General features: G+C 31.5%; 10 protein-coding genes across 12 annotated transcripts; 7 read left to right on the top strand and 3 right to left on the bottom strand.

Moving 5' to 3' along the window:
* Positions 1–21,285: 21,285 nt before the first annotated feature.
* LOC137833804 (uncharacterized) lies at positions 21,286–22,059 on the bottom strand. The gene is made up of 2 exons (XM_068641952.1): positions 21,661–22,059; positions 21,286–21,561 (listed from the first exon to the last, which is right to left on the bottom strand). Exons 1-2 carry the CDS (start codon positions 22,057–22,059, stop codon positions 21,286–21,288), a joined length of 675 nt encoding a protein of 224 aa, XP_068498053.1.
* Positions 22,060–32,527: 10,468 nt separating this feature from the next.
* On the top strand, positions 32,528–35,973 carry LOC137828512 (zinc finger protein WIP3). Its single transcript, XM_068635120.1, has 2 exons — positions 32,528–33,178; positions 34,988–35,973. The coding sequence occupies exons 1-2, from the start codon at positions 32,657–32,659 to the stop codon at positions 35,435–35,437; spliced, it is 972 nt and encodes a 323-aa protein (XP_068491221.1). The 5' UTR covers positions 32,528–32,656; the 3' UTR covers positions 35,438–35,973.
* Positions 35,974–65,430: 29,457 nt separating this feature from the next.
* LOC137833788 (uncharacterized) lies at positions 65,431–66,824 on the top strand. Its single transcript, XM_068641951.1, has 3 exons — positions 65,431–66,183; positions 66,285–66,549; positions 66,787–66,824. The coding sequence occupies exons 1-3, from the start codon at positions 65,431–65,433 to the stop codon at positions 66,822–66,824; spliced, it is 1,056 nt and encodes a 351-aa protein (XP_068498052.1).
* A 1,900-nt stretch (positions 66,825–68,724) lies between these two features.
* Positions 68,725–69,585, top strand: LOC137833757 (uncharacterized mitochondrial protein AtMg00810-like). The gene has a single exon (XM_068641950.1). The coding sequence runs from the start codon at positions 68,725–68,727 to the stop codon at positions 69,583–69,585; it is 861 nt and encodes a 286-aa protein (XP_068498051.1).
* A 3,105-nt stretch (positions 69,586–72,690) lies between these two features.
* Positions 72,691–77,288, top strand: LOC137823972 (protein ADP-ribosyltransferase PARP3). 3 transcript variants are annotated; one of them, XM_068629411.1, is made up of 18 exons: positions 72,691–72,889; positions 73,060–73,349; positions 73,441–73,636; positions 73,741–73,854; positions 73,932–73,989; positions 74,064–74,133; positions 74,361–74,535; positions 74,644–74,777; positions 74,867–75,104; positions 75,184–75,311; positions 75,385–75,461; positions 75,538–75,698; positions 75,775–75,984; positions 76,067–76,169; positions 76,275–76,357; positions 76,438–76,581; positions 76,689–76,871; positions 76,965–77,288. In XM_068629411.1, the coding sequence occupies exons 1-18, from the start codon at positions 72,884–72,886 to the stop codon at positions 77,031–77,033; spliced, it is 2,439 nt and encodes an 812-aa protein (XP_068485512.1). In that variant the 5' UTR covers positions 72,691–72,883; the 3' UTR covers positions 77,034–77,288. The 3 variants fall into 3 exon arrangements, with proteins under 3 accessions (XP_068485512.1, XP_068485590.1, XP_068485669.1); XM_068629489.1 differs by having other exon boundaries at positions 72,714–72,889; positions 73,066–73,349; XM_068629568.1 differs by having other exon boundaries at positions 72,812–72,933.
* Positions 77,289–78,014: 726 nt separating this feature from the next.
* LOC137824167 (beta-1,6-galactosyltransferase GALT29A) lies at positions 78,015–80,191 on the bottom strand. Its single transcript, XM_068629685.1, has one exon. The coding sequence runs from the start codon at positions 79,518–79,520 to the stop codon at positions 78,225–78,227; it is 1,296 nt and encodes a 431-aa protein (XP_068485786.1). The 5' UTR covers positions 79,521–80,191; the 3' UTR covers positions 78,015–78,224.
* Positions 80,192–84,722: 4,531 nt separating this feature from the next.
* LOC137827923 (UDP-D-apiose/UDP-D-xylose synthase 2-like) lies at positions 84,723–87,870 on the top strand. Its single transcript, XM_068634302.1, has 9 exons — positions 84,723–85,110; positions 86,055–86,147; positions 86,240–86,341; positions 86,583–86,697; positions 86,787–86,920; positions 87,013–87,114; positions 87,200–87,292; positions 87,374–87,509; positions 87,590–87,870. Exons 1-9 carry the CDS (start codon positions 84,850–84,852, stop codon positions 87,697–87,699), a joined length of 1,146 nt encoding a protein of 381 aa, XP_068490403.1. The 5' UTR covers positions 84,723–84,849; the 3' UTR covers positions 87,700–87,870.
* A 165-nt stretch (positions 87,871–88,035) lies between these two features.
* Positions 88,036–91,698, bottom strand: LOC137827914 (uncharacterized). Its single transcript, XM_068634293.1, has 5 exons — positions 91,396–91,698; positions 91,066–91,172; positions 89,442–89,946; positions 88,642–88,760; positions 88,036–88,461 (listed from the first exon to the last, which is right to left on the bottom strand). Exons 1-5 carry the CDS (start codon positions 91,645–91,647, stop codon positions 88,263–88,265), a joined length of 1,182 nt encoding a protein of 393 aa, XP_068490394.1. The 5' UTR covers positions 91,648–91,698; the 3' UTR covers positions 88,036–88,262.
* Positions 91,699–99,329: 7,631 nt separating this feature from the next.
* Positions 99,330–106,934, top strand: LOC137838591 (protein SUPPRESSOR OF K(+) TRANSPORT GROWTH DEFECT 1-like). The gene is made up of 8 exons (XM_068647854.1): positions 99,330–100,177; positions 100,293–100,398; positions 104,567–104,765; positions 105,856–105,924; positions 106,006–106,080; positions 106,190–106,288; positions 106,375–106,530; positions 106,635–106,934. The coding sequence occupies exons 1-8, from the start codon at positions 99,700–99,702 to the stop codon at positions 106,758–106,760; spliced, it is 1,308 nt and encodes a 435-aa protein (XP_068503955.1). The 5' UTR covers positions 99,330–99,699; the 3' UTR covers positions 106,761–106,934.
* A 1,312-nt stretch (positions 106,935–108,246) lies between these two features.
* On the top strand, positions 108,247–112,496 carry LOC137822963 (subtilisin-like serine-protease S). Its single transcript, XM_068628013.1, has 11 exons — positions 108,247–108,420; positions 108,541–108,632; positions 108,768–108,865; positions 109,096–109,248; positions 109,326–109,437; positions 109,901–110,441; positions 110,545–110,639; positions 110,763–111,002; positions 111,120–111,234; positions 111,385–111,592; positions 111,688–112,496. Exons 1-11 carry the CDS (start codon positions 108,340–108,342, stop codon positions 112,233–112,235), a joined length of 2,283 nt encoding a protein of 760 aa, XP_068484114.1. The 5' UTR covers positions 108,247–108,339; the 3' UTR covers positions 112,236–112,496.
* Positions 112,497–125,245: the final 12,749 nt, after the last annotated feature.

The raw sequence follows: 125,245 nt of genomic DNA, 5'->3' as shown, positions 1-125,245 counted from the left end.
GAATATAAAGGGTTAGAGTAGGTTAAAAAGAGACACAAAACAAAGGAAGTTGAGTATTATTAGTTTTCATTTTATATTTGTTACGAAATTTATGTTTTATGTGTGGAAGTTACTTAATTTCACGTCAATCTATACATGAGACACCAATGGATACAAAGGCAATAAATAATATTTAATAATAAAACTTTAGAGATGATCAAACTAATGTTACTAGAGTGAAAAAAAAAATAGGATTGATAGATATACTATTTAAGAGAGAAAAATAATATGAAAGCTTTTGCATTTTGAGAGGGATAGGTCGATGCTAACATAGTTGGAAAAAAAATGAGGGTTTGCATGGGTGTTGCTTACGCTATAACCCGTGCTAAAAAAAATGAAAATTGAGTGGATTAAGAAAGTATTGTCTGTAATAAATAAAAATTTATACAATGAAGTTCAAACTTTGTTGGACTTGTCACAAAACATAGTCTCAAAATCATTTCCAAAATCATTTAAACATATCTCTGCTAATAGTCCTCCTATATTGCCTAATCCACCACCCAAACATTTTCCAACCTAAAACACATTATTTGAGTTCTTTGTTCTCTACGTTCCTATAAATGTTGTATCATAAAACTTCACTATTATGCATTTTATGAGCAAACACATACTTTCTTCTACCAAACTGTGAACAACAATACAATAAATACAAACATGAAATGTTTTCAAAATTTTAAAGTCTATTATGAATTCTTAAAACTAACATTTATGACAATCCCAACATAGAGTTTTAGCTCCATTATAGAATCCTTATACAACTTCAGCACGAGTTGAATCCAAACACACAAAAAAAACATAAAAAAATAAATACACAATCCAATCTTAGAATGTATAGTAACCAATAATAAACTCACTAGAAGCAAGAATGAACTCATTTGTTAAAGTAATGATAGAGGTCCAACTCCAAACTAGCATCCACCATAACCACAACCCTTTTGACCTCCTACCTAAAACCTCATCCTTAGCTAAACCAACAAGGACCCAATTTAGAATATTGCAATTGATTAGAATTTCTCAATTTACTCAACAATGCAAACAACTACACACTTTGGAAGTTTTCCTCACTACACTCACCATAACAACAAAATCACAAATTTCATAAAATGCATAGAAATTTTCTAAAGAAATTGGGGACGAGCAAGGGATTTCTTTTCCAGAGAAAGAGGGGAAAGGGGGAGAAAATGTAATATTTTGTGTGGCAAAAATGAAATTCATTTCACAGTATAATACTTACACCTTTTCAATTAGAGTTGGTGTGTATTTTGTCTTACTAATAGTGTCGATTAAACCCATTCATTTCTAATAAAATATTATTTTTTGCTTTGGCTTAATCGATATAAATCTTTTTCATATTTTATTTTAAGTATGATTTTTTTAATTCTCTTTGCTACTACAAGAAAAAATGGTTTTAACGGGGGTTTATTTTTACATTATCCATGATTAAAACCTCTATTAAGTCGTTTACCCAAAGTTGCAGTTTACCCCGCTAAACCATCCTTGGGGAACGTGTTCCTCGAGGTTTTTTAAACCTCAGGAAAAGTTTTTTAGAACTCCTATTAAATACCATAGATTTAAGAATCTCCGTAAAACACTATTGGTTTCAAAACCTCCGTAAAATACCATGGGTTTAAAAATGTCTGTCAAATACCATGGATTTAAAAACCTCCGTAAAATACCATTAGTTTAAAAACCTCCGTAAAATACCACGAGTTTTAAAATTTTCGTAAAATGGCTTGTCGTTTGAAATAACCTTCAACCCCCTTTTCGATCATCTCTAACTATCCTTTTGACTTCTCTCTTCCACAATAGGCACATTGTTTTCCGACACAGACTCAATGGCCACTAACGACAGTCCTAGCAAGTAATCACAATTCAACCACACTTATGTCTATCATTTATAAGGAGAAAAAACACTAGATAAGACACAATTTTCTTCTTACTCCAATATTGCTTCTTCCATCACCTTACTACCCCAACTTTATATATCCTAAATAATTGTATTATTTGTCAGATGTGGGCTTCAAAGGGCTTCAAAGATTACAAGAACATATTGCGAAGAGAAATTAACTTTATTACTTCTCACTTTCACAATGAATTAATTATTGGATGAATATTAAAATAAAGGCCTTAATTTAAAATATTTAAAAATTATGAGAATTAAATTTTAACAATTATAACTAAAACAAAAATTATACATAAAATATACGTACATCAAAAGCTAAAACAAGGAAAACTAGGAATTATATAAACCAACTACCATCAATCATAAGAATACGCAAACCATAAGAAATATGCAAATACTATTGAAATACTTATTATCCAAGATTAGTTGTTGAAATACTTATTATCCAAGGTTATTTTTCTTTTAAAATAAATTTTTGAAACTTTAGAAAACTTATTTGTAATGTAAAGTTACACTTTCAAAATTTTAGAAAATTTAGTTATAAAATATATTAAAACTATATAGTTTTTAATTATTTATTTATTGAAGTTTAAAAATCTGAAGTGTTTTATTGAGGTTTTGCACTAAATATTTGTAATTTAATGAAGGTTAAGAAAACCTCTGTTATTTTGCTAAAGTTTTGGAAGAAATCTTTGAAATTTAACGAAGGATAAAAAAACTCCGTTATTTTGCTGAGGTTTTAGAATAAACCTTTGAAATTCAACGAAGGTTAAAAAAACTTTTGTTATTTTGCCGAGATTTTAAAATAAATCTTTAAAATTTAACGAAAATTTAAAAAATCTCCATTATTTTATCGAGGTTTTAAAATAATATATTAATTAAATCAATTTCTAAAATTATATAAACATAGATTAAACAACCTCTGTTAAAACATTTTTTTAGTATGTTGCCTAAATCGACATTTAATAACTATTTTTCATTTAAAATAATAAATTAGTATTTTTTATAATAATTTTTTATTTATTTTAAAAATGTTATCATCAATTTAGATTTCCAATAATTAACTCCAATCTTTAAAATTATTATTCTGTCACAATAGAAATTATTTGACAGACTTTAATAATGTCCCTTTTGACCGATAATATTTTTTAATAACTAATTCATTACATTATCGTAATAATTAAATAGGCGTTTGTTTAATTAAATGTATCTCACTAATATATAAACTTAGTGTCATGTAAGATCTCTCTGTTGGTTTCATATATTTTTGTATGAAATTAAAAAATATAATAGAAAGTATGTGTAACAGGAAAAAAAAAACCCAACACACATGTGAAACTTTTCTTCTTTTTCTCTCTCCATCTCTCCTTCTTCTATTCATTCATTCTTTTTAATGTTCTCTCACAATTTTCATCTATTTTAGAATCTGATCGAATCACGTTATAACTGAGGAGTTAAAGAACATTTCTATCCAATCAGATTTTTTAACAGAGTATCCAATCAGTTAAAGAACAAGTATATATTAACCATCATTGATATCAATTTTTAAGAGTTGACGGGGTTTTGGATGTGCCGAAACATAAATCAAATATACTTTACAATGATAATTCTAAAATTAATTATGTAAATTAAACATTATTTATATAATTTTTTTCTTTAAAAAAATAAAAATATAATAACGATAAAAGTATTTTTATTTTGAGTTTTAGAAGAAAAATAAAATCTATTTTTTTATTTTAATATAATAATTAATTTTTAAAAAATTTACACTTATTATAAAGCATCTATATTATACAGCATAGAATGAGTTTTCAGCCGTTATAGATTGCTTATTGTATTTTAATAAATATCTTGAGGTTGTGTTCCATAATGCATAATTTAAAAATTTATTTCAAATTTTGAATCGTGGGATATAGATAAACGCTAAGGGGAATATTAACATTACGAAATATTTAAAAAATTAAAAAATGTTTCGAAATTAATTTTATTACATTTCAAATAAAGAGTATTAATACGCATACATATAGTATCTGCATTTTTTTATCATTTATATATATTTATATTTAATATTAAAATTTGAATAAATAATGTTATTATTCGCATACTTATATTAATCATATAAATTTATAGTATATTTTAGTAAATATGAATATACATGAGAAGACACATAAATCTAAGTGCACCTACCCACTGGGAAGGAAACATAGTCAATAATACTTATATATATGATAAATTTACAAATATCTTTAATTTAAAAAAAAATCAATTTAAAATAGAAAAGCAGTTTTCAAAACAAACTGGCCAAAACTCAAAATCAAACTATTTTCAGGATTAATTTGAATAAATTAAAAATTAATAAGAAACATTATGTTATAATCAATCATATTAAAAAAAGTTAACGTAAAGTCAATCACAAATTTTATAAATTCATAACTGTATAATAGCAATTGAAAAAAATGAGTATCAATTTCTTTTCTTCACTCTCTTCGAATAACGTGGTGCACATTTAACTATAGTTAGATGACAATACATAAAATAAATAAATAATTTTTAAAACTAAAAAACTGTTTTGTTAACAGTTGAAATTACAAAATAACAAAAAATAAATAAAAAAATTAGAAAAAAACCAATTTGTGTACTCCAAAACACTTATAATAAGAAATTTTCTTTTTATATATAGAAATAAATTAATTTTCTTTATCTTTTATAACTATAGTGTTTCGAAATGCAATTTTGTCCATGTGAACAACATTATAAAACAATTTACGCAAAAAAAGGTGTTAGAACAAAACTTAATACAAAAATGACAATATTAATCCATTTTGGAAATAAATTTTATTGTAGTAACATCTTTTACATAAATTCTTTTACTATTTGTCCTAGTATAACACAAATCTTTTAGGACATTTATAAGAAATAAAAGTTTCTTATTAAAAAAAAAAAATATTTTAACGTGGATGCTATAGACATGGAAGTGAGTTGGACATATAAAAAAATGAGTTCCTGGAACTCATATTAAAATAATATATTTTATTGATGAAAATCTATGAAGCCAAGTGGAAGTGACGGTGAAAGAGTATATTCAAATCATGGGGTGTAGAAAGTAAATTGTGGGCTACAAAAAGCAATGCATCTCCTTAGTTTTCATATGCACCTCTGTAAACTTTAACATTTCAAATTTACCTTAGTGGTATTGAATGAGAATAGAAGGGGATTGGTGGTTTTGTTTTTCTTTTGTAGTGATGTTTTAAGTGTGTTTTTTTTATATATTTTATGTTTGAATTGTTTTTTCTTCAATACCCATCAATTAGGTAAAATGATTAAAATATTCCATCTAATTTGTCATTATTCCATAGAATTCTTTTTAGAATATATTTTAAAAAAAATATTCTGGAAAACATATTCTGAAACGTATATAATATATTTTGAAAAGTTTATTCCAAAATTTTTGTTAGAGAGAATGTTTTTTGAAAATATATTTCATAAATTCCAGAAAGTATGTTCTGAAAACTTTTCAAAAAAATAATTCAAAAATCATTTTTAAAATGGGTAAAACAGTTCCTTTCTAAAATAATGGGTTGTAGGGAAAAATTTGTTGGAATGCAGGAAAAAAAACCCTTATATTTGTGGGCAATTACTTCCTGCATCAGAACCCAATTTCAGTATGAAAAGACAAAGATATCTTTAAATAAATAAAACATTATGAATCCTCTTTTCTGGAATGTTTTTGGAATTTTTTTTTAGAACAAATTATATGTATTATGGAATTTTTTTATTCGGATTTTGAATTTTGAATTTCGGATATACTTTTCCAGAGAATGTATTATTTTTAATTCCAAATTTTCATTTTCAAAATGAAAGGCATTTTTGGAAATAAAAAATTATGTTTGGTATATGTTAAAAATGATTGGGTGTAGGAAGAACTTGGTGGTGGTGATACTTGAAGTGTAGAGTGAGTACTCTCAATCCAAGATTCATGGTGAAGTGAAGAAAGAGTAAATGAGAAACAACAAAAATAGTAAAGGAGAAATGGAGAGTGAGTGGAGAAGATGAGAAAAAGTAAGGCTAAAATATAAGTTTCATAAGGGTATTTTTATCTTTCAACTACTCTCATGGGGTGCACATGAAAATTATGGACGTGCAAAAAGAAATGATATGTCCTTTTTAACTTTAGGCAGTTTCTTCCTGCACTCCTACATTTTTCTTCTTGCACCCACACAATGTTATGTAAAGACCAAATTATCTCTATTTTTTTAAAAACTCTAAAATGCACTTGAACTGTATTCATTTTTTTGCATTCTGAATTATGAAATCTAGAAATTTTTTGGATTGGCACTTCCATTAAAATTTTGGATCCACCAATCCATAATTCAAAATATGCATTTCACATTAAAAAATCTATCATTAAAAAAAAAGCATTCTGGATCCACCGACATAAATATACATTTCAAATTCAGAAATCCATAATTAAAAAAAAACATTCTGAATCTACCAATCCATAATAGAATTAGGCTTCCGGATTCAACAATCCGTAAATCAATAATTTATGCAAAATTTGTTTCCGGAACACCCCCTCATTCGAAAAAAAATGATTCAGTTCCGGATTGATGAATCCATAGCACACTCCCAGATCCTGATTTCCAGTAACCACGGTGCCCTTTTTCAAATAAAAGATCAAGGCCAGTTTCGGGATTTAGAAAATTGTGGGGTGCAGGAAGAAAAATGTAGGGGTACAGGAAGAAGAAGCCTTAACTTTAACTGAAGTGCATTTGGTTGGGCATTTGGGCTAAACCCAATTATAAGTTGATGTGAGCCCATATTATTTGCAAAGAAAGATTAAGCTTCACCCAGAATGAGAAACAAAGTAAATGGATTTTGTAATATAATTAACATTATTTACTCTCTAACTGCAACTCTTAAAATATTTATAAATAATATTTTATTATTGTTATACTTTCTTAAAGTGAGATGTTTAATTTCGATCAACTGAGAAGGTTTAGTATCTTCATCATAGTTAATTAACCATTAATATATAATGCTTTATTTTCATTTTGACCATATAAAAAGTTAATTTCCACTTATTTATGAATTAAAAATTCTAATAATTTTTAATTCTTAAAAAATTATTTTCTATATCTTTTACATATATCACTTGGCACTTCTCTACTCCTCAATTTCCAACAATTTGTGTTAAGAAGCTAAAGTTTTCCAACCAATCTTAGAAGCACTTTGTGTTGAACAAAAAGTATGACATTTCTTGTGCTCCTCTTATTGTTTTAGAGGAACATATATAAATTCTTACAATTTTCAGCTTCAGTTAACCAAAAGGAATTTAAGTCGTTTAACCTAATTTACAAATTCTCATACAAAGTCTATTGGTCAAAAGCTATCACAAGGTTTGGTCACATACCATTTGACAAACTAAGAACCCTATTTTTGTCTTGCCCATTATACGAGTTGAAATGTGAGCACACACAAAATTTGAAAACGAGAGGAGTTTTAGAAAACTTGAACGCGTTTTGACTAATCTTAGTGTATGTGCTCCCCACATGAAACTTTTTTTTTCCTGTGTTATTTGATTTATTGATATGAATTATTAATACTTAATATGTTTTTGAAAAAATTTGTATTTTATTTGTAGTTTGTAAATGTTTAGTGTTTAGGATTCAAATGTGTTTATAAGTTTTTGGGATGAGTATAATGAACTTTTTAGATATTTATCTGAAATCATATCTATAACACTACAAGAAAATTAGAAAATTATGAAATATAAGCCAATTTTTAGAAATCAAACTAATTAGTTGTAATAGTAACTAAATTAGAGACCATTTTAGAAATTAAAAAAAAAATTGGTTTCTAAATTAGTTTCTATTATTGTTAAATAGTTTCTAAAATTAGTATCTAATTAGCAACCAAAATTTTAACTACCAATTATTTAATTTCTAAATTTGGTAGCAAAAACATTGGTTGTTAATTAGATACCAATTTAGAAATCATTTAGCAATAATAGAAACTAATTTAGAAACAAAAAAAATTTAGTCTCTAAATTGGTCTCTAATTTAGTCACTAATTATTTTTTGTCATTCAAAATTAATTTCTATTTTATGATTTTTTTTAGTGTAAATATTCAAAATTTGATATTTTTTATTATGATTTTCTTTAAATTTATAGATATCAATTTTCTTGATTAGATGAAATGATAAGAAATATAAAATGATATTTAGAAATTTTGAACTATGATAATCAGTTAACGAAAATTACATCAATGATTTAGGATGGTTGAGGTCGTGATCCTTAAAGTCATCCATAATATAGATTATATTTTCGATTTTGATTCGAGATCATTTTTGTTAGTAATCTGTCTTACTCAATTTTATTTCAAGATTATCATCCGAGACTACTCATCCTGTCTTAGATCACACCTTCTCACCGCCTAGAATAGTATAATAAACATCTTTATTTGGGTGTTTTGTGCATTAAGATGTGGCTAGAGAAAAAAGGTTACATAAAATGAAGAATTGTTAAGATTGACTTTGGAAAATTTCCGCGTAAAGAGAAAGTGATTGGGTTGGTGAGGCAATTCAAGACACTTCCCAATTCACACTAAGTTATAAATCACTTAACTTTTCTTTCATTTTCATTTTTCTCTCAAGACGCTAGTTACTTGAAAGGTTCATAGCAATGATGAGGATTTTGAAGTCATCAAGTTTTGTGATTTGGAAAATGACCAAAATGTGGAATCAAAATTCAAAGTAGTGACATTAATTAATACATACTTTAATATTGTAGTTACAATATATTTTTAAAAAAACTTTCATTTTCATAAAAGAAAATTTGAAGTGACTTTATAATAAAATATAGGGTAAAATTTGTTTTTAGTCCCTGTATTATAATACAAAATTAATTTTTGTCCTGGTTTAAACTTTAGATCATTTAAGTACTTATAATATGAAAATGATAGAAATAATTTTTTCTCTATATAAAATTTGTTCAATTTGAAGTTCTAATTTATCAAACTCATTGAAAGTAATTACCACCAATATGTAATCAAAATAACAATAAATCTTGAAAAAAAATCAATCTTTAAAAAAAATTAATAATTATACAAAATGACCAATTCAATATTTTTGATACTATAAGTATCTGGATGGTCTAAAGTTTAGATAGAACAAAAATCAATTTGATGTTATAGCATAATAAAAAAAAATATTTAATCATAATATATTATTTGTAAATAAATGAATGAATTTACTTTCAGAAGTCATGGGAACTTTATAATAAAAAATGAGATCTGATTGATATATGAAGAAGAAAATAAAATACATAGGGTTTAATTAAGTTCTAAAGTTGAGGTCTTTGATTTGAAATTGGTTGGTATTCTCCCATTCACAATCCCAACTGCTCAAAACTGCCAAATGTTGATGATAGTTGAGTCAAGGTCTGTAACGTAGAAAATGCTTCCAATATTAAGTGAAAAATTTGGTTTATTTGTTATTAATATAATTTTGGAATGTGATAGAAGTATGCCACTAATTAATTTAAGTCCTGACCTACCACCATGATGCAAGGTTATGATGTCAACTTCCACTACCATCCAACATTTTTACTTTTCACATTAATATAACCTTAACTACATTTCAAACACAAAATCTTATACCAACCAATACCTATTTTAATTTACATTAATAACTATTTCCACTTTTGATCAAATTTTAAAAACAAACTTTCACACATATCCAAATTTTAAATAAATAAATTATACACATATATTTTTGTAAGAAAAACATACACTACAAACAAAATAATTTTAGATACAAAAAATAATTAATTGTTATAGTGACCAGAGATTGTTTTTGGAGACTAAAAAATATTTTGGTTTCTAAATTAGCTTATATTATTGTTAAATAGTTTCTAAAATGGTATCTAATTAGTTCATAAGGTTTTAATTACCAATTATTTAGATTCTAAATTTGGTGGTAGCAAAAACCTTGATAGCTAATTAAATACCAATTTATAAACCTTTAACGGTAATAGAAACTAATTTACAAACAAAAAAAAATTTAATCTCCAAAATAGTCTCTAATTTAGTCACTATAGTAACTAATTATTTTCTATCTCTAAAATTGGTTTCTAATCAATGATTTTCTTGTAGTTATATTTTTATTTTGTTCTAATAAATTAAATAGTCTTTTATAAAATTTAAAATAAATAATAATTTAAATACACTTTTATCCTTTAATTATTTAAGATGTCTTGTAAGGATAAATTCATGATAAAACTCTCTAAGTTTCAAAATATACAATATTTCAATTGAAAACTTGATTTTAATAATATTCTAAGTTTCAAATAAATGTATTTCAATTAAAATTTGATTTCAATAAATTTAAAGTTTTTATTTATAAAAAAATAATAAATAAACATGAATTATTTAAGAAGATTAGATTTGAAGTTGAAATATATATAAATATAACATGTCTATATTAAGTGATTTTGAAATTAAAATCATAATAGAACCTTGAAATTTTGACTAAGTTATTTGTTCAACAAGTGGCCATTTTCGTTTAGTCAATTTCATATCTCACTTTCTCATCTCACAAAGCATTGCCAATCCAATTCAAAGTTCTGAAAAAACCATCGATGATAAATAGGTTTAACTATATACTTTTTTTACATAAAGGTTTAGTAATATTTGTTGATCTATTGGCACCTGTCGAAGAATTTAAAAATGAATCAAGAGACTCAGTAAGATAATGTTGCATCAGGTTTTTTTTTTTTTTTTTTTTTTTATAATGAGTGTTGTTGCTTGTACTCAATGCTTTAATATAATATTTAAAAAAGGATTTAATAAAAATCATTAGAGAATAAATAAAATATTGATATTTTATAGCTATGGCCTAGCTAGCATGACCCTTTTCATTGAAACCTAACTGTACGTAGGGAACACAAAAGGAAAAAAAAAAGAGTATGAAGATGGAGGATCACTTGTTTCAAGACATAATAATTTTTCAGAAATTATATTTTCAAAAATATAACAATGATGGTATTTTAAGAAAACATATTTGATTAAATATAATTTATGGAAAATCTCATAAGAACACAATAAAAAAGGAAACATGTTTTCTTTTAATTTGTAATACTCTTACAAAACTGATTAACACATTCCAATAAAATATACCTAAAAGTATTTCCATTTTCTTATAATAAATAAACTTGTAAATGAGTATTCTTACCATGACATTGTCAAAGTTTTTGGAGAATAATTTTAATCAAACGTTATTTTATGATATTTTCTTTTATATAGTCGATAGGGTTTTTCCTCTAATTTTGTTGGGATGATTTTTATCATTTCATCAATAATTATCTTCTCATGTCTGTAATGATAAGTTTAGTTTTAGTAATTGAGAACAATAAATATTATAAAATATATTTTTTATCCATCTCAAACTTTATACATATGAACTTATACTGATACGAATATAATATAATTAATCTTATATTAATTATGACAATACAGTCGATTTATGAAATTGATTTAAAATTAGTGTTATTATCATTGTTTTCAAAATTATTTTGATTAATTGTGTTGTCATGAATCTGTTGAAATAATATCAATTATCTGGTTTCAGTGTATACTTAAAAAAAGGAGAGGAATGATTCAAACACAAAAATTCTAGAGAAGAGGGTGCACTGATTAGTGAGACTTTAGGGTTAACTTTAATTAGCTCAACAAAGATATGTGTTAATTCTACAAATTAATCTGTGCAAGAATAGATTAAAAACTCTTGATAATGATTACGCGATTGAAGAAGAAACGTTTGAACATTTTTTAGTCCAGGCAAAGCACTAATTAATTGGTCATTCTTTCTCTCCATCACCCTCCACTAAGACTATGTTGTACCCTTTAATTGCGGACAACTATTTTGAACAAACCAACAATACCTTACACACTTCAATCACGAAACAACATAGGTTGTTCTTGGTTTCGGATTTCTAGAAATGTGAGTGTTTGTGTGTGTTGTTCAAGCATTTGGAATTCAATAATTTCGGCTGAAGAAGGCAGGGACAATGAGAAACGAGGTTTATGCATATGAATGTTAATGATGTGCTTGGTGACTCTTAAAAAGGACATTTGAAGAAGGAAACGTTCATGGAGGATTGTGCGCGTGGACTCAGTTCTATGGCCTTTGTTCTAACAGTGACAAGTCTTCCATAAACATTATTTCTACCCTTTTATATTCATACATTCTTTTATTATTTTCATTCATTCATTCGTGTATAAATAAACTCATAAAAACTATTTGTAAGTCCTTTTCTATTTAAATGTGAGACCCCCAATCTCTTAGATTCTTAATATTATCGCATTCATATGTAAGATAAATTATATTGAAAAAATTTAGAATAAATGTGTAAAGAGTTTCGGTTCACTTGAATTTTATTGATAAATATATCTCTACAAAAAGATATATTAAAAGTTGTTCACCCGGTTTTGAAAATTTATGAAAATAAATTGTATAATTGTTGAATAATTAATTAATCAGGTTTTCTTTTATAAACAGTTATCCTTTTATATTTAATTAGTTAAGGTGATCTCAATAAAATGTGAATGTCTTTTTATCTCAAGAAATCAGGTACATATAGAATATATTTGAATACATATAATTAACTATAATCAAAGGTATAACTTGAGGTAATTCTAACTTAATATATGATTAAGTTAATGATAAATAGCGTGGGTTTATAATGTAAAATTCCTAAAAAAATTAAATAATTTTTTTTCATTGTTATTATTATTTTTATATAAAACCTTTCATGTTAGGTATTAGTATAGAACTTGATATCTCAGCACCTCATATATTAATAATACTTTTTTTATGTGATGACAGATGATTGTTGTTTCTTGAGGTGTCAGTCTAGCTGAGATGTCAAGTTGCGTAGTGATGCCTAACTTGAAAACTTTTATAAAAAAAATTAAATATTATATTAGAAAAAAATTATTGATATACAAGTTAATTTTTATTATTGATAAATAGTTTATAAATTGATATTAAATTACTTATCAATTATTTAGATTTTAAAGTTAGTAGCTAAAATATTTATAATTAATTAGATACTAATTTAAAAATTATTTATTAATAATAAAAATTAATTTAGATATCATAATTTTTTAGTCTTTAAAATAATATCTGATTTACTCAACATAGTAATTAATTATTTTTATTTTTAAAATTAATTTTTATTTAATATATTTTTTAATAAAGATAAATATAAATAAACACTTTTTGAATCCGAATAAATTCTAACTTAAGAGTGCTTGTAATTTAAATTAATATATCAACTAACATTTTTTATCAACAATGAAAAGAAACACATAAATTGGTATACACAGTATCAAACCCATATATATATATATAAATGTAGTTAGTTTAAATAAGTTGAATGAATTGTAAAAAGATTAATTAAATTGAAGGTAATATTTATCTTAGATAAGTAATATATTCTATTCCAATTAATTTCATTTTTTTTTTGAAAATTGTGAAGTCTTAATAATTAATTTATTTTGTTTAAAATTGTGAAGCCTTAAATAAGATGAATGTTTGTAGTTAATTAGACTTTAAAACAAAATTTATTGTAATTTAAAGTTTATTTATAATATTTTTTTATATTTTTAGTTGTATTTAAAAAAAGAGAAAAAGATGATTATTTTTTTACTATACTAAGTTCGAATTCTTTTTTCCTCCAAAACCTTCTCTATGTCGCATATGCAATTTTGTTTTTTTTGGAATGATATTTTTTATTGCGAGATTTTGATGATTATTAATTCAGATTTTATTATCTTTAAACTATTTTACGGTTATTATTTCATTAATTGTAATTTTATTATATATATTATTGAAGTAAATCAAAATGAAAGTATCAGTCCAACAGTTTTGCAATCTTGTCCAATTACGTTCAATTAGTGTTTATAACCTTTTGTCCTCTATTATTTCTTCAATTAGTAATTACAACTGGTATTAAGAGCTAGTATGTATCATGAACTCTACCCAATTATCAGTCCCTATCCTTGATGGAAAAAATTACAATCGGTGGTGTGTGCAAATGAGAGTGTTTTGTTTGATTATCATGAGTTATGTGATGTCGTTGAGAGTGTCATGTCTGCATTAGGTGATAATGCAATTGAGGTGCAATGAGTAGCGCATCGTGACCAAAAGAAGAAGGACAATAAGGCTTTGTATCTCATCCATCAAGGGATGAATGACGAGACGTTTGAACAGATAAAAGGAGCAACAACTGCAAGTGAGGCTTGGATCATTTTGTCAACCAATTATAAAGGTGATGACAAGATCAAGAGGGTGCGTCTTCAAACCCTAAGACGCCAACATGAACTGATACAGATGGAAACCACAGAGACTATTGATGTCTATATAAATAAAGTTCTTGCCTTGACAAATCAGATGAAGACCAATGGTGAAACACATTCGGAGCAGACAAAGGTGGAGAAGATTTTGAGATCTTTAACTCCCAATTTTGAACATGTTGTTGCCGCAATTGAAGAGGCCAATGACATTTCAAAAATGACAGTAAGGTTATTGTCTAGTTCCCTATGAGCGCATGAGGAGCGGATGAATGACAATAAGATTGAAAAACCAATTGAACAGGCTTTACAAGCACAAGCCTCAATTGGTAGCTCCTATCATAAATACAGTAGTTCACGAGGCAAAGGACGGGGACGTGGTGGTAGTTATTCCAACAAAGGTTGTGGTGGCTAGAATCATGGAGGCGTTGAGTAAAACAACATTGCTTCCAATCACAATCAAAGTTCAAATAACTCTTGGTGCGGTGAACGTGCACACGGAGGACGAGGAGGCATGTATAATAAATCAAATGTGGAGTGTTATAACTGCCATAAACGCGACCATTATGCAAATGAGTGCAAATCAAAAGGTGATAATCATGTTGCCAATTGTGCTCAAGAAGATAGTAATCACGAACAAGATGAAGAGGATCATGTAGTACTAATGGCATCAACATCAAATGAAACTCCATACAATTAGACTTGGTATTTGGATACAGGTTGCACGGATCATATGTGTGGTCAGAAGGAGCTGTTTGCAGATTTGGATGACTCATTTCGCACAAAAGTGAAATTCGGTGATGGCAGGTTCGTTCCGGTGACTGGAAAAGGACGAATTCTTATTACATTGAAAAATGGTGATCACAGGTACATCTATGTTGAGTATGGGACAGTTGGCCGAAAAGAGTTACGTGATGCACATAGTTAAAAATCAATTCTCAATTTTTGATTAAAAAAGGTAGTTTGATTCTTAAAACTTTTTTTATCAAAAAACCGCATGTTTCCAGTAGATATTCATATGGGTGATTTTAAGTGCTTGAATGCAATAGTGAATAATGAATCGTGGTTGTGGCATTTACGCTTTGGGCACTTAAATTTTCAGAGTTTGGAAAATCTCTCCAAACGAAATTTAGTGAATGGTTTACCCCATATTCATCACCCTGATAAATCTCTCCAAACGAAATTTAGTGAATGGTTTACCCCATATTCATCACCCTGATCAATTGTGTGTGAGGCTTGCATTTTTGGAAAGAATCACAGGATACCATTTGTTAAAGAGTCTTGGCGCATAAAATTTCCTTTGGAGCTTGTTCATACAAATGTTTGTGGCTCGATGAACATATCATCAATCGGAGGTAATAAGTATTTTTTAACCTTTATTGATGATTTTTCAAGGAAAACCTGGATTTATCTATTGAAAAGGTATTTCACTGCTTTAAAATATTTAAAGCATTTGTTGAAAGACAGAGTGACAGACAAATTAAGATGGTGTGTAGTGATGGAAGAGGTGAGTACAAGTCTAATGAGTTGAAGAGGCACTATGAATAACTTGGGTTGCAACATAACATAACATAACATGTCCCTACACACCTCAACACAACGGAGTTGCCGAGAGAAAGAATAGAACAATCATGGACATGGCGAGGAGCATGCTTAAAGCGAAAGGTATGCCAAATTACTTTTGGGCTGAGGCCGTAACATGTGCTGTATATTTGATAAACAGATCACCCACTCGGAGTGTTGCTAACACAACTCCGATTGAGGCATGGAGCGGATTCAAACCCAATGTGCAACACTTGAAGGTATTTGGGTCAATTATTTATGCTCATGTCCCCAAGGCAGCAAGATCAAAGTTGGATGACAAGACAGTGAAGACCATTTTCATTGGATATAAGCATGGAGGATACAAACTGTACAATCCAATGACAAAGAAGGTGATTGTGAGCCGCGATGTTACATTTGCTGAAGATGAAGAATGACAATGGAATGCAATAACTGAAATGGATTCAAAAAAACGATATATTTACGTTTTGAACGATGATGTGGAAGATGGAGTCACTCTTGAAGCACATGGAGTTCAACCTGAAGCACATGCAGTTCAACCTGGAGCTGTAATTCAACCTGAAGTTGCAACTCCAATTGCAACTATGATGGAGCGACCAAGAAGGCAACAACGACAACCTGTACACCTTTAAGATTGCGAAGTAAATCTTGATAATGAAGTTAATGACAATGGAGATTTGGTTCACTTTGCTTTTCTTGCAGATTCAGAACCCGTGAGACTTGTAGATGTCACTCAACACCCCAAATGGCAAAAGGCTATGAATGAAGAATTGATGGCGATTGAGAAAAACAATATCATGACTCAAATTGGTTCTAATCTAGATGTTCCAATTAAGATTTATATTGACAATGTCTCTGCAATTAATCTTGCAAAGAGTCTGGTTTTTCATCAAAGAAGTAAACACATTGATATTCGATATCACTTCCTGCGAGACCAGATTGGGAAGAACATGATCAAATTGGAATACTGCAGATCAGAAGATCAGATTGCAGATATTTTCACTAAGCCATTGAAGATCGATGCTTTCATCAATTTCATCAAGTTAAGAGATATGTTGGGCATGAAGGCTGTTCCAAATCAGAATTAAGGGAGGAGGTTGATTATTAATTCAGATTTTATTATTATTAATTCTGATTTTATTACCCTTAAACTTAAACTATTTTGCGGTTATTATTGCATTAATGGTAAGTTTACAGGGTCTGTTAGTATTCATATTTTATAACTTTCAGTAATTTTATTATATATATTATTGAAGTAAATCAAAATGAAAGTATCAATTCAGCAATTTTACAATCTTGTGCAATTACGTTCAATTAGTTTCTATACCTTTTACCTTCTATTATTTTTTAATTAATTCCTACATATTCTACCACTATTGAGATTATGATGGAATAAAGATGAAATATAGTTGGTTAAAACTTGTTTTAGAGTAAATTTCCTTTAACTCTACAAAGTTTTCCGTCTTCTCTTTTATGGTTTTTTTCTCTAATGTGGTTGGTGGTTTGGATTGTGGTTTTTTTATTTTATAATTTTTTTTATTGATTTAAATTTATTTTTATTAAAGCGACTATTAACGTTAATAATATGAAATTAAAATATGTGAATTTAGAATAGATGTGGCTAGACTACCTAACATTATTAAATTCACATCTCCCTCCATACATAAAGTTAATAGCATATTAATGTTAATTTTTATTTCAATAAACATAAGTAATAATTATTAAAGATTAAATATATACTTACTTATTTCAACATTAACTAAGTTTAAACAAAATTAATAAAATTAAAAGAATTGTACTTTTTTTAATATACTAAAAATAAATTATATCAATACTTATTATACTCAATAACTATTTATCCTATTTTTTTTAATAGACTAGAGGAAAAAAAATAAGATTTCGATACTCCTAATATAAATTATTCTACTTTCGTTTACACATTTTAAAAAATAAACAGTTTTATTCTTGACATTAACTGATACATAACTTCTATTCAGAATTTACTTTTGTATATATTTTACTAATTACACAATTAAAATTTTGATTCCATAATTTTATTTATCTGTATAAGTTTTTTTATAATTTTTCAATTTGTTTCCATATTTAATATAGATTACTACGATTTTTTACTTATATCATCATAATTTTACTATGTCAACCCTAACGTAAATAAGGATTAGCATTACAAATTCCATATCACAACATTATAGATCTCACTATTTCTTATTTTCTTTCTCTAATATTAGTTTTTCTTGATGTTTAAACCCATAAATATATTTATTTGTAATAATTTCTTTATATTTATTTTGTGTATTAATTGATTTATGTTTCCAAATATATTAAGAGTATAATTCGCACCAATGGTCGAGTGTTTCACTGGTGACATGTTTTATTGGTGACATAATTACGGATGATGTGACTCTGACTCCTAAGAAACTAATGATTAACCTTTATACAAAGTAATTAGCTTAATCAAATATATGAAATCTTACTTTAATATTGACATTAACTTTGCAGCCTATCCTATAAATATGCATTACATCCTACATATCATTGAACAATATTTATTGTTTTTACCTACCACATATCGAGCATTAACTTAGACATCGAAGTATCTTTTGTAGGATTTCGACTTCAGAGATCAAATCTCGAGCAACATAGGTGACTAGAACATTCAGAAGAATAAAGATAATATTTCACTACCCATACAAGAAAATTAAGAAAATAAGAATTATAAAAAAATTGAATAATTGGAAAGGGAAAAATGATCTTTTATCTCTTTGCTATTAGTTGGGCGGTAGAGAGATTAGGTAAAAACTCTTTTAAAATAGCTTTCTTTTTGGCATTAGTGGAAGAGTTAGGTAAATAAAGTTGAAATAACTATGGTGTGGTTCATTACTTTATGGGTCTCACTTCCTAATGAAACCTCTTTCATCATTCTTAGCCAAAGAATGAAACAAAAAGTAACATATTTTGGTTTTCTTTTCTCTCTTGTGAAGAGTGGCAAGATTGAAAATTGTGAGTTGAAGAAGTGTTATGTATATGAGGGTATCTTTAGAAAAAGGAAAGGTGCATGAGGGTTGATGTAAAACAATGATCCACAGAAGGAAGAAGAAAAGGAAAACAAAAAGGTTAATTTGGATATAAAAGCTTGTCCTCCACTATCACTACCCTTCAAATAAACTAAATTTGGAAAAGGTGAGAAATGATTAAAAAAGTGGTGCTATCACTGGAACATAGCCACAAAAACATAAAGGAAAAAAACAACAACAAAAAGAAAGAAAAGAGAGGTATCAAGGTAACCTATTACCGTGCCTAGTATGCGTATTCATCCAACAACACTTCATTGTCAGAATCTTCACAAAGTCATAATTAATAGTAATAATATCTTTCATATCAAACCTAATTACATACTCACACATACAATATATATATATATATATATATAATTTGTCTGTTAGTTCAGTAACATTCTCATTTAATTATTCCTTCAATTCTTATTCTTAAAGCTGGTTGGTTGTTTTTCTACACAATTTATATAGATTTTTATGTGCTAAAATACAATCTTATTATTCTTTTTCTACTAGCGGAAACATTTTTTCTATCGTTTATATATAATTATGTTTAATATTAAAATTGAATAAAAGATATCATTATTTGTATATTTATATTATCAATATAAATTTATAGTTCATTTTAATAAGTACAAATACATATGAGAAGACATATATAAGCTTTGTAAATGCACCTACTAATATATTGTTATCAAAACATAACTAACAGTACTAATATATGATAAATTTACCGATTATTCAATTTAATTTTATTTTAATTAAATATAAATTTTAATCAAATTAAATAAGTTTTTACAATTCAAATTGTCACCAATAAAAATAAAAATATAATATGGAGAACTAATAACAAATATGGATGGGAGATTGACTCCTCCATTATTCGAATTTCGAAGTCATTTTAATATATTTATCCTCTAATCAGTGTTGTGCATATCTTTTTCTAGTGCCTATGTATCTACATTGTTTATTTTTGTCATTGTTGTTTATTTTTATTTTTATCATTACTTTGTATTTGTATTTTTTTTATCATTATCGTGTATCTATTTTTTTATCATCACTGAGTATCCACATTTTTTTATTTTTATCATTAATGTGTATCTGTATTTTTTTTTTTATCGTTACTATATGTGTATTTGTATTTATTAAAACTATATTTATTAAAATGAACTATAAATTTATGCTGTAACATTCTAATTCATTGTAAATTTATGTGTCTCCTATTTTTTAATTTTATCATAAACTTTTTGTGTATATGTATTTTTTAATTTTATCATAAACTTATGTGTATCCGTATTTTTTAATTTTATCATAAACTTATATGTATCTATATTTTCTAATTTTATTATAAACTTTGTATCCATATTTTTTAATTTGATCATTTGTGTATCTATATTTTTTAATTTTATCATAAACTTATGTCCCATTACAACAAAACATTAATGGAACTTCTACTTTTATTTGTCACGTTTATATGTGGTCTATTATGCTGATATTTTTTCCTTTTTATATATCATTTGACGGTATTTTTATCCTTTTAGTTTCTCTATTGTTATATTTTATTATTTTAATTTTATCGATAAATGGTGCATGGTGAAATAATGAAAGAGTATATATATTGTCTCAATCATAATTAATTTTTAAAATATTCTTATTTTTAAATCTAGGCATCTATACTTATAATATAAAGGAGTTTCTCCTCTTTAATAGTTTTTAAGAATATATATTTTTTTTAGATAGAGTGCATGGACAAACATTTTGTTTTCTAATAATATTTTCTAAGATGGTTTATTGACCATGATGGGGTTATTTTTTTTGGTTTTTATCAAAATGGTGTCCGTTTAAAAAAAATTATAAATTTAGGCAAGTCGTGCCTAATTGGGACGACTTCATATGCAGAAGTCGTACCAATTAGGCACGACTTCTGCTATGTCATACTAAAGTCGTGCCAACTTGGCACGACTTCTGCCCTGTCATACTGAAGTCGTGCCAACTTGGCACGACTTATGCCCCGTCATACTGTAGTCGTACCAACTTGGCACGACTTCTGCCCTGTCATACAGAAGTCGTGCCAACTTGACACGACTTCTGCCACGTCATAATTTTTTTTTAAATTTTATTGTTTATATATTGGGTAGTAAGTTATGTAATTTTAAAAATTAATTTTATATATAATTTTTTAAGAGTGTTAGTTTTAAAGAACAAAAAGTTGGATAATTGTGTATGGATTATGTTTGAATTGAATGAATAAATACATAGATAAAGAAAATGAATGTTCTAAGAGTGTTATGAATGAATAAATACATAGATAAAGAAAATGAGGAAATTAATAATCAAACTTGAATTGAATTTTATTATTAAGCTTGTTTGTGCGGACAATTGCTTTTATTGTGACCTTCCGTTCTACAATATGAACATTTTTTTGGCTTATTTGGAATTGAATCATCCATTTCGTTACGAATGCGTTGAGTGTTAGGTCTTCCTGGTTGATGTCGACGCATGATGGGGTCAGGTAAGAAATTTGGTCCCATGTAAGTAGACCAATAATCCTGATTTCGAATTGGATTAAATTGGACCTCATAAGCCTTTAAAATATTATGCAGACTGAATACTGGGGCCACAAATGTCGTTACCTGTAAATGACAAAATGAGCAAATAACAATTACATGTGAACAAGGCAGATGTAAAGCTTGAAATTCCCCACAATCACACCACCATTCATTTAATTTAACTGTGAATGTTATTGGGTAGCGCTGATGTTCGATAGTCAGCATATCTTGTACGTCAAAGACTGAATTTTCTCGGTCATATCTTTGCACATGGCACATAGCAGATTGTGCTTCATTCTTTCGTAGTAGAGCGACTATATCATCTGGGAATTCATGTTCGGCTCGCAACATGCATTGCATTTTGGTCGCTTGTTCAACAAACCAAGCATTTGTTCTTTCAAATATGGTCTTAACCAAAGCACAAATCGGTAAGGATCGGGACCCTTTCAAAACGGAGTTGATGCTTTCAACAAGATTTGTTGTCATATGTCCGTACCTCTTGCCCCCATCATAGGCTTGTGTCCATTTTTTCAATGGTATTTGATCAATCCAAGAGACTGCCTGTGGAAATTCTGCTCGCATAGCTTATAACTTTGCTTGTAGAGTTGGCTGCTTCATTTCATAACCTGTAAGAATTTCAAAAAAGGTATTAAAGAAAAATGTTGTGAAATGTTTGAAGTGTGTGATTGAAGTTAAGAAATGTTTACCCATGTTGATTAGTTTCCGCTTTAAGTCAACATTTTTAAACCTCTTATTGAAATTGGATGCTATATGGCGTATGCAATACACTGAGGTTAAACCATCTTCGGAAGCAACTTTTGGAGATTGTAATGCTGATAATATTACTGTTCCTCTATCCGTAATCATGCATAAATTTGACTGAGGTGTGACATATGCTCGTAACAATTGGAAAAACCATATAAGGGCTTCCTTTGTTTCACCTTCAACAATGGCGAAAGCTAATGGAAAAATGTTTCGGTTCCCATCTTGACTGATGGCAGTCAATAAAGTGCTGTGATATTTTCCAGTCAAGAATGTGCCATCAACTTGAACTATGGGCTTGCAATATTTTAACCCTTCAATGCATGGCTTGAACGACCAGAAGACACGTTCTAAGATGTAATTAGATTCGTCTTGAACACCATCAACAACATACGGACGAGTAATATATTGCACTACAGTTCTGCATATAATCCAACATCATCCATGCACTATCGACCCACAATGCCATCACCAACATCTCATAATGAAGCCAATAACAACGATGATGAACATGTCGTTGATGATCCTCTTCCACGAAGACCTCGACAACAAATACGAAGACCACATTGTGTCACGTCTTCCCATAAATAATTTACTTCTAGTTCAACTTTATAGTTTTATTTTATATCTTGAAATGAATCTTACTAATTTGTTTAGTTCTAATTAATCTCTTATCATCATTACGTGTTCTGTAAAATCATTACTTCTCAAGCTATTTATTTTTGCAAATTCACAACAATAATTCTCTATTTATTTTCCAAATACAATAAATTTTCATTTATGTATTTATTTCCAAATTCAATAACAATTTTCTTCATTTTTTAATTAATCAAATAATCAAGTTATTGTATTACATTACCGTCAAACATGATCCATACACGATTATCCAATTTTTTGTTCCTTAAAACTAACACTCTTAGAAAATTATGTATAAAATTAATTTTTAACATTACAGAACTTACTACCCAATATATAAACAATAAAATTAAAAAAAAAATTATGATGTGGCAGAAGTCGTGCCAAGTTGGCACGACTTCTGTATGACAGGGCAGAAGTCATGCCAAGTTGGTACGACTTCAGTATGACGGGGCATAAGTCGTGCCAAGTTGGCACGACTTCAGTATGACAGGGAAGAAGTCGTGCCAAGTTGGCACGACTTTAGTATGACATGGCAGAAGTCGTGCCTAATTGGTACGACTTCTGCATATGAAGTCGTCCCAATTAGGCACGACTTGCCTAAATTTATAATTTTTTTTAAACGGACACCATTTTGGTAAAAACCAAAAAAAAAAACCCCATCATGGTCAATAAACCTTTCTAAGATAGGTAAAAATTGTAAAAGGAAAAACCTCATCTCTTAGTATCTGCATCTACACTATGTTTTTCAAAGCCAACTGAACCTGATATGAGATGATATGATGCATCTTGTTATTCATCCCTTTTGTAGTGAACCAAAAAGTTGCATTCTGTATAATAGATGTATGAATCTTGTGGATTGGTCAATTTTGGAAATACTATTATGATGCATGTTAGTATGCTGAAACTCCAAGTATATTATCGGTGGTAGCTTTCGGGGGATGAAATAACGGAAAGTGGGATTGAAATTTTGTCTGTTTGAATGGGAAAAGCAAATAGTAGTTCTATTTTGTCAGGCAGTCCAATGTGCGAGTTTTTACTTGGATAAGGAGGATAGGTGGAAGTGGAAGGAAGGGGAGAAACTCGAGTATACGGTTAAATCGACTTACCTCTGCCTAAGGGGGGACGAAGATGGAGAGAATGGGACGGGGTTTAAAAAGTTTTGGGTGAGTAAAGTTGTACATACTGCACTAGTTACGACTTGGAAGATGTTGGAAAACAAGTTGGTAACTAAGGCTAACCTGGTTAGGCGCGGGATTACGGTTGTAAGTTCTACGTGCAGCCTGTGCAGGGTGGAGGAGGAGACTAGTACCCATCTGTCCTTCGAGTGCAGATTTGCTTGGTTATTATGGAACCATTGTTGTGTATGGATGGGTGTGCAGGGGGCGTTTCATAATGTCCCATAGTTAAACTTTTCCCAGTTTAGGATGAGCAATGCGCCAACTTCGATGGATGAGGTTTGGGGAGAGATTTGGATTGCAATAATTAATGAGATTTGGAAGCACAAAAATAGGGTTATCTTTAAAGGGGGAGTAGTAGATGTACTGGAGGCTTTTGTGTTGGTCCAATTAAAAACTTGGTCTTGGGTTCCATTCAAGTCACAACCTGCGTTTTTTTCCTTTTCTGATTGGTGCATAGACCCGATGGTTTGTATGGGGATGATCTTATGAGATATTTACTTAGTATGTCGGGTGACTTTCTCTAGATTAAGTTAGGAGTGTTTTGTACAGACATACATGAGAGTATGTCTGCTACTGATTAATATAAGGATTGAACCATTCTTAAAATGACCCATATTTATTAATTTTTTATTATCGATAAAAAAAATTGAAATAACAATAAGCAGAGAGAGACAAAGCTCTTTGTATTACACTGGTTGCCTACAAAGCTCTTTGTATTACACTGGTTGCCTACAATGCTCTTTGTATTACACTGGTTGCTTGCCTATTTCATCTATATATATATGCAGCAGATACCAAATAAATATTTTGTTGGAGATTCCTTTTATTGTTGAAAGATTAGTACACTCAATATTGACAATACAAAAGTCAAATGCAGGGCAAATATCACTTAGTCTATATTGATGAGCAAACCATTAATCCCTCAACAGTTGGAGCAAGAAATAACCAAATCACTAACCAAAACATAGCATGTACCAAAGCATAGTGGCATTGTTTGATTTTTACACAGATTTCTCAGTTGATCCTTGTTGCTAAAGTCTGCATCAAATCTCTGTTAGTGTTTTTCTTTGATGTCACGGTGGTTCTGATGCATTATGTTATTTTGGATAGTTGATAAGTTCCATTGCTATAACTAATCCACATGCAGGAAGCATAGCATGCTCATAAGTTTCTTTTTTGTGTTGCTATGCTGGTGGTCTTTTTTGAACTATTTCTGTATTTTGTTTTGAGACTTTTAGTCTATCTTTTATATATGGGTTGAATCACCTCTTAAATACTTATTTTAATTCAATTTATTTATTATCAAGATAATAATGAAAGATTCCAAAGTGACTACTAAACAGAGTTTAAGTGAACAAGCTCATGAATGTAGTGAACAAACTAAGTTTTTTCTTTTTTATCAAAGAACTATTTTGTGAAGTGGGGTTTTAATTTTTTGAAAAGTATATTTTATTGAATACACAATAGTAGGAGTAATAGTTTATTACTTATGCAGATGTAATATATGTTGGTATACAATTTTATTTTGTAAACGGATTATAGTATTCAAGTAGTAGTGTATTATTTATAGATTCTTTTTACTTATTAAAAAAAACAACTACCTTTTTGGTGTCCTGCAATCATATTTAATGTAAGTAAAATATTTAAATTAAAATCTTAAGGGTTAAAATATTAATGTTCATTTACATGTGAAGTGATTATTGTGTTTGATTTGTATATATAAATAAGTAAAATAGTACTAATAATTTGTTAAAAATGCACTTAAAAATTAAAGTAATTTATCCGTTTAACTACTCCATTATATATAAGGGTATAATGAAAAAATGTATAATTATATTTTGTAATGCTAATTCTTCTATCGTTATCACACAAAAAAAAATTCAGAATATAAAAAACTAAAATAGTCAAAGATTTGAAAAAAGAGAGATTAAATTAACACGATCGAGTTTATGAATAATATAAAACCCAACTTCAAACGTTTGATGTTGACCATATTAATGTAGATTTGTAGGACTATTAATGGATTTTTCTTTGAACAAGATTTGCAACTGCATATATACATGCACATCCATATAGGTAGAATTTTTTTTATTTGAGTCTCTTGTCTTTTTATAAAAACTACTTTAATCCTTCAACATTTTGCTAATTAATTTTAGTCTTGCATCAACTTTTTAATTAGTCTCCATCTTTTATATATATGCCATTGTTTTTAGTCTTTCACATTAAGCTATCACCATTATTCTCTCAATTTTAATTTAATATGATACTTATGTGATTAAATGTTATCATTTTAAAAAAAGTTACGATTTTAAAATACTACAAATTTTCTATAAGGAAAATGTTTCCCTACAGACAAAATGTTTTTCTCTTCAACTCTTATTTTAAATTACAATACAAAGGACAATGTAAAACAATAAATAAATAAAACACTACTAAAAAATTATTAAATAAAAATAATTAATTATTATATTAACTAAATTAGATATTATTTTAGAAACTAAAGAATGATTGGTATCTAAGTTATTTTCTATTATTACTAAATAGTTTTTAACTCTGTATCTAATTAACTATCAATATTTTAGCTACCAATTATTTAAATTCTAAATTGATAGATAAAATATTTGTAATTAATTATATATTAATTTATAATTTTTTTTATCAATAGAAACTAATTTAGATATCAATAATATCTTTAATATTTAAAATAATATTTAATTTAATAGACCAATTAATTTTTATTTAATAATTTTTTTATAGTGAAAAAAATAGAAGATAAACTAACTGATAAAAAAAGAAATTTAAGAATAATATATATATATATATTTATATATATATATATCATGAGAAAAGATGGAAATACACAAATGAGATTGTGTCTATCTTTGTGCTAGTATAAATAATACTAAACCCTAAACATATATTAAGAATAAGTACATACTTAGTTATAAGCTAATTAATAAACATGTATGTTATGCATAGAATTAATTTTTCAGTATAGCATGGAAACTTTATTGATGAAAGTGAGACAGTGACAATAATATAAAAATGTGAGAAAAGTTAGAAATAAAGATTGAAAATGGTGGAAAGAAAAGATAGAGATGATGATAATGATAGAAGATGGGAGTGACGATATGGTTGAATCATAAACAAAAAGGAGTTATAAAATAATAAGTATGCATTGTGTCTAACAAAGATGCTCTTGCCAATGTTGTCGGTAAAAATCATTTAATTGGCTCCACACACCTAATCACATATGGGTTCTTCCGTTTGGCTCTAAAATACAAATTAGGTACAATTTTTCCTCATTTTTTGTACGTTTCTTCATAGTTATAGATTTGAATTTTGTACAAGGGAATATTTGCCAAGTGTCTTGGTACATAGTCTTAAGCCACCTCTCTATCTCTATACATATGGGAATGTAGATGTCACATATTACCTAGAGAGTCAAAGATTATTAGTATGAAAGCATTGAAATGTTGGTATATCATTATTGACTCAATGTTTAATTATTCTTAATGAAAATATATGCGTATATGTATTTTACATTTTTATTATATATAATCTTTTTTATAATTAATTAAAAATAAAAGGTTAATATAATTTAAAGATTAATATAATTTAAAAAGTAGTATAATTTAAAATAACTTTTTTATCAGTAAGAAACAATAAATAAATATGGATCACTTCAAGAGTGATCCAACCCTTATACAAAACAATAGAAAAAAACTCGTCTCTCTCCAAATCAAAACAAAAACCAACAATTTTGTAACCAACTACCTGTACAAACAACACCAGTCAATAACGCCTACCACTCAAAGCCACCACAAGAGCTAATACCCCTCAAAGACATCAATGACCAGCCTGACCACCCTATAAGCAATTGATGACTATTTTATGGCAAGTGCACCGCATTTTCAGAAGTAATAATTTGTCCCTAAGGACGGATATTGAACCCACAAGGAACATTTGAATAATCAAGTGAAAAATTCACTAAATATAAAAAAAAAACAGAATAATACAAATTTGTTGAGAAATATTACAATGACAATACTATGAAATGGTTTTCTGTTGATTGGCTGTTTTTAATAAGTTGTATAAGAGTTAGTTCACTCCTGAAGTGTTTCATATTTATTCATTCATTATTATTATAAAAAAATGTGTTATGTATTATAAAAAAATGTGTTATGTATGATCACTCTCTGAAGAGAACTACCATCATTGTTTATACATTATTTAAATTTTTATGTTATTGAAGAGAAATATCATTATTGTTTATACCTCATTTAAATTTGTGTTATTGCATAAATATACCACAACACAACGAAAATACAAAGCTTTGGAGTCAATTCAAATACATTCAAAAAAATAATCAATATAAACAATTATAATATAATCAAAATATATTTTAAAACTATATAAATACAATATATTTTTACAATGCAAACTAAATTTAAAAAATTATCAAATGAAAAATGATAGAAAGCATAAAATAACCTACCAAGTTGAAAATAATTTAATGAAGGCACTGACGAACACAAATCAAATCACGACACTTGATGAAAATACAATCAATTAGAACACATTGGTAACAATGCAATCAAGGAGACACAATCAATGACGGAGTCAATAGGTGGTGATCCAACCATAATAAAAGACCACGGCTATGACAACACGATTTGTGTGACTACTACAAAGACAAACTTTTATTACTTGTTAATAAAAAAAAACTACAAACAAAAAGGAAAAAAATAAAATAAAAGAGAGAGAAAAAAAATACAAAAACTAAATATTCAGTACAATTACATTTTTTATATCCAAAGAGGATTTTTTTCAATATTTACTTTTTCATTTTATCCTTATATAAATATTTATTTTATTATTTTATAAATATATAATAAGAGATTTTTTGTCATTTTATTGGTATCTTAGATATTCCTGTAATTTTTCTTTTTTTGGTATTCACTCTCATTTTTTTAATTCTATAATCTAAAAATCAAACTTAATTTTCTTAACAATTTCTCACTTCGCTCTCTATAAAAAAAACTTTACACTATCCTTTCTATCAAAAACTTCCCATTTCTCTCTCTCAATTTCTCTTAAACTGATACGTTATAATATTAATGTATTCATTCATTTCTCTCACATCCTTTTCTCTCTCTTGGAGATACACACATTCTCATTTTTTTTCTTTTCTTTTCTATGTAGATACTTACATATTCTCATCCTCATTTTTTTTCTACTTTTTTTGGTTTTGTTCCAATTGTTCCGTCTTCTTTACATGCATTGAATTTTTGTATATAAGATTTTGTACATAGTTTTTGTATTGGTTTACCGTCATGAAGTTTGGAACCTTGGTTGAATTAAGACGAGTGACTCTTCATCCAATGCGCTCTCTTCTCCACTTTCCCCCACTCACTTTGTTTCCTCCACTCTCAAATGAGTAAGTTTCTCAATTTTTTTTCATAAGACACTACAACTGTAAACCTAACCACGTTTTGCTTTCTGCGTTTCAGATATCCACATGGTTGCTTATTTCTTCACTATTTTTCCCTTAAATCCTTTTTCTTTTTTTTTATTAAAGAAATTCATTTTTTTCTTATTAAGAGCACTAAAATGATTGTTTTATAAACATTAACAATTCACTACTTTTTTTTGTCTTCAAATATAATTTTTTTAAGCCTTTAAAACTAAAAGGAGATAAATGTTTTATTAAACTTATTTACATGTTTCTGTTTTGTTCTCAGGCTTCTTGTATACTAACACTACAAGAAAATTATGAAATAGAAACCAATTTTAGAGACAAAAATAATTAATTGATATAGTAATTAAAAAAAAGTTGGTTTCTAAATTAGTTTATATTATTGTTAAATAGTTTCTAAATTGGTATCTAATTAGCTAACAAAGTTTTAACTACCAATTATTTAGATGTTAATTATATACCAATTTACAAACCACTTAACAATAATAGAAACTAATTTAGAAACCAAAAGTTTTTCTAGTCTCTAAAATGGTTTCTAATTTAGTCACGATAACAACTAATTATTTTTTATATCTAAAATTAGTTTATATTTCATGATTTTCTTGTAGTGTAAGATGCATAAGTCATTCATCCAGAGGGGTAAAGAAGACCTAGAGGAGGAAGGACAAAGATGAAAATGGAAACAAAGAGTGTTTATTTATTCTCATTGACTCTTTTATGTAAAAGAAAGAGATAAAAGAGATAGTTACTGGAAGATGATGCAATCATATATTTACATTTGTTCGGTAACATTGTTAGTGACACTAAAATGATTAAAATATTATTTCTTATTTGTATATTTAATTGATGAATTTAATTTTAATAAATCTTATTAAATATATAATAAATATATATAACCTTTATTTATTTATTTTTAATATTAAACATAATATATAAATAATAACATAAAAAAATACAATACACAAATTTTTGTCCGCTAGTTTAATATAAAAATCATACTATGACAATTAGTATTTAATCATCATTGTATATACCCTATAACAACAACTATTTATACTGTGATGGTTAAAAAATAGTGTATATACGAAGACAATTAAAACATCATCATCATGTTTTACATTAATTAAAAAGTGTGACCGATGAAATTTAAAACAATGTTATTATAATTATTGTTAAATAATATTTTTGCACTAATACATCTAAGGGTGTGCAATGTCACTAGTCTCCTGAATGGTAAGAAGTATATATATTAAACATTCAATACAAGATTTAATAATTATATATGTTCGTTTTAAGAAGAATAATTTATACTGCAGCATAGTATTATATCAAAAGGAAGCTTTTGATTTCCTTTTAGAAGATGGTAGTTAAATGTTGGAAAGTTTTTCTAAAGAAAAACAAAAAAAATAATAGTAATATATAGAAAAAATGCTATAAAATATTATTTGTGTAGTTTTGTGGATTGAAAAATATCAGTAAGTTGCTGCAGCCATCATGAAGCAACAGAAAATTATTGACTTATTGAAATTATGCAACACGGTGCAAATATTTATTTATTTATTTATAAGCACTACATATATATAACACTATGTCAAGGTCCTTATTTTCTTTTGTTCGTCATTTATAGTATTTTTCTTGGTTTAGGTATTGACCCAGTTAATGCCGTCTTCGTGTTCTTCTCTATATTTCAGATCACTTGCTTAAGGTCAATGTTTCAAAATCTCTCTGCATCTCCTCACATTCAATCTTACATATACATTCTGCACAAAATCTTTGATCAACAAAATACCCTTCACACTATACCAATCGAATTTCAATATGTTTAAACCAGTTCTTCCTCAAAATTTATATATACATATATATATATATATATATTCTATTTTGCAGATAAAAATAATATATATATATATAAGTTTTTTTATGTAAATTAATTTTAGTTTATAGAAAATCAATTTTTATATTTGGAAATAAGGCGAAACGCCATATACATAGGAGAGTTAAATACACGATACATTATGAAAAGAATCAAAGTTCAAAGTTGTAGCTTGAATAAATAAATGGAATATTGTTTTAAAAAATATGACAATGTGGTTATGAGATTGAAGTAAGAATTAAGATCTGGTTAAATGATCTAAATCTCCTACCATTAATTACGACTGATCTTACTATAACAAAATATATTTTACAAAATATTTAGAAATCTTATTTATCTATTTTCAATAACTTTATTCTCTGAAAAGTGTTTTATTGGAATGAAAAATGTTTTTCAGCATGGTTTTTTTATAAATAAATAATTTTTTTAGTAGAAAACATTATATACTTGTTATTTAATGAAAGTACACTTGTAACAAATTTGGAAATGTAAGGTCTACCTTATTGGAGAGTCTATCTTAATCTTAGAAAAAAAAAGTTTGAATTCCTTGTTTAGGATTCAATTTCTCTAGAGGATAAATAAATAAAAAATAAATTATCAATTGATAAGAAAAAATAAATTATCATTATTATTATTGTAATTAAATTCATAAAAAATCATGAATTTTTTTGAAATATATGAATGATAAATTATATTATTGATAATTGATATTATTTATTTATTTATCTTTATACACTCTAAATAAGCTTAATCCTTTTATTTATTTTATAAATAATTACTTGAAAGTGCATTTATATATTGAAGTGTTCTAAATATTATTGGATTTCTTTGGTTAATTAAATTCCTTGCTAAACTTATCCAAGAGCTAATGATGTTTCTAAAACTGATGACCAATCTGACGACTAGCATTGATTATAGACTTCAAAGTTGAGACTATTATAGGATTCTTTCTAATAAATGAGTTATTTTTTGCATGTCATTTTCAATACCCTCCAATTAGTCTCTCCCTAAAGAAACAAACAATTAAAGGACAAGAAGGGGAAAAAATGAAAAGTAGGGGTTACAAAATAAAGAAAAAAAGAAAAAGGTTCATAAAGACAAACAAAGCCTCCATTCCTTAATCAAACCATATTATAAGTGCAGGCTTTCTACCATAAAGTCTGAACATACACACATAGCCCTTTTCTGAGGAGGAGAGAAGATCATTCTCTTAATCCAAAAGGACTCTCTTTCAAGAATAAGGGTTTGATGGAGTGCAATGTGGAGAACAATAAGAATCTATACCTTCATGCTCCTACTTTCATTGAGTGGCTCAAGCCATGTTCTTCTCCTTCATTTCTAAATTCCAACACAATATCTTCTTCTTCTTCTTCTTCATCATCATCTTCCTCTTTTTGTTTCACTCAGCATGAGCTTGTTCATGAAACCATCCAATTCTTGCCCATTTTAAGTGAAAGGGCCTCAAAAGATGAAGACCATCATAGAGTAGAAAGTTTTGAGGTGAAAGAGGAAAAAGTTGAACAAGTGACTGTGGCTTTGCACATTGGTTTGCCTGACAGTGCTAAAAGGCATCATGAGGTTGTTGATGATGAGAAGGTGATTTTCCATGTCAAGGAAGAAGAAGAATCCTCCAAGAGAAGCTTCCATGGATGCTCCTTTAACCAAGAGAGAAGGTTTTGGATTCCAACTCCAGCACAGATCCTCGTTGGACCGATGCAGTTTGCTTGCTCCATATGCAGCAAAACCTTCAATAGGTATAACAACATGCAGGTTAGTTAAATTGCTTCTCAACTTCTCATACTCTAGATTTTACTCTACTTTTGAATCTTGATTTGTGAAGAAAAGTAGAAAACCATGTAAAAAGGACTATTGGGAAGAATTACGTTTGTAATTATTACTACAATTTTGAAAGGAAATTAGAGACAAAAGATCATAATGATGTCTAACTCAGTAAAGTTGACAGATGTTTGTGAAGAAGACAAATGAAAAAGCTTTTAAAAAGATGAAGTATAAATACAAGTTGATTTTACATTGTAATGAAAGTTTGATCCATTTTTGTGGAGAAATTCTTTCTATTTCTAGTAGAAATCAGGATCTATTTGTAGGCTGTGAAGTAAAGGGCTCAAGATCACTAATAAGATCAGCACCACTACGAGGGAATATAGTTGCACGTGCCTGATCTACCTTTGAGGGGAACATGATCATAATAATTACGATTTGTTTCCATTAAAACTGAACACACTAATTAACTTAATTAGGTGATTCCCCTATTTTTAAGGAACAAGGTTTAAGATTTATTGTGTGGAGGAATGAAAGCTTAGTACTATAAAAGTACCCTATCTCAAAGACTTTGGCACCCCACTTGCGACAAACTTGGTTGTAGATTTGATCATTCACCTCAAAAAATTTGCTGCAATTTTATTTCCAAAAAAAAGTACAGAATATACACTTAATTATTACGTCCTTTGGTAGTAAAAGACAAATTTATTAATTATTATTATTCATGTGTAGCATTTCAGTTATATACACCTTCAGTGAGTTAGCTAGCTAGCTAGGTATTAGAAAAAAAATAAAAAACTATGATGAAAGAGTTCTTTCTGTTCTATAAATAATTGTTGCAACTATGATCAGGTTATATATCGTAGGTTGAACATTGGATCGGTTTGCTAAATGGTACTTGAATTCGTTCTTAAGAAATTACGATCACTTCCAGAAGAAATTTCTTTGTCACATGCATTTCATGGAAACCGAACTCATGAGCAGAGTCAATGATTGTTTTGTTTTTCCACAACTGCTCTTCAGTAGTTTTCTATACTTGTGTGCATACCTACTGAATTTGAATTGGCTACATTTTATCCACGCCAAATTGAAGTAGATGCTTTACATCATGATAATGACAATGATGATAATCATTAAAAAGAGATTAAATAACGATATAATCTAACTTTAATCAGCATGCTTTGAGAAAAATGGACTAGGTGGCGCGTATGTGATGTCCCTTCACTTTTAAAAATTAAAGGTTCTTTTTCATCTCAGAACTAATTTCAAAGGGGAATTATGCATGCATGCTTTTATTTCCTTTCCATGGAGCTATTATCTATGTGGGGAAAGTGCCATGCATAATCTTCATCCATATATAACTACTAGGTTTAAGACAAAGTTGAGAAAGAAATTAACTACTGAAACCTTTGAATTTTTGTTTTAATTACGTATATGTATGTATTTATAGAATTTTTGATTTTAAATAGATCATGGGGCAAACTATCTCTAGCTTTTTGAAGAGAATTTGACATGTTAGACCCATGACTGAAGATTAACAGTTGTTTGCAACAATGGCCACTGCTAGGCCATACAAAGGACAAAAGGACGATACTTGGTCAAAAATAGCAGCCTTCATTATATTTTGAAAAACGAAATAAAAATGAAAATTAACAATGTAACTTTTGAACACTAATTAAAGATTCAAGAAACTAAACAAATTACTAGTTTTCCAAGCAAGTTTAATTATGATCAATTAGAAATGAGAAAGCACAAAATGTTAATTGAACTAAGCAGCAACTTAATCTTTTTGATTTGCAGATGCATATGTGGGGTCATGGATCAGAATTTAGGAAAGGACCAGACTCACTGAAAGGAACACAACCAGCAGCAATGTTAAGGTTGCCATGCTACTGCTGCGCTCAGGGTTGCAAGAACAACATCAACCATCCAAGGGCCAAGCCTTTGAAGGACTTTAGAACCCTCCAAACCCATTACAAAAGAAAGCACGGCACAAAGCCCTTTATGTGCAGAAAATGTGGGAAAACATTTGCAGTCAAAGGGGATTGGAGGACTCATGAGAAGAACTGTGGCAAGTTGTGGTACTGCACTTGTGGCTCAGACTTCAAGCACAAAAGATCCCTTAAGGACCATATTAGGTCCTTTGGAAAGGGACACAACCCTCATCCTCCCTTTGAAGCTTTTGAGGATGAGAAGGAATGCATTAGTACTGGCTCTGATGAAGATGAGGTTAATGCTCATCATGCATGATCTAACATTCTATAGCTTTCCTTATTACCAAGATTATATCATGGTGGCAAGGTTTTAAATCCTGATATTACAAAAAGTTGCAGACAAATGTGGTGGATGCAGTCATGTTTTGAAAACCTTGAGTAGTGGTAATTGTAGTAGAGAGAGTTTGGTCAGTACCCTTGTGCTCAGTAACAAAAAATTCTCAACAACTGCTGAGACATGAAGGCTCAGGGAAAGGTTTGCTACCGAGCACTTGCAGGGTGGTGATGAGCTATCAATAGAGGTTTGCATGCTTTTGGTTAATTAATAAGATGGTGCCTCAAGTGATGAAGTAGATGAATTTTCTTCATATATAGTCACAGAGAGTAGTGTTATGTCATGTTTAGTTTTCTGTAACCTCTTCAATATGGAGGAAATTTATCCGCTTCATTACTCAATGGTAACCCTCATTCTAGGACTTTATAACATGTCAACTATTTGTTATGAATTTGCTGTTACATTTGGATAGCCAATGTGAGCTACACTATAGAATTTTCTCTTGCTGTTTTGTATAATTTTTTACTACAACATCATCTTTTTTTTAAGAAACTATAGGATCATCTTTAAACAATGCTAAATGTGAAGCCAGATTAAGAGATCTGATCAGTATATACAATTTCAGTGAGTTGTATTTCATATGTACATTGCAATTTGATTTATTCATTGAAAAATGACAGATAAACACAGAAAATAATAAAATGACCAAGTCAAAATTTAATATTAAATGAATAAAAATAATATCAAGAACATACCTTTTCAATCAAGTGAAAGCTCATACACATTTTTACTTCACTTTTTATTACGAGTTATTTTTATAATATATAATATATGTAGATATTCTGTTTCTGATCATTATGCAAGCAGATGTAAAGTATGTGAGACATGATACAGATGGATGTTATGAACCAACCATTTTCGTAAAAGAAACCATTGAAGGTAACATCATCCTAATCCATAAAGGTCTTGTATAATGTTTGCACCTTTCTTAGAAGTGTAATTATTAACTGCCCTTCATTTAAGGAACACTAAAAAGTGCTTATCTATAATGTATGATTTTTTTCCATTGCCACTCTCAATCTAATAAAATCATTAAAAAATCTAATAAAATAATTAATCAGAGACCAATTTTAAAGAAAAAAAAAATTAGTTATATATTATCTAAATTATATATAGATTAAACAAATTATTGATATATAAAATAATATTTATTATTAATAAGTAATTTTTAAATTGGTATTTAATTAACTATCAACTAGATTAATTAGATAACAATTTAAAAATTACTTATTAATAATAAAAATTATTTTAAATATAAATAATTTTTTTAGTTTCTAAAATGAGAAAGAAATAATTTTTCTTAATGATTTTCTTTTGTAATGTACCCTTAACCCCAAATAATTTACTGAAAAAGGAAAAAATTACAAAATACTTTTTTTTTGAGTCGTTTGTGAAAGATAATGGAGGTTTATAATAAGAACCAAATTCACATGCATGTTAAATGAAGTGGTGTACTATTAAAAAAAATTCAAAGTAATATACCTGCTCTAATTTTATGTTACTGTGAGAGTCCATTTTGGGGGCATGACTGCCAAATCATCCACCATACGTAGCTAGAGATCAATTAATAAAAAAAAGTTAGAACTACATATAATTAATTAATTGGTGTGATTTTTGGTCTCATTATTCTTAATTATTTTACTAATTATTTGGTGAAAAAAAATTGCAAACATGGGCATCATCATGCATATGTGTATTTGACAAAAGGGATGATGAGTTGCAAGATCCCTTTTGTTTACACACAAAATTAAAAATTTCTTAACACGTGAGGGAGATAATTAAAGGGAGAGAAATAGAGTTTGAAAATGGAGGTTTTTTTAGGTAGGCTTGACCAAAGCAAAAAGTAGTACAAAAAAAATGGAGAGTGTGTGTTTGGTCTTGAAAATAAGGGACCCCCACTAAGTTTTGTCGGGGGTAAGAAAACGTTGGAGAAGGGAAATATCACAATCACTATAATCTCTTCGAAGATAAATTTCGTTAATATTATTAAATTTTCTAAGAAGCTATAACATTTTGATTCATAATTAAAAGTTATACACTTTCCCTTAAGTGACTCATGCTATAGTTAGGTTAACTTAATCTTGAATATCTTCATCAATCAAAGTATCTACCTCATCCAATGTCACTAAAAAAATATAATCAGTATTATTTGTGAATTTTTTATCCAAAAAATAAAAATTCGTATGTAAATTCAGTATTACTTACGGATATTATCCACGAATTTAAATTCATAGGAAAAATTTAGCATATCTACGAATACTATCCACAAATCTGAATCCGTTAATAAATTCAATATTATCTACAAATTATTACCCACGAATCTCTATTCATAAATAAATTTTACATTATCTACAAATTTTACCTACAAATCTATATTTAAAATAAAATTCAATATTATTATTAATAAAAATATTTTTATTAACAATATTAATAATATTGAAAATATAAATATTTTTAAGAATATTAATAATAAACATAATATTAATCATAATAATTATATATGTTCTTGCCGTTTGATTTGTTTGCCAGTTGACTTTAATGACAAGCTCTAACTTCGTCTGTCTCTTTGCGAATCCGTCCTATCTCTTGTTGTTTACCTGTTGATTGCACTTCGACGATCAATTTAGTACAACGCTTATAAGAATTTAAGAAGTAGCAGGTTTTAGTCTTAGAAACAACGTACCTTAACCTAGGGTCTCAAACCCCCTTTATAGCTTACCTCTTGTAACAACTTTCCATCATGAGAATCTAATCTCAACTGAAAGCATACTCAACATGAAAATATTTTGTTCAAAGACACACTCTCACGATGCTGCAACATACTAAATCTTTCCTCCAGGGAGTGCATAAAATAATAACAAAATAACCACCAGGGCACCAACTCATTTACCAACATCAGGAGTCCATTCTACTTACGTATGCACCATACTTATGGTGCTACGCTATCTTTCATCATACATGCAACCTAACCTTTACGTGCCCTAAAACACATGGGCTTAGGATTAAAAAGAAAAACACTTACTTGACCTAGACCCCATATGCACTAAGCGCACCCCTAGGTCCACAATTACCCTTCGTTAGTCGCCTAAGCCTTACGTACGAAGGATTACCTTAATTATACAAACCAGGCTTACTCATACAACTCCGGTCCAATTACATGACCCGCTATATTGGCCCAAAAGGTGAGCTGACCTGCCTGTGCCATGTACCAAGATCCGACCACCGAGTTTTGAATTCTGAACGCTCTGGTCCAATATATACATAATATTAAAAATTAAAAATATTATAATAGTATAAATAATTATAAAATCATAATTAATATTGATAAGTAGTAATAATAATAATATATAATAATAATAACTAATATTCCTTCTGCATATTATTAACATTATATAATTAATAATATTAATATAATATTATGAATAATATTAATATTATTTTATTAATAATATTAATGGTATTAATAATAAGAATAGTATTAATAATAATATAATTAATATTAATGATATTGATATTTTTATTAATATTATTTATAATATTAATACTATAATAATATTAATAATATTTAGTAATATTAATAATATTTAGTAATATTAATAATATTTAGTAATATTAATAATATTTAGTAATATTAATAATATTTAGTAATATTTAGTAATATTAATAATATTTAATATTAATAATATTTAGTAATATTATTAATATTTAGTAATATTAATAATATTTAGTAATATTTAGTAATATTAATAATATTTAATATTAATAATATTTAGTAATATTATTAATATTTAGTAATATTATTAATATTTAGTAATATTATTAATATTTAGTAATATTATTAATATTTAGTAATATTATTAATATTTAGTAATATTATTAATATTTAGTAATATTATTAATATTTAGTAATATTATTAATATTTAGTAATATTATTAATATTTAGTAATATTATTAATATTTAGTAATATTATTAATATTTAGTAATATTATTAATATTTAGTAATATTATTAATATTTAGTAATATTATTAATATTTAGTAATATTATTAATATTTAGTAATATTATTAATATTTAATAATATTATTAATAGTTAATAAGAATAATAATATTTTAATAATATTAATAATTTATAATAATATCAATAATATTTTATAATATCAATAATATTTAATAATATTAATAATATTTAATAATATTAATAAGATTAATAATATTGAATATTATTAATGTACCGGTAGGGTTTGTACGACTGAGATTATGACTCGACAAGCCCACCATAAAGATCATTACTATTAAGAAGGATTAATGAGACTAATCAGCGATCAAACACAAGGTAATGCATTCCTAAGCATGATCCAACTCCCTAATTCGATCAAACAACAAAGGACCCATAAAAATAATATAAATAGCAAATATTCCAAGAATCAGGTACGTCATCATACAATATTAATAGTGCCGGGTACCGAATACTGAATTTTTACTTGAGCATCGGAGTGCATCTGTAGGTACCATCTGAGTCTGGACTTTGGGAGGGCGAGAGGTAGAGCTGCGAAAGGAGAGTGAGGAGTACGCTTTGAGAGGAAGGAAGGAAGACCTAACCAACCGAACGAGGAGTACGCCATTCGTTCTCTTGGTTCCAACCCCGTTCGAGAACAATTGGCGTCCACCGTGGGACTGAGAGAATTAATATGAAGAGGAAATTATATGGTATCAACCCGAAGCATGGTGAACGAAAAGATGTCTGATGCTGAACAAATGTCGCTCTTGATGTCCCTGTAGAAAGAGATGGACAAGATGAAGAGAAGGAACGATGAGACCCAGCGGAAGAATGAGGATGAGATCCTCGCTCTCCTATAGGAGAATGAAGTGATGAAAAGGAAGTTCGTGGAGGGGGGTCCATCTGCAGGACTGACCAACCTTGTTAGGAGGTCCTTCACCATCCCTACCAACCCTAGGATTGTTGAGGAGCCGAAGAATAAGATCCACACTCAGGAGGTTGAAGGTGAGTCTTACCCAAATAAGTCGGTCCCTACAACCAGTACTTCGAACTCGACCCATTGACACCCATTCACCGACTCCATAATCGGAGTGTTGCTACCAGATAGGCTGAAAGGAGTTAATAGGGGTTGTTACAACGGCACGACAGACCCTGATGAGCACATGGACGCGTACACAATGCACATGAGCTTGTACACTTTGGACGATGTTGTTCTATACCGAGTATTTTGTACATTGCTGAAAGGAGGAGCTTTAAGCTGGTTTAAGAATATTCCTCCAAATTTCGTGGACAGCTTTGAGACATTGGTGTCCAAGTCCGGGATACAGTTCACCACTAGCCTACCGCATCATCCAACCTTCATCACCCTAGTCGAGATTCGCCAGGAGATGGGATAATCACTGAGGAAGTTCGTTGACAGATTTGGGAAAGTAGCCATGACCATCCAAAACCTGAGCCCGGACGTGGACATGCATCACCTGCTTACAGCCTTACGATCGGGACCTTTTGCTGGTAGTTTGTGCATGCAGCCAACTCCAAGCTTGGACGAGCTTAGGCGGAGGTTCGTTAAGTTCATGCAGCTAGAGGAGGTGAGAGAGTTCTGAAATCAGGCCCGGGCTGAAGCAAGTGGAGATAAGGGGAAGGAGGAGATGGAACGTCAAAACCGACCCGCCATCAGTCGAGGAGATAGGCGCAAAGACAACTGGGGACACCGGTTCGTAAGATATACCCCCTTAAGCCTTGACAGGGAAAATTTCTTAGATGAGGCTTTGAGTGTCGAGCTGATTCCACCACCAAGGAGGGTTGCAAGCCTTGAGAATGCCGATCGAACTCGTAGATGTTGGTACCATAGAAACAGTGGACACACCACTGATGAGTGTCAAGCACTGAAGGATAAGATCAAGAAACTTATCCAAGCTGGGCATCTCCGCCGATTTGTACAAAGGAGCCGAGGTGCAAAGTGATCCCCACAAAGGGAATAGCTGGCGAGACAGAGAGACCACACCCATCCCAGAGTGCGAGAAGATGACCGTCGACCCGAGCATCGGCCAAGAAGGGAAGACCCTCCGAGAAGGGATGGAAGAAAGAGTGACCAAGAGATCATCAACACGATTGTTGGGGGATTCGCTGGGGGAGGTAGCTCCAACAGCACCAGGAAGAAACACCTAAGGGCAGTGCACCAGACGAAGATTTCAAAGGTGTCGACCCTTCACAAGACAATTTTATGGTGATATCGGTCGATATTGACAAGTTCACCATCATGAAAACACTGATGGACCAAGGGAGTTCGGTGGACATCCTCTACTGGAAGACACTCAAACATATGAGATTAGCCGAGGAGGAGATGAAGTCATACGACGATCATGTCGTCAGCTTCTCAGGTGAAAGAGTGGCACTCGAGGATATGTCGAGCTTTATACCACCTTCAGCGAGGGAGAGGCGACCAGGACAATTAAAATTTGGTATCTGGCAATTGATGCCAACGCCTTTTACAACATTCTGTTGGGATGGCCGTCCATCAACAAGTTGAGGGCGATCGTGTCCACACCTCATTGGCGTCGGAAGACATTCTCACAGTCCATGTAGATCAGAAAGTGGCACGGGAATTTTACACAGAGAGCTTAAAGGTGGAGCCTATATGGTAGGACGCCTGTCGTGACCAGACCCTTACGCAGAAATCTTCTCGAGGACGAAAGTCCCCTCGAAGAGAAGCCTAGCCTGCACGAAGAGAGCACACGGTCTCTTTAGTCGACCTGGATCCTCGAATGGTCGAGCCAAGGGTCGAAGCTAAGGAAGAACTACGCCAAGTCTCTCTCCTTGATGCGAAACACAACACCTGCGCATGCACGACCATAACGGTAGCCGAGGCCGAGCTGTTGCACTAGGCGTTGAAGAGGAACGTTGATCTCTTCACCTGGACAACAATCGATATGCCGAGGGTGAGCCTGGATATCATTATCCACAAGCTCTTGGTCTACAAGGAAACGCGTCTAGTAGCTCAGAAGAAGCGTAAGCTCGACGAGGAGAAGAGATTGGAGGAAAAGAAGAGGTCGAGAAGCTCTTGTCGGCCAGGTTCATACGTGAAGCCTGATACACTACTTGGTTGGCCTACGTAGTCATGGTCACCAAGGCTAACGACAAATGGAGGATGTATGTTGATTACACGAACTTTAACAGGGCATGCTCAAAGGATTCATACCTGCTTCCCAACATCGATCAGTTGGTAGATGGCGCATCCGACCACAAAATTTGAAGTTTCCTGAACGCATATTCTGGCTATAACCAAATAAGCATGCATCCAAGGGACAAGGAGAAAACCGCCTTCATGATGGACGGTGCAAACTATTACTACGAGGTAATGTCGTTCGATCTGAAGAATGTCAGAGCAACATATCATAGACTCATGGATAAAGTTTTCAAGGGAATGATCTGTTAGAATGTCGAAGTCTACGTGGACGACATAGTCGTAAAATCGAACTCGTGTGACCAACACATCAAGGACTTAGAGGAAGTCTTTAAGGCTCTGAGGAGGACGAACATGTGCCTCAATACCGAGAAATGCATGTTCGCGTTGAATGAGGTAAATTCTTGGGTTTCATGTTGACCCACCGAGAAATCAATGCAAACTAGAATAAATGTAGGATGATAACCGAGATGGGAAGTGTACCTAATGGTCTTCGTTTTCATCCTCGTGCAGCCCTTAACGTCGAAGCCCGGAGTTCGTCCACCTTAGAGAAGGTCACCAAGCAACCTTCATACACGTCTTTATTGACATCGAAGTCACCCTCAGTAGGGGGACCCCTGTATAGAATGTGGGCCTGTCGGACGGGCTTATTGAAGGTCTCACCCAACATGATGAGGATGTTCTTCTTCTGAGTGGAGAGCTCGTCCTTCAAAGATGCCTTATTGGCTTGCAAGGCTGAGTTCTCCAACCTCAACTCTTCCATGGCGTTCTCCAGCTCGACCATCATTTTCTTCTCAACCTCTTTCCTGGCCACCAACTCGACACACCGAGCGTTGCGTAGCTAAAGCTCAACTTCTGCCTGAACTGCCCTAGACTCATTATCCGACACTTGATCTAGTGTCGAATTTAAAGAAGAGGTAGCCTCAGACAGCTCATGATCGAGCCGAGTTATGTCTTCCAATTTGTGGTTATGGGAGTCAGCAGCCAACCGTGCCAGCGCCACATCTCGGCAATGCAACTTTATTGATGTCAAGAGCATCTCGTCCTCTGGAACCGAGGGGAGAAGATTCTCCTTGGTAAGTATTAAACCAATACGAACACCCCTTGAGAAATAGGAGTCTCCACCAAGTACCGCTAATGGGCGGTTGGCAGCAACATCGGCAACCGGAGCCTTGATCGGAGAGGGGGCCTCGAGATGGATGGGAGAAGGGAGTGGAGGTCGTCGTGGAGTGCCACTCGGCGACTGGGTGGTGGTGGCGATGTCCCTTCTCTTTCTCTTCTTTTCTTTGGGGACGGTGGACGACCCGACTCTTGAAGCGGACGGGTTGCCGACAACAACCGTCTCCAAGATTCCTATGGCCATACCGGCTGACTTCCTGCGAAAAGTGATCAAGATGTCGGCCACTTGGGGAGCTTCCTTTGACATGATTTCTGCAACAAAGAAAATATATTAACGAACAACATATACTGAACAAGCGTTAAAGCAATAAAGAATACAAGCATACCTTGAAAATCAGTCCACCTCTGGGACGACTTATATACCGAGAGGATCTTGTGGGTAGGAAGCCTCCTTGAGAGGCTATCAAACAAGTTAAAAACCTCTCGTTCCTCGACACTATCGATCGGACGAGATCATTGCTTGTCATTCCCAATACAAAGAATTTTAGGACCACCTGAGTCCGTAAAAAAAGAGCCCCCTACCCTCGGGCTCTATAAAAATTTAAAGAATTTTCCCTTGAAATTTTTGTAAGAGGTTGTGAAGGGGGGAAAAAGAATACTACTCGGTCGATTGATAAGGGATAACCAACTAACTGGGTCGGACGGGTGCGATGTGTAATAATGCAGGAAGGTGGAAAGAGTAGGCAAAGACGAAGCAGGTCACACATGAGCCGAAAGGCTTGGAGGGAGGCCCATGTGTTGGGATGAAGTTGCGAAGGGGCAACGTTGAGTGTCCTTCAAACACTCATCGTGAAGTCATCAAAGGGCAGGGCGACATGGAGACCAGAAAAAAGACAGGAATATACAAAGAAAAACGGACCATCAAAAGACGACCGACCCATACAGATGGTGTCGGTCGATTGACAGTAATAAAGGGCAAAGATGTTGTAAGAAGCATCTAGCTTTAACAAGTGGTACTTATCCATGAAGGAGTCAATGGAAGACGAGTCCCTCTAGACAGAGATAAACTCAGTTACCTTGGGATCAACCCAGTCAAATCCCAGACTATGGGATGACTCTTGAGGGGAAGTCGACTGATCGGACCCACTGTTCGGGTCATTAGCCCTTACAAAACCCTCCAAGAGGGGCAACGTTTGAATTGCCCCGACCGAAAAAGGTTAGGTCGTGGAGGAGCCAGAAGAAGAACAGGAAGATGAAGAGGAAGAAGAGGAGAAGGACGAAGAGGAAGACATGAGTAACCTTTGGGAGTGTAGGTAAGCAACGTGCTAACACGATTGAGTTTCGGATGTCGAAGTAAGTAAAGCAATAACTCGACACTGTAGGAGACCACTATTTATAACCTCTGTAGAGGTCGGGAAACGTCATTTCCATCTCAACTCTTAGATTTCCCTCGATCCAACGGTACATGACAAACGGTGTCAAAAAATTCCATCATTAATGCGCGTCGCGTCACGCACCCTACGCAAAGGTTAGTCATGTCTTCCTCCGCCCTACCCTGCCCAGGACTATCCTCCACAAGATTGGGTCTTTGTAACTTAGATTTGCAATGGTAACCTATTGTAGTTCTCACCTTTCCCAACCAGACTTTTAAAGTCATTGTTTGGAAGCGGTGCTCACACTCTCTTCTTGACATGTTCGCTTTTTATTCCTCTATGTCAAAATTATCATTCTTTCATTTCCTTTTATTTATTAGTTCCATTAAATTGAAAATTATTAATATATAAAATATTAATTTTTTTTTATTGTTGTAGTAATATTTTGACTTTGAAAATGTTAGTGATAAAAATAAAATAAAAAATGTGAAGACAGATTCGCATGATTTTTTATTGAATCAGGAAAATTGTGAAGTTTTACCCCTAAATGGTAAATTGAAGCAAGAATAGATGAGAGAAGAGCAGTGTTATTTTGATAAGTATCCAATAATGTAAGTTTGAAGATTCACAGCGAAATGTGCAGTTAATGCACATGGCCAAGCTAACAATGTCACTATGACAGCCTATAAAACACACCATTCCACTTATGCTATCAATTCATTCAATCATTCTTCTGCTTTCATTGCATCACTTTGCCAATTTCTTTCCATTTCTTTTAATCCTACTCTTTTAAATCATGTTCTCATGTCTTTGCATTAGACTTTAATATACCAGAGTTAATTTCATGGTGTAAATTATTTCAGCCTTTTGGTATCATAAAATTTAAATTAGTTTCACGATAATGCAATGTTAGTGTAATTTTGTTTTATTGTCAATAAATTACAAGAAACTGTTATTATTATTATTGGTACGAGCTTTAGTATAATTATTAAAAAAGTTAATTGTTCTTATTATTTGTTACTTTAGGTTTTAGTATAATTTTATAATCATTTAAAATTATAATATCAAAGTTATACAGAAAACATGCATATAAATGAATTATGATTTTATTTAATAACATGTAATGTTAAAATTAAATTATTGAATAAAAAATATATAACCGTCTTATTTATATTAAGTAGATCATTTGATCAAATTACGTACCTATAAGAATCAATTTGTGGTAATGAATATTGTAGTGTAGAGAGTGATAAAAAAATAATATGGTTGTTTGTTGTAAAGGTATTTGACAGAATGCAGAATACAGTGTGTGAAAATAAGAAATTAATTTATGAGTCTAGATATATTGACACCTTCTGATAGTAACACACATTTGACGCTATAGACATGACAATGACGTAACAGAGTGAGATTATGCGCAAATGAGCAACAACGAGCTTCAAATTAGGATAAAAAAGAATATATTACACTGGTTCATAGTAACAACCGATGTAATATATTTTTTTATTCAGAATGACCCATATTACATCGGTTAAGCCATTTCACCGGTGTAATATATGGCCATATTCAGAAGATGTGGAAGGTTGTTCCAATTGGAGGTGATGTTCGATTGGAGAGTTTCCGACGGTCGAATCATCAAATGGAAGCGTTTTAAGAGTCTTGTGGATTTGTTTCAACGCCGACCAGTTCCACGCCATCGTCCAGTGACCGCACCCGATCCTTGCTGTTAGTGGCGGAGTTGTTCCCGGTGCGCCGTCACGTCAAGCGTGACAACGACAATCTCGGCGAGGCGTTGGAGGTTCTTGACGGTGTCGAGGCCGAGAGCAACGATGTTGCACAGTCGAGGAGTTCCGAAAGGAGCTTGTCGAGCGGTGGCTTGGCGATCTGAGAGGGGTCGCAACCCATGAGAATGACAGCTTTCAACTCGACCTCGCAACAGAGGAACTCGTCGAGGAGGCGACAAAGCCCGGATATGGACAGGAAGGTCACCAAAGGAGTCCTCGGTGGTGGTGGATAGGAGTTCAGAAAAGCGGTCTCCGACGTGCTTCTGAAAACATTATTGTTACAAAATTGCCCTTGCCACATCATCATTTTTTACCACATTGGCAGCATCAAATGTGTGACATGGTGTAGAGGGTGTTAACAAAACATTTTTCTTAATTTATTGGGTGTGAGGAGATATACCCCAATTCTTCTTCTTCTCTCTCATTAATTCGTTTCTTCATTCAATCATTTCATTCCCAATGAGTTATTACAATCAGCACTAGCAACCACCGGTCGAAGTTCCACCACCGCAAGGTTCCTCCTTCCTTCTAACTCCTTTTGTACTATTGGATAGTCGAAAAGGTCGACATGACCGAATGGTCGGTTAAGTTGAATAACTTTTTTAATCGAAACACAACCCATAAATTCACAATTATCCATAATTAAACCAGGTTAGTGGTAAATCATGATTAAGGCATGATTGGGTCCTCTCTTGGACCAACAAGCAAGCCCATAACAATTGAAGGCCCATAACAACTGAGGTCCATTCAAAAAGTATAAATATCAAAGGAGACCTAGCACCAAAAGTAATTTTTAACTCTTAGCTCACCTACATATTATTGTACTCAGACTAACTTGATTGTGAAAATAGTTTCTCTCTCACTCATCTCAATGAAAGAACGTGGACATCACTATGAAAACCAGAAGACAGACAGAAGAAGGAGTCACTTTATGAGTAACCAATCTTGCAAGAATACCTTCCTTTTATTCTTTCAAACTTTCTTTCGGATTCTCATTCTAATTCACATCCCTAGGTTATTCACCAGAGGGCTACAGAAAGGAAGGATATCCACCGCCCGGATACCCGCCTCCCGGATATCCCCCACAGCTAGGCTATCCTCCACTGCCCTACCCTGCCTCGGGCTATCCTTCGCCCTACGCTCCTCAATATGCTCCGCCTCCGTCTCAGCATCCACAAAATTCACAAGGCTCTGGTTGCTTGGAAGGTTGGTGCATCTCTCTATATTTCTCTCTCTCTCTCTAATTTTGACTGTCGAGTCAGATTTGATCCGGATCTTTCCAAGTTGACTCGGTGATCGTTGTCGACGCAACGTTACACATTATTAGCTATTGTGTGCACCATTCATAACTACTTCTTTACATTCTTTTCTTGAAGACTTCGTCATATTGTGTGTCTTTATATAAAATACTGTGTTGTGTTTTATCGTTACATTACATAACATCAAAATAACTAATTTTCAATTATCGCTTTAAATTTTCATGTTTTATTAATGTTGTTCTTTTAAATATTCATTAGCATGGAGAAGAAATGGGATATGGAATTGCATTGTGTTTGTATGGTGATGTTCATTTTTTGGAATTTATGAATTGTACAGTTTGGCTACTTTATGCTACTGCTGCCTATTGGATGCTGCTTCTGAGATGACATTTGCTTTGCACAAGCTGGACTTCACAACATTCAACTCAATCAAATTTGTGTTTCATTCTCTCTTTCCTTTGCTTTACGTTACCCCATCTTCACTCTTTTTTTTATTAAATAATATGAACTACTTCTTGCTTACAAAGGTCGAATTGCTTCATTCACATGCTTTCTCTTGCTAAAAAATTTAGATCTTCCTGTTTGTTTCGTGCTCTTTCCTTCATCCATCATGAAAACATAAACAACAGATTGAAAAACGAAAGCACTAAAATAATTTCAATTGCAAATTTGCAACCATAACTTCATATTATTTAACAAAAATAAAAGAGTGAAGAAGGGGTAACGTAAAGCAAAGAAAAGAGAAAGAGACTCAAATTTGGTTGAGTTGAATGTTGTGGAGTCCGGTTTGTGCAAAGCAAATATCATATGAGAAAACTTATGAATGTTTGGCATTCGTATTTTTTTATTTTTATAATTATTATATATGTATTTGTATTTATCTATACCTATATATAAAAGGGATTTTCCTCTAACTTTCATTTTAATTTATTTCAATTTTATTTTTATCTTTATATTTTATTTTGTTATTTTAAAAATATGAGAGGAGATATTTTTCATTTTGTGACTTCTTTATTTTTAAAAACTAAATTTTGAATTTTGAATTTTGAATTTGTATTTTAAATTTTGAATTATGAATTATGGAGTAATTGTAAACATAATTCAAAGTATTTTGAGTCACTCCTCTTTTCACTTAATCAACCAAACATTTTCCTTCCAGCCTTATTCTTCTTCCTTTCTTTCTTCTCCAATGGTTGAGAAAAGTCACTTACACCATCCAAGAACCTCTCTTCGCAATGTCATTAAACATGTAACTTTCTCAATTAACGTTGAATCTAAGAAGTGAACATTTTTTGCCAAAAGTGTAACGGTGTGTAATGATTCAGGATAAAAAAGAAGAATAAAGTTTCATGTTTTCAACAAAAAGAACTCTTTCATTATTCTTAGGTATGCACATTCTCTTCTTCATTACCCAACTTCTTTGTTGCACTTTTTATGATTATCACTACAAAAAAAAGTGTATATTGTGGCGGTTATTTTTCGTATAAACTGGCTTTTATAACCGCCACAATATATGTTTGTGGCGTTTTCCCAAACCGCCATAGAACTGGCCGCCACAAAGTTTAATGTGGCGGTTTTGCGCTACCCGCGGCAACACCCGCCACTTTAAACACAGTGTAAGTAGTGACGGTTTTTATATGTAAGTAGTGTCAGTTATAACTGTCGCAATTTACATTCATTAAAGAAGATTCTGACGCCATAATATACGTAAGTAGTGACATTTTTAACTGACGTAATTTTACTTCTGAATAAATAAAATTTAACCACTCTTTTATAATCTTTTTTATAATCTGTTTTATACAATTATAAAATTTAACCACCACTTTTCATAATAAAATAAAATAATGTATAAAGTTATAATCATCCATTCATTTAATTAAAAATTAAAGCACACATAATAATGTTCAAAAGTTTATATGTAATTGAAAATTAAAACACATAAAAAGTTCATAATATATATATATATATTATTTATCATTATATTTATTTGTCTCTCATTTCTCCTCTCTTTTCTGTGCAAATTTGTTATTCTTTTCTTTGCAAATTTGTTATTTCGTATATTTGTGCACTTTTTTCCTCTTTTTTTCATTCTCCCTATGTGTGTTTTTGTGTCAATATTATGCAAGTACACATTTGAATATTTTTTGTACTTTTTTGTTTTTGATCTATTCTCTCACATTCTCTTTGAACTTTTATTGAGTTTCTTTTAGAGGGAGTGAGAGAGTGTGTAACATCCTTAAATTTACCCATATATAATAAATAATAGTAAAACAAGAAATATCTAATTAAAAAATAAACATATACTACTTTCTCATATTTGTATATAAAAAAGATATCCCTCTTCATAGGGATTTAATATATACACAAGAGTTTACAAACAAAAATTCAACATAAAAACATTTGTTCCTCTAGCTCACTGAGGAGCTCTATTACCTGCAACTTCATATGTTCCCGTGTAAATTAACACAATCATCACAAATTAAAGAAAAACAAACACAAAAAAAGCACAGGGTAAGCTAGCTATTTTTAAAATTCTAATATAAATTTAACTTTTAAGAACAAACATAATCCATCAAATTCTCATAATTTACACAAATTCATCAAGTGTCTATCACAACTATCATCCACATTATTCATGTCAGATCTTTATTGACTCACATACTCAGACACTTGACTCTACTTCCAGAAGACTTGTATATTGAAATTAGAATCTTGAGACCTACAAGTGTCATACTACTCGTTGTGAATCCACACAACCATGCACATAAATATCTCAATATCTCATCATCTAGTATGACAGGGTAAATTCATATGACCTGAAAGACCAAATTATATTTCAAACCATAAACAAAGTCATATGAACCTCCATCGACTCTCACCAACTGAATAACTTCATCTATGTGATTCCATTATATCAGTAGAGTCAGAATGTCTCATTACAGGCCTAACATATCAATATACCCTAACAACAATCATAACACGGTATTTCCTTTTCTGAAAATAGTATGTTTGATCTCACTTTCACATCATTCCATATCTCATGTAACACATCAATGCATCATTCAATCATATCATATTTTAAACTTTTCTAAACAATTCAAATATATCTCAAAATCCACTTAAACACATAATAAGTTCCAAATATATGCTCTCTAAACCAATCATCATCTAAAATCTAACAACCACTTTTCATCAAATATCTCATTTAAGTAATTCAACAAAATATTAAAAAACAGTTCAACTCACTTGTATTCATTCAAACACTTTCAACAACTTATTCAGCTTAAAATCAATATAAAATATTCATAATCAACCATTTTAGTCAATATATTACTTTACTCTTCAAAAGAGACAATCCAACCAGCAAAAATTGGAACTGGTGACCACGTCACCCTCACATTTAGATTTTCTAACCTAGGGTTCTATTTAAAAGAATAAGACTAGCTTCCCTTACCTTTACTTGAGCAAATGCTCACTAAGAGCTCAAAATCTACCAAAAGTTTAAAGATAATTAACCTGCACCACAAAGTCCTGATAAAAAATCTAACTATATCACTGAGACCCTAAGGTAACAGAGATTCACCCTTAAGCTAAAAGATTTACATGCAAAACATAGACATAGACAATCTAACAAGTTCAAAATTTGACTAAAAGAAAAGAGCAAAAAGCTGAACTTACTTTATTTGAGATTTTGATTGGGCAATCTTGTAGTGTTCATTGCCATGATTCCAATGCCAGACTCTGATCGTCAAACTGATAATCAAGGAGGTCAAAATCTTAGAAAGAAGGGAAGAAAGGAAAAAGATACAAAAATGAACTTACTCTATTATAGATTTTGATCGGGCAGTCTTGCTGCGAGGAGTCTAATGGCGTACTCCGATCGTCAAACTGATGAGCAAGGAGCTTAGAATCTTAGAGAGAATGAAAAGGAAAGGGAAAAGAAAACTTGTAGAGAGATGGTGGTTCTTTTAAAATGAAACCTGAATAACTGAATTTTCTATTTATATGCTCTTTTCATTTTAATAATAAAATATTCAGGTATCATTTAAAATGTATCAATTCTACTCTAAGGTTATTTTCTAGATCCTTACAGAGAGAAAATCTAGAGCGTGAGAGAAAACATTGAAGATCACACATCGTTGTCGGTGCTTAGATGCATAGGTGAAGGTTATGATCTCATGATTCTCGCGAACGCTTCCGACAATGAAGATCATTTGGGCTACTCCCAACACCACTTCGCCCTACGCTCCTCAATACGCTATGCCTCTGCCTCAACATCATCAAAATTCAGAGGGCTCTGGTTGCTTGGAAGGATGGTGCGTCTCTTTATCTTTCTCTCTCTCTAATTTCAACCGCCGAGTCAGATCTGATCCAGATATTTTCGAGTTGACTCGGTGACCGTTACAAGCACAATGTTACACATTATTAGCCATTATGCGCACCATTCGTTACTGCTTCTTTACATTCATTTCTTGGAGACTCCGTCATACTGTGTGTCTTTGAATAAAATATTGTGTTGTGTTTTAACGTTACATTGAATAACATCGAAATAACTAATTTTCAATTATCGCTTTGAATGTTTCATGTTTTATTATTGTTGTTCTTTTAATATTCATTGGCAGGGAGAAGAAATGGGATATGGCACTGCATTGTTGTTGTATGGTGATAATCATTTTTGCGAATTTTTGAATTGTACAGTTTGACTGCTCTTTGCTGATGCTGCTTATTGGATGCATGCTTCTGAGACGACATTTGCTTTGCACAAGATGGACTTCAGAGAATTCAACTCAATCAAATTTGTGTTACTTTCTCTCTTTCCTTTGCTTTACGTTACCTCTTTTTCACTCTTATTTTTATTAAATAATATGAACTACTTCTTCCTTCCAAAGGTCAAATTGCTTCATTCACATGCTTTCTCTTGCTAAAAAATTTAGATCTTCCTATTTCTTTCCTACTCCTTCCTTAATCCATCATGAAAACATAAACAACATATTGAAAAACGAAAGCACTAAAATGATTTAATTGCAAATTTGAACCCATGACTTTATATTATTTAACAAAAATAAAAGAGTGAAGAAGGGGTCACGTAAAGCAAAGAAAAGAGAAAGAGACACAAATTTGGTTGAGTTGCATGGTGTGGAGTCTTGTTTGTGCTAAGCAAATGTCATATTCAAAACTTATGAATGTCTAGCATTCGTATATTTTATTTTTATAATTATTATATATGTATTTGTATTTATATATACCTATATATAAAAGTGATTTTTCTCTTAACTTTCATTTTATTTTATTTCAATTTTATCTTTATCTTTATATTTTATTTTGTTATTTTAAAAATATATAAGAGGAGATATTTGTCATTTTCTGACTTCTTTATTTTTAAAAAATAAATTTTAAATTTTAAATTTGAATTTTAAATTTGGAATTTGAATTTTAAATTTTGAATTTTGAAATTTAAATTTTAAATTTTAAATTTTCAATTATGAATTATGGAGTAATTGTAAACATAAATCAAAATGTTTTGAGTCACTCCTCTTTTAACTTAATCAACCAAACATTTTCCTTCCAACCCCATTCTTCTTCCTTTCTTTCTTCTCCAATGGTTGAGAAAAACCACTTACACCATCAAAGAACCTCTCTCCGCAACGTCATTAAACATGTCACTTTCTCAATTAACGTCGGATCTAAGAAGTGAACCCTTTTCCCGAAAGTGTAACGCTGTGTCATGATGCAGGAAAAAAAAGAACAAGAAAGTTTCATGCTTTCAACAAAAAGAACTATTTCATTCTTCTTAGGTATGCACATTCTTTTCTTCATTACCTAACTTCTTTGTTACACTTTTTCTTATTATATATTATTTAACATTATATTTATTCGCCTCTCATTTCTCATCTCTTTTTCTCTGCAAATTTATTTTTCTTTTCTTTGCAAATTCTTTATTTCGTATCTTTGTGAACCTTTTTCCTCTCTTTTTCATTCTCCCTAGGTGTGTTTTCGTGTCAATATAATGCGAGTTCACATCTGAATATTTTGTGTAATTTTTTGTTTTTGATCTATTGTGTCTAATTCTCTTTGAACTTATATTGAGTTTTTTTTAGAGGGAGTGAGAGAGAGAAAATCTAGACCGAGAGAGAAAACAATGAAGATCACACGTCGTTGTTGGTGCTTAGATGCACAAGTGAAGGTTATGATCCCATGATTCTCGTGAACGTTTCCGACAATAAAGATCTCTTTTTCTACTCCCAAAACCACTTCGCCTTACGCTCCTCAATACGCTCTGCCTCCACCTTGCATAAACAAAACTCACAGGGCTCTCGTTGCTTGGAAGGCTGGTGCATCTCACTATCTTTCTCTCTAATTTCGACCGTCGAGTCAGATCTGATCTGGATCATTCTGAGTTGACTCGGTGACCGTTGTCGGCGCAACGTTATACTTTATTAGCTATTGTGCGCACCATTCGTAAGTGCTTCTTTACATTATTTTCTTGAAGACTGCATCATACTGTGTGTCTTTAAATTAAATATTGTGTTGTGTTTTAACTTTACATTACATAACATCGAATTAACTAATTTTCAATTATCGCTTTGAATTTTTCATGTTTTATTATTGTTGTTCTTTTAATATTCATTAGCATGGAGAAGAAATGGAATATGGCACTGCATTGTTGTTGTATGGTGATGTTCACTTTTCGGAATTTATGAATTGTACAGTTTGGCTGCTCTCTGCTTTTGCTGCCTATTGGATGCCTGCTTCTAAGATGACATTTGCTTTGCATAAGCTGGACTTCACAGCATTCAACTCAGTCAAATTTGTGTCTCTTTCTCTCTTTCCTTGCTTAACGTTACCCCTTCTTCACTGTTATTTTTATTAAATAATAAAAGAGTAAAAAAGGGGTAACGTAAAGCAAAGAAAAGAGAAAGAGACACAAATTTGGTTGAGTTGAATGGTGTGGAGTCCGGTTTGTGCTAAGCAAATGTCATATGAGAAAACTTATGAATGTCTAGCATTCGTATTTTTTATTTTTATTATTATTTTTATTATTATATATATATATATATATATTTGTATTTATCTATACCTATATATCAAAGTGATTTTCCTCTTATCTTTCATTTTATTTTATTTCAATTTTATCTTTATATTTTATTTTGTTATTTTAAAAATATATGAGAGGAGATATTTGTCATTTTCTGACTTCTTTATTTTTAAAAACTAAATTTTGAAATTTATATTTTAAATTTTGAATTTTAAATATTGAATTTGAGTTTTTAATTTTGAATTTTAAATTTTGAATTATGAATTGTGGAGTGATTGTAAACATAATTTAAAATGTTTTGAGTCACTCCTCTTTTCACTTAATCAACCAAACATTTTCCTTCCAACCCCATTATTCTTCCTTTCTTTCTTCTTCCTTTCTTTCTTCTCCAATGATTGAGAAAAACCATTTACACCATCAAAGAACCTCTCTCCGCAACGTCATTAAACATGTAACTTTCGCAATTAACGTTGGATCTAAGAAGTGAACCATTTTCCCAAAAGTGTAACGGTAAGTAATGATGCAGGAAAAAAAAAAGTTCCATGCTTTCAACAAAAAGAACTCTTTCATTCGTTTTAGGTATGCACATTCTCTTCGTCGTTACTCAACTTCTTTGTTACACTTTGTATGATTATATATTATTTATCATTATATTTATTCGCCTCTCATTTCTCATCTCTTTTTCTCTGCAAATTTATTTTTCTTTTCTTTGCAAGTTTGTTATTTCTTATATTTGTGCATTTTTTCCCTCTCTTTTTCATTCTCCCTAGGTGTGTTTTCGTGTCAATATTATGCGAGTACACATCTGAATATTTTGTGTAATTTTTTGTTTTTGATTTATTCTCTCTAATTCTCTTTGAACTTTTATTGAGTTTTTTTTAGAGGGAGCGAGAGAGAAAACAATGAAAATCACACGTCATTGTTGGTGCTTAGATGTACAGGTGAAGGTTATGATCCCATGATTCTCGCGAACGCTTCCGAGAATGAAGATCACTTTGGCTACTCCCAACACCACTTCGCCTTACGCTCCTCAATACGTTCCGCCTCCACCTCAGCATAAACAAAATTCATAGGGCTCTCGGTTCTTGGAAGGCTGGTGCGTCTCTCTATCTTTCTCTTTCTCTCTAATTTCGACCGTCGAGTCAGATCTGATCTGGATCTTTCTGAGTTGACTCGGTGACCGTTGTCGGCGCAACGTTATACTTTATTAGCTATTGTGCGCACCATTCGTAAGTGCTTCTTTACATTATTTTCTTGGAGACTGCATCATACTGTGTGTCTTTAAATTAAATATTGTGTTGTGTTTTAACTTTACATTACATAACATCGAATTAACTAATTTTCAATTATCGCTTTGAATTTTTCATGTTTTATTATTGTTGTTCTTTTAATATTCATTAGCATGGAGAAGAAATGGGATATGGCACTGCATTGTTGTTGTATGGTGATGTTCACTTTTCGGAATTTATGAATTGTACAGTTTGGCTGCTCTCTGCTTTTGCTGCCTATTGGATGCCTGCTTCTAAGATGACATTTGCTTTGCACAAGCTGGACTTCACAGCATTCAACTCAGTCAAATTTGTGTCTCTTTCTCTCTTTCCTTGCTTAACGTTACCCCTTCTTCACTGTTATTTTTATTAAATAATAAAAGAGTAAAAAAGGGGTAACGTAAAGCAAAGAAAAGAGAAAGAGACACAAATTTGGTTGAGTTGAATGGTGTGGAGTCCGGTTTGTGCTAAGCAAATGTCATATGAGAAAACTTATGAATGTCTAGCATTCGTATTTTTTACTTTTATTATTATTTTTATTATATATATATATATTTGTATTTATCTATACCTATATATCAAAGTGATTTTCCTCTTAACTTTCATTTTATTTTATTTCAATTTTATCTTTATATTTTATTTTGTTATTTTAAAAATATATGAGAGGAGATATTTGTCATTTTCTGACTTCTTTATTTTTAAAAACTAAATTTTGAAATTTATATTTTAAATTTTGAATTTTAAATATTGAATTTGAGTTTTTAATTTTGAATTTTAAATTTTGAATTATGAATTGTGGAGTGATTGTAAACATAATTTAAAATATTTTGAGTCACTCCTCTTTTCACTTAATCAACCAAACATTTTCCTTCCAACCCCATTATTCTTCCTTTCTTTCTTCTTCCTTTCTTTCTTCTCCAATGATTGAGAAAAACCATTTACACCATCAAAGAACCTCTCTCCGCAACGTCATTAAACATGTAACTTTCGCAATTAACGTTGGATCTAAGAAGTGAACCCTTTTCCCAAAAGTGTAACGGTAAGTAATGATGTAGGAAAAAAAAGAAGAAAGTTCCATGCTTTCAACAAAAATAACTCTTTCATTCGTTTTAGATATGCACATTCTCTTCGTCGTTACTCAACTTCTTTGTTACACTTTGTATGATTATATATTATTTATCATTATATTTATTCGCCTCTCATTTCTCATCTCTTTTTCTCTGCAAATTTATTTTTCTTTTCTTTGCAAGTTTGTTATTTCTTATCTTTGTGCATTTTTTCCCTCTCTTTTTCATTCTCCCTAGGTGTGTTTTCGTGTCAATATTATGCGAGTACACATCTGAATATTTTGTGTAATTTTTTGTTTTTGATCTATTCTCTCTAATTCTCTTTGAACTTTTATTGAGTTTTTTTTAGAGGGAGTGAGAGAGAAAACAATGAAGATCACACGTCGTTGTTGTTGCTTAGATGCACAGGTGAAGGTTATGATCCCATGATTCTCGCGAACGTTTCCGACAATGAAGATCACTTTGACTACTCCCAACACCATTTCGCCCTATGCTTCTAAATACGCTCCGCCTCCGCCCCAACATAAAAAAAATTTACAGGGCTCTCGTTGCTTGGAAGGTTGGTGCGTCTCTCTAATTTCGACCGCCGAGTCAGATCCGATCTGGATTATTCTGACTTGACTCGGTGACCGTTGTCGGCGCAACGTTACACTTTATTAGCTATTGTGTGCACCATTCTTAACTGCTTCTTTACATTCTTTTCTTAGAGTCTACGTCATATTCTGTGTTAAATGAAATATTGTGTTGTGTTTTAACGATACATTACATAACATCGAATTAACTAATTTTCAATTATCGCTTTGTATTTTTCTTGTTTTATTATTGTTGTTCTTTTAATATTCATTAGCAGGGAGAAGAAATAGGATATGGCACTGCATTGTTGTTGTATGGTGATGTTCACTTTTCGAAATTTATGAATTGTACAATTTGGTTGCTCTCTGCTTTTGTTGCCTATTGGATGCCTGCTTCTAAGATGACATTTGCTTTGCATAAGCTGGACTTCACAGCATTCAACTCAGTCAAATTTGTGTCTCTTTCTCTCTTTCCTTACTTTGTGTTACCCCTTCTTCACTGTTATTTTTATTAAATAATAAAAGAGTGAAGAAGGGGTAATGTAAAGCAAAGAAAAGAGAAGGAGACACAAATTTGGTTGAGTTGAACGGTGTGGAGTCCGGTTTGTGCTAAGCAAATGTCATATGAGAAAACTTATGAATGTTTGGCATTCATATTTTTTATTTTTATAATTATTATATATGTATTTGTATTTATCTATACCTATATATAAAAGTGATTTTCCTCTTAACTTTCACTTTATTTTATTTCAATTTTATATTTATCTTTATATTTTATTTTGTTATTTTAAATATGTGTGAGAGGAGATATTTGTCATTTTGTGAATTCTTTATTTTTAAAAACTAAATTTTGAATTTTAAATTTTGAATTTTTGAATTTTCAATATTTAATTATGAATTATTTAGTAATTGTAAACATAATTCAAAATGTTTTGAGTCACTCCTCTTTTCACTTAACTAACCAAACATTTGCCTTCCAACCCCATTCTTCTTCCTTTCTTTCTTCTGCAATGGTTGAGAAAAATCACTTACACCATCCAAGAACCTCTCTCCGCGACGTCATTAAACATGTAACTTTCTCAATTAACTCTGGATCTAAGAAGTGAACCCTTTTTCCCAAAATTGTAACGGTGTGTATGATGCAAGAAAAAAAGAAGAAGAAAATTTGATGCTTTCAACAAAAAGAACTCTTTCATTATTCTTAGGCATGCACATTCTCTTCTTCATTACCCAACTTCTTTATTACACTTTTTATGATTATATATTATTTATCATTATATTTATTCTTCTCTCATTTCTCCTCTCTTTTTTCTGCAAATTTGTTCTTCTTTTCTTTGCAAGTTTGTTATTTCGTATCTTTGTGGAATTTTTTCCTCTCTTTTTCATTCTCCCTATGTGTGTTTTCGTGTTTTCGTGTCAATTTTATGCGAGTACACATCTGAATATTTTGTGTAATATTTTTTTTTGATCTATTCTCTCTCATTCTCTTTGAACTTTTATTGAGTTTTTTTTAGAGGGAGTGAGAAAGAGAAAATCTAGAGCGAGAGAGAAAACAATGAAGATCACACGTCGTTGTTGGTGCTTAGATGCACAGGTGAAGGTTATGATCCCATGATTCTCGCGAACGCTTCCGACAATGAAGATCACTTTGACTACTCCCAACCCCACATTGTTAATGAGTTCATCGTCTTTGTCGATCGTATCGCCAGCAAACGCACCCCTCAAGGCCAACGTTAATATGTACAACACGAAAGTTCCTTATGTGATTAATTACATGTACACCTCATGGTCAATTATATCTTGCATTATCAAGAGGTGTTTCCTAAGCTTCAATAAAAAATCTTATTAAAGAAGGACACCTTGAAGGGGAAGATGAAATTTTTACCAAAAATGTTGTTTATAGAGATATTTTGTTATCTAAAAAATTAGGTATAGTTCATTTTATGTTTGTGTGGCACGTAAGGATAAGTATATGTGAATATTCTGTTTACACTATTTGTTACTAGCAGAAACAGAGGCGTCTATGTATCCGTATTTTTTTTAATTATTATATAGGTATATGTATTTATTAAAAATAAATTAATAAATTAAATGTTATATTGTGGTTGATTGAAGATGTAACATTGAGATTAAAACATATTTCAAAAAAGAAAGTAACCGTCGTGAAAACTGAGGAGATGGACATTAATTTTAAATTTAAAACTACTCTACCTTCAAAACTGCTCTACGTTCAAAACTGATTATGTTTTCATATTTACAAAATTACAAAATCACTAAAATTCTTTTGATAACTCTTGTAATATAAAGATAAAATTAAATATACATATATATATATGTATAAATGGTTATTTAGGAAAATCTCCTTTATATATAGGTATAGATGAAAAATATATATAGTTATCATAAAGATAAAGTGACATGATCAATTATTTGATTTGTAATCACTCAGTTGAGGCTCTTGAACATTTGTAGTATTAAAGTGAACCCTTATCTCATAATTTGTTTCAATTAAGAGAAAAAAAAAGAGAGAAACGATAAAGTGACATAATCAATTATATGTAATCACTCAGTTGAGGCTCTTCAACATTTGGCGTATTGAAGTAAACCCTTATCTCATAATTTGCTTCAATTAAGAGAAAAAAGAGATAAACGATAAAGGGACATAATCAATTATATGTAATCACTTTGTTGAGACTCTTCAACATTTGTCGTATTGAAGTAAACCCTTATTTCATAATCAGTTTCAATTAAGAGAAAAAAGAGAGAAACAAAACCCAGAAAAACAAATTTGAAAGGAACCGCTCACATTTTAAAAATTTGCTAAATTTCATAAATTTTCAAAATTGTTCGCTTTTGACAACATTTTGTGATAAATAAAAAGGACAGAATAAACAGCCTAAAATAATAAAATAAAATATTAATATATAAAAATAAAATGAGAAAAAAAATATGTATATCAAAAACAGTTACAAAAAGAAGAATCCTTTTTAATATAAAGATAAAATTTTAAAAAATAGATATATAAAAAAATGTTATTTAGAAAAATCTCTTTTATATATAAGTATAGATGAAAAAAAATATAATTATCATAAAGATAAAGTGACATAATCAATTATATGTAATCACTTTGTTGAGGCTCTTCAACATTTGCAGTATTAAAGTAAACCCTTATCTCATAATCTGTTTCAATTAAGAGAAAAACGAAACCCATAAAATCAAATTTGGAAGTAGCCGTTCATGTTTTAAAAATTTACTAAATTTCAGAAATTTTCAAAATTTTTCACTTTTGATAACATTTTAGGATAAATAAAGAGGACGAAATAATCAACCTAAAATAATAAAATAGAATATTAATATATAAAAATAAAATGAGATAAAAAAAATATGTATATCAAAAACCGTTAAAAATAAAAATCCCTTTTAAAGGTATAGATTATATATTAAAGATAACAAATATTCACATATTTATCAAAAAAAAAATTATGAAAACAGAAAATTATATATATATATATATATATTATAAACAATGAAACACTTAAAAAATATTAATCATTCCTATTTGATTAAGCCAATTCATATCAAGATATATGATTTTCCATAATAATAATGATAATAACTTTTTCTATTTATAATATAATGTAATTTTTTATTATTAATATAAATAATAATATTGTTTAATATATAAATGAAAAAATAAAAAATAGAGTTACACATTGTGTAACCACTGGTTAAAATTAAAGATATTTGACTGAATGCAAAATAAAGTGTGTGAGAAAATAAGATAATTTATTGGGTGTGAGGGGATATACCCCAATTCTTCTTCTTCTCTCATTCATTCACTTCTTCATTCAATCATCTCATTCCCAATGAGTTATTACAATCAGCACCAGCAACCACCGGTCGGAGTTCCACCGCCGCAAGGTTCCTCCTTCCTTTTATTCATTCTCACTTTCTTTCACATTCTCATTCTAATTCCCAAAATCTTTCCAAATTCGAAGAGGGGAGGACAGGGTGCATACGAAGCAAGCGATTGAATTGGGAAACAGAGTCATCTTGATTGGGTCTGAGGGTGAGAATGAGAATGAAAGAGGGAATTAGGGTTTGGATGAGAAAGAAGAAAATGGGGGAGAGAAGAAGAAAGAGAAAACCTTAACATTCTTCTTTCAACATTATTGAAGAACAGTGTCATCTTCAAGAAATGGGGTCAGAGAGTTAGAATTAGAGTGAAAGATGGAATTAGGGTTTGGAAGAGAAGAAGCAAATTTGGGTTTTGGAAGATGTATTGTACAAAAAATTAGTTAGAATTTTTAAAAGCTAAATCGGTATTCGACTTTGCTTAAAATTTCATATCTAGCACCATTTATAATTTTAATTTCCCATTTAACATTCTTTTGTTTTTAATTCTCTATCTAGCACTTTTTTTTTTTTTTTTTCTTATCTAACACCTTTTTATTTTTTATTTCCCTATCTAACATGATCAAATAAAAAAAAATGTTCATATTGTGGACACATAAAGAACTTGTCCCAATATTACTGGATTGTGCACCTCTCGTCATTAATTATGTTTTATTTCGCACAAACTATTTAATGTACCATTGAAGAAAATATTAAATGAATGATCATCTTTCATTTATTTTTCTTGTTATGATCAATATATACTTATTTAGTATCGCCTTATATCTCTTATATTTATCTTATTTGGATTTTTTTTTATATTTTTTATCTTTATCTTGTTTTGTTTTGCCTTTATTTTATATTTTTTAGTTATTATTTTTTTTATGTCATTCTTTATTTATTTCTTTTTTTTTTATTGTTGTTGTTTTTATTTTCTAGACTTATTTATTTTTGTATTTTTTCTTCTTCTCATTTTTAAGCATTAAGGGTAACATTTGTATTAGTTTGTTTTTAGGATTTTGCATTTAAGGTAAACACTTCAATATTATTTGTGTGTCCACTATTAATTAATACTAATTGACTTTTTTTTATAATTATGTCCTGTATTTTTTACTTGAAATTAACATGATTACATCATCAATAATAATAAATAATAAAAATAAATACTAATTTATGTTTATAGATTCAACTTTTATGTTGTTGTAGGGTTTAATTTTTTATTTTCTTCATTTTTAAAAAAAATAATTTTAAACTAAACATTTTAAATTTATTACTTTTTATTTTTATTTTTTAAAAACTCATTTCTTTATTCACTAATTATATTTCTAACTATTTTAAACATTAAAAATATTTATTTTTTAATGCATTCAAAATTAAAATTATCAAAAAAAATTAATTTATTATTTATTTATTTATTTTTGAAATGGTGCTAGATAGGGAAATAAAAAATAAAATGGTGCTAGATAGGGAAATAAAAACAAAATGGTGCTAGATAGGAAATTAAAAACAAAATGGTGCTAAATGGGGAAATAAAAGTGTAAATGGGGTTAGATAAAGAATTGAGTCATTCAACTTCACACAATTGTTTTTTTAATTTATTGATATGTTCTTATAATTTAAATGGATATACTAATAAAGTTGACTTGTTTAGTGAATTGTAGAGTTAAAAAGTGTAATTATTGTTTTGTTTTCAAAATTAGAAAAAATCATTGTTATAAAACAATTACAACGTAATTAAATAATTTAACTTTAAAAAAACTAGAAAAAGTTCTCCAATATTTAAATAAATGTTTACTTATTAGTGATTAAAATAAAAAATATTCTTGAAATATATTTATATTGTTCTATAGAAATCCACGGCTATATTAAACTTACTTTATTATCACATACAAATTCGAAACAGATTTCTTTGAAATCTGATTTTGATTTAGTTGGCCATGAATATGATTTGTGTTCAGAATTCTAAGACGAAAGAGAAAAACGTTAGGTAAGTGTAATTAATTGTAAAAATAAGAAGTATTCATTATATCTTCTTATTATGCTTGCATTATGTTTTACTAGCGAAGCGGACAAAATGTATGTCATTTTTTATTTTTATAATTATTATATATTTATCTATATTTATTAAAATTAATTATAAATTTATAATAATTTAATAATAAATTAAATGTTATGAAATAGATAATTTACTGAATGGATTTTTTATCTATTTTTTTCATTTTTAATGTTACATTTTCAATAACCACAATTTTTTTTATAGTGAGCATATGAGTACACATGATGAAAAGGAAAGAACATGGCAACCCAGAAGAAACAAGAGAAGATAAATGAGAATGAGAAGGAAGTGTCAAGCACATCAGCACAATGTTGTCGCCAAGCAATTTGTCGTCGCTGGACTGGCTCACATCCCATGTACCTGGTGAATATGTGGAGTTCTACTATCTCTAACTCATTACGATCTCATGTAAACACGATCATAATATATTTGAAAAACAAACCCAAACAAGAAAGTAGGGCAAGCTAGACATTTTTAAAACTTTCAATATAACTTTAGATTTAAATAATACAATCATAAACATATGAATCATCACACTTCATTCATTATGTACTAAACAACCAAGTGTTTACAAATAATTCATGTTCAGTATCACCCATGCGAGAAATCCACTCAGATACATAAATAGACATTTAACTCTACTTATGGAAGACTAGTGCATTGAATTTAGACTCAAAGATCTGCACATGTCATATTATTTCTACTGTAATATCTCTCCAATACAACTATATGTACATATGAGTCAAATAAACTTGAATGACAGGATAAATCCATATGACGTGCTAGAACAATTATCTTTAAATAGTAGACTCAGTCATATGAACCTTCTTCGACTCTCACCACTTGATAATTTTCATTTATATCATTCGAATATACTAGTAGAGTCAGGATATACCTTATTCTTTTAGACGAATTCCTAATTCAATGCACATTCTAACAATCTTAAAATGGTATTTCCTTTCTTAAAAATATTATGTCTCGATCACACTTTCACATAATTCGTAGTTCATATCACACATCAGTATACCATTCATTCACACATAAATTTAGATCTATTAGAATAATATCTTTCCATATTATTACCGATATTATTGCCTCCATTATAGTGTATATATTCCTAGAATATCTCTTTTACCCAAATATATTGATACTGTAATTATTAGAATAATAATAGTAACCCTAGAATATCTTCTGGTGGGTTGTATTAATAGGGACCAAATTGATTGAATAAATCAGCGATTACAATTCCTTCATGGTATCAGACTAACCGATCCATTCTTCTCTTCTTCTCGTGTAATCGCCCAATGTCGGCCGACTCCCAAAGTTCGAAATCACCAACCTTTCATCCTGCTTTCGCTGTTTCTAATATCAATAACCACATCAAAATCACTCTTGATACAGAAAACGTCCATTATGCACACTGGACAGAACTTTTTATCAACACTGCCAAGTCGTTTGACGTGGCCGACCATATCGTGCTACCCAAAGCAGACAAGCCAATTACCAAAGACGCCCAATGGGAACGTCTCGATGCTATTGTCAAACAATGGATATATAGCACCATTAGTACGGACCTTCTCCATACTATCATCACATCAGGAGCCACCGCCCAAGAAACTTGTGACCGCCTTGCCGACATCTTTCAAGACAACAAACACTCCAGAACCGTCTTTCTCGAACAAGAATTTGCTCGTATTCATATGGACCGGTACCCTACTGTTTCGGCCTACTGTCAGTATTTGAAGATGCTTGCCGACAAACTTGCAAATGTTGGATCATCGGTCAGTGACAACCGTCTCGTTCTCCAACTGGTGACGGGACTCTCGGTCGATTACGCCACCATTGCCACCCTCATTGAACAAAGTAATCCTCTTCCCTCTTTCTATAAAGCTCGTTCTATGCTTCTCTTGGTAGAAACATGTCGCTCTCGTGCTGTCACAACAGACACTGCTCTTGTTGCATCAAAACAACTTGATCCACATCCTATCTCTAAACTCCAGCCACATCCACTGGTGCCAACACTCGACCACCATATGGTCGTGGTAAAGGCAATAAAGGTGGGCGCTCGGGTGGCGGTCGTGGACGAGGTCAGTATACTCCGCACCCTCGTGCTCCGCCTACCTCGTGGATGTGGTTGCCTTACAACCCTTGGGGTCAGGTTCCCAATTGGACACCACCGCCTTGCCCATACCCTACGAGTTCTTGGACACCACGACAACCATCAACCGCTTCATCTTCCCCTAGCATCCTTGGCCCTCGTCCTCAACAAGCGTTCGTCTCCCAGTCCGCACCTGCCGAGCCCTCAACCGGTATGTTTGTTCCTGCGGATATTGTTGCGGCTATGCAAACACTCTCTCTTCAACCACCAGATGACAACTGGTATATGGACACTGGGGTCACCTCTCATATGACGGCTGACCAAGGTATACTCTCCTCTTATTCTCACTCGAGTCTGAATAATAATATAATTGTCGGAAAGTGGTCACACTGTTCTAATTAAAGGTTTTGGTCACACTCTTTTACCTAACACAAACCCCCCTCTCACCCTAAATAAAGTCCTACATGCACCCAAACTTATTAAGAACCTCATCTCTGTTCGCAAATTTACAACTGATAATTCTGTTTCTATTGAATTTGACCCGTTTGGTTTTTCGGTTAAGGATCTCCATACGAAAAATCAATTGCTGAGATGCAATAGTGTGGGTGACTTATATCCTCTTCACAACACCCCTTGTCGTCCAAACTCCTCCTCGCCTCACGCTCTCACCGCCACCACAGCTACCACATGGCACAATCGTCTTGGACATCCGGGACTTCCTAGTTTTAATTCTATGCATTGCACTCTTTTCCTTGATTGTAATAATAAAAGCCCAAGTCACCATTGCCATTCATGTGAACTTGGCAAGCATATTAAACTCCCTTTTTTCCCATCTATGACTCATACTTACTCTCCTTTTGACATCGTTCATAGTGACTTATGGACATCTCCTGTCCGAAGTACCATGGGCCATCAATACTATATTATTTTCCTATATGACTTTACAAATTTCTTATGGACATATCCTATACAAAATAAGTCTCAAGTCTTTAATATCTTTACTGACTTTCACAAATACATTTGCACACAATTCACTAAAGTTATTAAAACCTTCCAGTGTGATAATGGAAAAGAATATGACAACCATTTTTTTCGCCGTCACTTCCTAGAGCACGGTATCCACTTTAGATTTTCATGTCCGCACACATCCTCTCAAAATGGAAAAGCCGAACGCAAAATCAGAACCATAAACAATATCGTGCGGACTCTCCTTCTCCATGCTTCTCTACCCCCCTCCTTTTGGCACCATGCTCTTTCAATGGCCACATATCTTCACAATATACTCCCGAGCAAAGCTAACCACAGTCTAACACCGACTCTCAGCCTCTATCTTCGCCACCCATCTTACACCGAACTTCGCACCTTCGGGTGCCTCTGTTACCCCCAACTTCCCACTAGTCGCATTCATAAGTTGGATGCCCGTTCCACACCGTGTGTATTCCTTGGCTACCCCTCACATCATCGAGGCTACAAATGCTACGACCTATCTACCAAAAAATTCTTTATCTCTCGTCATGTAACCTTTCATGAATCTATTTACCCGTTCAAAGAATTACAACCTCCATCCCCTCACTCTTACACATTCCTCGACACGCCTATATCTCCCTACATCACCCACCACTTACACTCTAACCCAACTCCTCCCACTGCACCCACTCCCACGCCACCTACGTCTCCTATCCAACCTTTACCCCCTACACCACCTAGCCCGCATGCATCCTCCCCCGCACCACCTACGAATCTGCCAACCTCCCCTCAAATGCGCACTCGTGCTCAACACGGTATTTTTCGGCCCAAACCCACATTTGACCTTTCACACTCCACCACCATCTCACCAATACCCAAAAGCCCCATTACCGCCCTCCAAGACCCTAATTGGAACCAAGCCATGAACGATGAATATTCTGCTCTTGTTGCGAATAAGACATGGGTCTTGGTCCCCCGTCCCTCTAATGTTAATATTACTCGTTGCATTTGGTTGTTTAAACACAAATACAGGGCAAACGGAGACTTGGAACGCTACAAAGCACGACTAGTTGTCAATGGCAAATCTCAACAAGTTGGGGTTGATTGCAATGAAACTTTTAGTCCAGTTGTCAAACCTGTCACCATCAGGACTGTTCTTAGCCTTGCTATATCCAATGATTGGTCTATCCATCAACTAGATGTGAAGAATGCTTTTCTTAATGGCCATATCAGTGAAACAATATATATGCATCAACCGCCGGGATTTCGTGACAAAGAAGAACTTGATCATGTGTGTCTTCTAAAGAAGTCCTTGTACGGACTCAAACAAGCTCCACGAGCTTGGTATCACTGTTTCGCCACATTCGTGTCCACCATCAGATTCACCCAAAGCTTATGTGACCATTCTCTATTCATTTATAATTAGGGTACGTCCACTGCCTATCTTCTCCTATATGTCAACGATATTTTCTTGGCTTCCTCGTCCGACGATCTTCGCACCACGATTATTTCAAAGCTTAAAAGTGAATTCTCCATGACGGATTTTGGTCCCTTAAATTATTTCTTGGGAATCGCCGTCACACGCCACTCTGGTGGTCTATTTTTGTCCCAACAAAAGTATGCAACGGAGATAATAGCTCGTGCAAATATGTCATCTTGCAAATCAGCTAACACGCCTGTTGATACAAAAAGTAAACTCTCGGCATCTTCTGGCCCGCCTGTGTCCGATCCTCTTATTTATCGGAGTCTTGCAGGTGCACTTCAATATCTTACTATTACACGTCCTGACATCTCATATGCAGTGCAACAAATTTGTCTCTATATGCACAATCTAAGAGAGGAACATTTTGCTGCCCTCAAACGTATAATTCGATATATAAAGGGTACTCCAACTCTTGGCCTTCATCTCTGTCAATCTTTGTCTACTCAACTCATAACATATACTGATGCCGATTGGGCTGGTTGTCCGGACACCCGTCGCTCCACTTCGGGATATTGTGTATTTCTAGGGGATAATTTGATTTCTTGGTCATCAAAACGCCAACCCACTCTCTCCCGTTCCAGTGTCGAAGCTGAATACAGAGGAGTTGCAAATGTTGTTGCTAAGTCCTGTTGGATTAGGAATCTGCTACTTGAATTACATCGCCCGCTTCACAAAGCCACCATTGTTTATTGCGATAATACCAGTGCTATCTACTTGACCGACAACATTGAAATGGATGTTCATTTTGTTCGAGAAAGGGTTGCTAAAGGCCAGGTCCACGTTCTCCATGTGTCGTCTCGTTCTCAATACGCTGATATTTTCACAAAAGGACTACCACGCACGTTATTTGTTGATTTCAGATCCAATCTCAGCGTCCGTGAACCTCCCGCTATGACTGCGGGGGAGTATTAGAATAATATCTTTCCATATTATTACCAATATTATTGCCTCCATTATAGTGTATATATTCCTAGAATATCTCTTTTACCCAAATATATTGATACTGTAATTATTAGAATAATAATAGTAACCCTAGAATATCTTCTGGTGGGTTGTATTAATAGGGACCAAATTGATTGAATAAATCAGCGATTACAATTCCTTCAAGATCTTTAAAACAATTCAAAATTATATAAAAAAATCACACAAACACATATAATCAATGTTTCAAATATATGCATAATTAAAATTTACATATATCAATATAAAATTTTGAAATTTTTATACAATCAAAAAAGTTCTATGATTTTATATTGTTCAATAACATGTATTCTTAGAACTTACAATTTAACTAATATTTCCAAGACTTTCAAACTTCAAAATTCATCTTACATTCAAATTTCAACAATCAACTATTTTCATAACACCTATCAATTCAAAACAACACTTGTTTTACTTCACAAAACAAACCCTGCAAGAAAATTTTAGAACTTATGACCATGTCACATTCACATCTAGATTCTCTAACTTAGTGTTTTATTAAAAGGTAAAACTAGTTTTCCTTACCTAATAAGTACTCAAAAAGAGTTCTAATTCCTAAAAAAGTAGGAATAACATAACCTACACCACAAAGTTTTGATCAAATATCTAAACAAATCATTAGTTACTCTTAATATTTTTTATGAAAATTACATATATTTATTAATTAATGTGTACTCTGGAATTTGATAATCATAAACTCGATAGACAAGTTATACATTAATCAAGAAGTTTATTGATAAATCAAATTTGTTCTTATATTACAAGCTAAAATATATAACTTGAGAGAGATTCTTTCTTTCCTTATATTTTTATCTGCTGATTTGTTTATATAATTTTAAAAAAAAATTCAATTAACTCGACTTATTATATTTTTTTATATGTATGTTTGATCTTCTTAAATAGTTATCCCTTTCCATGTACACTATTATATATTAGAATTTAATGAAAAAATATTGACACTAATAATATACAATAATCAGATACTCAACTAATTAATATGACATACACTAAATTGATTATTTTGATTGATGAGAAATATATTTGTCTTTCAAAAGGTTAGCTCATGGAGATGGAAATGGTTTCTAGCAGAAAAACAGAGAAATGACTACCTTTTCTCTCAGTGAAACCCTAATCAGATTGCGTGCATTAAAAGGTGACACCTATAGGGCTTACGTTAGTGGTACTCAAGTTTTAGAGTTTAATCATCATACATATCTTACAAAGTCATCAAATCCCAGAAAATTAATCAAGAATTTTTTTGTATTAAAAAGAAAGTATGATTAAATATCATACTTGTATAAAAGTAAATAAGTCATTATGTCTCATTCATGTGACTTTCTCCAGAAATTTTAAACAATGGGAAGAATCTCATCATTTTTCTTTGTATTTTCACACTAATTTCTTGATCCAAACCTCTAAACTCTCTTCTTTCATATTGCGCATTACAACTTTAGTATTAATTAACAAAGACATGAGACTCTCTTTTTCATTATTGTGATATTTGGTTCTGTAGTGAGTCATGGAAAATTTCAGGGTGAATACATAGATTTTTGCAATTTTGTGATGCATCTGGATAAATGGTTGACCAGAAAGGAAGGAGAAGATAGTTTTTTTCTTTTTATTGTAGGAAGATGCAGAGAGATTACAAGAGTGCAGAGATATGATTGCTGCACAATATTTGAAGTGGTGAAGGTGATATAGATTGTTGAAGCGGTGGTGATGATTATTGCACTAAAGTCAATTCAATTAATGTTGACAGTGAATTCAATGTGTATGTGGGGTGTGCAGTGCATGGTCATCATCATCTCTGATCAAAGTGGTCACAACACAACACACACACTCACCAAAGCATCTATAAACTCTTCTCTATCCTCCTTTCCTAGAAGGAAACAAACCGTAAGACAGAAAAAATTAGAATGAAAGAAAAAAAAAATATATTCAGAAGAGAAGTTATTTGTTGAAAATGTAATCAGTAAAAAATTATTTATTTATTATTATTATTATTATTATAAAAATAAAAAATATATTTAATCAATTAAATATTTCTAGTCAATTATGTTCATACAAGAATTTCAACCTTTATTTAAAAAAAAAGACGTAGCCAATGAAACTGTTTTACACCATTTTTATTTCATTAAAAGACAATATAATTAATTATGTTACACATAAATATAACATTTTCTGGATTTTTTAATTTCTTATATTTTGATTTTCAGGTTTATTCTCTATGTTTTCAGTTTTTCTTCAGCAAACTAAGTGTTAAGGTGTGCATGGATGAGAAATGAGGTTGAGCATATTTTGTGCCTCAATCACCTGCATCATTATTCGATAGATATTTTTGCTTACATGAAAACAGAAAGAGTCTGAAATTTGGCATGGGAAGGTTCTTGCTGTTGATATGGGAAGATAGAAGATGATGGAGGATGTAGTTTTGCTTATATAGATATTGGCTCGGTCCAATGGTCTACAATATATGTGCTGTTCATTTGAGTGAATACAATAATCATATAATAACTTTTAAATGTACAGATCTAGAGATAGGGGAAGAAACACATTTGAATAGTTATATGATACTTAGCCTTTAATAGAGGTATTTCTTAACTATGAAAAATATTACAAGTTCATATTTGCTAGAAGATACTCGTTCAAAAATCAAAGTTCAGCTGTGTGCTTGACTTTAATTTGTCTACATGTTAACTTACCTTTTTCAATCCAAGAGACATGAAACAAATATCTACTGCTTTATCTTTTGGGGAAAGAGGAAAACAAAAGAAAAAATGTTTATCTTCTTCCTCGAATATACTGCACCGTTTTCTGACGCCAATACAACCGAATGGTGCACACAAGGGTGACCAGAGATAAAGGATGGGAACAAAAGAATAATTGATGACGAATAGAACAAGAAACATAGTAGCATGCTTTTACCACATGTCACCGTTGCATGGCCTTGGATGTACATAGTTGCAACGTGTCCAGAACTAGCAAACGTGGCATGTTGCGGTGACGACAAGATATTTGATTTTCTGAGAGAACTGTGAACTCAATGTACGTGGCAGTTCAGGGCTGTTGTTGTCTCAGCTCCAACATATCATGTTCAGATTAAGAGAATTCAAAGCTTATTTAGTGCAGACCACATGCGAGTTCTGAGATTCTAAACAACATTCTTGCCTTTCGTTCATCGCGAAGAAACTAGAGACTCTTTTGTTGTTCAGTTGGATTAAGCAACAAGATGAAGGTTTGTTCTTGTTTTCAGTGTAATTGACCTTTACCTGAGAAGAGGTTCTTTCTTTTCCATGCTGCTAACCTTCTAATAAGATCGAGTGGTTTTGTTTTGAAAGTTTGTTGTGTTGTTAGTGTAGTTCTTTGTTACTTAAGTAGTTAAGGTGCTTTTGGAACTTCTTTAAGGTTCAGGAAACGAGGTCCCATGTTCATGCACCTGGGGAAGAAGAGAAGGTTATGACAAGGAAGCAGAAAGCTGAGTCCAAGGCACATGAAGTGGAGCATTCTCCTAAGAAGGCCAAGGTGGAAAATGAAGATGGTCATGTCAACGGAAAAACTGTAGCTGATGTTGCAGATGAATATGATGAGTTTTGCAAAGCCACAAACGAGCACCTTCCTTTGGAGCAAATGAAAGAGATTCTGGAGGCTAATGGCCTTGATTCTTCTGGCTCTGATCTTGAAATTACACGAAGATGGTTGGTTCTGGTTTCAATAAGACCATTTCTTGAAAGTGGATTTTCATCTTTAATGTAATGACTCAATACAATGACCACATTTTTGTAACAGCCAAGACTTGCTGTTTTATGGTGCATTGGACAAGTGCTCTGTTTGCAATGGGAGTTTGGAGTTTGATGGCAGACGTTATGTTTGCAGAGGATTCTACAGTGAGTGGGCTAGTTGCATTTTCAGCACCAGAAACCCTCCAAGGAAACAGGAACCTATTAAGCTACCTGATTCTGTTCAGAACTCTCTGCCTTCAGATGTGAGATTTTGTTCTTCCTTCTTTTTGTATTTCATTTTTGTTGCTTGCATCCTAAGATTTTGTCTTTCGTTTTGCTGGCTTGTATTCCTATGTGTTTGCCACAGTTGCTAAAGAAATATCAGGACCCAAGTCACAGGCCACATAAGGATCTAGGCTTAGCTGAAAAACCGTTTACCGGGATGATGATATCTCTGATGGGTCGTCTTACTCGGACACATGTATGCACCACTGTCACTGTAGTTCCATTAATACCCTTTATAGATTGGATTTTGACATTCTGTTTTTGGCTACCAAGCATTATTGGAAAACAGCAATTGAAAAGCATGGAGGGAAAGTGGCAAACTCTATACTTGGTACTATATAGAGTTGGTTTTGTCATCCTTTTGTTCCCAGGAATTACCATAACATGGCTTGTTAAATTTTGCAGGGGCTACTTGTTTGGTAGCTTCACCTGCTGAGCGAGAACGTGGTGGCACATCCAAACTTGCAGAAGCCATGTTAGTGTTGTTTAAGTTTTTTGGCAACGTTATTCCTTTGTCCTAATCCTCATTTATGAGTGTGATAATATCTTGGTTTTGTTTGGTTACAAGTTATGAACATTGCAATTAAAAAAATGATCACACAAATAAAATGTACATAAAATCTAGTGTTAGTGGCTAATGTGCCACATTAGTAGTAATACAATATAGAGTTCCTAGTTGATTATGAAGGTGTTTCTCTGTAGGGAGAGAGGTATACCAGTGGTTAGGGAGGCTTGGTTGGTTGACAGCATTGAAAAGCAAGAACCACAGCCTTTGGAAGCTTATGATCTTGCCTCTGATCTTTCTGTGTATGGCAAGGGAATTCCCCAGGACAAACAAGATCCTGGGGAGGAGGCTATTGAATCACTCTCAGCAGAAGTAATTAATTTCCTCTTGCACACTTCATGCCTTTTTTATTAAAGTGAATTCATGAATAACACATTGAGCACACTTTTATTTGTGTTTGATTAAATTTGTTCCAAACAGCTCAAACTTTATGGGAAGAGAGGGGTCTACAAAGATACCAAGTTGCAGGAACAAGGTGGAAAGATATTTGAAAGAGATGGGATATTATACAACTGTGCCTTCTCCCTTTGCGACCAAGGACGAGGACTGAATGAGTACTATTACGAACACCAATTTCACTTCTAGTCCATATTGACATATATAGGATAAATTTACCTAATTTGTTGGTGTTAATTTGGGGCAGCTACTGTATCATGCAACTGATCGTTGTCCCAGAAAATCGTTTGCATATGTACTTTAAGAAAGGGAGAGTTGGCGATGATCCAAATGCAGAGGAGCGATTGGAAGAGTCGGACAATGTGGACAGTTCTCTGAAAGAGTTTGCGAGACTCTTCGAGGAAATAACAGGAAATGAGTTTGAACCTTGGGAAAGAGAGAAGAAGTTCCAGAAGAAGCCATTGAAGTTCTACCCCATAGACATGGTACAATACATTTATTCTCTCTTAAATTATTTGCCCATGCCTCCTCTTTTAGCTAACACAGAACTCTGAAATTGAATAGGATGATGGAGTTGAAGTTAGACACGGAGCACTAGGTCTTCGGCAGCTGGGGATAGCAGTAACACACTGTAAACTTGAGCCAATGGTTGCAAATTTTATGAAAGTTTTGTGCAGCCAGGAGATTTACAAGTAACTATAATATCTGATCATTATGATGCATGGGATTATTACGCAGTTTCAAAATAACATACACTGTTTTCAGGTATGCATTGATGGAGATGGGTTACGACTCTCCGGATCTTCCAGTAGGAATGGTTACAAATGTTCATCTAAAAAGATGTATGTACATGGGCAACGTTTTTACTAGTTCTCTAATGTCGCTCAAGAAACAGTACTGACAATTGACCCTTGTCAGGTGAGGACGTTCTCTTAGAATTCATAGACAAGGTGAAATCATTGAAAGAAACTGGGCTTAAGGCTGAGGCTGTTTGGACTGATTTTAGCCAAAGATGGTTCACTCTGATGCATTCCACAAGGCCTTTCAATTTTAGAGATTATCATGAGATTGCAGACCATGTAAGCACAGTTAGTCACTAACTTGATTGGTTCAATTCGACCACTACCTCAAACGACCAATCTCTTATTTTCCTAGGCTGCGGCTGCCTTGGAGGGGGCGAGAGACATAACCCTCGCTTCTCACCTCATAGGAGACATGACTGGCTCAACCATCGATGACCCATTATCAGAGACATACAAGAAATTGGGTTGCTCAATTTCTCCCCTGGACAAAAGTTCAAATGATTATCAGATGATTGTGAAATATCTTGAAACTACTTATGAGCCTGTCAAAGTTGGTGACATAGTAAGATTCTGACTTTTTGCTTTGTGTGTTTAATGTAACCATTCACATATCTTCTCGAGTGTTCACTTCCAATGAACTTCAGGATTACGGGGTGTCAGTGGAAAACATTTTTGCGGTGCAAACAGGTGGTTGCCCTTCTTATGAAAACATAGTTAAACTGCCAAATAAAGTTCTTTTATGGTGTGGTAAGATACGCAAGCATTTCCTTAAAATTGAAAGGGGAAAAGCAAAAAAGTCTTATTTGATTAGCTTGATTCTTCTCAATGACTGTACATATTTTATGATGCAAGGATCACGAAGCTCAAACCTTTTAAGGCACTTGCACAAGGGATTCTTGCCAGCAATATGCTCACTACCGGTTCCGGGTTATATGGTATTATAAATAAAAATAGTTATTCAAATGTAATGTTTGTGAGAATTCACTCATCCCTTGTTACGTACTTTTGGCAACAGTTTGGCAAAGCTATTGTCTGTTCCGATGCTGCAGCAGAGGCTGCAAGATATGGTTTTACTGCTGTGGACAGGCCAGAAGGGTTCTTGGTTTTGGCCATTGCTTCTCTAGGGAATGAGATTACCGAATTTAAAAGCCCACCCGAGGTATCCAAAATGGACTTGTTATCGACTTTCACTAGGAGCATTTCTTAATTTGTTTTCTACGTTACCGACTCGGAACAATTATTTTGTTTTCAACACCATTGACACAGGATACTTCATCTTTGGAGGAAAAGAAGCTTGGAGTGAAGGGGCTTGGGAAGAAGAAAACAGATGAATCAGAACACTTTGTTTGGAAAGATGATATTAAAGTTCCTTGCGGTAAACTAGTTGCCTCAGATCATCAAGATAGCCCCCTGGAATATAACGAGTATGCTGTCTACGATCCTAAACAGGTATATTACCCATTTTGCTACAAGAGTGGACCAGATTATCAATCCTAGAACATTTTTTATTATTCTGAGATCCGTGGACTTTTTGCTTACCAGGCACGCATAAGCTACTTGGTGGGAGTGAAGTATGAAGAGAAAGGTGTGGAGATTGACACGGCTGAGTAACGGGACCAGAAAGGATGAAAGAAAAGCTTTTTTGTAATTCGCAAGTTCAAAACTACCATCTTGTCTGAAAGGTGTACCGGTGGTTTATCTAGTTAGTAAAAGTTCTTATCTATGTCATTTTGATGTATATTTACGTGTGACAAAATAGGCTGTATGTTGTGTCACATTTTGATGTAAGTCAATGACCAGTAGCTTAGGTTAAGAAAAATATTTTGTCCTACTCATGACGGCAATAGAGTGGAATTACATCTAGTATGTCGGTAAGTCTTAGTTGACTACTCTTCAGTCGGTATGAATGAGATCATGAGTAGAAGAAATGGTATAATTACGTCCTTTGTATAACTTGACTGCATAATCAATGACAATTATGATTATAAAAGGGATCTAATCTACAGCATTATGAGTCACAAAACCAACATGGATATTCTTGTAAGTTTGTACCTCTAAATAGCATTTGGCCACAGAGTAAACTTGTATGAAACATACCACGGAGAAATGCACCCAATTGACCTGACGCCCTGCATATTTAATGAGCATTTATAAGCCGCAAAATAACAGCAACCTATAACCAAAATAACAAGGCTGAACACTACACCTTAAAACGGGCATGCCAATTAATAATTGTTTAGCTTCATCTGCCTGAATTTGCGAAGTCGTTAATATACCATTTCAGCATCCAATAAAGTGCGTGTTCTTCCTTTCTGTGCAAAAGACGGGGCAATTATCAAGTCAAGGATAAAACAGGCAGATGATCCGAATATGCCTTTTCCCTAATATCCCTCATCTTTTACCAAATCACTTGTTTTACTTTAAAAGGCCATTATGTTTTATATAGATGCAATAAAAACATTTTGGCGAAGGCATGCCTGCACTCCAGAATTTTAGTTAGCTAGTTATCACAACCAGAGAAACAAAGTTACCCAATTTAAGGGAGTCCAAGCAAAGAGTACTGAACAAACACAAATAACATATGGACATGCCTAATCATCATTAACGGGTCAAAGCTGTATTGATCTAACCAAAATTTACACTTGGGTGTTGCCTTGAGGCTTCATGTGGGACAGTACAACGCAAAAACAAATCTTGAATCGGTATTTTGCTTTCCACTATCTGTGCATTTCACAGTATTACAATAACAGAACAACAATTAACAGATGCCCTCTACCACTTGCAGGAGCAGTTCAACATCCATCAATGATACATGACAACAGGAGGAACCTTAAACCTGTCCTCAAGGAAGGGTATTGGCCTGTGTCCATCAACAAGGTCCCTATAAAACGCATACTCAGCCTCATAATCATGCAAATGAAGCTCAGCCTTCTGGTTAGTGTGGTAATGATGCTTGGCAGAGGTCGATTTCCCGAACCCATAAATGCTAACCCTATCACAAATACCCAAAGCCAGCATCACAGCCTGCATCCCAGAAGAGTAATGAAAAAGAGCCCCATCGTGAGCCTCACCCCACTTCTCCAAGCCCTTCCCACTCTCCTCCACGAACCTCTTCAACGAATAATACTTCACAATCCGCGCACACAACACATCAAACCTAGGATCAGTGACCAACAAAGGAGCCTTGTGAGAAACATTGCACACAGTGTAATCCAAGAAATGCACAGCTTGGCAAATGTACATGACAATCGGAACATGGTCACCATAAGGGTGACAAAAACACCCTGCCCTTCTAGCACATAAATGCAGAATGTTACTGTTCATAAATGATATACTAGTTTTCTTCCCAACCTTGGTCTCAAAATGATCAACCCTAGCATTGTTCAACCTTATCACAGCCTCATGTGCATCAATTTCACTTCCATAATCCCTATTCAGCAAAATCCCACTGTTCCCAACAACAGCACAAGAAGAATACTTTCTTTTGTCATTGGTGACTACTTTGTTGAGCGAATCAATTGGAAGCTTAATTGACCGAGTCAACTCGGACATGATACCGGGTTGGAATCGTCGCTTCCTGAACCAATCGTGTAGAACCTTCCGGAAGTCGAGCCAGTACCGGTAGAAAAGGGGCGACCGGAGCGTCGCCGGGAGGTTGGAAGCGGTTCCGCCGCCGCGGTCGTGGTGAATGAATCTGCGCCAGGAGACGAATGTGCGGTGGCGCGCGTGGCTGCCGAAGTTTCCGTCAAGGAGGTTCTGGATCTCCTGCTTGAACTTCTCTTCGCCGATTTCAACGGCGGCGTGGTGGAGGAGCGTGTCGTTGAGCTGCAGCGGCGGAGGGTTGCGGATCCGGACGCGGTACTCCAGCTCGATGGAGAGGATGCCGCGGCGGAGGACCGCGCGTGAGGTGAGCATAGCGGCGAAGACGAGGAGAAGGAGGAGCGCGAAGAGAGGCCGAACGGTGCGTTTCATCGGAAGACTACTCTTGACGGAGAAGTTAGGTTTCACAACTGCTAAATGTGGAAAAGAAAACGAACCAATGATTGGTTTGAGGGTTTCGATTTCAGATCCATCTTTTTCTTCTGTGACCTTATGCATGGATGAAAAAGAAGAAGAAGAAGAATGAAAGGTTGGATCTTTTGGGTTTTGTTAGAGTTGATGATAATGCATGGGGAATGTAATGTGGAAGTTGAAACTCTTTCTGGGTCAAAAAGTTATTGCATTCATCATTGCAGATTTGGGTATTGGAATAGAAAGTGGGAATGAAGCTGTGAAATTGAAGCCATTATGAAGAAGTGAAAAGGGTGAGAAATAGGAAGAAGAGCATGAAGAATATGTAGTTGTAGATGCTGAACATTGTGTGAGTGTGAAGGCATGTAACTAAAAAGAGTGAAGGAGGAAGAATCAAACTAAATCAAACCAAACAAAAACAAAAACCCTAATAAGAATCTAGATTATTAAAATGTGTGTAGTGTGTGGGGAAGGAAATGCATTAGTGTTTCTGGGTCATGTCTAGTGGGCACTATGGGAGAATGATAGTGTGCTTTGCAAGTGAGTTTTAATGGAGAAAAAGAGATGAGGGGTGGGTCCATGTGTTGTTACATTCATTGCTCATAGTCTCATAGATCTACCATTCTAGCAATGCATGGATACAACATTGTAGATACTTAGATAGATCAATCATCAATGTAAATGTTTATATGGTTGCATTTTGGATTTGGTTAATGTGGAATTTACCCATAGATCTCTTCATCAATGTAAATATAATTGGTTCATTTATGAAAAGCTATGTGATTTGCAACTGTTCACATGTTGCCAAAAATAGGCATCTTTTTTTTCTTGGTAAACTCAACTCTCCATGGTGTCATAATTGAGTGATGTTCTGCCATTGGGTTAATTTTTGGCACCACAAATGGGTAATGAAGAAAGAGAAAGCTTAACACTGGAGAAGAAAGCAAAGTGACAAATGAAGATCTACTTTCTATTTTCTCTTTCATTTAATAATTCTCTACTTAATTGAAAACTTCAACTCACCTTTTTAGGTTAAGAATATAAGGAATAAAATTACTTTTCTTTTAAGTTACTATAATCTATTTATACATTAATTTATTGGGGCCATTTAGATTGTTTAAATAGGTTTAAAGTTAGCTTTCAAAAAGCAATGGTTTTAAAAAAGTTCAAAATCTAGGCATCAAATTGTTCTAATATTTTTCTCATTTTAATTTTAAAATATAAAAAAAAAAAACTTTTCAAATAAATATTACTTTTATGCTCTTCAATTATAATAAGCCTTCAGATATTGTTCAGTTAAGTATATTTTATTTTGTTTTAAATTTAGTTTTACAATATTTTTTTTATAAATAAAATAAATTTAATTTTTTATTTTAATTTGTATAATTAATTATTTAATTTCGTCCTCGCATTGAGGTTGTTATTTGTTTTTTAAGTGTTAATAATGTATTCTTTAACACATTTAATATTTTTTCCATTTTTAAATTTATTTCTAGAAGTATGAAAAGTGTTCTCTAAATAACACGTCGAATTATTAATACATTTTAACAAATAGAAATATTAAAACTTACACGATTTTAGGACCCTAAAGTGAATTGTATTTGGTTTTAGAAAATGAAATGAGTTAAACAATTTAGTTGGTATGTTTTAAAATTTGTTCATAATTATTTAATTCGCTTAACTAATTGAATTTATCTCAAAAAATAGCAATTTGTTCATATTTGCATAATTGACTTAACAAATTGACTTGACATAGCGAATTCAATTTCTCTCAATAAATAGCAATTCGTATTCGTTTGTATTTGCATAATTTGACTTGACAAATTGAATTTGTTTTGACAAATAACTTACAGAACTTATTTTTTTTATAATAAATTTTGTTCATCGCAGTATAATTTTACTCAAATAAATTATTTTTAAAAAAAAATATGTTTCTTATATTAATATTTATTATACATTTGCCAATCATTTATTGTACTAATAAAAAATATTATTCACAAGAAATAATTATTAATAATCAAATAAATACAGTTACAAAAAAATTCAATTTAATAAAATGGTTAGAAAACTAATTTATGAGTTAAGATGTAAATTAGTGGTTATTGATTGGTAGTTATATGGGTTATATCTTTATGCACATGTATAATATAAATATTAAGTTACAAAATCATCATTATGAAATATAATATTTAATATATGGATAATCTAAAGCATGTACATTAAAATAATAAGAGGTTAATATCTGATGACAAAATTATACTTCATTCTATGAAATAAGTGTATAAGAAATTATTTTGATCTTAACGTTAGTTGTCAAATTAAATGAAATTTAAGGTTTTGATGTTTAACCACAACGTATAATAAATTAAGTGTTAGTTTTATATGGAAGTTATCAAATCTTAGATTTTACATTGTTGATTCTTAATTTTTTTTCTTAGAATGTTTTTGATTTATGTATTGATTACATTATGTAAACTTTACATGTTTAACTTGATACTTTTATAAATGTTCTATTTTTGCTAATTTATTCAATGCATTTGCGTTTTGTTTAAGAGTTGTGGGAATTGTGTGTTGACATCTAAGGAAATGATAGTATATACAAGATAACATCATGCACAAACTTGGAAAGATGTTAGTTCATATGTTTTATATTGAAAGTTATAATTACAATTTTATTTTTTATTTTTGGAAATACTAGGTATATATTTGATTTGACTTTTGTATAGTTTGTGTTTGGATAATTATATAAAGTATATGTACATAATATTTATCTCAATAACAAGAGATTATTATAAACATATGACTTATTTATTTTTTAATTTATATGTTCAAACTATATATCATAAATACTTTTCATTAATTATTTTATTATTATTAAATTAATATATTATTTACATTAAATAAAGAAGTTAAGGTATTGTTATAGAAGAAGTATGATGCAGAAGTAATTATTTTGTTCATTAGTCTCACATTTGTTAGAAAGTTGAGGTTAAAGACAATTTAAATATAATTTTTTCTTTATCTTTTAAAATATTTTTAAGGACAAAATCATTCTAAGTTCCAAAGTGGATAATACCTCATATGCAGTGATTAACCCTAATAATGTTATTTTAATGAACTAGATATCGAAATATTGATAATTATTGAAATGCATTTTCTTCTTTCACGTCGTTTGTGGGAATGAAAAAAAAAATCCTTATTTCCTTAACCTTTGATTGAAATGTTTATTTCAATACATCCAATAGTCTCTCATGACTTACAAGTCGAAATCTACATCTTCATTTCTTAACCCTTTAAGACGTTTTTTAAATTATTGACTCTACCGAACTTAAAATTCAAATAATAATCCAAATTTTTTATATATTAATTAAAAAATATAATTGTTTTCTTAAATGAGAATATATATAATAATAAGTTATATGTTCTATGCTAAAACTTATATAGTTAGTAATAAACTATAAAAAAAATAAAAAGGTGAATATTAATTATCTTATGTTATATTGGTAAATTAAAATTAAAAAAAGGTGTTTTATACTTATTGACACAAAATAAATGTTGAAATTTCTAACTATAATTAATTTATGATTTGATGAAGATATAAGAAATATTCTTTTGGACAAAATTTAATGTAGTATTATAGTTATTCTTGATGTAATTCTCTAATTAAATTTAAAATTTAGTTCTGATAATATGAAAATGCATTTAATAAAGTGTAAATTATTACAGTAAAACTTGAAATTTGATTAGAAAATAATATGAACAATAAGGTGTAAAGTTTTGTCCTATTTTTTCTTTAATGAAACCTTTTACTGTGAACATTAAAATGGTCAAAATTTTCAAAACTAATACTATAAAAATATTGTTTACTCAACTAATAAATAAAATATTAATAAAAGGTACATTGGAAAATATTTAAAATTAAGGTGAATTATATTAATATTTTTTTATTTTTTATCTAACAAGTGATAAATTCAATGAAGAATTTACCCTTTTTTCTTCTTCTTTTTCAATTGTTATTTGGACAATTTCACCCACAAGTACAATTTAGTATTTTAACTCTATTATCTTTCTATTTTTGGATACTTGTGGAGTAAAGAAAAAACTGATAAAAACATTAAAAAAAATGTTCCAACAAACAAAAAAAAATGTTTAAAACTAGGAAAATTCTCCCTCCACCTCAATGCCTTCCCCATCACCTTCATATTAATTCCAAAAAATTAGTTTTAACATTTTTAAATTTTTAAATAATCCTAAATAAAACATAATCACCATACTTCCTTTCAGTTATAACACTTTCATTTTTCTTTGACCGTAGTTTGTAGTGTTTGAGAGAACACTTCCATAATTTGTATTTGACAAAAAAAATTATTATATTCAACTTTTCAAAATATGAAGATAATTTTATTTTTAATTTTTGCACTTCGTTGATTTTTTATTTTTTATTTTTGGTTTTGTGACTTCTAAGAAATAAATAAGTGAACGAAAGATAATTATCACAAATAAAAACATCATCAAACTTATCTTAACCATAAATTTATCTCCAACCACCGTAAGCAACTAATATTAAATCACTTAAAAATGAAATAAAAAACATCACATTTTTCATTATTATTGAAATTAAAATAAATATATATAAAGACATACTATCTCCCATTAATATTGAAAAAATAATATTTTAAAACATTTTATCTAATATTTAATATTATAAATTTTCGTGATTAAGTTTATATATATATATATATATTAATATAAAGTCATCTGGTAAGAGTCATGTGACTCATGTGATGACTTCACAAAAAAATCAAAAAATAAAATACAAAGGCCTAAAGTCGTGCACCCAGTGACTATTTCAGAAAAAAAAATTACTTTTTATGTAAATTAATGAGTTTAAACATAATTTCACTTTTCAATATAAATAAATAAAATACTTAAAATTAGACAAAGGGAAAAGCATGCTTAGAAACACAATCTCTGTATTTCAAAGTTGTATTTTCAAGTTCAAGTTACCCATTTTCATAAAAATTTACATATTTTGATAAATAGAATGCTACCATTCTTTAAAAAAACATCTCTTAAGTACATATTTAGGTAAATATATAAAAATATTTATTATTTAGAAAAATATTATTCGACATAAATTGAATTGTTTATATAAAAGGACATGTAGATTTACTAAAAAAAAATATTTGAGTTTTGAATTACATTATTAATTATAAATAATTATAAAAAAAATGCATGGGGAATAAGAAAGAGTAAGTAACGTCCATAACTGAAACCTAGGGATTATTTACAACACTGCCACCGCATTCTCAGTTCCTTCCTTCTTCTATCGTTCAAAAACCAGTTATAACTGCCACACCCTCTTTCTCTCTGCAATTTCTTCTCCTCACTCACATCACAGAATTTGGTTGCTGCAATGGCGCGAGTGAACCTGGACGGAAAAACGATACCGATGCTGGCGATTTGCATGATTGGCGGCGGCGGCTTCATCGGATCGCACCTCTGCGAGAAGCTCATGGCGGAAACCAACCACAAGGCCGTGGTGGTGGACGTCTCCTCGGATAAAATCATCCACCTTCTCGACAGGTCTCTTCCCTGGGCGCACCGCATCGAGTTCCACCAACTCAACATCAAGAGCGATTCCCGACTCGAAACACTCATCAAATCCTCCGATCTCGTAATTGCTCTTCCCTTTCCAGTGCTTTTTTTCACATTTTGAATACTCTTATTCAGCTGGCTAAATGTTCCTTTGGTTTGGAATGTGATCAATTAATCTGTAAAACATATTACATATAACTAAAGTTTTAAATAATGTATCATCAATACGGTAAGATATGGCTGATGCTCAGGTTTATTCTCAGCTACATATTTCGAGAACTAGTTTTTAATTCCTGTTCTACAGATAATAACCTAGTTCATCCAAAATATTTAAAAAATGTTTTGCGACAATGTCAATGTTTTTGGAGTCTATATGATTGCAATGTATCTCCAATCGTGTACATGTTCGATTTTCCATAATATCAAGATATGTAATGAAATTGTGACTCAAAAGTGATTGCGACCAAAGTTTAAAATCTTCGCATATAATATCTAAAGGAAAATTAAAGTTTGGGAGAGGACCATGGTTCCCTGTATGATAACATAGCTTATTATTTAAAGTAGTTATAGTTTTAATTTGTGTCACTATTGTAAATAGCGGACAGTTATGAATAATAAGTGTAGTTGACGCGGCTGCAGTTGTTGTTGCAACTCAAGTCTTGACTTTGGGACCATAATTGTTGATTGTGGTTGCAATTTCATGGTAATTCCTGAGATTGTGGAAAATTAGGAACTAATTTGGTTAAATAAATTGTAATTGAAGGTCGTGCCTTGAATTTTCTGTTGTAATTGCGCCTGCATATTTTTTTTCTTGAAACCTTAATCACAATGTTGTAATGTCACAATTCTAGGTGTTATGAAAACTTACGTATATATTGACGGTGCCATTGTAAAATCACAAATATGAACCAATGTGTACGTGTAGTTGTAGTGGCACTGTAGTAGCAATTGACAGCTAACTAAAACCTGGTAGGATTGATGATTTGTCATTTTTATTTGAGATTGAATTTTTGTTTGTTGTAGACGATCAATCTTGCTGCAATTTGCACGCCGGCGGATTACAACACACGCCCTTTGGATACCATATTTAGCAACTTCATTGATGCGATTCCGGTGGTGGGTTTTGAAGATCGGGTCGTTTCTTGAAATGGTTTCTCTTAAAGTTTATGTGTGTATATGTATGTAATTGGGTTGTTCACGTGATGCAGATTAAGTATTGCACTGAAAACAAGAAACGTTTGATCCATTTTTCTACGTGTGAGGTTTACGGGAAGACTATAGGAAGCTTTCTCCCAGAGGAATTTCGAAAGGTATCTCCTTATGTTTGTGCCCCTTGTTAGAATGCAAATTCATACGCTTATTCTTTATGTAAATGAATATCCACCTCTCGTCATAGCAAGGTGTAAAATTAGGAGTTAGTCATTAGGGTTTTAGGGTTTAGAGTGTAAGTCATTTGCTTCTTTTTTTCATTTTTCATATATTATAAAAAGGAAATAGTGTGACTTATTGGTTTAATCATTTTTAGAATTAAAATGAATTTGCATGATGCAGGACCCCAAATATTTTATTCTCAAGGAAGATGAAAGTCCTTGTATTTTTGGTCCAATTGATAAACAGAGATGGTCTTATGCCTGTGCAAAGCAAATGACTGACAGGCTAATATATGGTACACGGTGACCTGGATTTGTCTTTAGTTGATGATCTTTATGATTAAATTATTTCCTTCTTAACTTACTCATCAGTACTAAACTATAGCTGAGCACGCGGAGAATGGCCTCCAGTTCACCATTGTGAGACCTTATAACTGGATTGGCCCAAGAATGGACTTCATTCCTGGTGTGGATGGCCCAAGTGACGGTGTCCCACGAGTCTTAGCTTGCTTCAGTAATGTAAATCAGCTAGTCCGTTTTGTTTTCTGCAAATGTCTTCATGAATCATGATCTTCGTAAACTACTGTGTTTCATAATGCTTGTTGTTCCAGAGTCTCTTGCGAGGGGAGCCTCTCAAACTTGTTGACGGTGGGGAATCACAGAGAACCTTTCTCTACATTAAGGATGCAATTGATGCTGTTGCGTTAATGATTGTAAGTTTAGATAGTTCAGAAGTGAACTTCAATCACCCATGTTTCTGTATGAACTTGGACTAATGTACATGCCAACATGACACAGGACAACCCTGAGAGAGCAAATGGATATATATTTAATGTGGGAAACCCAGACAACGAAGTATCTGTGAAGGAACTAGCTGAGCTTATGATAAAGGTAGCCCCAAAGCTTCAATTCTAACTGTTCTACCTTTTATACTTGGTCTGTAAATATACTCAAATTTTCTTTCACATTAAGGCTTATGCAAAGGTGTCTGGTGTACCTGCCTCTAGTCTGTCAACTGTAAATGTGAGTGCACAAGATTTCTACGGTAAAGGCTATGATGACAGTGATAGGCGCATCCCTGACATGACAATTATCACCAGGCAGCTTGGTATTCAATCATTACTCTTTTAAGGTCTTATTCAATAGAATCTAAACATTCATCTTAAAATGTATTCTTCCGGGTTTCAGCTTGGAAACCAAGGACACCTCTTGATGAACTGTTGGATGTTACCATCCAATATCAACACCGAACATATTCACGTGCCATGGAGAGAGAACTTTCAAAACCGTCAAATTGACCACAAGTTTTTTTTGGAGATTCAGTTTATTTTTTATGTAAACACGCCACTGCTATGAGATGCAGAAAAATGTACATGCTACACTAATTGTGAGGTTATAAATCACAAATCAAGTGTATATCTATAGGTTTTTGAATGAAAATTCCTCCCTTCCCTCCATTTTCACTTCAATTTACTTGTTTGTCCAAACTTTCTTATGTACACACACCGAGTATAAAAGAAGATAGAGTAAAAAGATATTATTTCCAATTATTTCACACATTTACATTGAAATGCATTCATCTCTCTTAATACGGCAAGTCGTAGAGTTAGCAATGTGTTCAGAGTTTACTCATCTTTGATCAATGAATTTTCATGCATTGATTGAATCAACAAGTATACTTATGGTAAGATCCTCTATAAAATTTCATACCAAACATGACAGGAAAGCACCTTGAAATTAGTTTTTACGCTTCATAATCTCAAAACCCAATATAAGGAAAGGAAGTTCCAAACAATGGAAGTGAGCTTGTCTAGTTACGACAAAATTAATGTAACAGAAAAGTACCATTTCTAAGATGAAGTTATGCAACACCAACTATGTAAGCATTCCAAGAATCTTGTTGCTGAAAAGTTGTTGCCTCTTCATATTTTACATTCTTTCCCGCACTAAATCCCTCTGTTTTCATAATTTTTGTGCTGTCTGGCATATCTCGAACCCAAAAGTGAACAGATCGAAATCCAGCCTCTTCCAAGCAATCCCTAATCTCAGGCAACGTCCACCTGAACAATCAAATAAAGATAACAATTGAACAATCACACTTCTTATGATGTTAAAACAACCAGAAATAAACAATCAAACCAGGAATACACTTGAATAACGAGAAATATTCAGTATAATTCTCACCTCAAAAGCAGAAAATCGTTTTTAAATTGAAGGTGGAAAAAAAATAAAGAACTTACAACCGCCAGCTGTATGAAAATGCATGGCGAAGTTTTCTTTGTTCCTTCTTCAAATGGAAATGGAGGCTAATCCTTGTCTTCCGTTGAATAATATCAAATTCAGCTTGCTCCCATACATACTACAGATTTTATTACAAAGTCCATATTATATATAATATTTCAAGGAGAATATTCACAACTTCAATATTTGATAGTCAAAGAAATTCAGTAAGATAAGAATAAACTTGTTTTCATGTACTAATAACATATAGATGCCATTGTATTGGGAAAACATAAAATATTCTTGTCCTTGTCCCGCTGGTTAAGAGGTTCTAGCACCTCAAATTTAGTGTCATCTAATGTTGTATCATAATCATGCAAAAAAAAAAACTACAAAGGTCAGTGAAAATCTACACTCAGTGGCAGAAGAGAAAAGAGAAAAGCTAAAAGAGAACTGAAATTTGAAATTTAACAGTGAAATTCTGAAATACTTGTAAATGCAATAGGTCAATCATGAAAAATATAATGAGTGAAAATAAGACAAGGCTAAGATGTGGGGGAAATTGAGGATCATGTCATGTGTCAACAAAAATGTATACGAGTGGAACAATTTTAGTAAATAATGTTATACTGTTTATACAATGCATCAACTATCTATCCGCGCTGTGTTCCTCATGCAGATGTGTTCAAAATTTCTTTAAAAGTTTATCCAAGTGGATCAAATCCACAATAAACCTGAAAGGCAAATCCACATAGATTGTGGCAACATCACCATGTTAGTCTAATGAATTGTTACAAAATTAATATCAACAATATTATACCGTGAAATTATGAAATCTTCTTTGAAGGCTCAACTTGTGCTCTGAAGATGTACCCCCATATAAATCCATCACAAAAATTCCACCTTTAGTTGACAAGGCTTCACGAGCATGCTTGAAATACAAAACCAGTTCTGCTCGTTTATGTAAACAACAGCAGCTGTAGTTAAAAGCGCACACAATATCTCTTCCAGGTAATGTTAGGTATGTCTTAGTAAACGTATCATCTTGAGCAACAGAGCCTGTGGGATCATCAGATTCCGGCACACCAGCCTGCATATTTTCTTCATTCTGTGCCAATGAAATGTTGCTTACCAGCTTCTGAGGATCCATGTTCACAAGCTTAGACTGAAGTGGTTGTAGGACATTCCCATGAAAGAGGGATATTCTTGAAAATCCATCAGCACCAAGTGAAGGTATATTGTTTTCCATGCACCAATTAAGTGCTTCATCATCCAAATCTAATCCTACTGCTGTCCTTCTTGAATCACTGCGGAGCCATTCTGTACTGATAAACATAAATCACAGACAGGTAAGTAGACTAGGTCTGACAAAAAATATCGTCAGACATCAAAAAGAGAAAAGGATTTACAGTGTATTAGGAACTGCATTACGAAACCACATAAGCAATGATGCAGAAGCTACAGTATGTAGCATGAATTGAACGTGTGTCTTTCCCTCACTAAACACAGTTCCAGACATGCACGAAATGAATTAAAACACCCGTTTAAAATAGATTTAACTAATATGGCATTTAGAGCTATATATGAATCAGCTCTAACGGTAGGATACCAATCTATGAAGTTCAGACATGACTATTCAATTCCAGGTCTCCATGTCCAATACCAACAAATGTACATTGATTGTTCTCTAAGATTCATTAGGGTGAAATCACCACATCCAAAATATTGTTCGATTAAGAGTTCAGTGTCTCTCCTTCATGATTTTGTTCTTAAAAAAATCTAAATAAATTAAAGGAGGAAGATATATATAAATTATGATCCCTAGCAACCCTTGAATGATGTAAGATTTTTAGGGTGTATCGGAACAAAAAACAAATAAGAATTTTATTTGCACATAAATAACAAAAGAGCATAATTTACACAAATTCAAGGTAATAGAGGGCAAGTGAACATAACCAGTTGAGTTTGTCTGTAATTTAGTGATAGTGAGCAGTGTCTTCTTTCTAAACATGTTAACATCGGATAGACAAATTCAAGTCTTCAACCTAGACCAAAACCCCATTGCAGTACTCAAGATTGTGTTGACCACTTGGGATCTAACTAACAAAATTCTTACTCTAGTTCTTGACTTTCGTAAAATGCCCTTCATTTTACTCTTATTTTTCAGTACAAAATGAAGTATAAAAGAACACTGTACATTCCACTGTCATGGCACCCTTGTATGAGTTCGTAACACAATTCCAAACACACTAATGATCGAATATTTGTAAAGTCAGATACCAAAGGGAGGAATGTGTAATGTGAGGGACCCCAAAATGTGATGCTAAGAATCTTAAGGACTAACAAGAATTTGCTACTTCAACTCATCAAACGAGATCACAATTTAGAATGTCCATTAAAGAGTATCAATAACTTAAAAGAGGCATGATTAAGGGAGGATGTACCTAAGAAACGCAGTGCCACAGAAATCTTCTTGAAGATGAAGGGCTATCCTTCCACCCACGTACATGAGAAAGAACTTTTGCAAATAACTTATGTCTCCTTTAGGAGACTGCACAAACACAAACAACAAACAAAAAACAAAAAAACATGATTCACCAAGTCACATTATGAACTTCTCAATCAACACAAAACATCACACTACAACCCATAAATTTGGCACAAAAACTAACAAGTTTGAATGTTGTACATTTCATCATCCATCCCAACAACCAGCTAAACCAAGCATATGCCCATTGACAAAGATACAATCTTTTTAAGTTGGGAACACAAACCTGCACAGATTGTTGGTAAAGGAGGAACTTTGAAGGCATATCCTGCGATTGGTTTTCATGATTTATGGTTGCTTCATCATCAGCAGCATCGTCTTCTTCTTGTTCCTCATTGCTGTCATCACTAGCTTCTTCACCAGAAGGTGAGATTCTTGGAGTGTCATCAATATCTTGGTCTTCTTGAAGATAGCTGAATGAGCCTCTTCCACGGTTACGCCTCTCCTGCCTCTGCTTCTGCTTGTCTCGTTTACCCATTTCGCCGCCGAAAACTGAAACCCCAACTGTCTATAACGTCATAATTTATATTGATGTAAATAGTAACGGTTTTATTTTATTGGTTAAATTTTTCTTCATCGTCTGAAAAAGAATAATATCATAAATAAATAAAAAATCCTTTTTTAATCTTTTATTTCTTAACATTTTAAATTACTTTTGTAAAGACTATAAATGCTTTCTATACCATTTCTCTTAGTTCTTTGACCAAAATTTTATTAAACCCACTATTAAATTTAGATAAAAAATTAGCTTTTATTTTAGATAAAAAAGGGTTTAAATTAAATGAAAAAAAATAAAAAAAATTACAGATATGTTTAAAATAATTTATTTTTCATTTAATTTAAATTTAAATTTCTATAAATCTAAATTGTACACTCTTCTAAAATTATGCATTTCGTGATTAAATTACACTATATATTGGAAATGCACTTAAGAGTTGATGAGGAAAAAAATTCAAAATCTTAATCTATGTAACTTTCTATTTTTCATATAGAAGATTCTATCTCTTTTATCATTTTTCTAAGTTTGAGAAAGCTTTATTCTCCATTTGTCTAAACCAACTTATATGTAGAAATCTTTTGACAATATGAATAACTAGAGGTGTAAGTTGAAGTTTTGGAAAACTATCCACTTTAAACTTGCATATGTATGAATGATATAATGTTAGATTACTAATAATGCATATGATAAGTTTTTTCATTGAACATACTTAATATAACTCTTTTAGAATATTTCAAGATGTAACGATTTAAGATATAATTAATAATTTTTGCAATTTTGGAATTGCAATCTATGTATAATTTATTGATGATGAGTCTTTAAGTTAAAAATGTGCAACGATGTAAATAATATATATATATATATATAAATTTTATTATATATCATTATTTGAATTAATTCATAATATTATAACTAAATTTGATATGACTCGAGAAATATTAATTCAAGATAGAGTTAATAATATTAACTATCTTATTCTTAGATTATAAAAATTATATATATATATGAATAAATTAAGAACCTCAAATTTTAAAATATTAATTTATATGATTACACAATTAAGTGACATGCGAGTTGTTTAATTTAAATTTGATTAGTGAAACACAAAACTTAAGTTCTAAAATAGTGTCAATGTAATACATAAAAAGATTTAATTAGTAAGGCAAAAATTACTTTATATTGTTAGTTAAAAAAAACATTTTCTCTAATTTTAAATTATTGGTTTAACTAATTTATTCTAAAACATTAAATATATTGTCCATTATGACATTTAAACATATAGTATTTGATACAATATTTCCAAGCTTAAAACCATAGAATAAATTGAAAAAAATGAATGTTTTTCCACAAGTGTAAAAGAGTAGTATGTTTTTAAACATGTTTTAACTCCTGATTCAGTTCCTAAACAAACATTCGTCAGTCTAAAATCTTAACATTTTAAAATTAATTAGTATTATTAAAATAAAAGATATTTAAAATTAGGATAATTACATTTTTTAAATATAATTTCATTCAGTAATATATTTATTATTTAATATAAATAAGCTGATTATATGTGTTATATTTGCTTTTTCATTCAATAAATCACTTTTAATATTTTAGTTTTATTTAAAATAACTATATTTTACTTAAATATTATAATGTTATATATATATATTAATTTTGATACTATAATATTTAATCATTATAAATAAATTGGTAATATATCATAAACAATAATATTTTTTTCTTTAATGACAAGATAATAAAATTTTATTTTATATTTTAAAAACTAATAATTATTTTAAGACCCAATTTATTTAGGTTTAAGTAAAATTAATGAAATAATATTTTGAATAAAGTAAGTTTTATGATATCATGTAGTCAATTTCTCTTTTTTTTTCATCTTCTATGAAGTTAGATTGTTCCACTATGGTTTGTATCAACTTTTGGGATAGAAACTTCCACATGGATTAAACTGGTGTGATATTTGGATACCCAAGTTTTTAGGTTTCTGCGTTGTTAAAGTTTAGAAGTTAGTTTAAAAGTTCTTGTTGTATTTTGCACTATTTTGTAAGTTTTAAGTTTTGATATTTTCAAGTGAGTGATGAGAGTTAGACTTGTAGCTAAGTTTAATTTTTTTGTTTAGATATTTGTTGAAAATTGTTATATTTGTTGAAAGTTGTTGTTAAAATGGTTGACATTATTAATTAAGTCAATTGGATTGATTTAAATCATTCTCGCGTCAATTATACATTTTGATATTAAATATGCTAAGGTAACAAAAATATTTTCAATAATTTACATCAATATTTTAATTTAACATAATATAAATGTAAATAAATGAAATATACATATAAGAGTGAGAGAGAAAGAGAAAGATATGAAAAAGAGTATTATTCAATGCATTAAGTGTAGAATATAGAAAATAATGGGGTATTTGTAGAATTCAAGATTGCATAATGCAAGTTACATGCAGTTATAACTCTTATACCTAACACCCCCTCTTATACCTAACACCCCCTTAAATTAATGGTGAGATTTAGCAATGATCATTAATTTACGTGAGAAGTTTACTAAACGTATTGTCAGTTAAGGGTTTTGTGAAAATATCAACGATTTAAAACGTATGACCATGAAAAAGGTGTAATTGTTTTTGTTGAATAGCATCTCAAACAAAATAGAGGTTTAATTCAAAATGTTTGGTTTTAGAGTGCATGATGGGATTGGAGGCAAGAAGGACTGCACCAAGATTATCTAATCGAATTGTTGGAATGGTTGAAGGAAGACAGAGTTTATATAGCAGATTTTGAATCCACTTGAGTTCAATTAAACCAACAACAATGTTGTGATATTCAACTTTAGTACAACTGCGTGAGATGACTTTTTGTTTCCTTGAGAGCCATGCAATAGGACTGGATTCGAGATACACAACAAGACTGAGGTTGATTTTCTATCATCTGGATCAGAGCCCCAATCAGCATCAACAAATGCGTCGAGGGAGAGATGTGAGGAACAACGAAGATGAATGCTATGAGTAGTAGTTCTAGCTAGATAACATAAAATCCTCTTGACAACTTTCCAGTGGTGGTGTTGAGGATTATGTATGAATTGACAAACTCAATTAAAATTATGGGTGAGTTATGGTCGAGTAATGAGGATATATTGAAGAGATCCAACCATAGATCGATATAGTGATGGATCATCTATAATAGTTATGGCATTTTTTTTGTCAAGCTCGAGGTTGAAAGCATCGGTGTTGGTTTAGGCTTTGAAGAAGCCATGTTGTTTTTTTGAAGAAGATCAAAAATACATTTTGTTTGGGAGAGATGTAGACCCCCATCAGTTGTCTAATGAGCTTCTACTCCCAGAAAGTAATGAAGATGCCAAAGGTTCTTTAAGCTAAAATGTTGACAAAGAGATTTGATGAGCAGTTGAATGACATTGTTTGAGTTCCCTATGATGAGAATATCATCTACATAAATTAAAACAAAGAGTATGAGATCATTTTTATAATGAAGTATCACTTTTGGTTGAACTAAAACCAAGAGAAATTAGAGTTGCACTTAGCTTGTGAAACCACGATCTTGGTGCTTGCTTCAATCCGTAGAGAGCTTTGTTGAGCTTATAAACAATGTTAGAATCATCAATTTCAAACCCGGGAGGTTGAATCATGTAAACAAATTTCTCCAAATCCCCATACAAAAAAGCAGTGTTTATATCTATTTGATTTACAGTCCAATTGAAGTGTAAAACAATGGTGAGAATTATATGTATCGTTACAGGTTTTATAACGGGACTGGAAGTTTCAAAATAGCCAAAACTTGGTTATTGATGGAAACCTTTGGCAACAAGATGGACATTGCTCCTCTGGAAAGAACCATCGGCATTGTAGATTTAAAAAATCCATTTGCAACCTGTTGAACTCCAGTAGGAAGAGAGGTTTGAACCCACGTGTTATTGGTTTGTAAAGCAACAATTTCTTCTTGCATGGGTGATAACCATTGAGGATGTTGTTAAGCATCTTTGGTTGACTTGGGTAATACAAAAATATTGTTAGCAGTGAAAATTCATGGTTTAAAAACTTTTTCCTTGGCTCGTGTTATCATATGATAAAGATTTACTCATCATTATGTGAGGTGTTAACGGGAAAAGTTGTGTCAGGTGAGTGGGTATGCTAATCGATGCTGAAGAAGGTGAAGTGGGATGCTAATCGATGCTGAAGACGATGAAGAGAAAGGTTCCACATGGTTTTGCTGGGTGTTAGAGGAAAGGGACAAATGTTCATCATTGGTGTGTTGAATATCAGAAGAGGAAGAATGCTGAAAGATGGTTAAGATAGGGGTAGAAATGGATGAACTAGGAGTATTAGATGAAACAAAGGAAAAAGGGTTAGAAGAGAGAGCATATGGGTAAACATTTTCATAAAAAATAACATGACGAGTGATGTACATATGACCAGTAGGTGATAAGCAAAGATAACCCTTGTGATTAGAAGCATAGCAAAGAAAAACACATAAGGATGAACGAAAACTCATTTTATGTTGAGTATAGGGTCTAAGCAACAGATAACATGCACATCCAAAGATTTTGTAGAAATTATAATCTGGTTCCCTTTTAAACAATAGTTGATAAGGACTATGATTCTTTATTTTTGAAGAAGGTAAAACATTTATAACAGATGCAACTGTAGTAAAAAAATAGCCCCAGAAATTCATGGGTAAAGTAGAGTGTGCAAGCAAGGTTAAACCTATATCAACTATATGCATATGTTTACGCTAAACTAAACCATCTTGTTCATGCGTGTGAGGGCATGTTAAACGATGGTTTATACCATGAGAGGAAAGAAAAGATTTAAAGCATAAAAACTCTTTGGCATTGTCGGTTTGAATGCTTAAGAGTTAAAAACCAATTTGTTTCTCCACGTATAACTTGAAGGATTTGAAAACAGTTAGAGCTTGTGAATTGTTGTGTATTAAGTAGAACCAACATATCTAGTGTAAGCATCCACAAAAGCAATATAATAACAAGCACCATTAGTAGCAGGTGTAGACGAAGTGCCCTAAGTATCTATGAAAACAAGTTGTAAAGGTTTGGAATATAAAGTTTGAGAGACACTAAAAGGTTGTTGATGAGATTTTCCAGCAACACAAGATTCATAGAATTAATGCTTAACAATCTAAGGTATATTACACTGTTTAATAATTTGTTGAATCACTTTAGATTGTGCATAACCAAACAATACGTGCCAAATATGATATGTAGATAAGCATGGTGTAACACTACAAGAAAATTATTAAATAACAACCAAATTTAGAGATAAAAAATAATTAGTCACTATATTAACTAAATTAGAAACTAGAAAATTATTGGTATTTAAAGTGATTTCTATTATTAATAAAAATTTATAAAATAATTTCTAAATTAGTATCTAAATTAGGTACCTAGGTTTTAGTTACTAATATTTTAGATTCTAATTTGGTCTCTAAAAGACTAATAGAGACTAATTTAGAATATAAAGTAGTAAGTAACTAAAACCTTGGTAGTTAAGGATTAGATACCAATTTAAAAACTATTTTATAATTTTTTATTAATAATATAAACTACTTTAGTTTATAAAATGGTCTCTAATTTAGTGAAATAGTAACTAATTATTTTGGTCTCTAAAATTAGTTTATATTTAATAATTTTCTTGTAGTGTAATATCAAAGGTGTAAGCAGAACAATCAGTAGTATGAACAAGATTGGGGAAGATATAAAGGACATCCTTAAGCTTCTCTTGGAGGAGGATTTCGTTTGTTCCCTGATGTTTTACAAGACAAGTATCAACATGGAAGTCAAAAAATACATTGTTATCACGTGCAAACCTAGAAACACTCAACAAATTTTTTGAGATAGTAGGAACATGAATTAAATGCTTTAAAGAAAACACATTATTTGTAGTGAGATCAGTATATGTAGCAGTACAACTTATTTGATAGGTAACTATGAACCATTACCTATAACTTTTTCAGAACCCTGTGAGCAGTGAGGTGATGAGAAACACAACTATCAGGGTACCAACATGGATCATGAAGACTAGTCGGTGTCCCAAGAATCGATGGTTCATCATCATCATCACTAAGGGCAGTGTGCCCAATTTTCTCGCATATTTGACATTACACCCGTTAAGAAAAGGTATTGGGTGGCACCTTGTTATAGTTCTTGGAGTTGGAAAAATGTGGTTTGGAAGAGAAATGTTGTTTACCCTTACTAGAGGTGTAATTCAAAGAAAACAGCTTGGTGCAAGTATAATTTGTATTTGAAAATGAAAGAAGGAACATAAGAAACATTTTCCTGTAGAATTTCATCCACAAAATGTTTGGCTTTTTCGATACATCCTTCCTTGAGCAAGGAAAATAGATTCAATGTCTTCCACCGTATATGGGTCAAGACATGATGTTACTAGCGTGATGAATGGATCATATTCATCGGACAATCCATCTAGTATGGCTTTAATGTGATCCTATGTAGAATCTGGGCACCCAACAACAACTAAGTTGTCCACTATTTTTTTGATTTCAAGAAGGAAAGTAGCTATAGAGCGGTCTTTCTTGGGGGTGTGCAGGAGTTGTTTGTGTTTCTTGATTTGAGCTCTTGTTTGTGTTTTTTTATTTAAGCTCTTGTTTGTGATGCATAATGAGTTTAGAGTTTACTCCAAACTTGATGAGAAGAATCCAAGCCAACCATTTTTGTAAGAATACTGGAAGTCATTGAAGCCAATAGCCATAGAAGAGATAGAACCACCTTCTACAGACATGAGGCGTGAAGGGATACACAATCCTTTCAAGAAGTGTAAAAGATCCATGCTACTTAGAGTTGCAGTGACTTGTTGTCTCCAAACTAAGAAATTATCAGTGTCAAGTTTCAAGGGTATGGGAGTAAGAAAGGTATGAGGAATAAGGGTCATAGTTTTGGAAGAAAAATTTTCAAAACTAGTAAGAATGGATGATGATAAAGTCATAATGTGCTTTGTATACCATATAAAGATGTGAGAGAGAAAGAGAAAAATATAAAAAAAAGAGTACTATTCAATGCATAAAAATGTAAAATACACACAAGAATAAGATATTTGTAGAACCCAAAACTGCATAATTATATATGCAGTTATAACTACTATTCCTAACAATAATACGTGTTTTTTAAGGAGTAAATATTCCATTTGATAGTTAAAACGTTCATCTTGAATAAAATTTTGATGTAAATGATTATTGAGTAATGAATGATCTTGCATCTAGTAAGACTTCAAAGAAAAGTTCACATTATACTTAAATTACTATATAACATGTTTGTGTGTAGTAAGTATGAGACATGTTAAAATGAAATTTAGCATGGATAAATGTGTCTTTGAGTAACTTATTATTTTTGCATCTAAATCCTTCTATTATTTCTGAATAAAAATGAATTTTGAGCTATTAAAAGTTATTATTGTTAGCTACTTTAATTAGGAGGTTACAACTAATATTATTTTAAAATTTGAAACAACCAGTGAAACCCTGAAAAAATCCATAACAAATCACACAGAAAGAAAAATAAAATGTTTATTGTTGAACATGATAAGTTTATGAAAAGTAACTGGACCCATCTACATGCACATTTTCACATTAAACTATAAAAAAATAAAGAATGAAACGCAACGCATTACGCAGGCGAGACAGGGTTCCCTGCACTCAACCTACGCACGCAATAGCACACGCAAACAGTACAACCGTTGGATAAAGATCAAACAGTTATTGTTTCGTATGGATAAATCAAACTCAAAATACGAATCTGAAACACAGACCGTTCGATCTTCATCCAAGGATTCCAATTGACGAATATACATAAACTCGCGAATTCACGAAGTCCGATTCCTTGAGAAGGAAGGTTCGACGGAAGAACCTTCTCTGACTCGCCCAACCAACCCAAACGCTTTCTCATTCCACGCGCATCCTTTTCTTCTTCTTCTTCATCAGATCATTCAGAACCCCAAAAAAAAAAAATTCACCGAAGAAGAAGAAGAAGAAGAAGAAAATGTATAGCAATTTCAAAGAACAAGCAATAGAGTACGTGAAGCAAGCGGTGGATGAAGACAACAAAGGTAATTACGCCAAAGCGTTCCAACTTTACATGAACGCGTTGGAGTACTTCAAAACGCACCTCAAGTATGAGAAGAACCCTAAGATCAAGGAGGCAATCACGCAGAAATTCACCGAGTACCTGCGTCGGGCCGAGGAGATCCGGGCCGTTCTCGACGATGGGCCTAGCGGCCCACCTTCTTCCGGGGATGCTGCCGTCGCGACCAGGCCCAAGACCAAGACCAAGCCCAAGGACGGCGCAGGCGGTGACGGAGAGGATCCTGAACAGGCCAAGCTCCGGGCCGGGCTCAACTCCGCCATCGTTAGGGAAAAGCCCGACGTGAAGTGGAACGACGTGGCGGGGTTGGAGAGCGCCAAACAAGCTCTTCAGGAAGCGGTTATCTTGCCCGTGAAGTTTCCTCAGTTTTTCACCGGTGAGGTTTTGACTTTTTGGTTTTTGATTATGCGATTGAGGGAACGGTGATGTTGTAACCTGGGACTTGAAATTTGAATTTTCTGTTGTTTGGTGGAATGGTTTGGTTGGTTCAGGTAAACGACGACCTTGGAGAGCGTTTTTGTTGTACGGACCACCGGGGACGGGTAAATCGTATTTGGCCAAGGCTGTTGCAACAGAAGCTGATTCTACGTTCTTCAGGTGGGTTTATTGGTTTTCAGATGTTTAAGCTTGATTATGGATGTGTTTGGGTGATGTTTTGCAAAATTGATTTTGGAGTGATGCGATTTGGATGTTTCTGTGTTAAAAGCAAGTTACCGGCAAAACTTTGTGTTTGTTTGGTTTCATCTTGGATTTTCCACAATCATGTTGAGATACCACCAGTTAATGTGATTTTAGATTAATTTGTGTGTTTGGTTTCACGTTGAGGAATTTATTATGGGTCTAGTATTGATCATGAGTTGAAACAACTTTGGATAGTTTTCGCATTTGGATAAAAATAATTATACTAAGTTTTAATAATGCTAACCTGCTTTTATAATAAAAATATCTAAATGTAAATCACTCCACTTTACAATCAGTTTTACCACAATCAATTCATCAAACTATCAAGTTTGTCAACGTTGATCCAAACACTCACTTAGTAATTCAATATATTTCTTTTAATTCAACAAGAAATTAGCTGAAGTTGCTTCAACTCAAAAGCAATTCTAGATCCAAAATCGAATCCTTAACATCAAACCGAACATGTGAACATTAAATTAATTCACATTAGTTGAAATTTCAACATGATTTTGTGAGAACAGAAGTCCCACATAAGAGAAAATTTACTGTGGTGCACTTCCTTGTTACAAATGGAACATAGTGTTGTCATAGTAAGACACACCAAAATCATTTCCTTTTCTTTTTTCTACCTTAGTGCTTGAGAAAAATGAAGAGAGGAATTTTTTTTTTCCTTGAAGGTTCTCACAGAACAGTGTTATTTTTCTCCTTGGATTTAGAGAGAAGGGTATTGCATTTCTTCTTAAAAATTACATTGTTGTCTATTATATGTTATGTACATCTTTTCATCTTTTATTTTAGTTGAGTTCCTATGTTGTTACTCTGGTACTTAAAGTGCTATCAGAGTTTGGTTGCTGATTTATATTGCTGCTATTGATTCTGGAATAGTGTTGTGAATAAATCTTAGTAAGTTCTATGATTGCTACTAGTCTAATCTTTCACAGAAGAAAATAATTATTCCTCTTACTGGTAAAAGGTGTGGTAGTGTGACTGTGTATGTTTAAAAAGGTTTTGACAAAAGAAAAGCTTGATATTTAAGTGTCTCTATTAGTGACCTACTTCTTTTTCATAGGAACTTACTTGGTGTGTTGGTTAATGGTACTATTCATAGCGAAAAGTCGGTTAACTATGACAGTAAAATATGAGATAGTGATGTTCAATGAGAATAATTTCTCATTGTGGAAGTTGAAGACTAAAACAATTTTGACAAAAGACAATTGTGGAGATGCAATTGAAGAAAGACCCATGAGCATCATGAATCAATGGTGGAAAGAAATTAAGACAATGTTATCGCAAATTTGCACTCAGCAATGAGAAATGTGGTTTTGTCTAGCATTGCGAAAAAGACTACTGCTAAGGAGAGTTGTGACACTCTCATCAAATTGTGCGAGGTTAAGTCACTTCACACAAGAATATTCTTGAAGAGAAAACACTGTACTCTTTGAATGAGTGAGTATACATCAATGATAGACCACATCAACAATTTGAATGTTATTTGTGTAGCTTTCAGCAAAAAATTTAACATAGTTGAAAATGAATGTGTAAAGCTTCTACTTTTGAGTTTACCTAATTTGTACGATAGAATGTGGCTCTAGTAGAAGTCAAACTCATGGTGGATCAAAGTTTCTAAGTAAGAAGAATATCAAATGCCATTGTGGCAAGAGAGGACACAGAAAAATTGTTGACATAGGAAGATTGGAGGAAAGAACTCTATGGCTCTAGTAGAAGTCAAACTCTTGGTGGATCAAAGTTTCTAAGTAAGAAGAATATCAAATGCCATTATGGCAAGAGAGGACACACAAAGAAAAATTGTTGACATAGGAAGATTGGAGGAAAGAACTCTATAGCATTAACCTCACAAGGTTGTGTTGCAAGTACCTCAAAAGATGAAGATATTCTAGTTAACGAAGCAGTAATAAGTTCTAATGGTGAAAAATCAGTTACATCATAGGTGGATAGTGGAATCAGGTGCAACTTGACACTTGACTCCACATCGGGATAGATTTTACACTTATGAATTGATCTCAGGTGGATTTGTGTTCATGGGAAATGATCATGCCTTAGACGCACTTGGAGTCAGTACTGTCAAGATAAAATTGTATGATGGTATTGTATACACAGTTCAAGGGGTATGACATATGAAGGACTTGGAAGAAGAATCTATTGCTAATTGGGAAATTAGATGACCTTGGGTGTAAGATCCATATTGAAGGTGAGATTTTAAAGGTGGTGGGAGGAAATTTGGTACTGATGCAGAGAAAATCATGGCAAATTTATACGTGCTTTTAGGAGATAGTTGCAATAAGTATATACAACAGTTGGATCAACAAGTTAAGAAGAAACAATAATGATGTCACATTACAAACTTGATCATATGTTAGAGCAAGGTTTGAAAATCCATGTGGAATGTAATCTCTTACTCAGCCTCAAAGAGGTTACTTTACCTTTCCATGAGCACTATGTGATAAGCAAACAACATAGATTAAAGTTGGCTAACGTACTACTAGAAACAAACACATACTAGTAGACTATATTCATTTTGATGTGTAGGAATCACCAATATTATCCCTTGGAGGAGCAAAATGTTATGAATCATTCATTGATGATTACTCTAGGAGATTGTGGATGTAGTCCATCAAGATAAAGTCATATGTGCTTCCTGTATTCAAGGAATTCAAAGCACGAGTAGAGCTTGAAACTGGGAAAAGAATCAAGTGCTTAAGGACAATTAATGGAAATAAATATATAGATGGAGAGTTTTTAGCATTTTGCAAGCAAGTGGGTATTGCAAAGACAATTTTATGTTCCACATACATCTCAACAAAATGTTGTGGTAGAGTAGGTGAACAAAACTGTTATGGACAGAACAAGAGCTATGCTAGAACGAGAGTGATCAAGCCTTTCTAGATAAAAGCAGTTACAAGTTACAACTATTTGTTACGTGATAAATTGATCATTGTCAACAATTGGTTTGAAGACATTGATGGAGATGTGGAAAGACAAACCAACTTGTTGTTCTTTCTTACATGTATTTTGTTGTCCTGTGTCCGTGATGTTTAACTCCCAAGAAAGAACAAAGTTGGATCCAAAATCTATATTCTTGGACTATGCTAACAATATGAAAGGGGTATCGCTAGTGGTATCTAAGTATCTACAAGGTTGTTGGTAGCAGAGATGTAGTTTTTGAAAAAATTGAATTGCAAAATGAGCATACAAATGATAGGTATAGAAGGGACACTGCGCAGATAGAGAAGAAACTTTCAAATGATTCTTCTCAGTTAGAACATGAGCATGAAGAACAAGAGCCAAATGAGATTAGTAATGGAGGGCTCTGATGATCAACATGAGAAAAAGTTAAACCATCTTAACACTCACAATATGTTATGACAAACCATGATGCGTATCGTCTTCTAAATGAAGGAAAGCCTTCAACTTTTCAAGAGAATGTGAGTAGTTAAGATGCTTCTTTGTGGATGATGACAATGCAAGAAGAAATAGAGGCTTTTCTTAGAAACAAGACATGAACACTTGTTGAACTTCCAAAAGGTCGAAGGCTTTCCTAGTATTTCCTAGTAAACCAAAATTAGAAAGGAAAAATAGTTTCTCCTTTAAGGTTTTCCTAGTATTTGCTTTTCTTATTTCCTAGAGATAGTGCTATTGTTTTCTCCTTGAAGCGACAGAGGTATTGCAATTTTTCTTTCCTTTAGTAAAGCTACATTATTGGTTAATGTCTATTTTACTCCTTTTTCAACTTTTATTTTAGTTGTGAGTCTTTATGCTGTTACTCTGGTTTCTAACAGATCTTGGATTATCCAATGCGAAATGAAACACACACTAAGTTTGGTTTATGAATGTGTGTCCATACGGATGATTGCACATCATCAACATTGTTATTGTTAAAATTTTCAATGAGTGACATTGCTTTGCACATATTCTTGATTATGATTGATTTAGTTCCTCGTGCTTGTGCATGCAAATCAAACAGTTATGTCTTCAGTGATTTTATATGGAAAAATAAGGTTGTAAACGTGAGTGCTTAGGTGGGCATTTTTTTGCAGCATTTTTTAACTTTTGAGTTCTTCTCCAGTGTTTCTTCATCAGACCTGGTTTCAAAGTGGATGGGTGAAAGTGAAAAGCTGGTTTCAAATCTTTTCGAAATGGCTCGTGAAAGTGCACCATCTATCATATTCATTGATGAAATAGATTCTTTGTGTGGTCAGCGTGGAGAGGGTAATGAGAGTGAGGCTTCAAGACGAATTAAAACTGAAGTTCTGGTTCAGATGCAGGTAATAAATTTATGGTGTCAAGTCGGTATGGGGATATGTTCATTAGATCAATATTTTTTAGTTTACATCTGAATTGCATTCTGCGGAACTAGTGAAGAAGCTTGTAGACCGGTTTAGGATGTTGATGAATTATCCTTACTTTATTTGAAGAACAAGGTTGAACTAATTAAGGTTCATCTCCTTATCAATAGTTTTTGGGTCTCTTTTGTTTCCTTTAATAAGCCATCTAGAGCTATGTGACACATTAACTTTTGATGTTGGGATGTCTTTAAAATATCTCATTAAATCATTTTTGTCTTAGAATATTTTGTAAAATCTTAGAATATTAGTTTGTTGCTTCTTTGGGTTAGTGGCCTTTTCATATTAGCTGGAGTAATACTATCTATACTAGTCCTATTTTTTTTAATAATTATTGTTTTATAATAGCTAGGACTAGTGCAGTGAGTTTATGCCTAACAACAGTAACCAAGAAGGACATAAAAGAATTTTTAAGAAGAATCATATGACAAATAATATCTTTGAAGATTTGGTCTTTAATTGAGTTGAATGATATTGTGTGATTCATGTTTTATGTAGAAAGGACTGTTATACATGATGTATTCTACAAATTTCTCATAGTATTCCACCATTGTGCAAATTGCCTTATATCTACATTATCTTCTTTTTTGTATTTCCTTGTTTCCTGAAATTGTGACTCTTGACATAAATTATTCAATATTTTAGTCGTGTGAACATTTGCAGTTGTTTTTTTTTTTGGCATCCATAATCACTTGACTGGCCAGGCCTAGATTTGGTTATAGTATTACTACCCTTTTTTTTCCTGTAAAAGAATCTGTAAAGTAACATATTGGATGATTTTTAGCCATATAGAAAGTTGCACGCACTTTTTGATTAATGACTCGAGTCTTTGTCATATTTAGCTTTTTTTTATTAGGCTGAACACAGTAGCTAGTATCTTTTTTTTCAAAAAGTAGTGTTCGAACTATCCCCTCCCCCTGTAATTAATGTTATTATGCACCCTTATTGTACTAATTCAGAAGATTCAAGGTTTCCATCATAATGTAGGTTTTCCACTTTATTTACGTTGTAGGGTGTAGGACACAATGATCAGAAGGTTCTTGTTCTAGCAGCTACAAATACACCTTATGCTCTAGACCAGGTAAGAACAAAATAGTTCTGGTTACTAATTCTTTTCTGAGTCAACGGGATACTATTTTGATTAATCGAGTTGTTATTGTAGGCAATAAGGCGACGTTTTGATAAGCGAATATACATACCCCTACCAGATTTGAAGGCTCGCCAACACATGTTCAAGGTATGGGCATTATACACGATGATGTTCATCGAAGGATTGGTCTTATTATGTATTGTGAACCTAGCAAACGGTCTTACTATGCCTTTTTCTTGGTTGATAAATTGAACAGGTTCACCTAGGAGATACTCCCCATAATTTGACCGAAAGCGATTTTGAACATTTGGCTCGCAAGACAGGGGGGTTTTCAGGTTCAGATATATCTGTCTGTGTAAGTTGGACTTCTATGTGAAATACCTGGTTACAATGATAATTTTTATTTAGATGAATTTCAAGGTAAAGGTAATTTTTCTACAGGTGAAAGATGTTTTATTTGAACCTGTTCGCAAAACCCAAGATGCCATGTTTTTCTTTAAGAATTCTGAGGGTATGTGGATTCCATGTGGAGCAAAGCAACAAAGTGCAATACAAATTACAATGCAGGAGCTTGCTGCGAAAGGACTTGCTTCACAGGTATTCAAGCTGATGCACATTTTGATCACAGTAGGACTCCAAAATTTCATTTTCTAACTCATTATTGAAGAGTAATAATTTTTATGTTCCTGTTTGCTCTACAGATCCTGCCACCACCTATATCGAGGACAGATTTTGACAAAGTACTTGCTAGACAAAGACCCACTGTAAGCAAGGCCGACCTCGATGTTCATGAGAGATTCACAAAGGAGTTCGGAGAGGAAGGATAATTCTGACGGAATTTTTCTTCGACTATCTGCACTAGTTTAAACATGTTATGATTTGTAATTTACAGAACTATTGGATCAAGTGAAATGCATAATTTTACTTCTCATAAATTGTGTATAAAAACAGTCTGAAATTATCAGAAAAATAAATTTCATGTGAATATGTGGTGATGGTTACTCATGTTTGTCTGCATTTCAATGTAGGATTCTTTTTAGGTTTGAGTGTTTTTTTCAAATTCTAGGGGAGTTGGGAATTTCAGCTGCTGTGCTTCACCAAGCTGTAACAGACAGACTAATTTAACCATAAAATATAGTTTTCAACAGATTGTTCAACCAGATGTGAGATTAGTTTACACTGCAAATTACTCCTAAAAGAGCATGTAAATTGTATAAGGTGTGATTCACCTATGTGAAAACATTCTTGGCAAGGTTTCTTGATAGAGTTAGAAGTCAACAACAGAAACAGATAACTTTTCAGTCACCTCTTTGTTTCAATCACATGATGATTTGAAGTAACGTGTAACCTGTCAGGTTACGATCAGTTCTAAGTGTGAGGGAGGTGATCAGCCAAATGGACATATAAATTCAAAATAGTTTGTGATGCAGATGAAAAACTAGTGTTAAGCAAGAAAACCTCAGTAGAAGGATTCAATCATTTCTACTTGGTATGCCAACGTAAATCTGGACACGTTTGTTCGGATTCTTAGTGCTGCATTTTTTTTACTATTAACTATTTTCTGATATGAATATATGAATTTTATAATTTTTCTTATTATTTAACTTATAAAAGTAGTTTATTTTTCTTAATGATAGAACTCTGAGTTTTTTTGACAAAATTGTAGTTATCTTAAGACAAAATTGTGTATTTACATATATGATTGAATTATTTCAAATTAAACCGATTCTTTTTTTATTGAACCGGTTTGATTTGGATTTTGCATTTTTTTTTTTGAAAAATCAAACCAATCTGAACCAATGAAAATAGATTGTTCTGGATTCTTTTTTTTCAAAATCTGATCTAACTCATAAACACCTATAGCAGAAACAATTGAATAACGGAGTATCTTTGGAAGAAGCATGCAGTAAAGAACTATAGTTTGTTTTTTTTTCTTTCTAAAAGACTCTATTGTACTGTAGCTTTTGGTATCTGGGTGAGCATATGCCATTTGTGGTTGCTAATAACACTCTCAAATTCAGACAAATGGAAGACCCATCGTCCTTTTATGTTTTAAATATTGGACAATTTGTGTTAGTTCTCTACAATGCAGCTGTGAATGATACAAGTTTGAATCCAATAATTGCTGTTTATAATTCGTCCAAATGCTGTTAGTTCGTTAAATATATATATATATATATATATATATATATATATTCATCTTATCTCCTTTTGTGAATGTCATTTTACTTTCTAAAGAATCCCACCAAGTAATAAACAGAAAAATATAAAGCCGGCAACTGAATTTTTTATATGTCAGGGCAAGTGAGTTTGTCAGTTTTGGCTATAAAATGGACGAATCACCAACCATAAAATTAGTCACCATTTTCACATTCAGCTTTCTATTCTGGACCCTTTCAGTGTATCATGGGGTTTACCAAAGTTTTAGGCTATTCCTCCCTTCTCCTTTTCATTTGGTATACTTTGGTAAATGGATCCACCCCGAAGGTAAGGAGCATATTCACTTGGACTTGATGCATGCATGGTGTCTACGAGAGTTGCATGCATGCACAGCCTCTGAGCTACAATAGAAGCTCTAAACTAACTCTTGGATTTGCTTTGATACAGCATCATATAATTTATATGGGAGATCATTCACACCCTAATTCAGAATCCGTAATCAGAGCAAACCATGAGATATTAGCTTCAGTTACTGGAAGGCATGTCACCCAATTTGAGATAGAATTCATGGAATTAATTCTAACTATCAGTGTTCTTCTAATTTTAATTTATTTGGAAAAGGACTAATTTTGGCCAAAATGGACTTCCTGTGTACATTTCTTTCTACTTTTCAGTCTGAGTGAAGCAAAGGCAACAACCATCCACCATTACTCTAAAAGCTTTCAAGGCTTCTCAGCTATGATTACACCTGAGCAAGCTCATCAACTTGCAGGTATTGTATTCAAGTGTTATATGCTTCTGTCTTCATCTTTCCACTATATTGGACAAGGAAACAATGAGGACTAATTCACTATTTGAAAATGGCTTCTCAATTTAAAATATGTGGCTCCAATTTGGAGTTGTATTTGCTCAAGTTTCAGAGTGAAAAAACATATTCTATATGGAATCCACCAACCATTTACTTGCTCAGGCTCTGAACAACGTTTTTGAATTGTGTTTCAGAACATAAATCTGTAGTGTCCGTTTTTGAGAGCAAAATGAATAAACTCCACACAACACATTCTTGGGATTTTCTTGGATTGGATACTATCTACTTGAGCAATCCTAAAGCATTAGACACCGCATCCGAAGTCATTGTTGGCGTCATTGACTCTGGTTAATACTTTCTTTTTACACTCCTTTTTTCTGTCATTTTGATTAAAAATGAGTGACTCAACAACATTGGTTTTCAGGAATCTGGCCAGAATCGGAAAGCTTCACCGATCATGGAGTAGGTCCCGTGCCCAAAAAATTCAAAGGAGAGTGTGTTGCTGGTGATAAGTTTACACTAGCCAATTGCAACAAGTAAGAATTCAAAATCCATCATAGACTGCTTTTAAGATGGATTACTATATTGAAGTAAATAAATTATGCATTTGAAGCTGTTAAAGCTTAATGTAAAATCAGTCACATGTTTTCACCTAATAGTTTAAAATATGTGACACGCTATTAGGATGTCTATGACAAAGTGGTCTAGATTTCTACTTCTAACTTTGCCAACCTAATTCTTCTAATAAGAAAAACTAGATTTCAGCACAAGGTAGATGGACCAGTGTATTATCCATATTATCCACGCTTTCAAAGTTCATAGCATTCTCTTACATGAATGAATGTGTTCAGATTCATCATACAAGTATTCATGTTCCCACACCCCATAGGCTAAACTTTTTCGATAGCAGGTTTATGGCAGAAACTTGTGCTATGCTATAGATATGTAGAGATTGTCATTTGATAACTATGTCACTCACCTGGAGTTTGGATTTTTCAGGAAAATTATTGGTGCTCGGTTCTATTCAAAAGGGTTTGAAGCAGAAAATGGTCCTCTAGACGGTTTTGGCAGTAAGATATTTTTCCGGTCAGCTCGAGATAGTGATGGACATGGAACACACACAGCTTCCACAATAGCAGGGTCCACTGTTGCTAATGCCAGCTTATTTGGCATTGCCAAAGGAACAGCTAGAGGTGGTGCCCCAAGTGCTAGACTTTCCATCTACAAGGCCTGTTGGTTTGGGTTTTGCAGTGATGCTGATATTCTTTCAGCAGTGGATGATGCTATCCATGACGGCGTTGACATACTATCTCTTTCTCTTGGTCCTAATCCTCCCCAGCCAATTTACTTCGAAGATGCAGTCAGTTTAGGAACATTCCATGCATTTCAAAAGGGTATTCTTGTTTCTGCTTCAGCTGGAAACTCAGTTTTTCCACGTACTGCCTGCAATGTTGCTCCTTGGATCCTCACTGTTGCTGCTAGCTCTATAGACAGGGAATTCAGTTCAAATATCTACCTTGGTAACTCAAAGGTCTTAAAGGTGAAGTCAATAACGAACTATTTTCTAAATTTTAACACTAATATACATCTAATGCATATCAACCTTAGTTACGAAATTAAGAATGGTTCATAAATGCCATCAGGGTTCTTCTTTGAATCCAATAAAAATGAAGCACTCGCATGGTTTGATATATGGAAGTGCTGCTGCAGCTGCTGGAGTTCCAGCTATAAATGCAAGGTATTCTCTTTGTTATTTGGCTAAGCACAAACTTTGTTGTTGCTAAATGTTTTTAAGTCCAAGACATCTAGAGTGACATGATTGAATTTTTAATCCTATTTCCTTGATTTCTCCATGTAACAGCTTCTGCAAGAACAATACTCTGAATCCTACCTTAATCAAGGGTAAAATTGTGATCTGTACAATCGAGAATTTCAGTGATGATAGACAAGAGAAGGCTATACAAATAAGGCAAGGTGGGGGTGTTGGAATGATACTTATTGATCATAATGCCAAAGATATTGGTTTTCAATTTGTCATCCCAAGCACTCTCATTGGTCAGGATGCTGTAGAAGAGCTTCAAGCATATGTAAAGACAGATAAGTGAGTTTTAAAAGTTTGTCAAATAGAGAAACAAATCTCTAATATCAAAGTTAGTCACACTTCATTGTCAGAAGATTGATCCATAAAACATCGTACACTAATGCTTTATTATGTCAGGAATCCCACTGCAAGAATCATCCCAACAGTAACTGTAGTTGGTACCAAACCAGCACCAGAAATGGCAGCTTTTTCTTCCATAGGGCCAAATATAATAACACCAGACATTATTAAGGCAAGTTTCCTTAGACTCATTGGACTATATGTTTGGACTGCATGGACTGGATTCTTCCTAGTTAACCTTTTTTTGTTGACACTGAAAGAATATAGAGGACATAGATACTCATGTATGATAACTATAGTGTGCTATAATCCAACTCTGCAGCCAGATATCACAGGACCTGGAGTGAATATTTTGGCAGCATGGTCTCCAGTAGGAACTGATGCCACAGTTGAACAACGACCTGTCAACTATAACATCATTTCAGGAACATCAATGTCTTGCCCACACATAACTGCAGTTGCAGCAATTATAAAATCTCACCACCCATCTTGGGGTCCTGCAGCCATAATGTCTTCAATAATGACAACAGGTAAGTTTTTCATGCTTCAAAAGTTCCCGGCAACTACCAAAGTCATGAGAATAGATGTTTATTATTGTGATCACCGTTTTTTCCCAATGTTACAGCAACAGTTACGGATAACACACACCACCTCATAAGACGAGATCCAAATGGAACTCAAACCACACCATTTGACTATGGATCTGGACATGTTAACCCAGTTGCATCACTCAATCCGGGATTAGTATATGAATTTCATTCCCAAGATGTTCTCAATTTTCTGTGCAGCAATGGAGCAAGCCCAGCACAACTTAAAAACCTCACTGGGGATCTTACTCAATGCCATAAACCTCTTACAGCTTCCAACAACTTCAATTATCCTTCAATTGGTGTGTCCAACTTGAATGGAAGTTTATCAGTTTATCGTACAGTTACTTATTATGGTCAGGAGCCAACAGTGTATTCTGCAAGTATTGAAAATCCATCTGGTGTGAAGGTTACAGTTACTCCAGCAGAATTGAAGTTCGGGAAACCTGGGGAGAAGATAACTTTCAGGATTGATTTCTTCCCTTTCAAGCAAAGCAATGGAAACTTTGTGTTTGGCTCCTTGATATGGAATAATGGCAAACATAGGGTCAGGAGTCCTATTGGTCTCAATGTACTCTCTACTTAATGTGGAGTGCTTCTTGGTCCTTACCATTATTGAGTTTACACCTAAGAAAATGCATTTATTTATATCACTTTCATTTCTGCAATAAAAGAAAGGTTCAACTCAAACAAATATTGTCAGGTGCCTGTGATCATCAGTGCAAATGTTCTCTGAATCATGGAAAAAATAATTAGTATTGTATTGCCACTGTATCATTGTGTTTTTTCTGGATGGTTAACCTTTGTCAAAGCCAGGTGATTTTTATGTAAGCACAATGTGTTTGTTGTGGTTAAACTTTGTCTAGTTTTTGAAAGGTTAGTGTAGGCCATTATACCTGTAATGTAACAATTATCATCAACGTGAAGCAATAAGCATATTGCCTTACCATAATTACAAATAAAATTGATTGTTTCATTTATTAAGAAGTAAACTTTAAGACTAAATCAGCCTCATAAAACCGGCTTATAAAACCGGCTTATAAGGTGAGGTTTGCACCCACTTTTATACAATTAAATGTCATTATCTCTAGTCGATGTGGGATCTCCAACACACACCCCAACTTGTGTATTAGAGAATAAAATACATAGTGATATAAGAAAAAGATTAAGACCTAGCTGAAACAGAAAATGAAAGTTTGGTCAAGCAAACAAAGTTCAATAACTTAAAACAGAACAACTAAATATGTTAATAACATTGTCCGTTTTTCTTTTTCTAAATTTGGTATGGAAGTGAAATCAAATCTTACTTGAATTAATAACAATACTTTGAATAAGAAAATATGTAAAGCACCTTTTAATAGCTGAATATCACATGAAGTACAAGCTCCAATGTTGTGAACTATGGTTCAATTTCTTGCAGGAAGGGTTGTTTACATGTTCGACCAATGTCTTCTGACATGATTGTCTCTCAAAGAAGACACATGAGAAGAAACAGTTCCAAAGTACACTGAATATTTCTCCAAGCTGTGTTCTTGACGTTTTTAAACTGTTATTGTGATTTTCAATTTTCCATTTTGGTTAAATTTTTCTCCTCTTTATTACCCGAAAACAAAGGATAAAGATTTAAGTTAAAATGAATATAATCCAAAGTGAACACAAGTTTTTAATCAAACAAATTTCTTTTACTGTAATAAAGTGGACACTCTTAAGGAATAATTTAGAAGAAAAGCATATTTTATCTAAAAGGAAACTAAAAATCTAGATAATTGGAAGAATTATCAAGCCTTATCTTGAAGAACTTCTTAGTGTTGAATCTTCTTTGGTTCCTTTGATTGACTTCATCGAAACCATTATCTGTGCTTTGGAATCTTAGTTTGTTGCTTTCTTTGAGATCACCGTTTTGTACTTCTTGAATCCTGAAAGTCGACATCAGTAAATTCAATTAATACTTAGCTTGATTTTACTTTTTTCCAGCACCATAGCTTTTGTTTTAAAAGAAAAAGAACATTGAAATGAAACTTGTGCACTGTAAACATAATTTGTAGTAGTCGCAAATAATATTGTTGTGAAAGATACTAATATGAGTCCAGCAAATGATGATCATGTTCTGTGGGTTTTAAAATTATAAGTTACTATAAAGTAGTAGAACGAGAGTTTGGATAGGTGAAAGGTCAAAAGTTGTGAGTGAAATTTTAATTATGTTATTAGTGGGATTTTAAGGTTAAATGAAGATTTTTCTATAAGAGCTTTCTAAAGCCTATAAATAGGATGTTCTCCCAGTTGTAATATGCACCACAGAAAGAAATACAATAGAGAAATACAAGAAGAAGAGTTTCTCTTTAAAAAAAATCCAAGTGTGAGTGGTTGTCTGTTTTTCAATTTGGTATCAAAGCCAATGGCAAATGTGACGGGTCAAATACCGCTACCATGGTTAACGAAGGCGACCATATATGATAACTGGTGCATTCAAATGAAAGCTCTTCTCAGTTCTCAAGATGCATGGGAGGTGGTCGAAGAAGGTTTCGAAGAACCAATAGATACTGCAAGTTACACGGCAACTCAAACCAAGGCGTTGAAAGAGATGTGATCAAAGGATAAGGCGACACTATACATGTTGTTCTGAGCAGTTGATGAGTCGGGCTTTGAGAAGATTGCCAGTGCAACTACTTCAAAAGAAGCGTGGGACATCTTTAAAAAGGTGTTCAAAGGAGTTGAGTGAGTTAAGCAAGTGCGTCTACAAACTCTTCGTGGTGAGTTGGAGAGCATGAAGATGATGGAGTCGTAAAGTGTATCTGACTACATTACACATGTACAGACTGTGGTGAATCAATTCAACCGAAAAGGTGAAACGTTGACCGATGCACGAGTTGTGGAGAAGATTTTGAGAACATTAACCGATAATTTTGAGAGTATTGTGTGCGCAATAGAAGAGTCAAAGGACCTAACGACGCTCACTGTTGACGAGCTCGTCGGTTCACTCGAGACACACGAGTAACGGAAGAAGAAGAAGGAGGAGGAAACACTCGAGTAAGCACTTCAAACCAAGGCGTCAATCAAAGACAAAAAAGTACTCTATCATCAAAACTCTAGAAGTAAAGGGCGTGGCTGTGGAAGTCATGGAAATGGTCATGGTAGTAAAGGCACTAGTCATGAAGGGTACTATAAGGAGAAGGAACAGTTGAGCCAACCAAATTGGCGTGGAAGAGGACGTGGTCGAGGAAGAGGCGGTCGATCAAATTACTCCAATATCAAGTGCTACAAATGTCACAAATATGATCACTATGCGAAGGATTGCAACTCCGACAAATGTTATAATTGTGGTAAAGTGGAGAATTTTGCAAAAGATTGTCGATCTGATATAAAGATAGAAGAGACAACCAACCTAGCCTTGGAAGACAAAACAAATGAAGGTGTTCTCTTGATGGCTCAAAATGAAGTCAACATTAACAATGACACTTTGTGGTACCTCGACTCGAGAGCAAGCAACCATATGTGCGGTCACGAGTACCTATTCAAAGAGATGCAAAAGATTAAAGATGGTCATGTGTCATTTGGAGATGCATCAAAGGTGGAAGTCAAAGGCCAATGTACGGTTTGCTACTTACAAAAAGATGGCTTAATTGGGTCACTCCAAGATGTTTATTACGTCATACCTCAAGACCAACATTTTGAGTATGGGGCAACTCACAGAGAAAGGTTACTCGATATTTTTAAAAGATCGGCTACTACACTTGAAGAATAAGTAAGGGCGTTTGGTTGCTCGAATCTAGATGGCAAGAAATCGAATGTACAAGCTGAATTTAAGAAGCATACCAAAAAAATGTTTGCAAGTCAACATAGAAGATAAGACATCGCAGTGGCATATCCGTTTTGATCACCTACATCATGGTGGTCTAAAATAGCTAGCGAAGAAGAATATGGTGTACAGGCTACCCAACATGGACTACGAGGGAAAATTTTGTGAAGAATGTATGCTCAGCAAGCATGTGAGAACCTTGTTTCCAAAGAAGGCTCAATATTGGACTAAGCAACCTCTCAAATTGATTCATACCGACATATGTGGGCCAATTACTCCAAAATCCTTCAGTCGTAAAAGGTATTTCATTACCTTTATCAATGATTTCTCACGAAAAACTTGGGTTTATTTTTTGAAAGAAAAATCTGAGGCATTCGAGGTGTTCAAAAGTTTAAAGTAATGGTCGAGAAGGAAACTGATAGACAGATCAAAACTGTACGATCTGATAGAGGTTGCAAGTATACTTCGACGACTATCATGGAGTATTGCGAGGAGCAAGGCATAAGGCGATTTCTAATCGCACCGTACACTTCTCAACAAAATGGTGTGGCGAAGAGGAAGAACCGAACCATTCTCGACATGGTTTGATCAATACTTAAGAGCAAAAGGATGTCAAAGGAATTTTGGGCATTGTATTTTAGATTACGTAATTCAAAAATCTTAAAATTAAACTGAAATACATCTTTGGATTATACAATCTAAAAATTAAAAAATATATAATTTATAATATATTTTTAGATTATATAATTTAAAAATTCATTAATATATTTTGAATATATTTATAAATTATACAAAATATATTTATGGATCTAAAAATATATTTCAAAAGTATTTCTAAATTATACATTCAAAAAATTTAAAGCATGTTTAAATCTTTCTAATACTCCATAAATGTGCCGAAAGAAGCCTTGGGGTTCAGAAAGTAATTTCCTGAACCAATGCAGTATGTTCATTTTAAATTGGGTTCATTTTAACAACATGGCAATTCCTTCCTATCTCCAATTTTTTTTTAACTTGCACCCAACACAGTTTTAAATTTCCGAAAATGTTCTTTTCATTCTGAAAATGAAAATCCAGAATTGAAAATAATATATTCTGAAAAAATAAATTTAAAAGAGATTATTATGTTCTGGAAATAAAAATCCAGAAACAAAAGTTAAAATCTCATTTCGGATAAGAAAATTCGTAATAAAAAAATTCATTTTGGAAAAAAAAAATCTGGAAACATATTTCAGAAAAAGGTCGAAAATGTATTTTTATATCTACCCATTTTATTTAAGGACCTTTTCGTCTTTTCAACTAAAATTGAGTGCATTATATGATGCAGGAAGCAATTGCCTAACAACATGTGCAAAAATCTGGACCAAGTCCATTACTCAAGTGCTTCCTCTCTCATTTTTGTTCCTTTCACTCTATCTCTCATTTTTTTCATACTTTTAATGAAAAAGTTTAAACTTATTTTTGTTCATAAAAAAAATAATTTCTTTATAACAAATAAACTTAAAAGAAAATAGTATTTTTAATTAGTATCAATATACAGAAATTATATTTAAATAATATTAATTTAGATTGTTTATATGTATTATAAGTAAGTACAAGATTGTGTCTTTAAAAAAACAGACAAGAATATTTCTCAAAGAGTTATATATAGAGACTGAAGTGATATTCAAATAGAATTTACACTTTATGAGTTAAAGTAACATAGCTCATTATAGAAATGAGAAGTATTCAGTGTAATTAAAAATTAATGTTAACAGAATATTTTATATAACTATAAATTATTAAGAATCATCGTGATGAATCGGTGCATACTAATTCATGATTCTGAATATTTTAAAAATTTCCTTTTCTGGGTAAGGAAAAAAAAGTTCTTTTGTTTCTGTCTACAGTCAAATAATTGGATCGACCTACCTACCTACCTACGACCAACCAAATAATGTTTGCATAATTTATCCATTTGAATCAAACATTTAGATGTTGAAAAGAGAAGCAAAAAGGTCAACAAAATGTGGATGCTTCAATGGAACTGTCAACTGTGACCAATTGCTGTGCCAATTGATCTTTTGCCTATTAACAAAGAGATTGAGAAAAAAAAACCACAAAAATAGTGAGAGTCAAAATTAGTTATTTATCTAATCTATTTTTTTTTATATGTCTTTGTCTAATCTACTTAATGTGTACATTTCATTTTCACAACTGGAATAGTGAAATACACCAATTTATATAGGCTCGAAATGACTCTAATATCATATTAAGAAGTAGACTTTAAGTTTAACTCAATCTTAACTCATGGAGTCAGTTTTACACCCACTTATATATACTATGAAAGGCTTTAATATCTAATCGATGTGGGATGTAAAATATAGGATTAGGATTCTCAATATATCAGAATTCGTTTAATTTTTTGATTAATCTAATTGATGTATACATTTAATTTGATAGGTGAATTTGAGGATTTTAGAATGAAAAAAATATTACTTTTGACAACTCTATGGTAAAAATACCGATTTACAATCTTTTAAAATGTATCCATCTCTTCACGTTTCCTTCTATTTTGAATAGTTATATTATAGAATACCTTATTGTTAGTTGTTAACATATCGATACTCCTTAAAAATATAAAATATACTCTTTTAGTAATAGATTAATCCTTCAAATTTAATTAATAATAGCGTGATGACATTATTAAGATTTATGGTCTTAGTTAGAAAATAACTAATTTAATAATCAAAATTCTTAAATTGTGTAGTTTTATTCTGATGAGATGTTGAAATTTTTTTTTGTGAACATAATTCATACAGTATTTTAAATTAACAATTGTGGATTAATATATGCTTCTTGGATGTGACTTTTTCTGGACAAACATTATTTTAACATTAGAAAAGTGGATCTTAAGCAAGCAAATCAATTCCCTACATCCCAGCATACAGGTTTTACAGCCATTAATGAGGGATGGAGCAGGAAGAAAAATAAGGAAAGACACAAGTTTGGATGAGTATATATGGAGAAAGCATAAAAAAATTTACAGGACCAATTCAACAAACTTTTCTCTTTTCTCTTGGTATTAAATACAAAAGCATGACAAATTTTAATGTCACCATAATGTAATCAATTAAGTTAGGCATATAATTGATTGATAATGTTGTACAAAACATGTGATTGGAACTTGTTTTAACTTCCACAATCAATTATGTAGAAACATGATCAGTTTTTTTTATGTTTTTTTTATTATAATAATATTACAATGTTTTTAAGCAACATTGATAAAGCAAATGGTTTTCGAATAAAACAAGTTTTACAAGTGAATAATTTAGAAAAAATGTTATTTTACTATAATTATTAGAGATAAAATTATTGGTGGTAAAATATATGTATGAAAAATGGATTTGATTTTTTATTTAGGATTTTCTTTCAAGTTTTAAAGAAGATAAATGTAAAAATATATCTTAGTTGTTTTATTACTATTTTTTTATTATCCTTTTATCAAAGACAACCATTGTGTATTTTTCATATTTTATGAACCAAAAATTGTTAAAATAAGGTGTAATTACCTTATTAGTTCTTACATTTAGTGTGAATATCCAATTTAGTACAGTGATTTTTCAAAAAATTAATTTGGTTCCTTTGTTTTTAAAAAGTACTTAAATTAGTCATTTCTGTTAACTTTTCCTCAACGACGTCAAGTGGTGCTTATGTGACAGAAAGAATTGTTGATGTGGACTGTGAATTAAAAGAAAAATGGGATTTGATGTTGTGTGAGATGGCAAGTGAGGGCTTTGGCATAGATTAGTAAAATTTGGGAGTTAGGGTTTCTCTCATTCTTTCAATCATAATCCCAAAAGAATAAATATCATTGGAAACCAGAAAGTTACCTCATTTTTTAGCAATTGCTGATGAGAATCACTTTGAGAACCATCCAGTTGCGTTTCACACCTTAGTTGTTCAATTTTCTTGAATCAGATAAAATAGGAACGAACCAAACCAAAGTGAGCAAAATGAGACCGACCTAGATGGAATAATCAAAGAAAAAGCAAGGGGAAGAGATGCCCATATGCTCAAAATGAAAGCTTCCAAAAGAATCTAATGTCAAAGACACTAACAAGCAATGAACACTTTTATTCCTTAATGGTTAGAGAGAGAGAGAAATTGTGTTCGTGTTAGTTTGTTTGGGGGAAGGGAACAATGTTTCCTGAATCAATCAATTCCATAATCTTCTCCCGCGCAACATCTGAGTCTATTTCTACATGAGCACAAACAAATATCGTTTAACTTCCACTTCAGTTACAATACTCACAAGTTAAAGAACCTTGCGCAACCTCTCACTTTATCAATCAAAGCGTAGTGGAACAAAATTCTCAATAACATGTTGTGAACGAAAGCAGATACGGTTTCCAAATTTGTGAATAATTGATACAAGCAGAGAAGGAAAAGTGGGAGTTGAAGAAATTGAAAGATGTGGACATTGTTATGAACCATTGCACTTGCTAATCTTTTTTAAGAAACTGAAAGAGGTTAACAAATGGGAGAAATCCTAACCTCCAAATTTTATCATTTTTTGTCAAAGCCCTCCATTTGTCACCTCAAACAACACCAAATCTCATATGTCTTTTAATTCACTATCCACATCAACAATTCTCTCTGTCACATAAATAACACTTGATGCAGTTGAGAAAAGTTAACATAAAGAACCAATTTAAGTACTTTTTAAAAAATAAAGAAACCAAATTGATTTTTTTAAAAATCATGTAATCTAGAAACTAATAAATAATTATACCTTAAAATAATATATATGTATTGCTTATGATATGATAGCAAACTCAACAACTCTTTCTTAGATTATAAATGCAATACATTAATTCTTGTTCAAAGTCAATATTCATTAACACAATAATCTCGTGTAAACATTTTTCATAAATATAATTTATTATATTTAGAATTTATTTATTTAGAAAGTTAAACTATTTATATTAAAAATTGTTTAATTATTTATTACAATTAATGTATAATAATATATATTTATTTGTTTAATCTAATCCAAACTCTACAAATTACATTATATTAAATCATTATAAACAAATAATGATAATTCAAATTAATATATACACTTTTATAGATTTTTTTTATAATTACTTTATGATATAACTATTATTATTATTATGTAAATTTAAATATGGCACAAAATTATTATTTTTTATATATTAATAAATATTAAATATTCACTCAAAAAGTATCCGTAGATAGCACATATTGGAAGACTTACATACAGAAGCATGTAATGTCACTGTAGTATAACCAATGAAGTAAATATAATCAAATTGAAAATTTTCACAATTAATTATTTAATTTAAATTAATTATCTAATTTAATTAATATAGTATTAATTATTTTTTACTTTTAAAATTAAATTTTATTTAATGATTTTTTTGGTAACGATAGTTGCATGTGATAATTAACTAACTTAATTTTTTTACTTTTTTTTTACTAAATATAATAAGATAGTTATGATATTCAAATTATTTTAATTTTAAAATGTAATTAAATTTAAATATAAATATGAATATTACACAAAATAAATAAATACATATATATTATTTAAATAATTTATCGTTAAATATTAATTTTTATTTTAATAATTAATCATTTAAAAAGATTGCTTAACATCTATAGAGTTCGAGGAGGACTTAATAATTTTTTATTAACTTTTTTGATAAAAAATAAAAAATAAAATAATTTATTTAGATAAATATTCGAGATAATGCTAGAGAGTTAATCTATGTAGTTATATAAATAATTTTTATTTTTTTAAAATATCATAATAAATGATAATAAAAATAAGAAATATATATTAATTTTAATAGTTTTCTTCATTTTTTTTTTATTGTTATTATATTATTATAAAAACTATTATATATTATTATATAGAGAAAAACAATTTATTTTAATATATTATATCTGTATATTAATTAAAAAAATATTTTTCTATGTGAAACAGTTAATATATATATATATAATCTAAACTATTAATATAAAATAAAATTACCATTTTTAGAATGAGTTATCTTATCTCTTCTCTTACGAAATTGAAAATATGATCATACACATTTAAGATGTTATGTTTTCAAAAAAGATGTGTCAAAATTGTATTGGTTGAGTATTAATGTAAGATAAAAGAAAAAAGTGTGATTGGAAATGAGAGGCTGCCATGAGTGATAAACACTTATCCCTTGGAAATGATTGGCATTTCATTAATGCAAACGTCAACCTTTCACATTTTATCTATTTAATTTCGGTGCCTATTTTTTGTTGTCCTATTAATTTAGTTTGCTAAGGCTTCTTCAACTTTTTACTTTGCTGAAAAAGAAAACAAAAAACAAAGTTCAAATAAAATAAATAAATATATTTAATAGAAGATTAATGATGGTAAAAAAAGATTTTAAGAATGTTTCAACTTTTAAATAAAAACAAAATAGGACTTTATATAATGTACAATAGTTGTGTAAATCTTGCGTTATCTTAGTTTAAAGTTCTTCTAAATTTTTTAAATTCTAAATCATAAACACGTATTAATTACGTAAAAAATAAAATAAATAAAAAAATCAACAAATTAGCCATAAATATCTAGATTAAAACTAATAATATATAAAATTATTTTATAATATATATGCATATGTAATTAAAACTACATATATCTAGACTAAAATTAATAGTATATAAAAATATTTTATAATATATAACTACTGTAAAATTATTTTTATAAATTAAATTTATAAGATTAAATTATGTTTGAAATTTCATTCTTAATATAATATCAAAGTTATTTATAATTTATTATATATTTATGAAACTACTCGCTGTTGGAACGGATTTTATAATGTTTAATTCTTCAAGTCATTTTTTTTAATTTTGATAGTTTATTTACCTTGATTTACCTATTTATTTCTTTATTTTACTTTCAAAATAAATTTTTCTTTTCTTTTCCATACGCATTCTCTGTCTTACTACACATTCATATTATAAAATCCGAGAATGAGTCTTTTGACATTGTAAGTTGTCAATACAATTGGTACAACGTAAGTGCTTGTTGGTATCATAAATAACTTTAGAGTCAGCCCTTTGATAAGAAAAGGGAGAAAAAGTAAAAAAATAAAAAATTATTTTAATAATATTTAAAAAAATCATAAAAAAAAATTAATTTTAAAAATAAAAAATAATTAATTGTTATGGTGACTAAATTTAAACAATAGACAACAAATTTTTATTTTTAAATTAGTTTCTATTATTCTTAAATAATTTTTAAATTAGTATCTAATTAACAATTAAATTTTTTTTACTAAATTTAGAGTCTAAATAATTGGTAATTATTGTAAAAATTAATTATTTTTTACTTTTAAAATTAATTTTTTTTCATAATTTTTTTATAAATATGAAATGAAATAAAAAAAAATATAAAAATAATACTAATTTTATTTAATATTTTTTAATTATTTATTATAATAATAAATATTTAATAATTGACTAAATAATCTTTCTCTCCATATCTTTGGGAAGAGTGGATGAATAGATTGAAACAGTGGGTGAAGATTAAAGTGATGGGTTGTGAGACCTCATTTATGGAGTCGGTGGGGTTGCACACAGACAATCAGTCAACTTTCCCATATTTTAATCAATGCTTCTTTCTTTCTCCCATTCTTTCAAATCACATCACATACAATGAATAAGAGCCTCCATTCCAAAAAAAATGTTCAGATTCTGAATCCCAAATTCACACTTTATGTTCAGATATTCAATGCCATGTTCATTGGATTGGAGTGGATTTATCTCATCCATCATTTTGAAAACATAAATGAAATAAACTATAATCTTCAAATCATTCATATTTTCTTTCATTCTTCAATTTACTTTTTTTTTTATCATGTTCAATTAACTATTTATAAACTTTTCAGTTAGTACATCTTAAATTTTAATCCTTCATTTTTTTTTCTTCAATTTTTTTATCTTTTCTTTCTTTTTAATATTTGTATGTATTTTTGTTATCATATTTTTTGGGAAATAAATGAAATATATAAAGTGGTAATTATATAAAATGCTAAATCAAATAAATAATTAGTTACTGAATAATAAGAAACACTTTTACCTTAAATTAGTATAAATAAAAAATATATACAAAACAATCAATAACTTTTCATCGATAAATAATTAAATCAATTAAAAAATATTTTAGAAGTAACCTTTAAACAAAACAGTTATAATAACTCTATATAATTGGATCCAGATAAATTAATCAAACATTCTTCTTTTTATACCTAATTCTAAAAACTAGATAACTTATAATATTGAAAGAGAAACTTTTACTCATTACCATAATCTAAAAAAAAATAGATCAAGAATATCTAGAAAAACAAATGTAGATAATTTTTTTTGAAAAAAATTATAATCTCTTAATATTTTGGTGACTCAAGTCAAATTATCTTAATTTTATTCGAAATGATTCAGATTGATTGAATAAAAAAAAATCTAATCCATTTGATCCGTATTAGCTTAAACTTAAAACAATCCAATATCCTTGAAGGAGGAAAACGTTTAAACTAAAAATTTAATAAATGCTTTCTTGTTTAAATAAAAAAAATAGCTTTAAAATTAATTCGTTAAAATCAATCTTTTATACATATTGATATTAAGTTAAACCTCAATATTCATTTTTTTAACAAGAAGGAGAAGACAGGTGACAAAAAATTGTCATACTTTGATTGACTTTTCTTAAATAATTGAAATGACAAATGTGGTTTTCATCCCTAGCCACAAGAAATAACATTCTGAGTAAGAAATTGACTTAAGTAACTATGTTGGTGTTGTGGCCCCTCTTCTATGACGTTGTTAATTTCATAATTAGCATGTATTAATCACATTACCTTTTAATCTTTCCTATATTAAGATAAGATAATCAACCTTCATTCATAATCTACTAAATAGTTAGTACGAATGAATGCATATAATGAATTAAAACATCCATTAGATTCCAAACTTTAAGATAATAAGATTATGTATTTTTTTTTATATATATTATCTATCTTATCTCTCTATATTGAGAAGTGCATTTTTAAGTTTAGTTCAATTTTATAAAATTGTCTTATATATTATGAATTGGCCATATTTTTTAATTAATGTGTGATCTTCAACACCTTCTTTATGTTGAGATCCATCAATTCGTGCGTAAAACTATATATTTATAGGTGATTCAATAGTGAACTAATAGCGGGTGACAAGATAAACCCAACAAACTATGGTTAAGATAAACTCTAATGACTCTGATATCATCTTAAGAAGTGAACTTTAAACTCAACTCAATCTTACAAAATTGACTTTTAATATGAGATTTACATCCACTTATATACTATGAATTGACCGACCTTATCTGTTGTCGATGTTGGACATCCAATAGTTTTTACTCAATATGGAAGCATCTTAAATTCCTAATAAAATGTCCAAAATTTAAATATTAGAAACAAATATTTTTTTTTATCGGTAAAGAGAAACAAAGATATATAATGAATGAATGAATTAAGTAGTTTTGGTTTAAAAATACACAATCTTCTAATTTCAAATAGAGAAAGACAAAAATAAAGTGAAAAAGTTGAGTGTTTATCATACCTCAGTTATACTTAAAAGAAATACCTCAACACATATATAATAAGAAATTTACATAACAAATTAGTGTCATACTAAATCCTAGAAAAAGACTATGTTGACATTAAGAAAGAACAAAGGCTCAAATTGTCGTATGTTGGCTACAACCTGCAAGT

The sequence above is a fragment of the Phaseolus vulgaris genome, chromosome 11 (genome assembly GCF_000499845.2).
Source record: "Phaseolus vulgaris cultivar G19833 chromosome 11, P. vulgaris v2.0, whole genome shotgun sequence".
NCBI classification, from domain to species: Eukaryota; Viridiplantae; Streptophyta; class Magnoliopsida; order Fabales; family Fabaceae; genus Phaseolus; species Phaseolus vulgaris.
This window is presented reverse-complemented; position numbering and strand designations above follow the sequence as displayed.

Excerpts from the sequence above, each read along its gene's own strand:
- LOC137838591 (XM_068647854.1), top strand. The coding sequence starts at position 99,700 with ATGTATAGCAATTTCAAAGAACAAGCAATAGAGTACGTGAAGCAAGCG. Across the intron at positions 106,081-106,189 it reads CTCGCCAACACATGTTCAAG|GTTCACCTAGGAGATACTCC; the intron begins GTATGGGCATTA and ends TAAATTGAACAG. Across the intron at positions 106,531-106,634 it reads CGAAAGGACTTGCTTCACAG|ATCCTGCCACCACCTATATC; the intron begins GTATTCAAGCTG and ends TTTGCTCTACAG.
- LOC137827923 (XM_068634302.1), top strand. The coding sequence starts at position 84,850 with ATGGCGCGAGTGAACCTGGACGGAAAAACGATACCGATGCTGGCGATT. Across the intron at positions 85,111-86,054 it reads TCATCAAATCCTCCGATCTC|ACGATCAATCTTGCTGCAAT; the intron begins GTAATTGCTCTT and ends TGTTTGTTGTAG. Across the intron at positions 87,115-87,199 it reads ATGCTGTTGCGTTAATGATT|GACAACCCTGAGAGAGCAAA; the intron begins GTAAGTTTAGAT and ends AACATGACACAG.
- LOC137824167 (XM_068629685.1), bottom strand. The coding sequence starts at position 79,520 with ATGCATAAGGTCACAGAAGAAAAAGATGGATCTGAAATCGAAACCCTC.
- LOC137828512 (XM_068635120.1), top strand. The coding sequence starts at position 32,657 with ATGGAGTGCAATGTGGAGAACAATAAGAATCTATACCTTCATGCTCCT. Across the intron at positions 33,179-34,987 it reads ATAGGTATAACAACATGCAG|ATGCATATGTGGGGTCATGG; the intron begins GTTAGTTAAATT and ends TTTGATTTGCAG.
- LOC137833757 (XM_068641950.1), top strand. The coding sequence starts at position 68,725 with ATGACGGATTTTGGTCCCTTAAATTATTTCTTGGGAATCGCCGTCACA.
- LOC137833788 (XM_068641951.1), top strand. The coding sequence starts at position 65,431 with ATGTCGGCCGACTCCCAAAGTTCGAAATCACCAACCTTTCATCCTGCT. Across the intron at positions 66,184-66,284 it reads TCGTGGTAAAGGCAATAAAG|GTTCCCAATTGGACACCACC; the intron begins GTGGGCGCTCGG and ends CCTTGGGGTCAG. Across the intron at positions 66,550-66,786 it reads TCATATGACGGCTGACCAAG|GATCTCCATACGAAAAATCA; the intron begins GTATACTCTCCT and ends TTTTCGGTTAAG.
- LOC137822963 (XM_068628013.1), top strand. The coding sequence starts at position 108,340 with ATGGGGTTTACCAAAGTTTTAGGCTATTCCTCCCTTCTCCTTTTCATT. Across the intron at positions 108,866-109,095 it reads GCAAGCTCATCAACTTGCAG|AACATAAATCTGTAGTGTCC; the intron begins GTATTGTATTCA and ends ATTGTGTTTCAG. Across the intron at positions 111,593-111,687 it reads GTCTTCAATAATGACAACAG|CAACAGTTACGGATAACACA; the intron begins GTAAGTTTTTCA and ends CCAATGTTACAG.
- LOC137823972 (XM_068629411.1), top strand. Across the intron at positions 74,536-74,643 it reads TTGAATCACTCTCAGCAGAA|CTCAAACTTTATGGGAAGAG; the intron begins GTAATTAATTTC and ends TGTTCCAAACAG. Across the intron at positions 76,358-76,437 it reads TACCGGTTCCGGGTTATATG|TTTGGCAAAGCTATTGTCTG; the intron begins GTATTATAAATA and ends TTTTGGCAACAG.
- LOC137827914 (XM_068634293.1), bottom strand. The coding sequence starts at position 91,647 with ATGGGTAAACGAGACAAGCAGAAGCAGAGGCAGGAGAGGCGTAACCGT. Across the intron at positions 89,947-91,065 it reads TGTGGCACTGCGTTTCTTAG|TACAGAATGGCTCCGCAGTG; the intron begins GTACATCCTCCC and ends TATGTTTATCAG. Across the intron at positions 88,761-89,441 it reads GAAGATTTCATAATTTCACG|TATGTATGGGAGCAAGCTGA; the intron begins GTATAATATTGT and ends TAAAATCTGTAG.
- LOC137833804 (XM_068641952.1), bottom strand. The coding sequence starts at position 22,059 with ATGCGAGCAGAATTTCCACAGGCAGTCTCTTGGATTGATCAAATACCA. Across the intron at positions 21,562-21,660 it reads GCTACCCAATAACATTCACA|GTAACGACATTTGTGGCCCC; the intron begins GTTAAATTAAAT and ends TGTCATTTACAG.